The sequence below is a fragment of the Vidua chalybeata genome, chromosome 13 (assembly GCF_026979565.1).
Source record: "Vidua chalybeata isolate OUT-0048 chromosome 13, bVidCha1 merged haplotype, whole genome shotgun sequence".
NCBI lineage: Eukaryota > Metazoa > Chordata > Aves > Passeriformes > Viduidae > Vidua > Vidua chalybeata.
The window spans coordinates 290,625-432,890 of record NC_071542.1 but is presented as its reverse complement, the minus strand read 5'-3'; the positions used below and the strand labels follow the sequence as shown (position 1 = coordinate 432,890).

General features: G+C 40.5%; 6 protein-coding genes across 27 annotated transcripts in view; 3 read left to right on the top strand and 3 right to left on the bottom strand.

The window, feature by feature from the left end:
* The window catches only part of CRABP1 (cellular retinoic acid binding protein 1), a 14,155-nt gene extending 10,669 nt beyond the window's left edge, over positions 1-3,486 (bottom strand). Inside the window, exons 1-2 of one of the 2 annotated variants that reach the window (XM_053954426.1) lie at positions 3,337-3,486; positions 1,875-2,053 (exon numbers count right to left, since the gene is read on the bottom strand). In XM_053954426.1, coding sequence (XP_053810401.1) covers positions 1,875-2,053; positions 3,337-3,409 — 252 coding nt within the window. In that variant the 5' untranslated portion in view covers positions 3,410-3,486. Of the gene's footprint in view, positions 1-1,874; positions 2,054-2,433; positions 2,681-3,336 lie in introns of those variants that run through there. The other variant, XM_053954425.1, reaches the window with a different exon arrangement.
* A 27,937-nt stretch (positions 3,487-31,423) lies between these two features.
* On the top strand, positions 31,424-38,708 carry SKIC8 (SKI8 subunit of superkiller complex). Of its 2 annotated transcripts, XM_053954424.1 has the most exons (10): positions 31,439-31,583; positions 31,709-31,736; positions 32,092-32,197; positions 32,993-33,165; positions 34,179-34,327; positions 34,644-34,737; positions 35,516-35,609; positions 36,261-36,353; positions 36,916-36,994; positions 38,436-38,708. In XM_053954424.1, exons 1-10 carry the CDS (start codon positions 31,572-31,574, stop codon positions 38,523-38,525), a joined length of 918 nt encoding a protein of 305 aa, XP_053810399.1. In that variant the 5' UTR covers positions 31,439-31,571; the 3' UTR covers positions 38,526-38,708. The 2 variants fall into 2 exon arrangements, with proteins under 2 accessions (XP_053810398.1, XP_053810399.1); XM_053954423.1 differs by lacking the exon at positions 38,436-38,708 and having other exon boundaries at positions 31,424-31,583; positions 36,916-38,428.
* A 522-nt stretch (positions 38,709-39,230) lies between these two features.
* DNAJA4 (DnaJ heat shock protein family (Hsp40) member A4) lies at positions 39,231-112,328 on the bottom strand. 5 transcript variants are annotated; one of them, XM_053954417.1, is made up of 9 exons: positions 45,306-45,324; positions 45,190-45,205; positions 44,962-45,102; positions 43,166-43,346; positions 42,164-42,268; positions 41,198-41,425; positions 40,878-41,108; positions 40,238-40,338; positions 39,231-40,153 (listed from the first exon to the last, which is right to left on the bottom strand). In XM_053954417.1, exons 3-9 carry the CDS (start codon positions 45,091-45,093, stop codon positions 39,935-39,937), a joined length of 1,197 nt encoding a protein of 398 aa, XP_053810392.1. In that variant the 5' UTR covers positions 45,094-45,102; positions 45,190-45,205; positions 45,306-45,324; the 3' UTR covers positions 39,231-39,934. The 5 variants fall into 5 exon arrangements, with proteins under 5 accessions (XP_053810392.1, XP_053810391.1, XP_053810394.1 ...); XM_053954416.1 differs by lacking the exon at positions 45,190-45,205 and having other exon boundaries at positions 45,292-45,373; XM_053954419.1 differs by lacking the exon at positions 45,306-45,324 and having other exon boundaries at positions 45,058-45,102; positions 45,190-45,282.
* On the top strand, positions 44,839-85,713 carry ACSBG1 (acyl-CoA synthetase bubblegum family member 1). Of its 11 annotated transcripts, none has more exons than XM_053954411.1 (18): positions 45,481-45,651; positions 46,480-46,741; positions 56,689-56,794; positions 57,553-57,730; positions 59,011-59,056; positions 61,098-61,180; positions 69,409-69,626; positions 70,275-70,363; positions 71,151-71,271; positions 73,044-73,124; positions 75,564-75,713; positions 78,085-78,261; positions 78,773-78,954; positions 79,569-79,802; positions 80,362-80,579; positions 82,354-82,493; positions 83,488-83,734; positions 84,782-85,713. In XM_053954411.1, the coding sequence occupies exons 5-18, from the start codon at positions 59,031-59,033 to the stop codon at positions 84,856-84,858; spliced, it is 2,043 nt and encodes a 680-aa protein (XP_053810386.1). In that variant the 5' UTR covers positions 45,481-45,651; positions 46,480-46,741; positions 56,689-56,794; positions 57,553-57,730; positions 59,011-59,030; the 3' UTR covers positions 84,859-85,713. The 11 variants fall into 11 exon arrangements, with proteins under 11 accessions (XP_053810382.1, XP_053810386.1, XP_053810385.1 ...); XM_053954410.1 differs by having other exon boundaries at positions 56,545-56,794; XM_053954412.1 differs by lacking the exon at positions 56,689-56,794.
* IDH3A (isocitrate dehydrogenase (NAD(+)) 3 catalytic subunit alpha) lies at positions 85,971-99,265 on the bottom strand. Of its 2 annotated transcripts, none has more exons than XM_053954421.1 (11): positions 99,164-99,265; positions 97,019-97,081; positions 95,242-95,325; positions 93,968-94,082; positions 93,236-93,423; positions 92,881-93,014; positions 92,180-92,282; positions 92,034-92,098; positions 90,128-90,212; positions 89,487-89,639; positions 85,971-87,631 (listed from the first exon to the last, which is right to left on the bottom strand). In XM_053954421.1, the coding sequence occupies exons 1-11, from the start codon at positions 99,188-99,190 to the stop codon at positions 87,548-87,550; spliced, it is 1,101 nt and encodes a 366-aa protein (XP_053810396.1). In that variant the 5' UTR covers positions 99,191-99,265; the 3' UTR covers positions 85,971-87,547. The 2 variants fall into 2 exon arrangements, with proteins under 2 accessions (XP_053810396.1, XP_053810397.1); XM_053954422.1 differs by lacking the exon at positions 99,164-99,265 and adding an exon at positions 97,596-97,680.
* Positions 99,336-141,221, top strand: CIB2 (calcium and integrin binding family member 2). Of its 5 annotated transcripts, XM_053954429.1 has the most exons (8): positions 99,336-100,227; positions 101,711-101,885; positions 114,748-114,814; positions 115,919-115,953; positions 125,158-125,269; positions 132,779-132,926; positions 133,015-133,210; positions 139,752-141,221. In XM_053954429.1, the coding sequence occupies exons 3-8, from the start codon at positions 114,770-114,772 to the stop codon at positions 139,771-139,773; spliced, it is 558 nt and encodes a 185-aa protein (XP_053810404.1). In that variant the 5' UTR covers positions 99,336-100,227; positions 101,711-101,885; positions 114,748-114,769; the 3' UTR covers positions 139,774-141,221. The 5 variants fall into 5 exon arrangements, with proteins under 5 accessions (XP_053810404.1, XP_053810406.1, XP_053810403.1 ...); XM_053954431.1 differs by lacking the exon at positions 114,748-114,814; XM_053954428.1 differs by lacking the exon at positions 99,336-100,227 and having other exon boundaries at positions 101,658-101,885.
* Positions 141,222-142,266: the final 1,045 nt, after the last annotated feature.

Genomic DNA, 142,266 nt, shown 5'->3' with positions numbered 1-142,266 from the left:
CTTTATAACTACACAGGGGAGACATTTATTAGTCTGTGATTATATACATGTACATATACACGTGCGTGTGTGTGCATATGTATGCCTAAATCCAAGTTAACAGTTCCCAGACTTTCTGAGGGAAAAATCCCTTTACTTTGATTTAAAATTAGCTCTTTACTTTTTAAATATTTTTCAAAACAATAGATTTTATAAACCAACAAGCCATCTCAAATGGCAGTTGCAGAAGCTGTGCCTTGAAGTACAACCATATATGATGCCGTCTTTGTCTGCACAAACAATGGATCAAGTTAGTTGGCAGTACAAAACCCTCCATCCCATAAAGTACCAAAATCTATCACCAGTCAGCAGTTTTGCCAGATACTGCAAACTACATTCTGGAGTAATTTTTTATTATCTGTCAGTTTCTGCTCTGTGGCCACATCTTGGTTATATACACACAGCAGCAGAACTTATTCCTGAGAGTGGACTATAAATAATTTCACAACACATGGAAAAAATTTACTTCTTCACAAAATCCATTTCTTTCAGGTTTTTCCAATTTTCATAGGTTACAGCCATAGTTATTGTTTTTCCATCTGCAGCAACAAATCCTTCTCTAGGCAGCGGGTCACATTTATTGTATATGCATAATGCATGAAGACACTTTTGTTGAACAAGATAAATTAACAAAGCCTGCAACATTTCCTGGACAAAGTGTTAAATATATGATAACTCATCCTAGAGAGCAAGTGGATGTTCTAAATATTCCCGATTCCCAGAATCTGCTTCCTTTTTCATAAATTTATGTTGACAGCAATTGCACTGAAGACAGTAAGTTCTCAATTTTTAGTGACAAAAATGGTCTCAAAAGCTGACCCAAGAATTAGGAGAGATCATATTTTGGAATGTACATTATTTCACCAACACTGGATACCTTTAATACTGGATCCTCATTTGAGACTACCTTCTGAGAATCTTTGTTTGTACTTCTTTTATAAGAGTTTTATATATACTTATATATACTTCTTTATGAGAGTAAACTGTCTGAAGAAAGCATAACTAACACATGCCTCCAATAATGGTTTTCAAAAGGCAACTATGACCACAGCCCAGTTCCCCAAATCTCAGATCCCACATATCTACACCAGCCAGAACCTGGTGTCAGATGCTGCCGACTTAAATCCCCCTCCACGGCCACAGAAGTGGTTGCAAAGGTAGAGGAGCAGGGTCTCACACACAGAATCAAGCCCAAAACACTCCAGTGAATGCCCTCTAATGCACTTCTGCTCAAGGGGAGGGTGTAACTGATGGTATAATACCTGCTGAAAGCCTGTCTTACACTGTTAAACAGCTATCTATCAGTAAACTGGACATATGCACTTGGCAGGGGTGTGAAAGAGGCTTTCAGCCCCAACCAACCAACAGTCTGTGGTCCTGCTTGAGAGCTCATCTGATTCAATCTAGGACAAAAGCTATGTCAGATCTGTGCACTAAATCCTGACTCTTGAGGTCTCTCTTGCTCCACCATTTTTTTTTTTTTTTTTTTTGTGTCAGGGACAGACGCTGGGGAGAGCTTTCACTGCAGCTGAGGTCTTCAGGGGAGAGGGAAACAAAAAGAGAAGTAAACCCTGTCAAGCTGGAAACCAAACACCTGAACTCTGCTTTTGGGACCTGTAATGTCCTGTTGCCTTGAGATTTCAGTTTTGTCCCAAAAGAGGGACAAGAGAAGTGGCGACCATCCAGAACCCCCAGGAGTGCTTCAAGGAGAGGGTGGAGGGCAGCAATGCCACCGTCTGGGTTCACGAGCAGCAGATGTGCTTGTCCCATCTGAAAAGAACTTGCCAACACACACACCCCCCACACATATGCACATGCCCCATCTCTCCTCCTACCCTGCACTTTCGTCCATCCACCGTCTCCTCCTCAAAGCTTTCCCCGATTTTGAAGTTGATCTCAGTGGTGCGGACAGTGGTGGAAGTTTTGATGTAGAACTGGTCCCCGTCCTGGCGGATCTCCACATGGGGCTTGGAGGCGGCTGCCACCGCCACTTTCCTGAGCATGGCGTTGACACCTGGGCGAAGCAGGGAGGAAGCAGAGCTTGAAGTCGCCAGCCGTGCCCTGGGCTGACCTCGCCGAGCATCACGCGGAGCGCGGAGCGGGGCGAGAGGCCGGGGCAGGGCGCGCAGCCCCGCGGCACAGCTCGGGAGCGGCGGCGCTCCGGCAGGCTCCGCTCGGCCGGCACACGCGGGCTCTCGCCGAGACCCCTGCGGCAGAACGCCGGGCCAGCGGCAGCCCGGCTCCCCGGGCAGGGCTCTGAGCCGTGCCCCGCACCGGCGGGAGCCTCTGCTGCCCGCGGCCGACGCACGGAGCTCTCCCGGGAGACACCGGGCACCGGAGCGCGGCTGCAGCCGCCGTCCCGCGTCCCCTCCCGCGGGCTCCCCCGCCACTCACCCAGCGCCTTGAGCAGCTCGTCGAAATTCTCGCTGCTCCTCATCTTCCAAGTGCCAGCGAAGTTGGGCATGGCGGGGCGGGCGCTGCGGAGGGCGGAGGGGACGCGGCGCTGCTGCTCGCTCTCCGGCTCAGGCACCTTGTGAGTGGGGCGGACCGCGGCGGCAGAGGCAGGGAGAGCCGGGCACACCCACCCGGCCCCCCACCCCTTCCCTCGGGCCAGCATCACACCGCCAGACAGCCAGCCCCCTCGCAGTCATGGCCATCCATCCATCCATCCATCCATCCATCCATCCATCCATCCATCCATCCTTCCTGCCCTCTCCATCCATCACCGTTTGTCGCCTGTCTTGCAGGCTCCACAGCTGCCCCTCCTGGGGCTGCCCAAGAACGAGAGCCTGATTGTCACTTGTCCCACAAATGAGGTGGACAGTGAGGACTTGATGAAAAGCCCCCGAGGCGGGCAAGGAAGGCAGGGCTGTCCAACCAGGCGCCAATCTCCCCAGGCGCACGCTGGGCTGACCCCACCACGGCAGGTCCGAGGCACAGCAGCCCATCACACCGAGCCCCGAGCCCCCGCAGGCACGGGCCTCCCAGGTGCCAGCCTGCCCCCAGCACTGCTCACGGGGACAGCCAGCAGGTCCCAGGGGTGGCAGGGAGCAGAACCCTTTCCAGGATAGGGAACTGTTGTAAGGAAGCTGTCACTGCCCTGAGCCGAGTGTGAAGGGTGAAGGAAAAGAGAGGCACAGCAGCTAAAGCATTCCCCACCACGGCCAAGCATTCCCAGTGCTCTCTGGCACTGCTGGCAGCAGGAACATGTAGGTGCAGAACTGGCATCAGGAAGAACAGTGCCCGTGGCGGTCACAAGCTTTTGTGGAGAAACACAGCAAGTTATTTCACACTTACTTAAATTAGCACCAGTGTGTTGAAGATTAGACTGCTCTTCTGAGCCCCTCATGCTTCCCATGACCATTTCCATTGTCTTTCCTTTGAATCCCTCGGTTTCAGGTCAAAGATGCTACATTGAAGTTCTTTATTGCAGCTGATTTATCCACATGATAAAGTGGAACAGAATTTGAAAGGTTAAGGCATATGGAGTTTTTCTGCTGCTGTTGTGCATAAGGAAATAGTCAAAACATTCAGAGGCCTGTGATCTCCCACTCAGAACAGAGCCAGATGTATTTTAATTATAGGAAAAGCTTTACTGAACCAACTTCATGGTACACTCACAATCATTCTTCACTTGTTACATTCTGTAAAATGAATGCGTAGGTTACTTGTGTATAAAATGTGTTTACTCCTGGAAAATGAATAGTTCTGGGAGTTAATTTAGCATGTTAGGCAGGATACTATATATGCTGAAATTTGCTCTCATTTTTTATTCCAGGCAGAACTTCACCTGAGTAAGAACCACAGAGCAGAACCAAGTACTTGTCTGTTGATTGTCACTCTTTTTCTACTTATTTTTGTTTCTGCCTTTCCAGAAGAACACCCTGGAGACCTGGCATAGCTCTTTGACAGAAATATTTTGATTAAAAATCTGGTTTTCTTCCAGGAAATGAACATTTCAGAGAGGAATATATGTTTTCAATAACAGGGGTTCTCTAAAAAGAGAAACTGAGCAATACAAACCCAAAACAAAAACCAGAGCGTGAAGTATCCTTCAGTTGTTTTAGTAAATGACATTAAATTAATCTCCATCTGAAATACTTTGTTTAAAATTTCAAATCGCCTCAAAGAAAAACACATTTGAAAAAAAAAGAAAGACGCACAAACAATTTCCTATTGCAAGTAGGTTTAAGATTTTCAAATGTAAGGCTGCAGGCCCAACAAACACATACCAAGCCTGTATATTGTATGAAACGCTGAAGAAAAACCCTGCTCAGACCCTCAGTTTCAACTTCCCAAATGCACAACTGAAAACATGCTACATGCTTTGCTTCCAGAATCCTGCAGAATGTGCATACCTGGAGCCCCGTGGAAGTGTTATGGCTCACTCCTTGCAGGACAAAGTCCTTAGCTAACTATGACAATGAGTATGAGCAGCATAAACCAGATGGGAACTCCTATCTCTACATGAGAAAACAAATCAGCTCAGAAGATTTTAAGGAAGGACAATTTATTCTTTAAAGGACCATTTAAGCTCTTCTGTTTGCTGAGCCACTGATACAAACAAGAACTATTCCAGCAGACGTGACCTGAGGGAATGTCTCTAAGATGTAGGATGCGTGTTCTAGGTGTTGCACTGTGGCCATTGACCTATTCCACGAGGACCAGGAGGGAGCCTTCAAAATACCCTTCATCTAGAAAGTGCATCAGGCAGGAAGGAAGAAGTGCCTTCAGTCAATAAAGGCTCTATTCTGCAATGGCAGCACATTGAGCTATTCATCCTAAATATAGAGTGCTTGAATTACATTTTTATTTACGTTATAATCTTACTTAAATACCATGAGGCACTGTTCTGCCTATACAATGCAGCTTCTAAAACAGAAACCCAGTTACACTCTAGAGTATCTAACTGCCTCTCTGTGGCAATGTGTTCAGATTCAGACCTTATTCATACAGAGAGGCAGTTTCTCTCTTTCCAGCACTGCGTAATGCAGGCTAGGCAACTGTTCAGAATTAGACTTCAAAGTTTGACCCCAGAAGGAGTTGCTCCCCTCTGAGAGTGAGGGTCCACTCTTGCCAGCATGGGCAGGAGACAAGCACGTGCATTTCCAGAGCCAATGACTTTCCTCTCACCCATAGTTCTTCACGTACACACAGTAGTTGAACTGATCACCAACAGTCATTTCCCCCTTAATCTTTGAGTTACACTCCTTTTTGTATCCTCTCTGCATGCTGCTTCTCTTTTAAATAATTTATTGTTTTCCTCTTGTTCTCAAAAATAAGTCTTCATGTTTCTCTGGCTTTACTAATTAATTTAGAAGTTAAACTCCAAAGTCAAAAGGAACATAACTTTGCTCCAACAAAAGTTTAAAAGCAAAACATCTCTAGTATTTATGTCCTTTAAGACAGCCAAAGCTCAGTGAAAAAAATGATCTTTCTGTTTTTCCATGTAGTGTTTCATGAAAACCTTGTGGATTGTAATCCCATTGCATGGTGCACTTCATAGATCCTTTTTTCTACCACAGCAGCAATAGGAGATCCTTATCAGGTCATGCTGAAATAACTCAGACTAAATGACAGTTTTACTTTTCTTTCAATCTCCTTCCGTATGAAGTTTCCCCATTAATGTTATGAAAAACAGTTTGATTTTCAAAACATGCCCCTCAGCACTTTTTCCCATTGGCATTTATTTTATTTACCTGAATCCTTTAAGGCTGATCCTTTCCTACAGATGTACCTAATTAATCTTTCCAACAGTGCCTCTAAGACAAAGGAAAGTAATATAGGTGCAGATGGGACCAGGGTACTCCATCATCTATACAAGTAAGTGACCAGTAATGTGACCAAAACTATCCCCTTGAGGTTATTGACTGACCACTGTGAAGTCACACAAGGCTCAGGGTAAACAATAGATTTTATTTACTAAGGTGGTTCCCTAGGAAGAAAAACAAAAAAAAGAAAATATTGGTTTAAGGGGCAATATAATAAATTATTTCTGACATGAATAAATTGTACAACTGGAAGGCAAATTGCCATCATAAATTTATCTGCCAAATTAATTTACAATGGGCCTCTAGCATGACAATTGGTGAAATGTAAGATGATGTGTGCATTTCTGCTGTGCTGCACCGTATATTCTACTGCATCCTTATTAAGTTGAAAGAATACTGACTATTCCCAAGCTGAAATGCTAGAGGGATTTCCAATGCCAAGCTATCCTTTTGGTTTTTGAGACCTAACTAATAGGAAAGTAACTGAATTCTTGCATTGTTAGGGCCAAACAGTAAAGTTTTTGCCGGTTTTATGATCAGTAAGAAAAACAGATATGATTATCTTAATTCCTTCCCTGTAATATTCCCTTTCACAGGGAACTAATTAATCTGTGTTCTTTCCCACAATCAGGCTTTTAGTTGGCCACCTGCTCTATCTTCTGATGTGCTACAAGGATACAATGAAATTGAGAATTGTTTCCTTAACTAAAGTAACATTTTCTTCTCTGACTCTGAAAACAAAGGGAGTTTGACTGTCATTTCACTTGGGCATTAATTCTGCAGACTGCTGAGCAACTTGATCCTGATCCAGCAATGCATAGCAGCAAAGTAGTAACACAATCACCATGAACTGGGCTTTAAAGGTGCTCATGGGTGTGTTTCCCTGGGCCAGTACCAGAATAAAGCCACAAACATCAGGAAAGAGGAAAATCAAGATCACTCCATCTCAGACTAATGTTCTGTCTGTAATATAAATTAGTTTAGAACACTGTTTTGGAAAACGACTTACAAACTGTTAAATAATTTTATAGAAGGGCCATACTGAACAACCAACATCCAATATAGATTTTCAGTAGCTGGACCTTTTAACATACACTTGAGCATTTGTAACGTAACAAATTTGGGCATTGACTGAGAGTGTGAGGAATGTAAGTGACATTACCTTCTGACCAAATTGCCCAGCTACCACCAGCTGCCTTGAACAATTCCTGCCTCCTGAAAGTCAGATTCTGCCTGTGGCTTGGCAGCTGAAAGGGAGTCATCAATCCCCAAGCCCCTCTGGCTCAGACAAAGCAACATGGCAGAAAGTGACAGCTTAGAAGCAACATTAACAATCTGCCAATTTTAAAATACAGTATTGGATGAACAGGAAGGGAAAAAGTCTATTCACATGATTACAGAGAGCTTTCTGTTTTATTGGGCAAAACAATGTAATTCAGAAAGAAAAAACTAAACCAAGGATTTATTGATTTCAGAATCCATGGCCTGAGGTGAAAGTCATCCTCTCTGAAAAGCATTACACATGTTTTAATGGATTTTTTTTTTTTTTGGTGGAACTCTTAGTCAAGGATGGCTCTCTGAATGAAGAGGGTCGTGGAAAGTCCCAATAGGTTTTTTCACAAACTAGCAAACAAGACATTAGCATTCTTTTCTCTTTCCTCAACTTTCCTTTTCTTTAGCTGAAGGAAGCTATTCAGACTGATTTGACTAATTTTGGGAGTGTTCCCCTTCAGCACAGTACCTTCATTTCAGACAAGGTAACGAACATCTCCTTAAGCAGTCGAGTTACTGCACCTGCTCACAGGCAACCTAAGACAAGGACTAAGCCAGGAGAGTAGAGGACCTGAGGCAGGAGCTTCCTAGCCTCCTGAGATTGGGATACACTGGTCTACATAAATCTCCAGGAGACAAAATCAAGCCAGCTCCAAGCCAAAGAGTCCTTCATAGGTACGTCCAAAAGTCAGGAGCAAAGTTCCTGTTCCCCTATCAGAGGCTTTTAAGGAAATAACTCATAGGATGTATTTATTTGATGTCTCCAAATGTGTGCTTCAGTCAGGCAAAGGGTAGAGATGTTGAAAAAACTGCTCTTAAAACCCAGCTTTTCCTTTGAGCTTTGTCTGGTAGTTTCCCCATGTGGCCACTACAAAAATCTGAACAATACTAGAAAAGTGAGAGCAGTGCTCTCTGTCACGGCCTTGCTTTGCTATTTCAGGCTGTGACATTGCTGAAGTTGTTAAATTGGAAATGCTCCCTATCATTACTCACGCAGAAGAGTTGTCTCTTTTTCATTAAGGGGTTACCACGACACTTAAAACCAGGGATTTTCATAGAGGCTTGCAGGAACCCAGCAATTCTCCTTTTCTTGAACAAAAGGCATTAATAAAGCTGTAGCTGTCAATAGAAAAGTAATCAAACTGTGTCAGCTCTCTGAAGACAATGCAGGTCTATTAAGATTGACTTAGGCAGGCAGATGGACTGAGCTGATGTGTGGTCATTAGAGATTCTTAAAGGACCTTCGTCTCCAGGGATGGAGGACCATGGTATTTTTTCCAAATGTCCAGAAGAAGAATGAGTGAATTCAAAGGAATATATTCTCATTTAGGTCTGGACTGAACTCCCAACAGGGCCATGTCCTGAAGCTATAGAGGCCGTGCCATTTGCACAACCAGAGGTTTTACTCTGGTGCCCTGACCTTTGTGTATGTGTTAAATTCAAAAGCTTTCCACTACATCTGGCAGACAAAAAAAAAAAAAAAGATGAAGAAACTTTATTTTCTCTTTCCTAACAAAACAGAGTATTTAGCATTCCACATAAATTAGAACCAGGAAATAAGGATCTTATCCATTAATTCAATTTAAAATTCCAAATGTCTTTGAAAGGCTTTTCATCAGCTTATTTCGAAGCAATAAGTCTAAGCATTTGAGCTAGTTCTTACCAATACAAACAGCTATAACTGTACTAGTTTCAAGGAAGACATGACAATTTATTCTTTGAGAAGATGAGGTCTAGAAATACGTAAGCTGTAGGTGCTCTTACTCCTATCAATTCTTCTCCAAGCTTTGCTTTGTCCTGCTAAACTTTGCTCAGAAAATGACCTTGAGTACAACTGCTCTTTCTGTTGTTAACCCTCTGACCTTCTAAACTAACATCCTTTGCTCTTTCTAATTCAGAAGGTTTCTGGGGCTTATTAACTGAACAGGCCAAGTGACCATTCCCAACCGAAACCAGAGTCCCTGACAAGGAGGTCATTGTTTTCCAGGCTTCCTCTCTAGTACTAGATCTGCAGATTTCAGACTGAAAAAGAATAATGCAGACATTCTTTGTCTAAACATTATCTGGAAAGCATCAAGATAACCCAAGCCACTTCCTCGCCTATTAAAATTAGAGGGGTCATCTCTCAGGGCCTAAGTGATTATGGCCGGAGTTTTCAAACTTGGATGATGACATTTGTAGCAAACTATATCATGAGGCATCTAAATAAAAGAACCTCATCCTTCAGAATTAATAATAATTTGAACTAATGTCAGTCAAAAGAGAAGGTACTCAGCATCCCTATGAACTGCAATATTTTTACTTATGTCCCTCACTATACACTTCGGTGAACAGCCGAAAGCAATCAAATTTGGAAAGTGTGAACAAATTTCTCAAGAGAAGATGCTGTAATTAGGCTTCTAAGTTTAGAATTTAGGATCCGCAAGATCCTTGCATAATACATCCTGGAAAAAAAAGACATTCTAGCCAAGACACAGGGGCATATTACTATGGGCTCCAGCTCTCTCAGTAACAGCAGACGATGTCCATGCAACCCATTAGTACAAATAAGTCATTTTTCTACAGCATTTGTCTCATTTTTCCCAAGAGCCCCTCCCTCACAAGAAACCATTAAAAAGCTAATAATCGAGGCAATCAATTCTCCACATTTTAAAACCTGTTCGAGCCCCTCGTATTTGAAAGGTGACGGCAGTAAGTGCAGGGGCTGCCGGAGGAGGCTGCAGCTCCTGCCAGCAGCACCACCTAGAGCAGGGCGCGCTCCGTGTCCCTGCGCCCGAGCTCCTCCATCTGCGTCCCAGATGCACTCAGCCTTCAGCGGCTTCCTGCGAGCATCTCCCGTCAATAATGTTAACAGGGAAGACATGGGAGCGGGACAGGATGCTATGTCAAGTAATTTCGAGACATCAGTTCTCAAAGTAAGGCTAGGTGAAATACTGCAGTTGAATTCCAGGAGGGTGTTTTTAGAAAAGGTGACAAATAGAAAGTTCATTACATAAGGTACACTGTTAAAAGGGAATTGCTAAACTTTACACTTGGTTGTGCTGATGAAATCTCTTTACTTTTCAGAAGAGCTGACAAAAAAAAAAGGACCACAGTGAAGCTGCAGGGATATTAAAATTTTTATTTTACTGTAGTATTGGTTTATTTTGTAAAGAACAGCAACATCTTTCCATGCCAGAAACCTAAACAGCAATCCTAAACCACAAATTTCTGGAGCAAAAAGTTAAACACTTCCTTTTTACCATTAATTACTGTGGGTCACTGAATAAAGAGCACTCTCCTCATCTGAACTCAATTTCTGCCACCAGACTGTCAGATGGCTATGGCTTTCCAGCCATACAAGAGATTCTCCCTTCAGAAAAGACAAAAAGAAAGGCATTGGTTTTTATAAAATTTAGAGTGTTTGTGACTGGGCAGATAGTTTATAAAAGCAGAAATGCCATTACATGCAGACTTTTAAAGCAATAGTCTACAACTAAAGAAAAAAATTTAATAGTTCCATGTAAACAACCAGACCTAAATCATAAAAGGGCCGATGACCGCAGACAACACTCATCTTTTTCAACAACACACTGTTCTCTAACGTTGCATTTAAGAGGCTCTCCCAAGATTAAAGTCCCCATTATGTCATATGCTATGGATGTAATTCTGTCTACATTTTTCCATTCATAAATAATGGTGAATGCTATTTTCTCAGTAGAAACAAATCAGTGTGCATATCTGGGACCCAAGCTGTTAAATCTCTGCTAAAATGAAGGCTACAAGCCTAAGCAGAATCTCCAAAGAGAAACTGAGCCCATATGTCAGAGACACAACTTCAGATTATCATAGCTGTCAATGAAGAAATCGTGGTATATTGATTAATTTTGATTTTGCTTAATGAGCTATGACAAGCCACTAAGATGAATGCATCTTGCTTTCTGGAACAGGAGGGGTCCTGCTCACAATATCACTGACTTAGAATGGGTGTCTCTCTAACGGGTTTTTTTTTTATTTTGTTTCTGAAATTCCATGATCAGCTGTAGTAATGAAAAGACAGACCAACCAACTTAAAGAGTAATGGAGGCTACTTTTGTGAACAAAGACATGTTCCGGTATCAGGAGCAAGCTTACTGGGAGGGCTGTCTGTGATCTAAAACAGCAGGAATAGTGAATAATGACAAGGCAATTAAACTGTATTCAGGAGCTTCTTGTGCTCCAGGAATCTGAACTCACTGTCCAGTAAGGACTTGATCTGTTACAGATTTCAGCAGACTGTGGCATAGGTGTAGCACAAGTGTGGCACAGGTGGCAGAATGCCTAAGCAGCCTATGGGATACCAAATACCTCTGCTTCCAAGTGCCACATATGGGAGCTGTACCTGCAAAGCAAGAAACTGAGGAGCAGAAGCCGTGATCAAAGGAGGGAACTAAGAACTGGATAGGATTCTGCACCTTGTTTCAGCCACAATGGACTCACACTCTCCAGGCCAGCACACAAGGACAGATTGTGACATCAGCTAGAATTATCTTTGTCTGTGTTATACACATGACAGGTTTGTTGGTCTTCTCAAATAAAACAAACCTCCCTGCAAAAGAACGATACCTTGCTGCTTACGATTTTGAGATGTCCCAGTTCTAGAAGCAGTATTTGCCTTTGAGATGTGGGCTAAATATCATGGACTTAATAATGAAACACTTCACTCATTAGAACAATTATAATAATGAAAAAAAAAAAAAAAAGAGTTTACCACCCCTTTGAAGATAAACAGACCCCTTACTTTCTGCTGTTAAATAGGACCTTCATTCTGATGATTTATTTCTTGCTTCGGAAAGACACTGCCTGTAGCTGTGATTAGACAGAATATACTTTCCTAACAATCTCTAATGCGCTTCCCATGCTTTTTAGACTAATGACTGTGACAGAATAGTTTGCTGCTGGCTAAAGGTTTCAAATTTCGTTTTATCTGACAGTTCTAAAGGCTTGGTTTTACCATACTCACATGCAGTGAGGGGTGTGACACTGGCTATATATATAGTGTGCCCCACCACAAGTCAGTCTGGCGAGGAAGAAACCCCACAAATACATGTAATGTATTAGTGGCTTAAGCCATTCTCTGCCACATCTGAAATTACCTCTGTGCCCAGTTCAGCTGGCACACCTTTCACATGGAGTCCCCAGCCTTGGAAAAGGGTAAGCAAGAAATAGGTGAAGTATTTGACCAGTAATATTGTATGATCCTGATGAGGGAAGCAGTCTGTGCTGTCAGCTCCAAAATGTCATTCATTCCTCTGGATGCTGTGACACTAATTACATGTGACAAGAAGAGTAGGTGGGCCACCACGTTAAATACAAACAGACTCCTCACAACAGCAATGAAAAGTGAGACGGGAGCAGGAAGGATAAGTGATACACTGAGAAGACAGACTGATAGCTGACTACCTATGTGGGATTCTAATTGAAGTTGTATGCAATGTATGCCTTCTGAGGCAAGAACTAAAAACCCTCAGTACCTTGCAGGGGCTGTAAAACTTGTGGGGTTTTTTTGGGTTTTTTTGTTTGTTTGTTTGTTTGTTTTTTTGGCACAGATCTTAGCTCTTCAGAAAAAAACCCACTAGTAAACTGGAAAAAAAGATCTACAGCATGGTATCCTGATTCTAAATGTGTACCAAAAATGCAATATAAATAGTGTGTAAGGCCAGCTAGAGCTCATATAGCACTAATTAAGTGCATGACAGTCCTGACTATTATATCCAGACGCCTGTTTATTTCTGCTTGTCACAGCCCAGCAGCAGCACACCAGCAACCCTCGTGTCAGAATAGATTAAAACCTTTCATTTCCTGGCCCTGGGCACTGACAACAATAGAAAAGAGAAGGTCATTTACTCATGATAGCACTGCTTGTTTTGGAGTGGCTGTGCTGGACTGACGCTGTGATTTCTAGACACCATGTAACGTTTGAGTGGAAGAGAATATGAGGAGAACGCCTTGTGCATGAGTAGAAAGATGATGGGAGTATTAGAAATATTTACTTCACAAAGCCACCAGGCAAAATAGTTTTTAAGTTCTTGGCATCTCCCCCAGGCTAATTGTTTCACTTGTGGGACAAAAAGAAATAATTTCAGATCTTATCAGAATATTTGGAATCTTATCAGAAGATTATGAAGAAAAATCACATCCCTTTGTCTGCAACTTCAAAGAATGCTACTGTAGGAATCTAATGCTTTATTACTACCTATCTGAGTATTATGCTTACATAAAGCTGATACAATTTAGAGGTGCCACAAACTAAGAAAACAACTCATACCTGTCTGTGATTTTCTTGCAAATTCCTGTAAATGTAGAGAAGCAGAGAGAGCACTATTCTGATATTCTTTACAACTGGTTTACTCTGCGAACTGTTGGCTCCAGTAAATTCTGGTGATTTGCTCAAATCCTCTCTGGAGCCAGCTCAGTCCTGTAGGGTTAGTTTCAGTTTAAAGATGGGAGGGAAAATCTTAGCCAGGACTATGCGTGTTCACTACGGTCACCCATGAGCATGCAGGAGCAGTGTCACCACACTCAGTTGTTCCACATCTCCTTTTATGTCTTTACCGAATAAACAGTACAGAGAAAAGCATTTTTAAAAATAAGAGAAGTAGTAACAAAACCACAGACTTGCAGGAGGACTCCCTGTTGCACCTACTTCAGTTTTAAACTCATTGCTTTAAATTGATTTGGTTTTCTGCCAGCTGTATCTCACTAGGGTGCCTATTTTCAGCAATAGCATGAAAGCAAGCTCACACTTTTAAGTGAGATGTTGGACTTGGATTTAGTAAGGAAAAAAAATTGGAAATTAAATTTAAAAACTCCTTGTTATATCCCCATCTTCACATGAAAGTACAATGTCAGAATAAGCCTCTGGGTCAGGCAAAAACAGAAAATAAAGATGAGACTACTGCACTTCACACTTGCAGAAGAACCCCTGTGGCATAAAGCTCTGCATGAAGAATGTGGCAGAAACACAAACTTTCCCTGCAGATGCTAATATGATCTGCTGCTTTAGAAAATCATTATTTCTCTACCACTTGGATCAGTTCTGTGAAGATTAACTCATCCCAGAATGGATGTCACTGTACTGGATATCTAAGAACTTCAACTGACAAAACCCCAAATTTATGTCTTTCACATATATACACTTTTGTAAACAGCACCTCCTCACCATTTCTCCCTAATACACAGAACAGTGCATGGCATAATAATAAAACTGTATCTATGAGACTGATTGATGTCCCTCACTGGAGATATTCAAAAACTATCTGAATGCAATCCTGTACAATATTCTCTAGAATGACCCTGCTTGAGCAGGGAAGTTGGACCAGATGACCCACTGTAGTGCTTTCCAACCTTACCTGTTCTGTGATCTGGTGACTTCACTGTTACACAAGCTTTTAGGAAAAGGCACTGTTTTATCTGGAGCATTATAAAAATTCAGCCATCTGCTATCACTTCCATTAAATACATGTCACATTCATACACAAAGAATATTATCCAAAAAGCTTAGAAAGGCACTTTGATATGAATACACTTCTAAAGCAATGGTAAAAAGGGGAATCTATTCCTAGGTAAAGATAAGAAAAAGCAGGAAAATACTTATTTATGCCGCTTTCAGAGTTTTACATCAGAATCTACATAAAACATTGTTTTTCACCCTAAAACATTTTAAAAGTAAACTATATTAATCTCCAAGTTTTTAGTTATTATCCACTCCAAAGCAGTCAAGTACTAACTTTCTGATAAAGCATAATACACACAGAGAAAGACCTCTTTGGAAAGACCCACTAGACAAATAGACAAACCAAACAGAGAAGTACTACTCTTCATCATGGCAATAAATCTCAGCTGCTATTCTAGGAAAGTCTAAATCTTGGACTTGAAAGGAGCTGTTTTGTTCACTGAAACTGTTAAATCAAATAATCTCTCTGTGACTGCATGTTTCTCTGTGACCACAAGAGGTATTTCTAGTTTATTTAATGATATTTAATTAAGTCTCCATTAATGCTTATTCTAAAACAGTTTAATCATTACCAAGAATGACTGCTATTAACTGCAAAGAGGGTAGCCCTGGGCACTGAAAGATCAAAGAGTAATAAATAAGCTTATTGGTTCAGCAAGGCACTTTTAAATCTGTCTATAACTGTCTCTGAAAACTTTCTCAACTTGCTAATGGTGCAGTATTATAGTTCTGATTGCATTTGAGTTAATTTAATTATGCTAATTATTCACAGTTTTCTTACCCGGGTTGTTGCAAACCATGAGCTGGTGGATGTTACAACAGTCGGGGCATTCATGCACAGGCATCTATTTACTTCATTTCTAATGCACTCTAACATGCTGATACATCTGTTCTTGTTACTTGACTGTTTCAAAGGATACTGATTTTGACATCAATCCAATTATTTCATCTGGAGATTATTTACTATATAATAATAATAATTCAGAGCAGATCTTCCTACCCGACAGACTCGGACTGGGCTGTCTGCAATCTCTCACGTGTGCCCAGTGAAACCAAAGAGGCTGCTCCAGGAGTAATGTACTGTTGCATGTGAAAAAGAGAAGCAGACTCCAGCCCATTGTTACAAGATTATTGCAGAACCCATTGTACTGAGTGCCAGATGATAAAAGGGCCAGCGTTTGTAGTTAGGAACAGTCTTGAGAGTGAAGACAAGTAGCTTATGCTTAGCAAGATACCGTTACAAAAACAAGTGAGTCTGTGCAGATGAGTCAGAATTGTGATAGGAGAATTGTGGATAGAACAATCCAAATCATCAAGACAAAGAAAAGCAGAGACTCAAGTCCCAGGATGAAAGTTTGGCCCTGTGGCTGTCATTATCGTAGGGATGTTACGGGGAAAATCTCTGAAGGCTTTAGAGACAGGCAAATAAAAACACAGGAAAGAGGCAAGTCAAAAATGAAGTCCAAGTCTAGAAACAGACCTGAGAAATACACAGAATTATTGCGTTTTCCTCAGTGACTAGGAAAGACATAGGGGAGATAATGAGCTCTTTTTGGCTAGTTTGAACTTCAGCTGGTTGTGAGGCTTTAATGAAAAAAGGCAGAAACAAGTATAGTGATTCCAACTGAAATTATAGGGGGAAATTACATTACTCAGAGGTATGTAAGAGAAGAGATTTATTTCAACAAATATGCTTCGATAATTACAAGCTGTTATTAATTTAAAACTAATTTTACAAGGTCACTTCTACCTAAAACACAACTGAACAACAAGAGCTACACTCAGGATGTATTTCCCTTGAAATAGCAGGGAATCAGAAACATCAAGGGGACGTTGACCTTTACAGAGATCTCCAGAAGAAATCTACAGTTACCTGCTAGATTGGGGTCCTTGGATTTATTCTGAATCCTAAAATCTGTTCTTCCTTCTCTTTTTCAGGTATATGTTTAGAGTTCTTTTTTCTGCAATGCTTATTGTTTTGTGGTGCAGACTTTATTTACACTCCACATGAATCCTTTATCACATACAGCTTCACATAAGATACAAAGGGATGCCAGTTCCACATTTCTGGACCTCTCATATCAATGTTTTTAATTATAACAATTTTTCAAGAGAATATGCACCTAAACCACAAGTACTATGCCTACGGCAATAATTTTTCTATGTGTGTTTGCCTTGAATGCACTGCAATGACGGGATAAAATACTTCTGATCAGAATTCAGGTCGCAGATAACATTTCAGAACACAGGACATGGAGACTGGTTTCATCAGAGATGAAAACAAAATATAGCCACTCTCAAAAGGAAAGGTTATAGCTGTTCAGGTGAGGAGTTTGGCATGATATAAAAAAAAAAAAAATTGTTGGCTTGATTAGATTGCATTAGGGCAGGATCCCCTAGGAAACACAGGGATTTCTCATCTTTTGTAAGTAATTACCTGAAAAGTAGAGGAGCCTGAAGGAGACTGTGGAAAAGGGGTAAACACATTCCCCAGACACCATGTATGCAGCACCATCAGTTCATGGAGAGCTAGAAGCAGCAATATTATGGGTTGCAGAGAGCACTCCCTCTGCCTTTCCCTCCAGCCTTCCTCTCCACCAATAAATGTGACAAAGTTCTGGTTCCCTGGAGCCCAATACCTGTGCATACTTCCCAGTTTGTCTCTTCTTGCCTCAGCAAAGAGGTTTATGTGGCTTGCACTAGCTGGATTTCACCACAGAGAAGCAGGCAAAGAAACAAGAAGTAGACAGGGGCTGTTTCCTTTCTTCTTGCACTTGTAGCAGTCTGAGAACATTCAGATCAGCCTGGCAGGATGGTCTTTTCCACAGTAACTTGCTGTGTGTCTCAGCTCTCCCTGCTTGTTTTCCCCTTTGCTTATGCATTGCCTCCCCAGATCTCTTTACCAATCAAAACATAGTCCAATGTCAGTCAGTCAATGAAGAGCCTGGAAGGACTCGAGACTGTGTTTTCCAAGAGATTAAATTCCAAGGGCAGAGCCTTCCTTTGCTGCCTCACACCTCTCTCTTGAAAACACTGAAACATTTGGGGAACTGTCACGTTAGATATTTTTACCAAGATCTAATGCAAGGAGATTGGAAACTGACCCCATTCATACAAAAAGAAAAAAAAAAAAAAAAACCAACAGACTAGCAATAACAAAATGAATTTGCACAGACAGCAATGCAGAGATGGCAAAGCAAAGGGGATTGTGTTTACTTAGCAAGCTGATATTTTCTTGAATGAGCTAGACAATGTAAATCCTCAAAGGCAAGCTCACTATTAAAAACTGGATTTGCCCACTTGCATTTGGCAGAAATCTAGCTCTCAAATTCAAGATGATCATTACTCAAGGCAATCAAAAATGCTTTTGCTTTTGTTCAGTCTGTCTAGGGTAAAACTGTCCACTGAGACCATGACATACAGTCTGCATGTCTTTAAATCAGCACCTTATCAGCAGTTACTATAATATATTTTTATTACCACACATAATAAACCCAAGAACTTTCCACCTCTGGAAAAGAGGCTGTTCTTGCTGTGATTTGCTCAGAAGAGGTGAATACACAATGCAGCATCACTGGCCAGCAGCTGCCATCGCACTGGGGACAAACAGCCAGCCAGGTTTACCACTGCCACACACGGGCTTGGGAGGATGAGAAGATTCTGGCTATGCAGAGTTTAGGGTTCCAAAGGGTATCAGAGTCCAGCTCACATTACTGAGTGTCCTTTAGCTTTTGTTCATTTCTCTCCCAGACGAGGCCTTTTCCTGAGCCTTGCTCGGTTTCTCAGAAAACAAAACCTGGCACAGGAAGCAGTATATGGAAACAAGAGACGACTGGTCCTTCATACTTACACTAGTAATCTGTAATTTGTTTTTTCTTCACATTGTAAATTATTCCAATTCTAAACACGTGCTGGAAAAGCTGCTTTTCAAAATCTAAAACTGCTGCAGAGGATCATGTGCCAATATTTAGACCACCAGCTGTGAAGCTGAATTTTCCATTTTCTCTTCTGATGTTTGATAGAGCACCTTTTATATTGAAAAATGACTCTTCTCAGAGAGGGCCCCATAGCACACACATGTTTTATCAAAATGTATGGAAACTCTACTAGGAGCAATCCCATCTCAGGAACTGACAAATCTGACCTAGGTAAAACGTCAGTCTAAAATATCTCCTTAAAACAAATTCTCCATGACTTGCGCAACAACCTTCACTGAGACAATCTTCACTGAGGAGATGGGAGAAGGCTTTTATTACCTTCATCTCCTGTAGTTAAGACTGAGAACCAGCAAAATACTTAAACATCATGATTCCAAATATTTGTATTTCAATGCTAAAACACTTAGTGCATGTTTAAATACTGTGCTGGGTCAGGACTTGAGCACATTTGTGTGTACCCAGTTCATCAGTGTGAAAATGCCAGACAAACCCCTCCACTTTCTGAGTACTCTCATAAAATCCCTGTTTATAAAGTCAGTCCAGACAGGACCACTGCTGTCCCTTCTCTGGGCCAAAACTCTAGTTCTCTGCTTTCTAAGACTGTGTTTGTGTTGTCTGTTTGCACTAGAGTAGTCAATGCTGTGCTGGCCAACAGTCCCATATTTTTACTACCACCTTGCTTGGTGTTCAAACCCCTGTGATACAGCTTTTGCTGGTAAACTTCCAGTTAGGGGCTTGTATGAGTCCCTTACACTCCTACTGTGATCACTGCATGTCACAGGAACATCAGGTGGTGGCACTCAAATTCAAAATATCCCAGTAATTTCTATGATGACTGTAGCACTTCAAACAATAACCTGCTAAATCTCTGCCTTTAAACAACACACTATGACTAATAAATCAGAGCTACTGACTGCACTTCATGGAATCTGGTAGTACCTTGCAAGGGCCTGAAAGATCACTCCCTTCCTGACCTTGGAAGTTTAGGGCTCAGCATGTAATTGTTTTCATGCAGGATCAGCTCTGGCCAAGGTGTCACTACTGAGATGTGCATGACTTCCCTTCATCAGGCAGCATCGAGAGCTGTAGCTGAGTGGGTCACAGATGCGAATAGAGCTCAGTGCAGCTGCTTAAATTCGTTGTTCTCTTTCAGCTGAGCGTGGAAAGCACTGACTCCTGTGCACTGAAAAAGCCACTTCACTAGCACTTGTCAAGCGTCATATGATGAACACATTTAGGGGTTCCTCACCCTTAGTACCTCTGAGTCTACCCTCAAGGGCCAAGACACCACAGGGAAAATTGCACTCTCAGTATTTTCAATGCATGAATCTCCGCAAGCAAACCTTTCCTCAGTAGTTTCCAAACGTGGTTTTTGAGAATTTGCAACTTCAGTTTGGAAGGGACACTTGCGCTTTAGACAGCATTTCCAAACCACCAAACCTGAAAGATCAAAAAGCACAGGGTTCCAGGTGCCACTTCATAAATTAACTCAAATATCAGAAGTGTAAAAGGCAAGGTTTTCTTGTCCCAGAAAACACAAAGAACTGAAGATTTCCTGGTACCACAGCATCCAAATTCCAGTATATTGCTGGTGGGCGGTCTATGTACAAATCACAAATGGGACAAGACTGCTGAGGAATGTATCTCGAGCTATTCATTTTCCAGGATCAGTCTCATTACGTGGTTATGACAATGGGAAGATGCCAGCAGCTCACATCGTTGGCAGCAGACTAAGAACTTAATGTTACAACTTACTTTAAAAGTTTTTTGACCAATCACACAAAGCAAAAGCATATTGACACTAGTTCTGTCCAACCACTGTAAGCACACGTACCTTTGGTTAAAACAATGCTCTCTTATTTCCAATACAATACCTGCTTGTAAGCCTTAAAACACAAGGCACAGAGCTCCATTATTAAGTTTAGAACTTCCTAATATCTCGGTAGATATACTTTTCTGTAGCTTAGGGAGTTATTCTAGGCAAGCTTTAATACACAGACCATTGTTCTATTTGTCCTTACTTTTCTACTTCTTATATAACTTTTCTGCTGGCAAATCTTATGGCTACTGCTTAGCTCAAATCGCAGTTCTGCTGTCTCTGAGGCCTGCTTTTTGCAGCTTTCCCAAAACCCTCTGATTTTAAGGATTCACACAATTCCCCCTCTCGGTTCAACTAAAAAGAAACTTTTGTAACTGTGTCATTTATTAACTACTTTGTGCTTTATAGCTTTACTAGAATATCTCTGCTTATTACTTGCTTAAACCATCCTTTTTGCTCGCATTAAGTATTGCTATATTATAACACAGCAATTTTAATGCTGTGAAACTCCAGTCAGTTTAAAGGGCATAAGTCATATTTGATAGCAATTATGATTCATTGTTTAGAAAAATTTGCCTGTTCTAAGGCCTTAACTTAAAACTTTTTTCTATGTTTATACTTTTATCTATTATTTCTGTAAGATTTTGAGAACTCTTTGTGAATCTATTTCTTACTTCTCTCTCATATGATAAAAACTTCTTTGATAGTTTCATCTATAATTTCTTGTACACACTGAGGTATGTAAGGTATCACTATTAGTATCACTACTAAAATATTTAATACATATAAATGTATTTTATAAAATTTTCTTAGTTAAGGTGTAAAGCTCTATTTTTGGAACAAATTATCTAACTATGACCTACTATTTTTTTTTTAATTTGAGCTGTTAAATCTTTTTGGTTTTGTATGTTTTTGTGGATGGATTTAGAATGATTAGACAGGTTCATACACAATCTTTTAATTTTTTTACAACTATGTCTATGTATTAGTAAAAGAAAAACAATTGTTGTTCTATTTTGAAGGGTAGCATGTTTAACATTGTTAACATTTGTCAGTATATTACTGATTGTAGCGGATGTGGCATTAGTTTGTTTACTCTGCTAACATTTAACTTGATTTAATTGTTTTAATGTTATTGTTGAAGTTGGGTTAAAAACAGAGCTGTTGAAACTCTTTTTGTAGTATTCTAAGGCATGAAATCACTCTTACAATTCTCATCATAGTGATGAGCAGACCTTGTTCTCTTATGTTTCTATTTAACGACTGTTTTAGTAGTAGGTGTTATTACAGTGAGCATTCTAATGTTACATGGGTTACTTTTAAGGTGTGATGGAATGCCTTGTTAAGTCTTATTCCTACAAATAAACGAATAGCTTTTTGGTAATTGTTGTGGGTATTGGTTATCTTTAGAAAGTGCATCTTAACTGTCTGAATAATTACACTAAAAACTTGGATTTTTGTATGTAAAATAATGGGGAGTGACATTGTACTTTGGAGGATCACTTTTTCGCTAATTGTAATGAATAAAGTTCCTCATAGCTGAGTACCGATATTGAAATGTTAATTAGCTAATTGCTCTGTTTGTTTTCCCTAAACTACCTGGAGATAACTGGCCTCCCAGCGCTCCACGTTGCCGTACTGAGACTAAAATGCAAATAAAAAAACCCTTGGGATCATGGGAGGATAAAGACACCCCTAAACAAAGAACTAAACACAGTAGAGGGGTCTAGACAAGTGCCCTAGCTGAAGAAGAGTGAAACACATCCCCTGATTGACTTTTACCTGTCACCATCACCTAAAGAAAGACTAGACTAGATTAGGCTGTGAAGCAGGGAGACAGAAAGGCAGGCTTCAGCGACAGACTCTGCACGCCTCCTTCCTTTGGGCCACCTGGGAAAGCCACAACAGCGGGGGCGAGCTCTGCGTCGAGCCCTCTGCCCAGCTGATCTTTTTAATAAATAGCTGAACATTAATAAAGGCATTAGCCCTGTTCATTCCACTAATCATTAGTTGCAAACGTAAGGCAAAAATCCATTGTTAAAGAACTAAGGATTTTTAATTTTTGGGGTTTAGATACTGTTTTGGGGACTTCTTTGGTCTAAATGTTTTAATTTAATATAGGATTGCTTTCATTGTTAATTTTACTAGGCTTACTATTAAATTGTTTTTTGATTAAGCGTAAATCTGTTATTGGCACACTGATTAGACAGGTTGAGAAAGGTTTTTTTGGTTCTGAGTTAGACAAACATTTGTCATTACTTTTCTACTTCTTATATAATTTTTCTGCTGACAAATCTTATAACTACTTAGCTCTAATGACAATTCTGCTGTCTCTAAAGCTTACCTTTTGTAGCTTTCCTAAAACCCTCTAATTTTAAGAATTCCCACACCAGTACAGTGTTATGTGATCTCAGCAAAAATCCTCCAGTCGCACAATTGATCCGAAGTTCACAGAAATCAGGAATTGTTTTTCCTCTCTTTTTTTTTTTTTTTTTTTTTTTTTGGTTCTATGCCTGACTTAGAAAGCTTGAAACGCAGAAGACAATTACCTTACATACAAAATCTCTTATTTCCTCATGCCATGTTTCTGCTAATGTCAGTAACACATCACTAAACATAGGTCAACCAAAGCAGTCAAACAATCACCTCATTACACATCTGAATTTTTTTTTCATTATATGAAACACCCATCACTGACACAATGTCAAATGTGAATGAAGTACTTATGATGGGAAGTCACAAAAGTGTCTAGTATTTTATATGAGATATTTATGGAACCGATTCAGTAGAGGCTCTTGAACTTGTGTTCAGGACCCAGTAAAATCCATGAGACACGAACACATGGTCTTGCTGTGCAGGAGTAGAATGTTGAATCACCACTGTAAAATGGGCTTTCACAGCCAGCAACGACACGGTGATTTAACCAACTTGTATGGCTTGAGTCAAGCATCTCATCCAGTGGTAGCTGAACATAATGCTTTATGATGTGCCATACTTAGTCCTCCTCCCTCTGACTTCCACGGGAGCCAGAGCTTGCAGAGCACTGGCATTTATCCTGCAGCACAACTCCTCTGTGTAAGGTTAATACCATCAATTTGATTCACAGGGATTTGTGAGCCAGACAGCCAAACTGAAGAAGAAAAAGCCTCTCTCACAAGGGGACAAGGACACGAAATAGGTTGCCCAGCCAAGTCATCAAAGCAAACAGCAGGAATGAGACAGTGTTGATGAAGACAGAAGTGGCATTGAAGGCTGCAATAACAAAGCAAGGCAGTGACATGAAGGTAAGTGGCAAAGTAATTGTCTGGTTGAGCCAAGTGTATCCATACAGTCCGTCTGCCAGCAACCCATGCAAATGGACACCAAGCACTGAAGATCTAAGTCCTATTTATGTAAATATATTCCAAATGGTGACACAAAAATCCACAGGAACAAATAATTAGTAAACACAACAAAAAGTTTTTGGGAGTATTGGAGCTAATTATTATGAACGTTCTTAGCATCTATTGCCAACGAATAAAGGGTTTTCTTCCTGGTTTTTCTTACTAATTATTCTAAAAAGCCAGAGTTGTGTCCTCTACATTTGATCCTGTAAAAGTTTATCACATAAAAAAGACTCTTGATGTTACAAAGGTGCCACATTGCCAGCATTCTGGATCCCCACTCCAGCAAAAAAATTGTCTAAAAGCCAATTTTAGCAGCTAAGTGGATTATCAATTTAGAAAGAGAGTCTCTAAGAAGAATAAAGTTAATAACATTTTACAGTGGAGCAAATAACATATACAGAGACTGGATCCATGGTGCCTTCATTTCATCCTTAGTGAATTGTAAACAGCTTGGTCAGGCAAAGAATGTTACACAGCAGGTGAAGGAAAACCCTTCCCTCCTCTCTGTCTCCCAGTTCATCAGCCTACTCAAGCCTTTATCTGTATGGAACAGAAAAATAAATTAAAAGTGCTTTCTCTTGTCTTCTTTGCTACCACTCATCATAAGCTCAAGTGACCCAGATGCAGGCAGAGGCAGCGTTCTGGGCAGAGGAGTGCAGAGCACCCCGATGCCTTCCTCCTCCTGCTTTGTGGGAGCAGCATCTCGCTTCTCACAGGCAGTGACTGCAGACATTCACCGGCACTTGGGGGCTGAGCAGCACCTGGCTGAGGATGGCACAGAGGAGCCTTCTATCACACATTATGCATAGATACCAAAGTAAAAAGGACACTGTCAGGCTTAGAAGAGAGCCTTAGATTATGTGGTCAGTACTTAGTAGTTCACAATAAACAGCCAATTATTAATTGACAGCCAAAAGTGTTTTCCTAGAGCTCAGATGGTTCAGTTTTGGTGCATAAGGCCATCATCCCCAGCTGTCATATATATCTGAAGCCACAGGAGGAAGGGATATACATTAATTTTGGTTAAACATGTGAAATTCATCATCCTGGAGAAAAAGGTTTTACTGCTAGACTTGATGTATGGCTTGGAACTTTGTGCCTTCTGTCAGTCCCAGCTACATGCATGATGTTTTAAAGCGCCTTATTTCAATCCTGACAAATGAGCACCAGATGTTTTTTTTAATCGTAGTTGCATTCTACATGCAACTATATATTCTATATGTTTAACATTTCAGGCTCATGTTAAGGTCTGAGAAACTCTCTCTGATCCATCTCTTTCTCCTTAAAAAAAGGAAGCTGTGTGAGAGAATAAAATAAAGAAGAAAATATGATAATTCTGATAAAGTAAATAAATAAATGAAGAACTGAAGTATTTTCACCAGGAGAAAGAGAAGATAGGTAGAAAATAACGTCTGGGTTCAGTTATCATTCAGCACAGACCAATCGTTAGAAAATTTCTCATGAAGAACAATTACTTTTGCTCTTTTCTTGCTTATTTCATTATTCCTTTCAAAACAACTGTTGTCTGAAAGGTTCTCTTTGACCTATACATGCCATAAGCAGGAGGTTAAAAGGTCTGTAATTACATTTGACCATTCTGGCTTCTCTGCAGATGACAGTGGGGATGAGGTTCCTTCTGTGGGGAAGAAAGTCTAGTTTTTATGATTTATTTGATTAATTAACTGTTTTATTTTCTTATTTTCTTCCTAAAAGCAGCTGCTCATTCACTCCAATCTCCCTGTCCACCTTATCCATTCCAAAGGAACCTGATCCATTCTGAAGGAAAGTACTCTCCAGGCCAAGCTTTCCCCTGACCAGAAGCCCACCGTGACACCTTGGGCTGGAACTGCATAGTGGCAGCCAGAGAAAGATTTATTCCTGCAAGTGCTAAGTACTATTTTCATTCCTGTTAGGCCGAGTTTTGATTTTCCTTTCCATTTTTGTCTGTCTCAAGTACTTTTCCTTGCCTGTTGAATAAATACATTGGAATACTTCCTTTCTCGTTAGCAAAGCAGTTTAGTATTCAAACGCAAACTTAAAGCAATGTCAGTGTGTAGGTACACACTGAGCTGGAGCACACACCAAGAAGCTGAGAAACAGGTCCCATTCCTCCATCTACCACTGACTAAATTCATCACCTTGCTTCAGATTTCACCCACCTGTGAAATGGATAATGATCCTTCCTTAACTCATAGGGCAAGAATGTCATTAATATTTGGACATGGTTTCAGATTCTTGAAGAAGAGCTTTTCCATTATATCATTTCCCTGTTCTGGCCAGCCCTTGGACTACAGCTGTGACTGTAGTTTCATCTCTATATCCTATAAGGTATGATGGCTGGGTTTGGTGTCGCCACTTCCAACACGCAGTGCCTCTACAGTGGATGTTTTTGGAAATAAGAAGGAGGTTTTTTTTTTTAAGTAAAGCTTTTGTTTGAAACTCTTCAAACTTCAGGAAAGTTTATGCTTGACTCCAGATCCCAATTCAGCTGCTTGGTACCATCAAAGAGAAACCTATCACTGAAAAAGGATATGAAGTTGCAAGAAAAGGGAAGAAAGGGGACAGCAGCTGACAAAAAGGTATAACAAAGAAATAAGTGAGCAGAGGAAAACCAACAAAAGCTGAAAGTTCATCAAATCTGCATGCAAGGAACTGGACTTGTTTCAAAAGTGGAACTGAAGACTGTATTCAGACTCAGTTGTCTGTGGCTCTTGTTTTTTGCCTCAACTGCCCCAATGCTAATGCACTACAATACTGACACATGCTATACAAAAAGCTGTAGATCCTCTGAGTGACTTGATGAAGCAGAGATCTGAAGTGAATGAGCAAACAGTGCAAACGCCATTCCAATTCACTCCCAGGAACACAGTCCCCTAGAGGCACAGTAAGCAACAGAAGCAGAGGATTCTTTGCTCCTGCCACAACTGTTCAGAGTCCCCAGGCACAGAATGATGTGAAATGATTAATGTTTCATTGTGAATGCCAGCCTCCTGGAAAGAGGATGGAGATGCTCTTGCTGCTGCTGCCCACAACAGGGAGAATGTATACATATATATATGTGCATATATATATATAGATATAAATCTGCACACAGGCTCCATGCTCTGGCACAAGTCGCCCTTTGTTTCTGTAGTACCTGTGGGTGACCAATCCTAAGATGGAAAAACAAACCCAAAATGGATGGATTGGTCCTGAAAGGAGCCTGGAACTGAATCCAGCTCTCTGCAGGCACAGTTGTAATACACAGTCCCTTTTCTAAACTGACACGGCCTGACATTAGTAACCACAAAAATGCATATTCCTGTATTACTCACTTTGGCAAAAGTCCCTGTAAGTCTGTTTTAAAAGCTGTCATTTGCACCCAGAGGCACTCCCAAGGCATCGTTGTGATTAGGGTTGAAATACCTATACTGACACAGTGCTCCAGAATAAGGACAGACATACAGAAACCTGCTCTCAGTTACTATTCCACAGAGGCAATTCATCTGTAAATCAAACATGTGGCACACTTTGCTTCAGATTGCCCTCTTGATGCCCCAAAGCAGCATCTAATCAGATTTCACTCTATCAAATACTCTATCTTTCACTTTATCAATTTGTGTCGTAAGCGATGTAGGAAATAACCCACAATCTCACTCTGTCCTCTCACAGGATAACAGGAACAATCTTTTCCCATGAAGGCCTAAGGTGTTGACTGTACAGAGTAAATATCAGTGCACAGAGAGAACTTTGAGACCTCTGGAGAGGTTAGAAACACTTTGTCTGTCAAAGATTATGTTACAGTCCTGCGGTACTCCACACAGAACTGCAAGACCAAGCTTGATTATTTGAACACAAGGTGAAAGCAGTACATTTTAAGTGCACATTTAAATGGAAGAATTCTTAGAAGAAACCTGGCAAGAAATAGAATAACTTCTTTTACTTTTGGGGAATGTTTACCATTGCGTTATTACATACATGAAAATGAGGATTTCTGAAATTCAAGACATTAAAGCTGTATGCCTTAAGATCTTCTCAAAGCTCAACCTAATCAGAGAACTAAGGATTCTGTAATTGTATGTAAAAGTCTGTAATTATGTGTAAGAGTTTTACCCAGATTTTCATTCTTGACTGCAGAACTGTGTTAAGACACATTCAGAATTCCTGTTTTGGTTGTTACTCTGCTTACTCAGACAAGTTCTATTGATCTCAAAGAGCTTTGTGTACATATGAAAACTGATTAAGAGCTGGGAAAGACCACTGATCCTTTGTCTTTAGTTTTAAGCCTCAGGGAATCTGATTAACTCTCCTGAACTTTAATTCTGACATTTTTTTTGCACTTCTAACTCAAGCAGAGACAGTAACGTGAGAAACTTCCGCTTCCAAAAGAAAAGATTTTTTTTTAAAAATCTGACACAGATGATTAGCAGGGAAACTTCCTTTCTGGAGCACAAGGAGTGGCTGAGGGCCCTGTGGGGGCTCAGCTGGAGGAGGCTCAGAGGGACCTTCTCGCTTTCTGAAACTCCCTGACAGAAGGGTGTAGCTAGGTGGGGATCAGGCTCTTCTCCCAGGAAACAAGTGACATGACCAGAGGAAACAACCACAGGTTGTATCAAAGGAGGTTCAGGCTGATCATCACGGAGAATTTCTTCACAGAAAGGGCAGTCAGGCATTGGAATGAGCTGCCCGGGGAGGTGGTGGAGTCACCATCCCTGAAGTGTTCGAGAAATGATCAGGTGTGGCGCTTCATGCTCTGGCCTACTTGACAAAGCGGTCAACTTCTTCTGGATTTGATGATCTCACGGGTGCCTTCCAACCTTAATGGCTCTGTGACTCTGTGGAGTTAAAGTCTTCTGTGCCGTGGTGAGAGCCGTGGGCAGTGCCGCAGCCCCAGGAGAGTGGGGTCGGGCAGTGCTGTGCTCAGCCTGCCCCTTGTCTCTTCCACACCTCAGACAAGAGGCAGCCAGCGCAGCCTTCCGCCAGGAGCCTCCTACACGGCTGGGCCGGCCGACCTGAACGCGTGCCTCAGTCCTCGGTGCCTCCACAGCTGACACCATCCCTGCTACCGCGGCACCGCAGGGCATCGCTGGCACCGCTGCCACACACCCAGTGCCTGAGGGCTTCTCTTCTCACACACCCAGTGCCTGAGGGCTTCTCACTCACCCAGTGCCTGAGGGCTTCTCACACACCCAGTGCCTGAGGCCTTCTCACACCCCCAGTGCCTGAGGGCTTCTCACACACCCAGTGCCTGAGGGCTTCTCACACCCCCAATGCCTGAGGGCTTCTCACACACCCAGTGCCTGAGGGCTGCTCACACCCCCAGTGCCTGAGGGCTTCTCTTCTCACACCCCCAGTGCCTGAGGGCTTCTCACACCCCCAGTGCCTGAGGGCTTCTCACTCACCCCCAGTGTCTGAGGGCTTCTCACACCCCCAGTGCCTGAGGCCTTCTCACACACCCAGTGTCTGAGGGCTTCTCACACCCCCAGTGCCTGAGGGCTTCTCACACACCCAGTGCCTGAGGGCTTCTCTTCTCACACCCCCAGTGCCTGAGGGCTTCTCACACACCCAGTGCCTGAGGGCTTCTCTTCTCACACCCCCAGTGCCTGAGGGCTTCTTACACCCCCAATGCCTGAGGGCTTCTCACACACCCAGTGCCTGAGGGCTTCTCACACCCCCAATGCCTGAGGGCTTCTCACACCCCCAGTGCCTGAGGGCTGCTCACACCCCCAGTGCCTGAGGGCTTCTCTTCTCACACACCCAGTGCCTGAGGGCTTCTCACACACCCAGTGTCTGAGGGCTTCTCACACACCCAGTGCCTGAGGCCTTCTCACACACCCAGTGCCTGAGGGCTTCTCACACAACCAGTGCCTGAGGGCTTCTCACACACCCAGTGTCTGAGGGCTTCTCACTCACCCAGTGCCTGAGGGCTTCTCTTCTCACACCCCCAGTGCCTGAGGGCTTCTCACTCACCCCCAGTGCCTGAGGGCTTCTCACACCCCCAGTGCCTGAGGGCTTCTCACACCCCCAGTGCCTGAGGGCTTCTCACACCCCCAGTCCCTGAGGGCTTCTCACACACCCAGTGCCTGAGGGCTTCTCACACACCCAGTGTCTGAGGGCTTCTCACTCACCCCGAGTGCCTGAGGGCTTCTCACACACCCAGTGCCTGAGGGCTTCTCACTCACCCAGTGCCTGAGGGCTTCTCACACACCCAGTGCCTGAGGGCTTCTCACTCACCCAGTGCCTGAGGGCTTCTCACACACCCAGTGCCTGAGGGCTTCTCACACCGACGGCGCCGGCCCCACGCCCGGCTGTCCTGAGGGTGAGCGGGAGCGTGAAGCGATACACAGAATAAATAAATAGACTCCATAACCTGGTGTAGTTATGAAGTGGGTCTGTATGTCAGTGCCCGGCACAGGTGAGATAGCTCTCCAAAACTTGTGCCCCGAGCCTCAGTCTGACCCACACCTTTATTCCCAAAGCTGTTCCATATGCAATACATTGCACAACTTTTTCATGCATATTCAACCCCTGGCCTGTCCTCGCCTCTCATGCTAAATAGGTCCATGCCCTTCTGGGCACGCCTGGTTTGCTGTGGTGGTCGCACGGGGGTCTCTTGGTGGTCCTGAGGCTGAAGATTGTGGTCTTCCTCATGGCAGAACTTTTGAACTTTTCCTCTCTGCGCGTGCGCTTTTGGTCCTTTGGTGCTGATCTGAGTACGTCTGTCAGTCTTGATAGGCTTGGAGACAGAGGAGCTTCTTTATCTGGGTTCTTTGGCTCTTCTGGTATTGTTCTTTATGCAAGAAGCTCTAGAAATTTGCATTTTCCTATGCCCTTTGTACCAGGCAGATGTTGCTTAAGTAAAAGGTTAAAATTCAACACATAACTCTACAAGCTAAATTATAAATACTTAATTCATTTTGTTAACCTAACTCTAAAAATCTCTGTTTCAAGGGGACGAGTGAGAGGCGGCGATGAAGATGTAAACCGTGGGACGCAGCTGCGGGACGTGGGGTCCCCGGGGGCGCTGAGGGTCAGGACGCGGGGCCGGGGGCTCAGCCCCGCTGTCCCCGGGGTTCAGCCCCGCTGTCCCCGGAGGTTCAGCCCCGCTGTCCTCGGGGGTTCAGCCCCGCTGTCCCCGGGGCTCAGCCCCGCTGTCCCCAGGGTTCAGCCCCGCTGTCCTCGGGGGTTCAGCCCCGCTGTCCCCGGAGGTTCAGCCCCGCTGTCCTCGGGGGTTCAGCCCCGCTGTCCCGGGGGTTTAGCCCCGCTGTCCCCGGAGGTTCAGCCCCGCTGTCCTCGGGGGTTCAGCCCCGCTGTCCCGGGGGTTTAGCCCCGCTGTCCCCGGAGGCTCAGCCCCGCTGTCCTCGGGGGTTCAGCCTCGCTGTCCCGGGGGTTTAGCCCCGCTGTCCCCGGAGGTTCAGCCCCGCTGTCCCCGGGGCTCAGCCCCGCTGTCCCCGGGGGTTCAGCCCCGCTGTCCCCGGGGGTTCAGCCCCGCTGTCCCCGGAGGTTCAGCCCCGCTGTCCCCGAGGTTCAGCCCCGCTGTCCCGGAGGTTCAGCCCCGCTGTCCTCGGGGTTCAGCCCCGCTGTCCCTGGAGGTTCAGCCCCGCTGTCCTCGGGGTTCAGCCCCGCTGTCCCCGGAGGTTCAGCCCCGCTGTCCCCGGAGGCTCAGCCCCGCTGTCCCCGGAGGTTCAGCCCCGCTGTCCCCGGGGCCGTTTCCGCCGGCAGGACGTGCCCGCCTGCGCCTCCCGGCCACAGGGCGGCGGCAGAGGGCGCGGAGCCGGTGGCGCGGGGGAGCGGCGCTCTCTGTGGTACGTGAGGTCATCAAGGCACGACGGCGGCCGGAGCCGTGTCCGGCTCCTCTGGGCGCGCTCCCGTCGGGGTTGTTTTCAGAAAGACATGACCACGCAGGTAATTAAAAACACAGCGTTGGCTAAGCTGACTGCTGGTTTGAGGCGTGTGTATATGTATTGTATATGTATGCGTGTGTGTATAGGCTGCTCATGTGTAATATTAATTATTTTTTTCCTTTCTAGTACGGTATTCTCTTCAAGCAAGAGCAAGGTGAGCGAACGCTAACGGGTATTGAGCAATGTTGGTGTTCTGGGATTATGTACAGTTGATAATGGCAGGCATCCGTGTGAGGAGACCTGGTTATGTTTATATTAGGCATAAATCTGAGTAACTCAGAGGTAGCTGTGCTGCTTTTTCGGTAGTGACGCTGGTCACACAACACTGCATATTTTGGAACGAAGAAGACAGTGACCAGGCTCTCGGAGCACTCAATAGGCCTGAGGAGCAGAGCAGGGTCTATTGCCAACCTTGCAGCTAGCCAGTTCAGCATTACCTGAACTGGTTGTGGTCTTCTAGCAAAAGAAAATACTTATTTTTTAATTGCCGTGCATATATTCTCTTTTAGCTCATGACGATGCCATTTGGTCAGTTGCCTGGGGCAAAAATAAAAATGATGGTTCTGAAACAGTGATCTCTGGCTCTTTGGATGATCTGGTAAAGGTCTGGAAGTGGTAAGTGCTCCATATGAATCTGTGTTAGGCCTTGGAAGTAGTCAGTGTGGAGCAGCCTTGAATTTCCACAATCTCCAGGGATGATAGAAGAATGGCACACAGAGCTGCTTCTTCGAGCAAGTTTATCTGCACTGGTGTGTGCTCTCTCTGGGAGCGGTGGCATTCTGGTGTGCTTGCATTTCCAGAAAAATGAGAATCCTTTTGAAAATGCCTGTCAGAGAATACTTGATGTATTTCTAAACCAAAGAATGAGAAATGCTTCTTTTGATGAGACAGTGCATTTGGAGATGTGTGTTGTGAAAGAAATCATGGCAATAGTGAGAAAGAGGAAATGACATCTTCCTTTTTTATTGAAAAAAAGCTCCTGATAATCCTTATGCAAGCGTGCTTTTGCAAAGAAGCTACTGTCTCTTGAGCAAAGCAGTGTGGAGGGTGTGCTTCACCTCAGGGACAGATGTAGCTTGGTTGGGGGGACTGTGCAAATGCCAGTGCTGAGCTCATAGGTCAGCTCTGTGCGCACCCCCAGGCTGCCGTGTGAGGGACATTTCTTGGTGGGATGGCTCCAAACCCAGGGTGAAGCACCTGCTTGGCAGGAACGTGGTAAATTACTGATTTGTCAGGTCTTTAAGAACAGAGGGTTTGTGTGTAGCCCCTCACATTTTCATGGCAGGGCTTGGGTTGCCGTGTGTTGAACCAAGGGAGGAGCGTGGATTGTTTGTTTGTTTGGGGTGAGGCTGGGGGTGTTCAGCACCCCCAGCCGTTCCCAGCGAGGCTTTTCCCTCCCTTGCACGGCAGGAACGACGAGAAGCTGGATCTGCAGTGGACTCTGGAGGGTCACCAGCTGGGGGTGGTGTCTGTGGACATCAGCCACACGGGGGCCATCGCAGCATCCAGCTCCCTGGACGCCCACATTCGCCTCTGGGACTTGGAGACTGGCAAGCAGATCAAGTCCATGGATGCTGGTCCTGGTAAGACACCAGTGTGACTCCTCCTGGCAAATACTGGGGGACTGGGGTGCATGAGGGGAATAAGGTCTTTGGGGGGTTCTTTAGTCTTTCCTGTATTTGCACAAGTGTTAAAGGTTTTATGAACACAAAGCAGCGTCAACTTTACATTTATTTTTACACGCTGTTTGTGCTTTCTCAGGTACACATAGTTGGCTTTTTGCTGTGTGCATAAAGCAGAATGGAAACCAGCTTGCTCTTTACACACACATTGGTAAAGGAATATTTGGAAGAAATAATTCAAATGCTTATTCAGATGTATTTACAAAGGAGCTCTGAACATTCTTCATAACACTGCAGTGAATTTGAGCCGTGCATGTGATCCTTTTTGATCCAGAATGTCCAATCCTAAGCAAGCAAGTCAAAACAGCTACCAATGGTAACAATGCTCCAAGCTGGAATTCAGGGCCTAAGGTCTTATTCCAAATATTTAATGAATCCACTGGAAGTCACAAATTTAAGAACAATCTTGCAGTGTTTTAGGCAATTAATATTTAACTTTTAGAAAAAAAAACCTGTGAATTACATTGTGCCAGATAAATACATGGCACTGCTATGAAAAATGATGGTTTTTTACATTCAGTTGCAGGAATGTTATCTGTGTTACATTTGTATATCTGCATTTCTCCTGCATCTTCTGTGCTTTGCTACATATTAGTGTTGATTTTTTCAGTAGTTTCAATCTTTTGGTACCAGGAAAAAAGTAAGAATTTAGACTTAACTGATGCGGTCTATAATTGTAAATTTATTGTTACATGAGGGTCTCATAAGGTCAGGGTCTTACTGGAAATTTAATCTTTTATCAGATGTAAGTAAATGGCTCGAGCTACACTCCATTAATTACACAAAAGGGGTAACTTGATAAGCTTGTACACTCTTAGAGGGTTACACATCTAAACAGATGCATACAGAACTGACACCGTTGAATAAGAACCAGGAACAGGATCCAGCTAACTGTTCTTTATTTTTTAATACAGTTGATGCTTGGTCCCTGGCTTTTTCACCCGATTCCCAGTACCTTGCAACAGGAAGTCATGTGGGGAAAGTAAATATTTTCGGTGTTGAAACTGGAAAGAAAGAATATTCTCTGGACACCAGAGGAAAGTTCATCCTTAGCATTGCATATGTAAGAAGCACGATTGATAATTCCTTATGAGAAATTGCTATTGCTGTAATCTGTTGTAAATGGGTATTTTTGTTTATCATTTTATCTCTACAGTAATACTAGGTGACAGCCACAGTTCCAAATACAAATTGTGTGACCTTTTTCCCCTTGCACATCTGGAAAATATATTTGGATCTTGTTTATAGTCTTCGGGACTTTTGAAGCCCAGCTATCTTGCATAGGTCATTATTTGTGAAAAGTTGCCAAGGGAATGTCAGGGCTTACACACCATAAATGCACGCAGATGTTGAATCACACTTTTTGTGTTTTATTACAGAGTCCAGATGGAAAATACTTGGCCAGTGGAGCAATAGATGGCATCATCAATATTTTTGATATTGCGACTGGAAAACTTCTGCATACGCTAGAAGGTATGGTTTGGTCATTTGCAGTACCTAATTCTGACCTCACTTCTGAGAAAATTAAAGGATGTAATGCAAGTCAGAATAAGCTACAACAACCACGGCAAAAGTGAGTTGACATTTTTGTCCATTAGACAGTATTTAGTTATTTAGCGTGCCCTAACCTAAACCACTTAAAATATTAGAGGCAAACTGTAAACTTGGGCTTGCATCATAAATGCCTTTTAAAGGCATTTTAAAAAGATACAGCCAGTAATGCTTAACTAAATTCTTAAATTGGCGCTCTTTGTATTGCAGAAAAAAGTACAAGGGAATGAAGCCAAGCCAAATGTGTGCTGCCATGCATGTGGTTTTTCTTTTTCTTACGTGATTTGTTCTAAAGCAATTTTTTGCTGTTCTAAAAAATAACTGAACATTTTATGTTGTAGAATACATGCTTTTTTTTCTAACAGATAAATGGGCTTTTAGTGTTCATGCTATTTCTGCCCCGTCGTAACCAAAACCCCAACCACTTAAATATGCAATCATACTATAAAATACGACATAATTTCTAATAGAGATCCACAGCTGAAAGAAACAAGATACTTTTTGTGTTGCAGACATGCCTTAACATTCACAGTTGAGAATTGCTGCCCGTTTCCATTTTCTGTTGCGGGAAGAAGCCTCTAGAGAGAAAGAGGCTTCCGAGGCTGGTGTCTCTGAGCAGGCAGTGCTGTTGTGGAGTAGCTTGCTGAGTGCTGTGTCAGTCAGAGGATGCCAGTCCTGCTCTGTGTCCCTGTGCCTGCAGGCCACGCCATGCCGATCCGCTCGCTGACCTTCTCCCCTGACTCCCAGTTACTCGTCACCGCCTCCGACGACGGCTACATCAAGATCTACGATGTGTGAGTGGGGACTGCCAGCCCTGCAGGCAGGACAGCAACTGCTTGGAGAGGCTGACACTGTGAAACATCAAACCCTCGGCTCTCCAGAATTCCTTTCAGCTTTTGGTGACTTTTTATGTAGTAAATAACCTTAAATCATAAAATACTACATCCTTATATAGTTTTTGAAAGTGCAGAGGTAGAAGAAAGCTGTAAATTGAAAACAAATTACTTTCCTCATATTTGCCTGTAGGCAGTAGTCTAATTCTTCTGTGTATCTGTCCTGTGAGCTTGTGTTCACCCTTCCTAAAACATCTGTTCTGTACTCAGCTAATTATCTTTATGACCTATTTCTGTTGCATCTTGCAATACCTTGGAAGACCCTGGGGAGGAAATGGCCCTGCTTCAGTGGTCTTCACCCCCTAAACCTGCATTGCTTTGGCTTTGGTGAAACTCTTTGTCCTCCTAAGCCTGTCTTCTTAGTGACTTATTTTTATGTTAACTATTTGAAATGGAAACACAGAATCTGCTGTAACACCAGTTCAGCTTGGATGAACAAATGTCCAGAAGTCACCTTCCATTGAACCATTCTTGACTGCACTAGCCAGAGTATATTCCTGTTGATTTTTCCCTGGAATTCACAAAGCAAATGTTAATGTGTTCTTTCCACAGGCAACATGCAAACTTGGCTGGCACATTAAGTGGTCATGGATCCTGGGTTTTAAATGTAGCATTTTGTCCTGATGATACCCATTTTGTTTCCAGGTACTGAGGATTTTTAATTGTTTATGATTACTGAAAAATGAAATAACATGAAATTTAAAGGCTTGAGCCAATCTGTGATGTGGCACCAGCTGTAGTGAGAGCATTTTACAGAGTAAGTAATCTCACTGCAGTGTAGTTCCTGACAAGTGAAAAACACCTGACCTAAGAGTATGTCACTTTGATTCTAAATAGCTGAAAAATTGCTGTTGAATCAAGAATTACAACCTAAACTAGTGGTACATTAATCTACTTGAACTTTAGCATTCATTCTTAAAACAGCTGAGACAGCTGGGGGACCAAGTATATGTAAGAGGAATTTCCTTATCCCAAGAACTTGCCTCAAAGAATTTTTTGGCCAAAATGGGAGTCTTCATTTTCACATTGCAGATGTTGGAACAGTAAATTTATTTTAAAGGTAATGGAACGTGGCAGAAGATGCAGTCCTTTACTACTTCATCCCTGTATTTGATGGGTGAAAGAGGGTTTCTTATATCTACCACATGAGACCCTTTAATGTTTGATATATTAATTTAAACCTTAATCAGTATTACTTTTCTTTCAGTTCATCTGATAAAAGTGTGAAGGTTTGGGATGCTGGAACGAGGACCTGTGTCCATACTTTTTTTGACCACCAAGATCAGGTATGGCTGCTATTCCCTGAATCACCACATTCCCAGGAGAGCTTGTGTAGTTGTGCACATTTGTGCTTCACTTTGGTGCTGCACCTCCAGGCTTGCAGTAATTCAACTTTAGCCTGCTATAATAAAATTTTACAAGTTGTGGTTATTTAGCACTTAATATTGAACTAGTACTCCCTGGTGTATATGCTGATCTCTTCCAAGTAATTAACATTTTTCAGGCCCAAATAAAGGCAATCCTGAGTGGCCTAAGTCTCACCAGACTCTATTTGTTACCTTTGTCTCTGGTTTTACGTATTTCTGTGACTAACACGGCACGTGCATGTGTAAGGGTGGGAATACTTATTTAAAAGGATGGAATTACTTAAACAGATGCTTGAAAGCAGCCTGGAAACTTGGGAGCTTTTCCTCCTTCTGTGTCTGTAATACCATGGGTTTTTAATTTATTGTTCAGTAATAGCTACCTGTGAGGGAAGGAGTTAGGTTTCTACCCATTTACTCTTTGTCCAGATGTTAGGTGATAAATAGAACAATGTTATATTTTAATGGAGCACTGAGCAAGAAACAAAGGACATTCTTCCAGATTTTTTTTGAATGTTTTCTTCCATAGTAAATTCTTGCTGGTAACCTTCTTTTCAGTTACCTATAGTTACAGGGGTTTTACTAGTGAAGTACCAAGTGGGACTTGATTTCCCCTGTTATTTTAGCTGTTGTGTATGATCTCATTCTGTTGTGTATGTGTATGTGCTCATTCAGTAGCAGAGATGTGTTAGTTACTGAGAACGCTGGGTTTGGGTACTAATGCAGAATAGTGTATGAGATTGCCCAAAACATACTGCTGTCAACACCCACTCTGCATTTCACATTGATCTGCTGGGTAAACTGCACTCTTCCTGTTATCATTCTGATGGAGATGGGTGTCAAGTAAGAGCTTGTGTAACTGTCTTAGAGGACTGACCTGAATTTTTCTAAGTAAGTTTTGCACTGGCAGGTAAATGGTTATCTGAAAGAGCTCAAGGATAAACCTGGTCATTCTTCAGTCTGTCATGATGTCTCAGTCTGCATGACAAATGCTTCTTGCTCTTGCTTTCCTGCACTGTAAAATACTATTTTCAGAAAGGGCTGCAGGATGGGCAAGAGTGGAAATGCTTGGGTTATTTATGCAAACTGGGGCAAGCACTTTTCAGCCCTGACCGAGTACCTCTGGCTAGTGTAAGCCACAGTCAGTGGGACTGGCAGTAGCAGCTCGTCAGGCTCCTAGAGGGCAGTGTCCTACTCTGCTTGGGCAGCCTCAGCTGCTGGTGAAGCACAAGCCAGAACGGCACCGCTTCTAATTAGCTGACTTTCAATAATCCTTCCTCTACTGCTTGTAATAAATATTACTGCCAAAAAGATTATTTTCCTTTGTCCTCTCTGGATAAACTTGCATATGTCTTTTTTACAGGTTTGGGGAGTGAAATACAATGGAAGTGGGTCCAAAATTGTGTCTGTTGGTGATGACCAAGAAATTCATATTTATGACTGTCCAGTTTAAATGTCTTGACTCAGATACTTCAGTAAATCTCTTGTAGCAGTTTCAAGGGACTGCTACTGTCCTGTGTAATTTTTTTTAGTATGATAAAAGCATTCATACTGATCTGCAAAACCAGATCTAATTTTGATTTTGCTTAGCATGAGAAAAAACATTACTTTTTTAAAATAAAAGCTACAGTTCCAAGTCCTTGTGTCTAATTTTTGGGGAAAAAGTATTTTTGGAAATAGATAGTCATGGGTGAAGTAACTGCTCAGTTAATCACCTCTGCCTTTAAACATAAATAGACCAGAGCTGGAAAGCATGGGCTAAGTGTTACAACAGCTTATTTTAGCAGAAGGAAAATGACTGAGGCTGTTACAGACATGGGAAATGACAGCCTCAGCTTGTCCTGAAGAGGATCACTTAAGCTGAACACCTGTTTCAACAATTGTGTGATACATGAACATAGATCATTCATCATGGTTTAATTTCACTAAAGGGGACCAGTTATTTCTAACCCTGACTTAATACACACACTACCAGCAAATAGGTAAAATGGAAAAAAGCTTTAATGGGATTGCTGTACTGTAGTATCATGTGTGTTACAAAACAGCAGCAGTATACCCAGTGCAGGTGGTTTTGGTTTATTCGTTTTAGTTAAGGCACAAGTATACAATGCCTAGGAGGAAGTAAAAACCCTTTCTAGGGAAGGCTGAAATACAAAGCTTGAGCTTCTGAAAGGTCAAACTTTTATTTGCAAGTATTTGCTTGTATGTAACACATTAGAGGACAGTTTGTAACCTTAGGTCACACACAAAGAAGCAGCTGAAGGAATGTTACTGTAAACCCACAAAACACAGGAAGAGGGCTATGAGGCAGAGAGGAGGGCATGCACAAGGTGCTTCTGAAATACAAAATGAGACAGGTATGAGTGATGCAGCTAACACAAATAATCTAGACTAGATAACATGAGTCTGAGCTTAGAAGAACTTGTTTAAATAAAGGGGCTTCCAGCATGGCTTAGAAAGTACAAGAGAAGCACGAGAAAAGGTGAAGTACTATTTATTAGAAGTTATTCTGCTATGTTTTATTCTATGAAATTAATTTTCCAGTATGAAAGTATTTACATAAGACACTCCACTTAGCCTCTATCGATATTGCCAAAGTCTTATAGAAATAGCACAGGTGAATAAATTGAGAACCTTCACAGCAAGGAAAATGCATACCAACTCAGTTGGTTCTCAGCAGTATGACATTTGCTTTATATAGAAAGACTACAAGAACACAATATAAATTAGTTACAAAAAGGTGATACTGACAGCGCAGCAACTCAATTTGCTGAACACAAAAACCACAAGCAGTGGCTATTACAGCCATGCAGTTTTCATTGTGAAAATTTACATCTTAGATGACATCCACTCCACCTTGCTTTAAGATGCCTGACATTGTACTCCTGTTCTTGGACCCTCCTCATCTTCTTCATATGCTTCTCCTGCACTGTTACGGTAGGTTTGCTCATTTGGATCAAAATCTTCAAGGTCTACCTGATCCATCTCATCTGTAACCATAACATCTTCTCGTGAAGGAAGCAGAGCCTCCAGCAGAGACAGTTTCTCCCTTGGGAGCCAGTAGTGCTCTGGAAACTGCACCTACAATTTTACGTATTTTTTAAAATGAGTATTTGTTCATGTGCAAACATGAGTATACTGGCTACAGAAAAGCATGCAGCTTACCAAAAATTGTATGATCAGGCTGCCTTTGTCCATCGGAGATTTGTAGACGGGCATCCCTTCGTTGTAGATACACTTTAAGTCGCCGTGTTTTATCACTTCACCTATGGAGGCGAGAGCTGTAAGTGGGCTGCTATGATGGGACGGGCATTTCACAGCCACACGAGGCAGGGCTGTACACAAGCAGTGTTCCCATGGCACCTCAGGGAGAGTGTAACCAATTCACAGGGAAGACCTAAACCCAAGCTGTTCACGGCTAAGGCCATTTAGTCTATTTCTCCTGCTATAAGAGAAATCAGCTTTTCCTGGCACAGTCTTCAGGCCGAATGAACAGATAATTTAGTAGAATTTAAGATTATTTCCTCTTTAATATCTTCCTGGCTATCTACCAACTGTGGCTGATGTTTATTAAGAAGTATTCCACAGCTTTAGGTATAATTCTGCATATTTTAGAAAGGGTAACAACAACAAAGAACCAACTAAATTAAGTGACTGCCTCATGAACTTGTTGCATCATCTGGTTAGTAAAAAAAAAAAAAAAAAAACCAAACAAAACCAAATAGAACAATCTCCCCCAAGAACTCCAGTCCAGGTACAATTAAACAGGTAAGCGGTTCATATTGTATTAGTACTCTTAACCTACCTGGCCTAGTAGATATGACAAGAACTCTGTTGTCCAGAGTTTCAATTGTCTTTCTGAAACCACATAAGGCCTCTGAGAGTTGAATTCTCATTTTTGTGATTAAGTCATGCCCTCGTCTCTGAAAGACACTGTGATCCTTTTGATCAAGCACAATTATAACATCACCAGGCTCCAAATCAGGCTCCTGGTCACCTTCTCCATGAAACACTATCTTCTGACCATCTTTCATACCTGAAGAAAAGAAACCCATTTATTCTCTGCAGAACTATAGACTATAATTGACCACAATTTGGGAACCAGTACAAATAAACAGTTCTTACCTTTATCAACATGAACTTCTATGATCTTTTTCTCCCTTACAACCTTACAGCCATTGCAGTTGTCACATCTGTCCTTGGGATTTATTCTTTCACCTTGGCCTTTGCATTCCGGGCACACAGTTTGGATTTGCTGCACCATGCCAGGTCCAATCTGCTGAACTATAACTTGCATCCCTCTTCCTTTACACACAGGGCATTTTTCTACTGCCCCTCTCTTTCCACCATAACCTTGGACAAAAGAGTTAAATTGGATCTCAGTCTCAAAAAATTACAGTAGTCAGGCTGGAACTCGCTGACTTCAAGAGCGTATTTGGGTAACTTAAAGAGTAGTTCAGTAATGGAATTTAGCTGCCACCACAAAGCATACCCCACAAGCTGGAGGTTTCTACAAACAAAATGTTTGTAATACTGCTTATTGTATGAGCCTCTGCCCCACCCCCAGTAACTCCTGGTTTCCAAGGAACTGTCAGCATACCAAATTCAAGACATAAACATTCTCTTAATACCTGGGAAAGAATCTGCTTCCTAAATATTTAACAGAGTACTAAGACACAAGACCTTATTAAAATTTACCTCAAAGAGGACCAGTCTAGGGAGTACTTAATAACTGTAAAATGAGTAACATAACACAAGCTAGTCTTCCACCCGCAGCAATTAAAGAAGTTTTACAGAATAAACATTTACATCCAATTTCTGGGTGAAGATAATTTTAATTTAGGTACCCCTAACTGCAACTCACAGCGAGTTTTAGTTTGCAATTAGAACAACCACTTTGTAACACTGTCGTTGAGAGACTTACTTTTGGATAAGCATAAGTAAGAATTAAATACCCTGGCAGACTTTGAGGGATCAGGCAAAGAAAGAAGACAGAAAGGTAAGAAAGCCTTCAGACTTTCTCAGCCTCAGACAATCCACACAAACAACTTGAAGAGGGATTTGAAACCATTACTTTTTTTTTTTTTTTACCTTCACACTTGGCACAAATAACATTCTTTTGCAGTGCCAGTTTCCTTGTAATGCCATTATATAGGTCTTCAAGAGATACACCTAACTGGTGCACCACATTTTTGCCTTTAGAAAAACAAAAGGGAAATATTAATACTTGTTCAGCTCTTGCGAAGACAAATGTTCATGCACAGTCTCAAGAAATGCAGAGCTCATTCCAAACTTTGAACACAACTCAGCCCCCTTAAAAAGCATGTGCAATTCCATCAGCTTCCACTAAGCTCCACCCATTTATTTCCAAACATAAAAGTTGAGCTGTAATTAAGCCAAGCATCATTAAAGCCACCCTATCTCTGCGCCTACTCCTAATTTTATAAGCTTAACTGAAACAGCAAGATGCAAGGACACTACCAGCTTCAGATCTGTCAATTCAGAAGTTGCTATTTATGCCTGCCTATGAATTGCCATGCCACTTCATAGCATAATTTCAGTGATTTTTACAGCAAGTTACTACTTGCTCCTTTAACAAGCAGTGGGCACGGAAAAGACAAAAATCATATCATGCTTTTGGCAGCACACTGTACTCAGTTTCATGTAATTTCTCCCAAATATTTTTTAATGGGATTTAAGATTACTGAAGTTTAAGTTGATGGTGTCCTTTGAAGCAAGTTGCCCAAAAGCATATGAGCAAGTGAGGCACAGATTTGGAAAAAAGGTAACTTAAACAGGTCTAAATCAACTGCTGACTTACTGATGTTTCCCCCTCCCCTACAGACTACCCATTCCCCCTTCAACAAAAAATAAACAGAACTTAGCAGAAAGATGGCTATGGCTAAGCCATCTTATCTACTTTATTAGACTCTTAATGCTAGAGTAACTGGAAAAATCATAGTTTACTTATTCTATCGTTGCAACAAGTAATACCACACTATGTGCACTCAGCAGAACAGCAGTACCATAGCACAGGTGTTTTATGCTTAAGTGCATGGTTAGAGTTTCTAGAACTTGTTTAGAACTGTGTACCTCTTCTCTCTCTATTCATTCGGCCTCCACCACCAAAGAACATGTCAAAGATGTCCATGGGTGAAGAGAAGCTGCCGCCACTCAGGCCTCCTTCTTTAATAGCCTGCTCCCCACCCTGGTCATAGAGGTCCCTTTTCTTTGGGTCCGACAGAACTTCATATGCCTGGGATATAAGTTTAAACTAAAAAGAAAAAAGAAGCTCTGAACAACTATGACCAAGAGGAAAAGTAGCCCTCTCATATACAACTCCACCTACAGATTGAGCCACTACAACACCCTCTTGTAGCACTTATTTCCAAAAGGAAACTCCCTGGGTAACAGACTATAATAGTACACTTTTGTCCAGGAAAACCCCCCCTTTCCTCCTTCTCCCCCCTCCCCCCATATTTTAGGTGGACTTCATTCAGTCACATCCACCTTACAAGTACATACCAACTTCACTTTGCTGATTGTGGTAGTTGCAACAACCATTACAACCTCTAACAAACCCATTTAGAAAGGAATGTGGTACTGTCCCCGAAGTCCTGCAGGTGCCCAACTGCTCATGGCCACAGCAGTGCTAGTCAGCCTAGAGCTACACAGGGATGCTCCATGCCTGCTGAGCTGGTACGTCCAGCTACAGCAGAAATTTATGTGACCAGACACTGGTGCTGCTTACTCATCACAAACACAAGGACTTTGATACAAATCAAAACAATTAAGGAATTTTCTTAAATAGCTATGAAGAATTTTCTATTATTAAGATTACCAACTGATTTTTTTTTTTTTTTAAATGCTATTACTGGAATGACCAATTTTAAATTTCCTTTACTCGTGGCCATGTAACGTGGTGTAAGCAAAAAAATCCAGCCCAAAATAAAAGCAGAAAAGGTTGACTAAAAAACTAAGAGCAGAAAAGGTTGCCTTTGATTAGGCTACTATTTGAGTTCTATAAATTAGTATTCTAGAGACTAATGTAAGTATGGACCTTCTATTCCTATATTAAGGTATTAATAGACCAGCTTTTAGATAAACGATCCCATTATTAATGTTTTCCCTAGTTCTCAATTGTGGTGCTCGTTTATCAGCCAAGTCAACACAGGCAGCTGAACGGGTCTGGGTCTGTGCTGATAGCATCTAAAATAGTTCTCTTGTAAGCAGTCCACCCACGTACAGCCCAGTGATTTCCCAGGTATAGTTACCTTAGACATCTGCATTAGCATTTTTATTTCAAGAAAACCCATCCTGCTCAGGCCCACAAATCCCTCCAGAACAACAGTGCTGGCAGCTGGATCCACTACCAGCCTTTTCAACGTCAGACAGCACAGTGGCCACCGGCACACTACAAATCCTTCCAGCTTTGCCTATTTTAACCAGCTCCTCTAAGGACGATCTTCCACCATTAACTACGGGAAACTAGCATGCGTCACATCCGAAAAAAAAAAAAAAAAAAAAATGCTGCATCCCCTTGGCCACAGCTGGGCCGTCAGGCCTGCTGCCAGGCTCACAGATACAGAATAGAGACCTGGAAGTCGCGGAGCCTTCAGGAACCGGCACTACGCTCCAGAAAGGGCAAAGCAGAACTTGAGCTAGAATTGAGCGCACGCTGGATGTAACAGCGGCCCGCCCGCGGGCGGCGCGGCCCCCGGCTCTCCCGCAGGGCCCGTGCCGCGGCCCGGCGCCGAGCCCGGCTCAGCCCCGGCCCGCACGGGGCCTGGCCTGCCCCGCCCCGGGGCCGCCGGTGCGGCCGGGAGCGCGGCCTCACGGTGGGGAGGTGAGTGAGCCACAGGCCTCAGCCCAGCCCCGGCCCCGCGTACCCGCTCGCCCTCGCTGGGGTTCTTGTCGGGGTGGTACTTCAGCGCCAGCTTGCGGTAGGCGCGCTTGATCTCCTCGGAGGAGGCATTGGGCTTCACCTGCAGGATGTCGTAGTACTCCGTCTCCTTCACCATGGTGGGCGCCTGTGGGAGGACGCGGCACGTTACCCTCAGGTTACCCTCGGCTTATCCCGCCCAGCGCCCCGCCGAGGCCCCGCGGGCCGCGCTCACCGCTGCGGTCGCTCCGCTGCAACAACAACAAAAAAAACAAAACAAAACAAAAAAATATTAAAAAAAAACTAACAACAAAAAAAAAAACCCCGCCACCAGTACCGCCGCCCGCTCACGGATCCCAGCGGCTCCGCCTCTTCCGCGAGCTTTATAGCAGCCCCGGCCGAATCTTCTGGAATGACGCCGCGCGTGACGTCACGGGGCTGGAACGGCCTAGAACGGCGGCGCGTGACGTCAGCGGCGGCGCGCGCGGGCGGGCGGGGCCTCGGGCCGGGCCCGGCCTGGCGCTCCGCGGTTAGCTCGCTCAGTCGCTCGGGCTGCGCCTCTGGGGCTGCGCCTCTGGGGCTGCCCCGGCGCCGTGCCTGGCATTCCCCGAGTGCAGCTCACACAAACTGCTCGGGCAGTGCCGCACCGAGGAGCTGGCATTGGACGGGAGCTGTAAATTGTTATTATGCTAACGTGGTAATGCGCGTCTGTTCTCTCCTCTTCTTTATTGCTTTTAGGTTTATATACGTAATACTATTTTTCAATAAAAGTTCCAGATTAATAATTTTATTATACGGAAGCTTTAGATGCGCTTTCCATTATGGTTAAAATGTGACTGTGGAGCTAAAATAAATATAAAAAACGACCCCATGTTTTATATGTTTGTATTGCAGAAACAGTCTGTTGAGTCTAATTTAGAACCTAATTCAGACCTGAAATGCCGTGGGCCCGGCAGGGGTGAGGGGTCCCTGCTGAGGCGCTGGGTTTCTCCTGAGGGGGCTCCTCACGGCCGCCCCTCCCTTGGTGCCGGTGTCAAATCTGCCCGCTCTGTGAAATCCATTAATTCGCCTCAGGGAGAGGCTGGCCAGCACCCTGGTGCAACCTGCTGTAGATCTTGTTCGGGTTAAGTAGTAGATGGCTTTCCTGATGCCTCGTTCCCTAGTATTTTAGGCCTTGTAAATTAATTGGGCTAATGTTGTACCCCTGCTCTCTATCTGCTTGTTATTTGCCTTTTCCTCAAGCCGGCCTGCCTGGAGCGCACTTGGAAGCTGAGCTAGTTTTCATCTTTCTCCAGGTAACCAAAGGTCTTCAAGTAATTATTTACTGCTCAGGGGAAAGGAGATAACTGCTCCTTATGTGGCTCTGAGCAATAGCATTTTTTCCTAGAAGATGGCAACTCAATGCTGAAAAATCTCAAGTGAAAAATACAGAAAAGCTGCATGAACTGAGAACAGATTTTGTTCAAACTTGAGTTGAATAGGAATGCTTGCAAGCTGTTTTTTTTTTTTTTTTTTTTAATTCCAGGAAACAGTTCTTCATTCCTGGGAATAGTTTTATGAAAGCAGACTATCTCCTGTGATTATGATAACTCAAAGGTTCCAGTGCCCTGCCCTGCCAGCCGCAGCCCGGGTTGAGTCAGGATGACTGAAGGAGAGGGCCCTGTTGTGTTGTCTAACAGCAGGAAATGGGGAAAAAGAAAAAGGGGGAGGAAAAGCAGCAGTGTGAGATCCGAATGAAAATTTGTCATCGTGTAGTGCTCTGAAACGAACTTCCTACTGTATTTCAGGTAAATACTATTAGAAGATTGAATTAATGCAATCTACTTGTATTCAGCATGTGAATTTACTGAGGGAGGGGGAGCTAATTACAGGAAACCAACAAGAAATATAAATGAAAGGAACAGTTCAAAACCACAAGAAAGAAATCAGTGTTGGTAACTATTATTTTTCCAAGCATAATTATCAGCAGCTGAACGTGTAAATTTATGTTTTGCAATTGTGAAATTATATTGACAAGTAAATACAGGAACTCTTCTCTAAAAATATTTATGGTAAGTTACTCTGTAAACTTGTAGGCCAAGAACGAAATATCTCCTTTTTAAGGAAAAGAAAAGGTTTATTCTCATAATGGTCTCTACCTTAAAGATAAATTAGCTATAATCTGTTGTTCTGAACATATTATTTCCTTTTAAGAAGAAACAATAAATCGGTTTATAGCTGAATGCTTTAGCAGATGAGAAGCTTTCAAAGCACATAGTGAATTTTAGAGATCCATTTTTAGTATGTAATAAAAAGAGTACGTAATTTCTGTGAGTAGAAATCCTCATGTAGGTGTGTGTAGATACTGGTACATATAATAAGAACTCACACTGGTGGATGGTTTAATACTGTTAACATTTGTTACTTGTAATAACAGCCAAAAACTTGGCTGGCTTGGATCTTTGCTTAAGAGGATTGAGTCTCCTGTGTCATTTAATTTCATTTTATTAGGGAGACCTACCAGGTTGTGTTTACCTTCGTATGCAGTATTTGTTTTCTCCATCTTTGGTTCCAGTTGGTACAATCAATTAGTTATTTATTCAAGGAATTGGTGGGAAAAGTAGTAAGGGTTGGCGTTTGAGATTATGAAAAGAGGAGAGATACCACTCAGTGGGTATTCTTTGCATCATCACATGCATCTCCTACATCACTCATGTTGGAGTGATGCAGTCATTCTGATACCTGAGGGGAATACAGTCCTGCAGCTGTCCAAAGCAAGACGCTTCCTATTTATTAATACTTTATTGATGTATTTATGGAACAGAGTTAGAATCCTCCTCAGCAGATGGTTTTGCCATGATTAGTAATAAATGTGATACAGCCTTGACTCATGCAGACATATTTTTCAGCAATTGCAGTGGTGGTTCCTGTGCTCAACCAGCCTGGTGATCAAGGGTGTATATGCCCAACTCTGTTTCTCGTGGTGCACACCTCGCCTCCTTTAGTTTTTGGTCGTTGCTAATCGGGAGTTGCTTACCCATTTCTCAGAGGAACAGCTGATTTCTTTTACTGTTCTTTCCCTTTCTTCCCTCCTGCCACATGTAACAGGAATCGCCTTGTTGCTTTTTAGTTGCACAGTATCAAATTTGGGTGTGGCTGTCAGCAGGAAAACAAGCGGAGAATTTCTGTTCTCTGCAGGGAGGCAGGAATGGACTGGAAATGGGGAATAATTAGATCTGGAGCCTGTTTCGTTTAGCCACCAGAGGACTCTGGTTCTGAAACAGGTTAGCACAAAACAGGAGTTAAATCAGAAGTTAAAACTGGATTTAAAACTGCTTCCCCCCGACCTTGGGACCATGCAGCATCTTTATATCCTACAAAAATTATGCATTTATCTTTTAATCTCATTATATAAACCACTGCTAGAATCTGCTTGTTTGCATTCTTTTAAATCTGGCTATATTGCTATTTCTCATTCTTGTTGAAAGTAGTATCCTGGAGACACAGGTAAAAGCTGCTGAACTGCAGCTTCAGCTTCTTGCAGCACCCTTGATTTTTATAAATAAGTATAAAAAAAACTTTTATTACAAACACCGGGGGGGGGGGAAAATCAGGAATCTGAGGGATTATGTATCTTTTAAGTCACACTAAATTTGTTTAAAGAGCTTCAGTATTTCCTCTATAAGGTGAAATTAGAATCACGGCAGACTTAACTTTGTGCTGAGCTGGATTCTTTCAAGCACCCAGATCTCAAAAGTTAGCACAATTTCTACAAACTTCTTAGGAAAATATCCTTTAAATAATATTTTTAAGCTATGATTTTTAGTCTTATTAAAGATGTATGTTAAACAGTCAAATGTGACAGTTTCATTTAATGAACCTTTAATGGCCCTGGGCCCATAACTATTATACAAAAAGCATATTTTCTACAGAAACAAACTGTTAGAAAAATCTTTTTGCTATAGATGGAAAGTAAAAGATCTGTATCTCCAGGAAAAATGTAATTGATGGCATTTGTTTTGGGCTATTTTAGGGTAATGTACAGGGAGTAACTAGCAGTCTTATCTGAAGGTTTGTCTTATCTGAATTCCTGCATTAGAAATAAATTAGTATAACAAGCATATGTGAATTTTAAAAGTTGTTGCTTGCCTGGAGCTTTTCATTCTGGAATCTGCCCTCAGCATCATCTCCTTGGCCCAAGGTAGCATAACTTGGTTGATCCTTAAGGTATGTGGTGAGACTCACTTGTTTAGTAAGATTTAATGAAATGGGGGCTGTGCCTGTGTAGTATTTGAAGACATGCTTGGATTTAGAATTTTACATAAACCCCAAAAGCAACTCTCATTTCGTAGATCTGTGGAGCTTAATTTTTTTTTTTTTACTTTAGCGAAAATGTTTTAGAGACTGAGTGAAATTTTTAATTTTATGAGAAAGTAGGAAAAAGAGGGAGCTGTAGATAATCACAGTAAATGTAGTTAACAGAACATAGCAGGCAGAGGGCTGCAATTAGTAGCAAGTTGAAAAGATGACAGGCTCTAAAAAAACGGATATGAAATAATAAAAAAATATTAGAAGTGGCGCAATTTATGTAAAGAAGCGTAACAAGGCCTTTGAAACAGGCTTTGAATAAAGGTTATGAGATGTTCTGCCGGTAGTGGTTGTGAGGTAAGGCTTTTTTTGATTTGGTTTGGATTCAGTGCTGGAAGATAGGAGGAACAGTAGGACTACCAGTTTAATGTTTGCACCAAAAAGTATTGTTTGGCACTATTTGTGACCAGTTATATGACTAAAAAAGGGGCCTGTCATACAGTTGCTTAAACTAACTGTGTTGACTAGCAAGGAGCATCCAGAATTAGTCCAGCCCTCTGTCCATGTTAAGTAAACACAAGTTTTATGGTGAAACATTCACTTTCTTGCCTTACAAGTAAATAGATGGGCAAGTACACAGCCCTGGGTAGTTTCACGTTTCCATAGTCTTACTGTGAATTAAACCTGAAACATTCTGTCCCAAGCATGCTCCACCCACACCAAGGCTGGACTGCCTTGTGGTGCTGTTGGTCGCTGACCTTAGTAACAACATGGCTTTGGTTTGGCCTCTCTGATATTTCTGCTTGGGATCTTGTGACTGTGCAAATTTGTAGTGAAAGTGTCTTCAACTCTGAGGTATCAGTTGCAAATTTCTGAAAGATACCAGTCCTAATTGCAGAGCAAAGGATGTGAACACTGTGCAAGCTTTATTTGGCTTTTATATTCCTTTATCACTTAGTGAGCCTGTCAACACCCAGAAATCTTACCCCGTAGCTGCAAAAAGCAGCCCGTCCCACCACAAAAATTCTGTCTGGGTCTAGTGCAGTCTGGTGCAACTTGCATGCAGGTAGATTTAGGCATAAGAGAAAAGGATTGTAGCATCTTGTAAGGTGCAACACGTAAAAACCATTTCAAGATGAAGGTTTTTTTTCTGCTGAACTCCATATAAGTTGCTGGCCTCATTTGTTAGGATTTATTTCGAAACTTGAAGACAACCTAGAAATGTGCCAGAACTGCAAAGGCGAGTTCTGTGTAGAACTAGAACTGCAAAGGCAGGTTCTGTGTCGAACTATTACAGCTTGACATTCGTGAGCCTATTGTTCAAGTGACAAGACTGTGGCTGACAGTTGCAGGAAAACACAGTTTATCACAATGATGTGAGTTTTCTGTTACGGTCACACAGCAGAGAGTCCAAAGCAACTCTTCTCCACCAATTCCCGCTGATAAATTCCCCTTACTTCACAGCCTGGCTTCCCTTCTGGCAGTAACAAGCTGCCCTTGCTACTGGAGGAGTGATCTGCCACCGGAGAATGCTTGACTGTGTCAAAATAATTCGCTAACCATCAGCAAGTTTAAGGAAAATTATAGGAAAAACAAAGCAAAAAAATCCTTCATAAACACAGCGTATACAGAAGACACAAATTTGAGGTTATCTGTTTATTCACTGAAAGACTTAGAGAGTGAGCAGCCATTTCCTTCCAGAAGACCACCCTGTTATCCAGCCACTAGACACCCAAGATGCAACTCAGCCGAGGGAATTAGCAGTTCTCTAACTGGTTTCCTTCATGTAGCATCTAAAACACTTTAGATGACCTGAAGAAGAAAAAGAGGAGTTTTCTTTATAATGTTACTGGAAAGTTGGTTGCAAGGAAGAGACCTTGTGGCTTTCTGCAGAGAATTGTTGGAACAAAGTGATTGGAGAATTATCCCAAAATTAAAGAGCTAAATCAATCCTGACAAATAGAGTTTTGCTGCATATGATGACACATTTTTACCATTGAAATACCCCCATTTAGTTTTCAAATATTTTGAAATATTTGATATTTTCAAATCAGGTTTCTGGTGTTGAGAATGGATCCCTTAGAATCTCACTTCAAAGTTTTCTTTCATTTCAAATTGCATTGTCTACAATTATATGTTTGGATATGGTGCAAGGCACTCTGGAATAAAATCCACACTTTCTATTTGCTTTCTATTTGCTATTTTCATTTGCTATCTTAGATACTCCTAGTCACTATGGCTGTCTTTGTACCATTAAGTAAAACAGATTATGTTCTCTGGCTCTGAAGGCATGGCTTGCATCTCTCTTCCTCCTCCAGACAGGGTAGTCATTAATATAATCTCCAGTGACGGCCTCTGCCCTGCCTTGTCCCAAGCAAGTGCCAGTTCATACAAAACCATGTCACTCACAGTGGGTGGCTTGAGCCATTCTCTGGATTTTGTTTTGTTTACTGGTATAGAAGTAGCCTAAATAGCTGAACTGGACTCTCTTACATCCTGGGAAGTAATTTGTTCAGTCATGTGTAGAAACTTCCACATTATACCATAGGCCTGCTCTGGTGAGGTGCAGGAAGTGCTGTAGTTGTGGTGCTGGAGGAGGTGCTTGGCTGTTGCAGTGCTGGGTTTCATAGGTTCTTGACTTTAAGGCATTTCCTAATGTAATTAATCTGTGTTTTCTTTAAGAAAATAGCTTCCTTGAATGTTCTTTTTTGAAACTAGACTTAGTAAAATTAGAATTGCTTCAATTTGTGTGAATGAATTTGTGGAAATCTTGGCAAAAGAAAAGATTTGCATCTTAAAGCATTGTGAACTCATTAAAATTCTTCTCATGGATAATTAAAGAAAAGTGAATTAAAAAGGAAGTTTAACAGTAAGCAGCTCACAGCCAGTGCGACATTTCAAGCATGTTAAAATCAGAAAGAAATAGCTTTTGTAGCAATAGTCTCCTCCTCTTGTATTACGTGTTGTTTTTTTTCTAACAAATAACCAGTTACTGTTGGTTTCTTTGGTTCTCCAAGTAGCTCATTTATGCCTGATCTGCACAGTTCTTCAGCATATTTGTGACCAGCTTTGCAGCTCAGCATGCCTGACAGTGGAGAGACTCTCACAAAACAATTGCAGACTGGAAATGCAAGGAATGTTTCAGGAAGCTGTGAAAATGGGTAAAGTAGCTTGAGCATTTATTTTAACAAACTCATATACCATTTTTTCCCAGCTTAAGTTTCTCTTGTACTACTGTGCAGATCTACAAGAATTTTTCCTGGTATCTCTACTATCTAATGAAGAATAAGGTATATCTTTTGAGGCTAGAATAAGAGAAAATTGTTAATGAAGATTATTCTCCTATGCTAAATCCTACTTTCACTTTAAACCTAATAGCATCATTGAGTAGGAAATATGTTGCTTGTATCTTATTGGTATATAGGATACACCTGTAAAATGTTTGTTTTATAGCACAGATGCTATTTAGCCTCTTCTCTTCTGGATTTGGGGGTGTAATCCTCAGGTAATAATTGATCTTTGTGACAGACCATCTTCTTCCTGTGAAAGGCAACAGAACTTAACCAGGTAACCCATCTCTTAGAGGTGGGAGTGGGGAAGTGAATTTTAGAGGAGTGTATTTTGATGTTTATGTTACCTTTTACATGTAAAATAATCCTGCTGGGTGCTGTCTCCTTTCTGTCCTAGGCAGCACAAAAAGAACATGATGTTTCTTCTACCTGTTGATCTATCACTGGAATGGTATCTTTCAAGAGAGAAATCTCCCCATCTCTAGAGTTTTTGGAAGTACTTAAGATTACAATAAGACATTTCATGGGAAATATTTTAGCTTCTGATTGTTAGAAGTTCGTCAGAATTGCTAAGTACTAATATCTATTTCCCGAGACTGAATTCAGTCTTCTGTTAAGTTAAATCTAACTTCACATTTGTTTAGGCAATAACTTGCATGTTATGTCTCTTGGAAGATTTGTTTGATCCTTTCAGGTAAAGGATTGGTTGGGATAATTTCTACCATAACAGTTTCTTCTGTTCTGGGCTTTGTAATCCTGGATAAGAATAATGAGGAGCAATCCAAAGACTTAAGGTTTTCATAGCAGCAAGAAGTTTAAGAAATCTTTGAAAACTTTTGAATATATTGTTGTTGCTTCTGGAATCCCAGTGTAGTTAGTAGTAGAATTGTCATTTTTTGGTTTAACCTGTCCAAGGATCATAAACCACTATTTGACCTGTGATCAGTATATGTGCACTCCAACTCATGAAAGTTAGGATTTTGCTAAGTTAGTAATAATGCCTCTATTTTAATCCATGCATGCTTCTATTTGTGACATACTTATTAAAAAAAAAAATCTGAGTTTTCTTTGATAAAGAAAAAAGTTAAAGGAGTATTTAAAAGTACAGTGGTTCGCATCCACTGCAAACAGGAAGTTTAAGCTTCCTGTATTAGAAATATCTTGAGCATTTGGTTTTTTTCTGTATTTCTAATGAAAGAATATCAGACCCTAGAACTCAAAATGCTTTTGATGCATTCAAAGTCTTTGGCATAAAACTTCTGTGGTTTGTTTTTGCAGATGCCAGTGCATGTTGCCATGTTAAATGCTGTTGTTTACCTGGTGTGGTTTGAAGTTAGGCAACAAACTTCTGCCCCTTTTTTAGTATGCTGGAAGTAGGATTCCAAGTAGAAAGGACTAGACAAAGAAAATAAAATTGTATCAAATAGAAATAGGAAAGAAAGATCTTTTATAAGGCTGAAATTGAATCAGTGTGACCTAAAAAATGAGACAGAGATGAAATAATGAGTTCTGTGTGACCTAACTTTGCTGCATTCCCTGCAAATATCCATACAGAGACAGATACTGGGAGATTTCTGCTTCAGGTTTTTGCTGCGCTGGGGAGAACAGAGCCAGAAAATCTGTACCAAGGTCAGGTCTGGGTTGCTCCCAACTGCTGAATAGAGCCTTTTTGGGGGGAGAATAAAAAAGGCTCGTTACATTGTTTATTTCTTCCCATTCAGCCATGAAGTTCTCGGCTATCCCTAAAACTGCTCTACTCACCAAAATAAATGACCTGATTTTTGAGGATATTTATTCTTAACGAGAATAAAGTGCTTCAGTTCTGTTTTTTGCAAGTAAAGAAATAGGTTTTACTAGAAGGTGTGTGCCAACTGTGTTATATGGTAAAATAGATCTCAGCTGTTAACTTTATCACTAGTAGTTTGTTCTTTATTCAGCATTTGTTGAGCTTTTAAATATATCTTTGTGAGAGAAGAAGTTGTGTGAGTAATTTGACAAAGACTGGTTTCTATGAAAAAAACTATGAAAATCAAAGCGATTGTTGAATCAACTGATCCTTTTTGCAAAAGTAGGAACATATCTGGGCTGATCTGTGACCCTGTTTTTAAGTCTCATGAGGGCATGGAAACCAATTAACAGCTAAATCTAACCTGTTCTTCAAGGGCAAAGGGGAGCTTTTAAATAGAATTAATAAGGAATGTATTATAATATTGCCCTCATTTGAATAGAGGAGTAATTAGTAAATTAGTAAATAAGACCTGTCATAATAGACAGCACTGTCCTGTGAAGGGCCATGGGGACCTCCTGTGACTCTCTATTCATTATAGGAAAATGTTACATTACAGAAAATTAGGGTTTAAAGAACTAATATGGTGTGTCATTACTGTGGGTTTTTTTTTCCCTTATGTCATAAAAAATGAGAAAACATCTTCAGAACATCTTGGGTAACAGTTGGCAGCACCTCAGTCTCTGGAGATACAGTATTTTCTTGGCTGTTTCTGTGCCAGTCTCTTTAGCTGCTGAGCTATCAAAGCTGTGGTGCTATGCTGATTTAAGTCAGAGTGACTTCACTGTCTTTGTCTAGAACTCTAGGTCATATCTGCGATTCTGAATTTATTGTCTTGTGCTCATTTCTACAGTCTGTCCCCAGAGTTCTGTTTTAAAATACTGGATTTGGTATTTTGGTCTCTTGTAGGATACATGGGGATTTGGGAAAGGATTTCTCATGAATGAGATCCAGATGAAGATAATTAGTTTCAGAAGTCTCTAGGCAAAATACCAAAATCATTACAGTTTTCAGAGGTTACCCATAGGTAATTTAAGCCATTGCTTTTTGCTGCCAGAAGAGTTGGCAGATGAATACTTAATGATTCCCTCTTGAATTCAAATGCCCTAATGAGCTGTTGAAAATACCTGACACCCAATGAAAAATTCTTAAAAATGTGCAGATGTAGACCCAAAACACTCCCCAAAGCAACTCTAATGCAGAGTAAGGCTGGTGGAATGTATATAGCTGGGTTGGCCAGGAGAACATGCAGCAAAAGCTTGGAGGGGGGAATTCCTCAGTGTTGGAACAGAGATCAATATTTAGGACACTTGTCACCAAGACTGAAACAGCACAAGAAGGACACTTGATTGGAAGAAGGATGTTTTATCATCCACTTTATAGTGGATTCCTTAAATAATCAAGCCACCAAGCTGCAGGAGTTTAGAGAAGGAATTCACTAAGTTGTCCTCAAGAAAAGCAGGCAGTGAAAGATAAAATCAAAAATTATGAAGAAGTTCTGTCTTGGAAAAAGGCACATTTTCCACTTCAGCCTATTTTTTTTTGTGTGTTTATTAAATAGGATTAATATTTAATAGTTAGGAAAGCCAGTTCAACAAAGAAGTGTTTGAGAAAAAAATACTTGTGCAAATGGAGATCTGCACACATTGCTCCCTAAGATAAACACCTGTATCTTACAAAATATTTCTTTGGGCGAGGCAAGCAGAGAAAGGAGTTTAATTAAAAGGTGGGGACTTTATTGTAAGAAGTATGAAGTAACATGCCCACTGCCACATGAATGCAGTCTCTGGTGGTGGGTGAGCTTGTCAGTGATGTGCTCGGAGGAGCAGCAAGGCAGAGGAAGGAGCTGCACTGGTTTGGATCATCACAGTGAGGGTAGAACAGCACCGAGCCTTCCTAGGAACCACTGAATCTGGAAGCAGTGCTGTCAGAGCATCCCCAGGAGAAGCCGAATGGGATTGCTTTTTGGAAAAAATCATGGAAGGGACAGAGAAATGGTATGCATTCCACAGACACCATAACTGAGCATTCCCTCCCTACTGGCTGTGTTCTCTGTTGCAGACGGTCTGCAGGATAATTTATTTTGAAAAGACAAAAGCAGAAAAATTATGCAATCGTGCAAGTTTTATAACGAAAGCTTTGGAAGTTAAGTGGACCTGAACTGCAGTAACATGGTTGACCACAGCCAGAGCTTTGCACCTTGAACACGCTGTTCTTCTAAACACAGGCATCAGAACCTCAGCTTATCTGATAATGAATGCAGCATCTTCAACAGTCACCATGTCTCATCCATTAAACCAGAATTAAATTAATTAATTAATAAAAATATTTTGCTGTATGGTGATCTCACATGTGGTACAACACTACCCAGGAGCAGGGCGGGAGTGGAGAAGCTGTGTGGTGAAGAAGGCTCTGCAACAGGAATACCAAGAAAGGGAGGAGGAGATGGTATCTTCATTGTGAATCTGACAGCACAGGTCTGGAAGCTCAGAATATTGCTCTGAGTGAGTGTGTGGTCTGAACTACCCACTAGTTTCATGGCAAAAAAAAATGTTTGTTTGAGTCTTCTTTGTGAGCAGTTGTGAATGTGATTTCCAAATGTAAAAGTACTTTGGCTTGCTATATGTGTGTAGAGGGTTATGAGTTCTGTCTACAGGAATACCTTGTCCTGAATAATGTATTAACAATTCATGTATGTAATTGTTTGTTAAACTGCTTATTTTTGCAACTTTATAGAAAGCCTCTCTCTCTAGAAAGGTTGATCTTTTAAATTTTTGATAATCCCTGTAGAGAGCTGACTGGTAAAAACTTAACATTGACAAGAATACAGGAGTTGAACAACAGGAATAGGATAAGGAACAGGAATACCAAAAGAATGAGATGTCTTTTTATTTGCTCCCATACGTAATCTGTTTAATGAATAGGTTCCCCTTAAATTTCATAATAATATGATGGCTACATAACAGTGTTCATATTCTCTTGGTGCAGTTTGTGATAGTAGAAATCACTCTGCAGAAACAAGGCCAAAATGTATCCTAGACCATAAATTTCATAGTTTTTAAATTTGAGAGAAAAGCTACAATCTAATTATGCAGGACACTCAGTGTATTCTGTAAGGCTTATTCAAGTGTGAATTTCCGTAAAATGTTCTTTCCAAAGAAGAAAACGTTTTATTATCATATTAAAGACTGACTTTGTAGATTCTCTTCAATTTTATTGTTTGTATTATCACTAGATTTTACTATGAGGAAACAATTTAGAGGACAGCAAATATCTGACTGTATCTAGCCTGGAGCATGAGGTGTAAGCAGAAATTCTAATTGCCGGAACAGGAAACAGAGCCTGTGGAAGGAAAAGGCTAATTCCAAAGTCCCTTAAAACAACAAGAAAAAACTATGGAAATTAGTATCACAGTAAGTAGTGCCATTAATCACTAAGCATCATTATGATAACAGAACAAACAGTTTTTCTAGTGTGCAGATAGCAAAAGAGCACTCATTCTGTAATGATAAAAGCGGTGAGATTTAGCCGTGGCATTTAGTTTCTGTAGTTACAAAAAGAAGTGATACTGTATTCAGTGGTTGGTATCAAATACACTCAGATAAAACCAGTAGTTGCTATGAAAGCAAATCCGGATTGGATGCTTCTCCTCTGGTGCCTCACACCCAGCAGGAAGGGCTGTCAGTTACATCAGTCATTATTTTACCTCACACATGCATTGCTTCCTGGGTTGCAAAGATAAATCTCTCCAGAGCTGTTACAACCATGGAAATACAGAGGGAAAGGAAGCTCTCCCTTTGTTAATCCCTTTGTTAATAGAGAATGTTCAGATTCTTGCTTTTCAGCTGCTGTGTGAGAACATACCAGTGTGGAATAGCATCCAAGGGGCACAGGGCGGTGGCGGGCTTTGCCCCAGACCTCTGGATAAGCCAGCTGGCCTAAGCTGTGCTTTCGTCTCAGGTGAGAGCAGTGTGTTGAATTCAGGCAGCAGATGAGGTCATGTTTGCTAGAGTGGTAACTTGAAATTAAAGCCCAAATTACATCAGGAAATACTGTCATTCAAAAATCACCCATGCTAATGGAGTTATACAGAAATGTGCTTTGGTTAGTTCTAGCTGGTCAATCTTTTGGAACTTTATCTCAGTTTGTCCTAATTGACTTGTTCAAGTGACCTCTACTGTTAAATTCTCGCTCTGTGTGATTTGTAGAGGTTTTTGCTTATTATCTTTGGAATTGTAAACTTGCAGAAAACAGATGCAGAAAGTCCACCTTTAAACTGGTAGTTGGATTTTGGAAGATGCTTGCCCTGCACTAGTAACACTGAATAATTTAATGCAGAACCTCAGTCTTAATGAAAAATTTAAGAGCCAAAGTCCATATCTCTGAAGCATTTTGGTGTTCCTGGGGCATCTTGGCACCATGCTGTGGTTCTGCAGTGCCTTTTCTCCTTGCTTCAATTTATGCTCAGTAAGCTCTTGATCAGACAGCCCCGCCAAATTCTGCTCAGTTCAGTCTTGAACAATTCCAGATGCCATAACCGTTCTTGGATATTTACTTAATTTTTAAAGGAATAACTCCTAATCAAAGGTTAAAGTAGAGTCATCAAAGCCACATTCTTTCACTCAGAAGCAGTGGTTCTGAATATACACAGAAATTGTTGTTGGAAGAGAAAATTTCTTAATTGTACTTTCAGGACAAAAACCTCACTCTCAGATGAGCTGCCTGATTCATGGGGACAGGTAAGAACTATGTTGCATGGAGAGTTACCAACTTTAACACTCACAAAGATACTGAATGTGTAGGGATCCTCGTGGAACTTTTGCACATTGAAGCATTACTAGAGGAAGTCCAGAAGTTCAAATGTTGGTTGGCTGTTTTTCTATAAGGAGAATATAATGTAAACTGAACCAGTATCCTGCAACAGGTTAGAATAAAGCAAGCTAAAGAGATATTAATCTGGGAAAAGTCATTAATGATGTTTATTAGTTTTGAATAGCATCAAATGAGGCTTCTCTGATACATCACTAATCAGAGTTGTTTTATTCAGAAGGCTTTTCTGCTCTTTGTTTTCATCAAAAAAGTTTCAGTTATCTTTGGACCAAGACTTCAGGTTATTTGTTTTGTAAAATAATAAAAAGTTTAATTATTCACAAGATAGTTAAAGGAAAAGGTTCCACTGGATTGCTAAACATCAAATATAGTTTTTCTTTAAAGTAGGAAAAGAATCAAGAATTATATCAAGTGTTTTGAGATGGCAGACAAACATATGTTCTTAAGTTATTTCAGATGGGGTTTTTTTGGTTTTATTCCCAAATAGGTCTTCCTGGTCTTTCATTCTGTCTTTGCAGTCCCACTTCATTAAGCCACCATTTCTTCCACATATCAAACACAGGCTTACCTTTCAAAATGCAGGATAATCCCCTTCTATATTTAAATTACTCAGTTTCTCATCAGCATCTGCCTTCACCAAGGCAGTGACTATTTTCAGATCCTCATTTTGCTTTTCAGACAAGCCCTTTCATGTTTTATGCCATTATGCCATTAAGAAGAGAGAAAATATCCTCACAGGCAAGATTAGTGATGACTGCTTGTTTTCCTTCAGCTGCTTTTGTGACCTGTGCCCTGCTCTGAGGGGACCTGTGGGGAAGAGTGAGGCAGGAAAAGAACTGTGGTTGTCACTTCTGAGAGGTGAAGAGTTACATGGTCTGCTGCATTATTGTAAAGGGGATACAGCTTTGTTAAGGCTTTTGTGACTAACAATACTAAATTATAGGAGTGTCCCACATATATAAGTATTTTTCAAGTGTGGTTGTTAATATGAAATGGGAAATAGTGCCTGATGTAGTGTTTGGTCCTGCTGTTTGCTCCCTGTCACCACTGTGTAAAAACTGCTTTGAGGTTATTTATTTGAAAGCTGTGAAGGGCATTGTTTCAACTTTCTTTTTCTACATTTTGAGTTAATTTATTACACTGTGGAGGGGGAAGGACTTCCTGAGCTTCACTCAGGACTCTTCTGTTGTACCTATGGAGAAAGAATGAAGGAAATCCTAGCTTCTTCTTAGCCTCTAAAGGCTGCTGATTCCCACCATTTGTTCTATGAAATGAAATTAGCTAAATTAAAAAGTCTTTATGCTGCTATTCCTGAATAATCTGTAGTGCATTGCTATGTTCAGTAATTTCTAAATGCTTATTGTGTAGATATTTTGCACATGGAATTCTTAGCAGTCTGTCACCTTACAGACTTCTTGGGTTAGCGTTTGTATTTGTACTTTAAACTTGGTCTGTTTACTTTTAGGAAAAGTTAATTTCTTTCATGTGTTAATGATAATTTGTTGTGTTGGTGACATTTTTTAGAAACTTCATTATTATTATTATTATTATTATTATTATTATTATTAACTAAATTGCCTTATCTTCCTGGCCTGAAAAAAAAAAGCCCTGACTTCAGAGCTTCAACAGGTATCAGTAGTGACAATGTACAAAGTGTTGTTATATTAGCAGTGTGAATGTGATCAGGGTTAAGATTGGTAACTCATTATTCATACTTGTACAGTTCATGGCCTCTTTGTGGAAGTTCAGAGTTAGTGTCTTCATCTGATATATTCCATGATGTTGTAACCAAAAGCGTGAAATAAAGAATGTCATTCTTAGGATTTCAAAGTGCTTGTGAGCTGTGTTTTTGTTTACCTTTTGATATCTATTTTGCATGTTTGTATGTTGATCATGGTAGGTCCTGCTAGTGCTCCTGGATAACATCTTAATAGTTCTATTTGCTTTTAGAACCTTTACAGATGCACAGCCTGTCTGCAGGGAACTGCTGCCTCATTTGGACGAGACCCAGGGTGAAGGCATAGAGCCAGCAGGTGAGCATGTAAAAGATGATCCTTGGAAGTTTGAGCTCTTCTTAGATTTTTTTTTTAATGTAATTTTTATGTCTATTCTAGCAAGTTTTGACTGACAATTTCTCAAGGTTCAGTTAATGAAAGACAAAATTTAAACTGAAGTGAAGTCAGGGCAGCTGAAAATTTTTCAGGAGTTGTCTGCAAATTTGCATGTGTTTCTGCCAGTGTTTGTATTTGAGATGATGACTAGATAAAAATGAAAAATAGCTTGATCCTGTTGAGAATCATACAAATTGTTGTGTTACCTTTGGCATCCCAGCCTACTCACGAGCTGTAACCTGGGGAGGATTTGGTGTGCAGTGTAATGACTGGAGGCTTTAAAGGAATATCTGTGCCTTGGTCAATTCTGTGTTGCATCAGAGCATGTACACACTGGTGTCATTTAATCCAGCTGCAGTGCTGAATGGCTTGCCTGAATGTGCTACCATGTGGCTTAAAGGAGGTTTGCTAGCAGAACTTTCTGAGGTTCTTTGGAAGGTTTGCAGCCCTAAGAGAGTTCCCTGTTGCCTTGGAGAGGCTGCTACTGGTATCTGAATGTGCTCATTAAATTAAACAAAATATTTGTTCTAGGAGAAAACTGAAGCAGTGAGCACATCGCTATCTGATCTATGTAGGAATCTTGCATGCAGACTTTATACATGTGTATAAATATTTATCTGTATGGATATATAGTTACTTTTCAATGGGCAGGTCTTTGATACCCAGTAGAGTTCTTCCCAAGAAGTGAACTGTTAGGTATATGCTTTCAGTGAGCAGGAAATAAATGTGGATGAATAAAGGTGTTAAAAACTCCTTTTTTCAAACTTACAGGGTATCTTATTGTACTGTTTTAGCTACACGTTCTCTATGTAGATTGTCACTGAGACTGTGATTCTGCAGAGTGCTTGTGAAGGCTCTGACCTATTTCCCTAAGAATTTGTCTGGGACAGTGGTTAAGGCTCTTAGCTGCCTACCTGCTTCTCTCCCAGAGGTTGCTGCTGGCTGCAGTTTAGAGAAGTAAGCTGGGCTGTAAAGCAGTGCTCAGGCAGGAATGCACATGTCATTCAGCCACTCCTGAGGGGTGGCTCCTCAGGGGTGATCACAGCTTCTGCCATGAAGGTGAGGTGAAGAGCTAAGGAGAAGAAGCCATTCCAGCTGTTCCATCGTAATTTTCCTGCAAACACAGGTCACACCTTATCCATTTTAATTAAGCAGTTCCTTTATTGGTGTTTAGATATGTTTCTAGTTGATGAATCAGGAGCTTGCAATTTGTTAGACTTTGTCTTCTACTTGACTTTGGGAATCTGTGGCACTACTTGTTAACCATTTAAATGGGCAGCACTTGGAAGCATCATACTGCTATGCACATGCTGAGTGGTGAAGTGAGGGCTGAATTTCAAAAACTCCTCCCAAAAGATCTTTCATGAGAAGAAAGTTCAGTGACTGGTTGCAGGAGGTCTACATTGTATGTAAAGAGAAGAGGAGGAGATTCTGATATCTTCTAGTTGTTCAGAACTAACTTCCTCACTTTATAATTGATACATTCTACAAGCTCAGGAGTAAATTTATCTAATGAGGACCACAGGTTGTTCTGGATTTTTTTCCCCATTCCTTTCTACCAACATATAGAAGCTCATTCCTGTGGAAGCAGGCCAGATTTTGGGTTTTCTAATGTGTATATAAATCCAGAGTACCCTTACTGTTGGCAGCAGGCATTATATTGACTTAAAACCAGTGTGAAGTTAGAAGAGAACTCATCCATACTGGTTTTATACTAATGGAATCAACAAAATAATTTATGTCAGAAAAGAGCACTGGAGGGCAACTAGGATGTCTTTCTGCTGTAGGAAGCCTTGTGGCTTTGTTCAGCTGAGTTTTGAAAACCTCCAGGGAAATTGTACAGCTTCTCAGTACCTCTTCTTAGGCTGAGTCACCTTCATTGTGAAATTCTTGATCCAGCAAGAATTTTCCTTGCTGCAGCTCATGTCAATTGCCTCTTGTCCTTCTGCTGTGTGCCTCTGAGAAGAATCTGTTTTCCTTGTAATACCTGCTTCAGTCTTTCACTGCAGGTAGATTAATTTTTTTATCTTCTCCAGACTGGAGAAACACAATTCCTGCAGGGATTCTTGTACATGGTGTGCTCCAGGCCCCTGACTGCCTGGGAGTCCAAAAAAAGAGTCCCTTTTTTGGGCTTGTGCCAGTTTGCTTGTCAGGATCTCTCTCTTGCACACTGTCTCAGGGGCAGCCTCAGGGGCACTGAGTAGGGGGAAATAATCCCTTTCCTTGGTCTGCTGGCTTTGGGTCGTGTCAGCCCATTCTTCCAGCGGATGGCCTCCCTGCCTTTTGTCCTGTCAATCACTTCCTCAAGTTTGCTCACTGAAGCTGGCGAGGGTGCATTCTGTTGTCCAGGACAGCAGTGCCATCGTTGTACAGTGTCATTCTCACAAGTAACCCCTGAAGAATGTCACTTGGAATTGACTGCTAACAAGCCTTAGAATTGCTGACCACTGTTCTTAAAGACTACTTATCCAGTCAATGTTTTATTTACCTGTTCCTTCGGTTGCAGCTGTTTCAAACCTTCCAAGGATGCTTGGGCTATGTAGAAGTTGTCAAAGACCTTGTTAAAGGTAGAGTAAGCAATGTGCTGCTGCTCTCGCTATGTCAGAGCTAGTCAACTCATCTTGGAGGCAGGTGCGGTATATTTACCAGGGCCAAGTCAAGGGTGCCCATTCTGGCTGGTTTCAGTCACCATTTTATAGCTCAAAATTACTTCTAGGAGGGTTTGTTCTATAGCATTTCCATGGACTGAGGTGAGGCTGTTTGGTCCTTAGTTTTATGCATCCTCTTTCTTCTGCTCTTTGAAGACAGGTGTGGCATTTGCCTTTTTTCTTGTGATGGGGACCTTACCAGATTGCTGTGCTTTCTCAAAGATGACAGAGAGCAGCCTTGGGATGGCTTTGACCTGGTTTCTCAGCGTCCACTCTGAAGGAACCCATCTGGTCCCATCAGCTCTTTTGTATGTGTCCAGTTTGTGTAAGTGGTCCCTACTTTGATGTTTTGCTGCTGTAGGTAAAACATCTAACCTTCCACTAGGCATGGAAGCTCAGGAAGCCTGACCTTGCCAGTAAATACCGAGGTGAAGAAGGCACTGAGAGCATCAGCCCTTTGCATGTCTTGTGTCAGTGAGTTGCCCACAATATCACTGGTTCTCCCTCTGGTTGCCACTGCAGCTGTAAAAGCCCTTCTTGTGACTTTTCACATTACTCACCAATTTCAATTCTGAGTTTTGACTTTCCATTCCTGCATGCCTGGGCAATGTTTCTGTAGTGATGTTTCCTCCTGATTACACCCTCCACACACTTTCATTTTGGTGCATCGTAATCAGGTTTAGAAGCGTCAGTATTGTTATGAAGCTTATTTTATACTTGTCCTGGTGCACCACTCCCTCCACGTCAGCTCGTGGAGGCATTCCTTGGAGGGTATCGTAATTCTCTGGTCCACACTGTAGGGGTTTACTGATGTGAAGAGCAGTATGTTTTATTGTAATTAATAATTGTTCCCTTTTCCTGCAGTGGAAAAAGTAGACGTTTCCATTAATTGAAATATTTTTGTGTGTTTTGGCTAATTGAAAAATATTTCCTCTATTTATTGTCTTTTCTGTTAGAGAGGGTAAAATAATTTGTTTCTTGTGGAAAACTGGTAATATAGCAGAAAACTCTTCTTCTCCCCCAGCTGTGGCAAGGCAAGCCACAGGAGGTGGTTTGTGTGTTTTATTAGAAGAATCACTGTGTGATTAGGCTGGCCGAGACTTTCAGGTTCACTTGAAATTCCAAAGTTCTGTACCTTTGTTTAATCTGTTTATTGGCACAAGGATAAGTTTGACACAGATACCAAGCTCGCAGACTCCAAACAGTGTGTATTCAGCTCCAGCTCTTACTAAAATGAAGTTAATATTTCAGGGTCACAGACATCTTGAAGAAAAGTGAAAAATAGTGGGTGAGAGGAGGAATGGTGTGTTTCTGTTGTCAGCAGAATGTGATGGCGTCATAGCTGTGGAATCTTGGATGATGACTGACAGGAATGCCTCCAGCAGAGAGCTGAATTCCTTCTCTCGTTATTAGGGCAGAGTGATGTTTTGCAGCATCTGGCATATAATCAAGACCCTGTTTTGTGAGTTAATTCTGATTCATTTTCAAGCAGAAGTTAAATTACTGGTTTACTTCTTGCTTCGCAGGGCATATCTATGGAATATCACTTGGAGTTGCTCAGCTCATGCAGCAGGGCCATTCCACAATCAGCCTGTCTATTTATCTGTCTGAAAGGTGACCTTGGGTCTTTTGCATTTTGTATGACTCTCAGAGCTGTTCTTCCATAAACATCTGAATTCATTTACATTCTCAAATCCTTTCTGGCAGTCACCAGAATACTTGCAGGTCAGGTAGTGAACAGAGAGAAGGTTTCACTAATGATATTAGCTTTAAACTGTAGGAATAGTGTATTTCTCTTGATTTCTCTTGATCCTTCATGTATCCCAGAGGTCCAGCAGTTTCAGCCAGACTGATTATACATGGAAAAAAAAAAAAAAAAACGTTATTTGTTGGTCTGTTTAAAGTAATTTTTCATATCTGGGCTTGCACCATGTCAGAACTTACCATTTTACATGGTGGAAGGAATAAACTGGCTGTTTTTAAAATTACAAAATGTGTAATGTGTTCTATGTTGTGTATAATTTCAAACTTGGTAGAAAATATCTGAATTACAAATGTACTTTTATAACACAGTATTCACATGTAAATGGTTCATAAGTTTAGGATTGTATTGTAAAAGATCAGTTGAAAACTACAAGTGTGTCTTTTAAGGGGTTCTTAACTACTCTTTTTTCCTCCTGTTAAGTTTCTTGTTGAAAATTTACACTTTAGTTCCCATCTTGGTGGGGAAACTGCCCATCTAAAATCCTAGGTATTTAGATCAGCTCTTCTTAGAACAGTTCCCAAGACAGGCTGCATTACAATGATCCTGTTATAACTTACGAATGTGACTACCCTGAGCCGTCCCTGCCTTCAGCAGGGAAGGCAGTGAAATATGGAAAATGAAGTCTGATCTTGGAGTTTTTGGTCTTGGAGGAGAATGACATAGGGGGAAAAATGTCCTTCCAGAGCCTCAAACAGTGACAGTCCAGATTTTATTACCTGAATAAAATCTCTGCTCTTCTTGTTTTATCTGACAATATAGCCTTCTTTAAGCAGAAATCTTTTTGCAACATCTCTGACCTTCAGAATTCATATGAAGGACGTGAGCCAAGGTCACATAGTAGTGGATGGAAAAGCATTTTGAGTATGAAGTATAATGCAGGAGTTAGTGGAAGAAAGAGGAGAGGAACAACTACTCTTTGGTTGCATTACAGAAAACTTTCAGTGGCATGATTTTGAGCTGGAGTGCTGGGTTTTTTCCTTGTACTCTGTGAAGCTACAGTTGTATAATGTACCAATGCTGAGTGTATATTGAGGGGTTTTATTCTGATCTCCGCTTTGGTTTCAGAAGGTACTGAGTTGATTTCCAGCCTGGACATTGCAGTTTAACTTTCAGATGCTCCTGAGGTAGAACACCTGTTTTGCTTCTCCCAACATTTATAATTATTGCATTTAGTATTTAGCCAGGCATTCCTTCCCAGGCACTTTCTACATAGAATGAGCCCTCTGCTCAAAATCCCTCTGCAAACTGACAGAAGAATATATTGTTCATGTTCTGTTGTTTTTACTAACTCTGGGCACAGACTGATTAGATTTTTAGAATTATTTGGCTTATTGAGATTTCAGAACTGTTTTAAGTTCTACCTGCAAATACATGCAAAAGCAGACACTGAATGGGCATTCAGGTCTTTGTTTGTGCTGTATCTTGAGTATTATTAAGGTGATGCACAGAGTCTCTGAAAGTGATTCTGTTCCTTGTCTTTGATATGAAGCAAAGATGCCTTTATAACAGCAGAAAAACCTGCATAAGGGAAACAAAAGGAAACCCAGTTTTCAAGTACATTTTTTGTTTCTATGTATAGATATTTTAGGGATTTGATTGATTTTCATTATTCTCTGGGAGCAGTGCTGTTATCTGCTGCACATCTGAAGTGAAAAGACACTATTAATGCAACTTATGTTATGTTATTGTAGGAATTTTGCTAATATTTTCTGTTTCCTTCAAGAGAGGTACTCTTTGTGCAGGAGCGTTTTTAATATATTCACCAGAATGTTGCATTTTAGCTCTGTATGGTATGATGTTGTTTTGAACAGAGCAGTCACCTATCTGTGTCCAAGCACACCTGCAATCCCTGATACCTTTGTTTTGGAAGCCAGCCAGAACATCTGTATATATAATTTTTCATCTGGGCTTTGGTGTGTCACTGCATAAAATAAACATTTGGATTAACGATAGCTTCTGTCTCTGACAGGTCTTACCTCTCATCCTTTTCATGCCTGCACTGGGGTTAAGTGCAGAAACAGCTGCTTTGCCTTCTCAACTCATAAAGTATTTATTGGGTGCTACTGCTTACACACTTAGATAAAGTCTGTCTCCTACCTGAACTCCTTCACAGCTATTTGTTTCTAAACTGTCTGGATTTATCATGCCCTTTCTCCACTGACCTAAGCACAGCTCCGCACCTATGTTTTGAAAATCATTATGTGCCATTTACACATGAAAAAAAGAAGGCATGGAGATAAAGCAGCTTAATTTCTACTTATTATTGTCATTAGCACCTTCTGTTTGTCAGGAGAACAATGCAAATCGGCCAGCCAGGAGCAGGAATGGAATGAAATGTTTGTGAGCTTACAGTAGTTTGCTGTGCCTCTGGCTCTTGATGCAGGCTGCAAGTGTGTTCTAAAGCACTGGTGTGGATCCAGCTATGGCTAATGTGTTCCTGTATTGCCACAAGTGCTCAGAGAGGCAGTTCCCAGACCTCTGAAGCAACTAGAATAGCATTGGAGAGGGGTGTGATGCATGTTGTACTTTTGAACACTCCAAAACTGCTTTTTTTCAGCCGCTGAGGTAGCAGGAAACAGCACAGATACTAACTGAGCTTGCTTTACAGGTTTTGCTTTCCATAGGTGTAGTAAAATGGAATTATGCTTATTAACTTGTATTAGGAATTACAAAAAGTACTGTTTTCTGTTACTCTGAATTCTGATGAACCCAAGCACTTTGGTCTGATTTTTTTTCACTAGCTCACTGTAGAATATATCAGTTTTTATGCCTATGCTAAAAATATTGCTTCGTTTATGAAAGTACATCTAAGGAAACAAAAAAAATCTTAAAAAATGTTCTTGTACTGTTTTGTTCATAAGTATGGGAACTGTTTGATGGAGGAGTTGTGGGAGGGTTTGTGCTTTCCCTGTGAGAATTCACCTGAATTTTTCCACCTTATAACCCCTAGATCCTCTAAGGAGCATATTCATACTCAGCCTCTTGTAGGGGCTGCAAGAGCCAAGGACAGTCTGAGGCAGACATTTCTTGTGAGTGCCAGGGACTGTCCCAGTCCTTGGCACCAGTGGTGAGAGCCAAGTGACATTTGTTGGTGCTCTGCATCTTTGTCCTGTCAAAGAAGGGGAGAAAAAATACAGGGAGAAAAAAGTGGATGGTATAAATACAGGGTGAGGAAGACAAGAACAGAAGATGAAAAATGGAACCAGGGCAAGACAGGAGTGAGTGGAATGGGCACATTAGAGCATGGGGCAGATGGCCAAGGGAAAAACTGCGGGAAGTAGTGAGGAACAGGGACAGGATGAGGGAGAATAGCTGGAGGGACAGGAGGGAGGGAAGAGTTAGAACACGCAAAAGGAGCTTGGATACTGAACAGGGGCGGAGGTTTCATATCTTTTGGATCTCTTTAGTCTTCTGATTCACCAGCTATTCCAGAGCTGAGCACAGGCAAACAGATTCTTCTGGAACTGGGGGGGTGCCTGCAACACACAGATCATCAACATAATTCTGTATGGCACGTTCATTCAAGATGCAGAACAAAGTACAAGAAATAAAGATTTCTCTTTCTACATGGTATATTTGATAATAAGAAAATTGGAAAGCCCTTCTCTCCAAAGCTGGGAAGTGCCAGAGTTCTGCTTAGTCCTGTGGTCTTTATTCAATCCTCTTGTCTTCTAGTACACAGTGACATGGTATTTTTCAATTGCAGATTACCTTGATAATGGTGCTTTACCTTCCAGAGTCTCTGTGGACTTCTTTTGCTGATGGCAGAGTCAGGCTGAGAATAGATAACTCATGTCCACAGACTCCCATAACAGTTCATCAGATGTTCAAGGAGAGCCTGGAAAAATATGGATCCCTTAATGCTTTGGCCAGCAAAAAGAATGGAAAATGGGAGAAAATAACTTTTTCAGAATATTATTGCCTCTCTAGGAAAGCAGCCAAGAGCTTCTTGAAGGTAGGTACAGGAAACAAAACCAATGCCTGTAGTCCTTTTGTGTCCTTTAAAAACCAAAAAAACAAATTAATAAAAAACCCCAAACCCCACAATATATAAGAGGTGTTTTTTTGCATTACTTGAAGATCAATAGTCATATTCTTTATTGAAATGATAATGATGAAAATGACTTTTGGTCAGATGTAACACTGCTGTCAGGGAACCTTGACTGCAAGTGAGGAGCTGCTATGTTGCACTGTGTCTCTGGGACATGGGTGCAGAGTTCAGAAGAGCTCAGTGGCCTTAAGATCCAAAAAGAAAAATAGGGGGAAACTATTATCATGAATTTGGTGAGACAAAGTCAATCTTTAAAACATTCTAAGTATAGGGTAATATTAGTACTCATTATGCTCTTGTTCATATTGAAGTATTCTGGGTCTTGGGCCTTTCTGGACAGCAGAGTTCAAGCAGACAGGAGAAGGTAGTGGAAAATTCACATCCTGTTAATTGCTGATAAACACCAGGTTTGCTATGGATACCAAAACATGCCTTCACATGCCTTGTCAGTACTGTAATAATAAATCAAAAGTTCTCATGGTTTATATTTGTGTTTATGTTTCTCTCCAGTGGGCCTATATTATATAATCTTATATATATATTATTTTTAAGCTTGGTCTTGAACGATTCCATAGTGTAGCAATCCTTGGATTTAATTCTCCAGAATGGTTCATCTCAGCTGTTGGAGCTATTTTTGCTGGGTAAGATTTTTTTGGTGGGGTTAATTTTTGAGGGAGATTTGGGAATTTCTATTTTTCTAGGTGTGGGAATGTATCAGGTCAGTATTTTGTGTCATATTTTGGAGGTTGTGTTGCTACTGATTGGCACTTTCAGCAACCTGCTAGTGTCTTATATCCCAAATAGTTCAGACACTCATAAATGCATCCTGTTTGCCATGGGCTTAAGCATGACAGTCACACAGAAGCTCTTGTACAGGATCTTATCAATGGAAGATGTGGGAAATAGATGAGAATCACAGTTTTATGTTAATGATAATAATACAATATTAATGATATCTGCAGTAAGATATACTCAAGCAGATGAAGTATCATATGGATATTAACTACCCTGATTTCTTCTGTCCTGATACTTGCTAATTTGGATTTTACTTCTTAAGCTGCTCTGTACCAGTGAAATCCAAATTGGTATCTGTGCACAGCTTAAACAAAAAGAGGACATAAGTGAGGATTTTTTTACCACTTCCTGAGCTAACTCCTGTGTAACCTTAAGTGAGTTAAAACACTGAGTCCTAGCATCTTCTACTGAATTAGAGATTAGTTTTTGCAATGTGCATAAATCAGAGATTCATGTATATCTGAATATGTGAAACAAACATTAGAGCTGTCCTGCTGTTTGCTTCCACACCTTCATACCCCTTCAGGTTTCATCTGATCTTTGATTATTACTCTCTTTTGATACTACATGCATGTATATGTGTGTGTATGCATATAAATGTATGTTCTTACATATATAAATTTTTTGATGCAGAGGAATTGTCACAGGAATATATACAACTAATTCTCCAGAGGCCTGTCACTACATTGCCCATGACAGCAAGACTGATATCATGGTTGTGGAAAATCAGAAACAGCTGGACAAGATAATGCAGGTACAAGGTGGCTGAATGATTACTGAAAGCCACAATTTTTCATTTCTCCATGCTGTGTTGGTCCCAAATACCATGTACACTCTCTGTATCATGAAATCTTTCTTTGTGAAGTGTGTGTTGTTACTCAGAAATCTGGTATCTGGTGTCAGAGCTCATGGGGGCTCTGACCCTCTGCAGTGTCTCTGGCTCCAGCAGAGAACTCACTGGATGGTTCACTGCAGGCTTACCTGAAAAAACCCACATTTTGATCCCATGTTTTTACTGTCACCACCTGATTCTGTTTGGAAAAGCACGGTCCACTTGAATGGAAGAGATTATGCTGATGCAAGCTTGTAAAGGTCTGCCATTTAAATATTAAGGATGTCAGTGTTCAGAATTTTCTCTTTCCAAGGTATCATTTCCTGCTTATAATATCAGCCATTAAGGCTCTTGAGCTTACTACACTTTGGTAGCATCATGGTTAACATGAGACAGAGCTTAGTGAGACAGCAGGAGCCTTCTTAAGTGAACAGTCTCAATTTTGCCAGCACTCTTGGGCAGCTGGGCCTGCCTTTCAGCAACAGTGCCAGATGGAAAGACCAATCTGATGGCAAGGTGACTTGGGAGAGGAGCACAGGCAGCTCTTGGGAAGGGCTTGTGTGTCTGTCAGATGTTGAGGGTGGCCTGTGGACTCATCAAACTTGCACAAAATGGCACAGTTTGCTGAAGCAGGAGGGCCCTCCATGATAGAACAAGAGAGAAAATATGCAGTGTTTTTTTCAAATATATTTAATATAACTTGTTCATTAATTACTTCATATTTCGTAGTTGTGTTTTATAGGCAATATGGAGGAAGAGAGATTTTTGTAAGTATTCTATAAAAACACACAGTCAGATAAACCTTCTTGCAGTGTCATTGACACAATTATGCTATTGTGAACAGGAGAGAAGAATCCAAATGGAACAACTTGAGGAGTTTGGTTCATACACATTATGTAGAAAAAGAGAGCTCTGGCCAGCTCTGCTTTATCCAGCAGAGGGTTTTTTTGAGACTTTTTTTTCTGTAACCCAAGACTGAAATAATAACGTATCAATTGCTATCCTTCTAATAATATGTACATACTGGCTACCATCAAGCCACTGCTTTTGTATTGGCAAAATTCAGTTCCAAATGTGATGAATTGAAAGGTGTCTGTGAGGCATGGGCTCTCACAGAATTCAGTGAAATCAATGCTTCCTGTAGGCCATGCAAAGCACACAAAGAGCTGCTGAAAGCAGCAGCCGCTGCTATCTGCCTGTAAGCCTGCAGCTCTATATTTTTATTTATCCTTAAAATGTGCAAACAGCTTCCTTTGATTTTTTCCTTAAGGAAGTTGAACTTTTTTTAGCACTTGAACTGTTATGGTTTTTGCTGAGGGACTTTATTGGTAATCGCAGGCCTGGGTCAGCTTCTAGCTTGACCTGCACTATTCCTTTATGTGCCTTTTTGTGCATTATGAGAAAGGATGCTGAGGAGCCATGTCTGGTGTATTTTTCATTTTTTAAACCTTTTGACTGAAACTGGATTTCCTGGAGCAGACTGTGTAGTCTGTGTAGACTATGTAGTTCCCTCCTCCTTCCCCCCGCCTCTAGTTGAGCTGGCTGGTGATGAGTTAGAGGAGAATATTTGGAAGTGAAAGGAAATGGGAGGTTTTTGTGCCTGTCAACCCATTACAGTTTTGGCAGCATTAGAGTGGATAAAAGCCCACACAAGATATGAATAATAAATAACTTTGTTTTAAAAAATGCAACAGATCTGGAATCGGTTGCCCCACCTGAAGGCTGTGGTGCTATATAAGGACTCCATTGCAGAGAGACATCCAAATTTGTACACGGTGAGTGAATACTAGAACAGAGGCATAACCAAATAATGCATGGGGTTATATGCATGTATTACCAGTTAATATGTGGGCTATTATTTATTTGATCAATTTCTACTCTGATTATCTACCATTTAGAAGGCATTGCTGTGTTCCAGCAAACACGTTCAAAAGCTTTTTCCGCTTTTTCCGTTCAATTTACCTTTGATACTTCATATTTAAGAAAAGAGCTACCTTGCTTTACTGTCTGTCTCGTGTCTTCCTAATTTTTAACTTGACTGGGTTATCAAAACACCTGTAGGTTTTAGGTGGGAATGTGTACTCTCAAATGGTTAAAAAAAAAGTTGCTCCCTGGTGCCTGTTAGTTCAGTAATTTTTTTAAAAACCCAGTATTCTAACTGCACTACAGATCAGATTTTAGGCTGAAAAACCTCAGCTGTTGAAAAAATATATTGAAGAGAAATATAATGTATTCAGAATATAAAAATATAATGAACAGTGAACAGCATAGAAATATTTTAAAATACTTGCAAATTTGATAAGAAAAGAGTCTTCTGTGCCTTTTTTTTAATGTCTTGCATATAACTTAATAATAAACTGTTATTGTTCCAATACTACACATACTGGTATAGAGCTTGCCTTGCATCTTGTACAATAAAAATGTTAATACAAAGATGATCCTACTGTTTAAAAAAAGATTAGGTGCTAGCATTTAATTCTTGAACAACTTGCACTTACTGAAATCTAAATGTGTGAGAATTGCTGTATTTTTAAACACTGGTTCAGTGTTCAGGCATCACGTTGGACATTTTCTCAGAGGAGCAGGGTAGCTGTGAGTGTCTGACAGATGCCATAGTTTATGTCATCTAAAGGAAAAATTAGAGATCGGATCCCCAGAGGCAGAAGTGATTGTTGCTGAGGTGTGGTGCAGAGCAAACCACCAGCCCACGCGGTGTTTGATGAAAGGGATTTGTGCCATGTGATGAGCGGTGGCAGGGGCAGAGCTGGCTGAGCAGTGCATGTTTCCAGAAGGCAAATGCAGAGTCAGGAGTGTGGTGTGGCTGTTCCTGTACCTTCCACACATGCTGGAATGGCTGCACCATCTGTTGCAGGTGCTGTTCAGTAAACAAAGCCTGTGCAACAGATTCTCAGTGATCAGTGCATTCCACTGTGAGAATACAGTATGGTCAGGAAAGCAGGAACAGCTGCTTAGTGACGTACAAACAATTACATCGTTCACACCACCAGGCTTTCCAGGAGCTTGTGAAATTGATGCAGCCACATTCTGTGGGGAAGCAATAGAATGTGACAAATCCCTGACTTGCTACAGAGCTGTGCATCGCCTCTCTTTTCAGAGATGTGGTTTGTTGGAAGAAAGTATAAAACTGATGAATAATCCTTGGGACAGCCTTGACACCCAAGAAAAGGAGGTTAAGGTGCCACAGATGCTGACTATTGTGATCTTAGTAGCCCAGTGGCAATGCCAGATGTTTGAAAGAAGAAATGAACTACCCTCAAGTAGAGGCTCTCCTTTTTTACCTCTGTTTTTCTTATCATCCCTATTACTGCTTTGTGGTCTTAGATGTAGCTCCAAGAAATTGCTGGAAAATGAAGGTGCTGCACCTTGCATTTAAATATTAGACTACTGTGGCACAGTATGAATCACATGATTGCCATGGGAAACTGACCATTTGGTTATCAATTTTCTTTTAAAATTCTGTGATACTCCAGTTTCCAATTAGCATCGCAAGCAATGTTACACTTACCAGCACATCAGGGGTGTGCAACAGAAGTATTGGGGAGCAACCCATGTAATACAGAGGAGCAGGTTCAGGATTCTTCTAGGCCAATTTGTGTGGCACAAAAGCCCAGTGTTGTGAAAGTTTTATCTCACTCTAGAATGAGCCAAATTTGAATGGAAGTTGTGACCAGCATCATCATATGCTATTTCCTATAAAAGAGCACATAATTTGGGCAAACATTCACACATCTAGATAATGATGCTTTTGCAAAGAAGCTTTTGTTCAATTGCTTTATAATTATATTTATATAGTGTACAATGAATTATAGATGAGCTGTCACAAGTGTACTCTTAAAAATGATGCATCCAGATTCCTTTAAATAATACTCAAAATCATTCTTACAGTGTGAGAATGTAACAGAGTTTTAGCCTCCATAGTATCCATGTTGGAGAAGGAACAGTATTACTCTTCCTTCTTAGACATTGAAAAGACTCATGACAGCAGAATTTTAGATAGTCTGTTTGCAATTCACACATTAAGCTCTAAGATAGAATCACCATATTTCTTCCATAGCCAAGGTCTGGGGAAACTTGCCTTGGACAAGTGTTCAGAACAAGGCACTGAAATGTTCTACCATTTTTGAGACAGGAGAGATGCAGTACAGTGTAAATTTGTAGGAAGCCATTTGTGTATTTTCTGTTCCATGTTCTAGATGGAAGAGTTTCTGGAGCTGGGAGATGACGTCTCTGACAGTACTTTGGATGACATTATTAACTCCCAAAAGCCAAATCAGTGCTGTGTTCTGATCTACACCTCCGGAACAACTGGGAAGCCAAAAGGAGCCATGCTGAGTCATGACAACGTAGGCACTTTAGGTTCCTCCTGTAGCAGAGAAACAGCAAAGTGTGGGGATATTTATTGCTGTGGTTTGAAGTGGCTGGTAGATCCTAGAGCCCTGAAATGCTTTTGCTTTTACAGCGTGGATAGTGTACTGCAAAGCAAAGTGCAGTCAGCTGTTTCTGGTAAAGTACAAACAAGGTAAAGAATGAAACACCATTCAAACAGCCCTTCACAAAGTTGAACAGTTCTTTATGAAAACGAAATTTTTATTCACTGTATTTCTTGTAAGATCTAATGCATGAATTCATAAATATAATTCACAGATTGCCATAAAATTTCTCAAGTGATGTCATAGGTCATTGTGAAATGAACAAATCATATACATCAGCCAGCTACTACCAAAACAGCCTGATGGACTGCTTTTGCAGATTTTATTAAAATTGGGGGTGGATGTGTGGATTTTTTACTTTGGTGCCTTTTGTTCCTGGACTTGTGTGCAGGTTTCTATGTGTGTCACTGGAGGATAATACAGCTCTAGTGCTCAGTGCTAGTGCTGACAGTAACCCTACCTGTGTTGTTGCAAACAGAAAATTTCCAGTTATAGACAAAAGCAAAGTTGTTTGCTAAAAGGACTTTCCACAGAGGTTTGCTTGGAAAGATACGTGGCTGAGCAGGAGTGGAAGGTGGTAGGGAGCCTTTCTGACTACATAGAGAATCTGTGTAAAGGGATGGTCTAAGTTGAGGCATCACCACTTAAAGCAGAAATTACTGCAGACATGGACAATGTGAAAACAGCAACTCGCCAAAATGTAAGGAATTAGTGCACTAGTACTTGGAAGCAGAACATAATGAACTTGGGAGACAAAAAGACTGATTTGGTGTTACAAATCTATGCTCTTTTATATCAAAGGAGTCTGGTGTCATTTCCATGCCAGCTGCCAAACTATTTTTGGCTGCTGATCACAAACAGGCTATTTTTATGTTGACAAACAGTGGAAAGCATGCCATGCCTGCAGCTCTGCTGCTGCCTTCTTTAGTCAAAGATGTTTGCCACTGTTCATGAGCAAAACCAGTGCTGAATCAGTCCCACATGACCCTCACAGATCTGCTGTGAGTATGCCTGTGTGCTATGAAGCTTGAAGCAAAAGCAATGAATGCAGGCACATCTTAAAGACATCCTGTTCTTCCTTCTGTGTGAGTCTCCCATAGCTGCTTGTCCAGTGCTGCCACCTAAACTTGGATGGCCTGGCCTGGTAGCATGCTGCTCCTTAAAACACTCTCTTGAGAATCTCTATTTCCTTAGGCCAAGCCTACACTTGTACCTTCTAATTTATTACATAGGAATGTGCTTTGATGACAGGAATACATGTGGTTTATGCCTTTACGCTGTTAGCTTGAATACTCTTATTTCTGTATCCTGCACTACCCACTTTAGATTACAGACTCTGAGAAAGAGCTGTTTCTTTTTGTTGCTTGGGGTTTTCTGGTTTGCTTGGGGTTTTTTTTTGGGGGGGTGTTGTTTGTTCTGGTTTTTATTTTTGTGCATATATATCTTCTCCGTTGTCTCTCACACCATCACATGACATATATTTATGTGTCTTCCATATGCTATGTTCTGATGATGAAGATATGCATATTTAGCATCCTTGAACTGCATCTTCTGAGATAAAGTGGGAAATAGGAAGAAGGAGGGGGAAACCTCATCCAGGTTCACTAAGAAGTCAAGCAACACAACTTCAAAACTATTCATGTATGTGCTACCTCTCATGAGAGGCGGGGTGTGTATGTGTCACTTGGGAACCACTGCAGTGAATATCCCAGAGGCTTCCAGAGGAACAGAGTGCAGCTGCTATCTTCCTCCTGAGTGCTTAGCCAGGGGATGATCAGTACCAGGCAATGAACTTGTGGCTGATACTAAATTGTCCTTTGAGCTCACTGCTCACTGAGTATTTATTGTTCCTTTTCTAACTTGCAGGTACAGCACTGGTGGAAGGCACCAGTTTAATAGAAAGCTGGAGAGTTGAAAAGGAAGGGACAGCTCAATTTGTTTCTCGTCCATCCAGCCCATGGCTGCCTGGCTGAGTGTGTCAGTAGGGCATGGGGAGCTGCTAGTGTTCACAGCCCAGTCTGAGAGGCTGCACAGATGCTGTATTTACTTATGTTATCTGCTCTTCTGTATTGCTGCAGAGGTAATCTGGCTTTTGGCAGTGTCCCCAGGGAACTGACAGGCTGGTGTGTGGTCAGTATTGCAATGTCTTTCTGTGAGCACAGATTTTCCACAGTTTCATTAGCATAGCATGAGGATAACAAGTTTGTGTTAAGAGGAAGAAAGGAGAAAAGCCCTAACCAAAATCCAAACCGTACCTAATGTGTTGTATTATTTATTTAAACAGATAACTTGGACATCAGCCCATTGCAGCAGAGCAGGAGGTATGCAACCTGCAGAGGTCCAGCAGGAATCTATAGTCAGTTATCTCCCACTCAGCCACATAGCTGCACAGATCTATGACCTGTGGACTGGAATCAAATGGGGAGAGCAAGTTTACTTTGCTGAGCCAGATGCTCTGAAGGTACCTTGTCTTGCATTGCATCTAATTAAGATTGCACTTCTTTCTCTTAGAAAACATCCCAAGGAGAGAATATGATATTTAAAAAGTTGTAGAGGGAGAGAATATGATTTTTAAAAAGTTGTAGGATGAAGATTGAGAGTCCATTATTGTAAGAATTATGGAAAAATAAAGCTCATTGTGTTTGTGATCCAGTGCTCTAGATTCTAATTAAAATATATAATTCATATCCATAAGGTTCTTTTAAGGCAAAATAAGTGTAAGCAGTTTTTGGAGAAAAGGGAGGCTGGAGGAACTAACCATGTGTGTTTTTCCTCCTTGTGTACATACCTCCCCCAGTGTGTCAGACCTGACACATATTAGTGCATATGGGTGACTGAAGTGGGCTCAGCAGCCCTTCTTTATGTTCTGCATATTTAGTGATGGTCTACAGAATGAAACATTCAGGCTTTACTTCACCAAAACTCTTTATCTCTGCTGTGTGCCTTTTGTTGAAATTTTTTCATTATAACAGGGCAGCTTGATCAACACACTAAAAGAAGTGCAGCCAACATCTCACATGGGAGTTCCCCGAGTATGGGAGAAAATCATGGAGAAGTTAAAGGATGCTTCTGCTCAGTCAGGATTTATGAAAAAGAAAATGCTTTCCTGGGCTATGTCACTTAGCTTAGAGAAGAACCTGAATGGCTCAAACAGGTGTGTAGTACAATGAGTGAGATTTCCAGCAACCTGAGAGTAGCAATTTGCTTATAATAAACCATGAAGCCTCGTGAGACTCTTTGTGTAAGTGGGTAAAATCTGGCTTGGCAGCACAGCAAATATAGTGCAGGGGGGAGGGTGAAGTTATAAATTATTTTTGATATTAATTATTTTACAATGAAGTGGGGGAAATTTCTTATGCAGAATGGTATTCCAAAATATAATTCCATGATATTCCTTTGCTCCTCTTATCATTCAGTTTCTCAGATAGATCTTACAAATTTCAGCTTTCAATGGTGTATGTTCTCAGAGACACATTTAACTGATAAAAAACCAAGAGCTGTGTTGTATGCAATATGTTTTTATCGATTCTTTATGTATTTGTTGAATTCAGATACCTCAGGAGTTGGAGGTAGGAAAGCTCCAAATGTAGGAGAAACAAAAGACACCGAATAAATGAAAGAAGGATGAATGTGTCACCTTTCCTATGTTCTAACTTCTGTCAACGCCCAAAACCAAATGACAAATACATGTCCAAACAAAATCAGGCACAGTTTTTGTTTTGAAAATTTCCTATGTTGCTCTGACTTCCTTATGTGTTTTGTACTCAGCAGTGATCTAAAGCAGCTCTGGACAAGATTAGCAGACTACTTCGTGCTTGCAAAAATCCGTAGTGCACTGGGGCTTTCTTCCTGTCAGAAGCACTTTTCTGGTGCTGCTCCTCTCAATACAGAAACACTGTATTTCTTCTTGGGTCTGAACATCACCCTGTATGAGGCCTATGGGATGAGTGAGACCACAGGCCCACATTGCCTGTCTGGGCCTTACATTTACAGGCAGCACAGGTAATTTTGCTTTTATTACTATTTTTTTTTATATGATCTGTTTCATTTTATCTATGAAAAGAGTATTTACTAAGGTCAGCAAAGATACTGCAACTTATTTTATTTTCCCTGAGTGCATTTCCACTCTGTTGTGACTTTGAGGGTCAGAATAATTTCCAGATCAGAATTTGAGCAGGTTGACTCCACAGCACACTGTGCCAGGAGCACTGAGACTGAGTTGCAGCATTATAGCCAAACACAGTGACTACATCTGACATATACTCTAGCCCTTGCCCAAGAGAGGGCAAGGCCTCAAAACCAATAATGGTTTTATGCCTGAAGATACAGGGGGAAGAGCAGCAAGCACAGGCCAAGACAGACTGCCAGAAGTGCTCAGACACCCTGACAAATCTGCCTTAGTGAAGGAGTAGTCCATGGCTGTTGGACAGTTACAACATGGTGATAATTGCAGTTACGGATACTTTGACAGTTTCAGGGATTTGGCACGTTGGCCAGCTTATCACTATTATGTTTGATGTTTCTGTGATCCTTGTGGGGTTTTTCTTCTCTTCTCTGGTAGCTGTGGTAAACCAGCATCTGGATGCAGAGTGAAACTGGCAGACAAAGATACAGAAGGCAATGGAGAAATCTGTTTCTGGGGAAGGACTGTTTTCATGGGTTATTTAAATATGGAAGACAGAACAAAAGAAGTCTTTGATGAGGAGGGGTGGCTGCATTCCGGAGATGTAGGAAAGCTAGACAAGGATGGCTTTCTCTATGTCACTGGAAGAATTAAAGGTAATAGCAAAATCTTGCTCTCTGTTTATGGTGAATGCTCAGCACTATTCGGTCATCTCTCAATTGTAGTCCATCTAATGAAGTGTCTTTCCTCTAATACCGGCAGCATTGCCCTAGCAGGAAGGTAAAATAAACTTTCCTATGAGAAAATCACAGTGTGCTCTGTGTTCAGGGAAGGTTTCCCTCTAGTCTGTAGTAGGTGGAGATGATTCAGTTCCTACAACCAGGCTTTTCATTTCCCACACCTTTACTCAGTATTAATTACAATTAACAATATAAACTACTAGCACAGGTTTAATGTGTCTTGTTTGATTTGAATGATGTCATGAAGCTGTCGAGTCTCCCTTTGAATCTTGCCACTGTCTTAAGTGCACATTAGAATGTTTAGGCGGGAAGGAGAGGCAGCCTCTGCTACACAGAAATCGTTGCTGTAGGTCAGAGGTCGGTTCCTCTGGTGTCTTAGGTTAAGTGTTTGCAGAGACCAGAGCTGAAGCTTGAGAGCCAAAGGAAAAGCTACAGCTGAAGCAGTGCACTTAAGTATTACTACAGGACACTGGCTGAAGGCTCACGAGACCGAGACTAGTCAATGGCTGACGTGGAGGCTTTCTTCATGGTATGTATTCAGACAGTGAGATTGGTCACAGGCAAGATGTAACTGAGGAAGATTTAAGAATTGAGTAAATATCATCTTAGAACTCAAGATGAATCACTAGGGAGATAACACAGATGAGTGAATTTGTCACAGGTGGCATCATGTCCTGCTAGGAATCAGGTCTGAAGTTGGTGCTATTAATAACCTGCACCAAATGCAGCTGTCTTGATTTTAACTTCTTTTCTTGTCTGATTCATTTTCCTTTAGCACAGCAGTAACAACCCCTTGTCTCAATTCATAACATTTGTGTTTCTCTTATATCTGTCTGGATTGCTGACCTAATAGCAGTTACTCTAAATTACAGGATAGGTAGACAACAATCTGGGATAAAATGACCATATGTCCAGTTTCATTGAAGTTTTAAATCCAAGTCCAAATAAGGACAATGAAAAACTAAGGGCCAGAGAGATTGGTAGAGGATCTGAGACAAAGACAGGACTATAACAAAAGGAGGGTGGAATGAAAGGAAAAGTTAGACCTAGAAAAGTGTGTCTCTGTTACTTGTTGAAGCATGTTCTGAACTGCTGCAAAGACAATTATTTGAGCACAATTGGAAGTCACCAATATAACAAAAGCAAAGAATTTGAATTTACTTAGAGAATACTCAAGTTTGTAATAATTTCATTGAATATAGGTATTACACTTCAGAACAAATGTTGCTTTTATCAAGACTTCCTCCAGTAGGAACTTATTTTTGTCTGACCCCTCTTGGTGGATTTAAGAATTGGTTTTAATCATGGTAACAATGAACTTGCTTTTTTGGTGAGATATCAACAATAGAATAGTAGGTGAATCCTATACTAATGTGGAAGAGATGATCTCTCAAAGAAAAATTCCAGTTATGTAACAGTCCCTTGAGAATAAGCTGTTACTGGGTTATGTAAAAAATATCTGGAGCGAATATACTGAGGGAGATGTGAGAACCTGAGCACATGTTTGAAAAATAGTAGCATTTTTGTTTTGAAGATAATTAATAGGATTTGTGGTCTTTGGAAAATATTATCTTGGGAAAAAATCTCGTATTTTTTTATGGCAGAATAAGAAGAGCAGGTTGAGCCAGACATCAACCTGATCTCTAGAATTTATTTGAATTCAACTAATAGCCTTTCTTTTTTTGCCTAGATTTGATTATTACAGCTGGAGGTGAAAATGTGCCTCCAATTCCAATTGAAGATGCTGTTAAAAAAGAACTCCCAATTGTTAGTAATGCTATGGTGATTGGAGATAAGAAGAAGTTTTTGTCAATGTTCCTGACCCTAAAGGTAAACCAGTTTTAATATTGCCTTCAGTGAAGTTATATACCTGCACCTAACAAAAGAATAATAATTTTGAACCATTTGTAACAAGACCTAAAATTAGATAGGAAGATGTTAGCAGGGGGAAAAAACATGTAGCAACTACAGACAAATCCTGCTGAGTCTAATCTGAGGGTTACCTGATCTGCTAAACATCCACATATTTACTGCTGTACAAATGTACATGTACAAATAAGAGCTATTTTTTATTTAAATGCACATTTTTATATAAGAAATGCTGGAAGATTGAGAAGTTTTTGTAACAGAACACAACAATGGCTGCTATGTTTATAGATGAGCAAAACCAACAAATGTTTCTGTTATGGGCAAACCCAGAAACCTTCCAACAGAAACTTTTCTCTACAATTTGTTATTTTTATAACACAAGAATGATGACAGTGGAACAAAATAATTAATAGCCTTACTGTGGTATAAGCATCAATTGAGAAATCACTGCTCTCCTAAAACTTCTGCAGTTCAGTTCTGTGAACATACCCAGTGAATGCCACTTAGGTGAAGTTGTTTACCTCTATGGCTGATACCCCCTATCTTCAGGTACAATAGAAATACTAATTTAAGAAGTCTAGGAACACTTCTATCTCAAGCTGTTTACATTACACCGTAATAATTCCATTGAATGATGAGCTAAATGTTTCCCTGTAACAATGGAGTCATTTGGAAAATATGAAATTCAAGGTCAGAGATGGACTCTATAGCCTTACTCATTCACACGTTTTAATTCTGTTCATGACATCTGCATATAAGCCGACAATATTTGCATTTGGTAGCCAAGTGGAAAGAAAAGCCCTTTATGATCTGTAGGTGTTTCTGCTTTTTAAGGCTTACAGATGTTTGTGTGTTTATCCTGAGCCTTCTTCCCAAGGGAGAGGGCCTGGTCAGAGAACCTGTTAATGCCTTTTAAGAGTGAATGTTTAATGATTCAATTCATTTGACATTTTAGAGTGTGCTGGACCCAGATACATCTGATCCTACTGACATTCTCACAGAGCAAGCCAGAGACTTCTGCCAGAGGAGTGGTAGTAAAGCCACCAAAGTGTCCGAGATTGTAGCTACAAGAGACCAGGCGATCTACAGAGCCATCCAGGAGGGAATCGACAGAGTCAACAGCACTGCTACCAACAGGGTTCACTGCATTCAGAAATGGATTGTCCTGCCAAGAGATTTTTCCATTTCTGGGGGAGAACTAGGTAAGACTTACTGATTTATCTTGAGGTACACAAAGTTAAGAGGCTGCTGATCAAAGAATATTCAGTACAGGAGGAAAAAATGGTTATGCAGTGTGTGGTAAGGAATACAAAAATTGGAGTTATTTCTGTGCACACATTTATGACTCTGTGCTCATTTGCATGTAGAGCTCTTAAATTTCGGATTGCTTTGGGTAATTAAACAATTTTGGTTAATTCCATGTGCATTAAAGTGTTAATAACTTCAGTGATAATACTGACAGTGATGCCTGGAATGGCTACCTAGAAGAGAGGCTAGACAGAGTTAAAAGATAAAGGGCAGGTTTTTATAGAAAGGCCTTCACAAGGTACACCCTGGGCAGTGCAGGAGTCTCACCCAAGATGGACGACGGTCACATGTTGCTCAGGCAGATGTAAGTTTGGTCTGTTTGCATTTCAGAGGCTGATGTCCAGGTACAGCTTCACCTGGTGGAGTCTCGTTCCCCTCGTTTGCCCCCCGTCCCCCACTTCACTGCAGTTTACATTTTTCGGGGCCTGTGAAAATAAGGTGACCTTGGGTTTCAGGCCTAGAGAGAAACTGTTTTTTCTGAGTAAGTGGGAGAACAGTAGCTGACAGGCTGTGGAGTTTCAGAGTTATACTCTAAAGCAGTCCTGATCTAGAAAATATAAAAGCTAAAACTTAAGGCATCAAAAGTTTCTCTTTAAACAAAAAAAAAAAAAAAAGCAGCAAGATAGTGAAAGCCTGATAATGGAGCCCAAAGCACATTACCAGGCTCTTTGAATGAACTGGGAATTGTTTAAAAGCTTTCAAAAACATATTTTTAGGAAAAAAATAATAGCCAATTACCACCTTCTTTTCTGCAGCTCCCTCATGCTTATGTGGGTGCAACCTCACATATCACACTTGCTTCTCACTTTTAGCATTTATCTGTGCTGAGAGGGGGCCATGTTCTTCCCAACAGGCTCTTCAATAAAACAGTCAGGCACCAAAGCTCAAACTGAGTAGGAATTTTTGTTCCTATTTCTGGAATTGATTCTCCCTCTTTTAAGGTCCCACAATGAAGCTGAAGCGGCTCGCTGTGCTCGAGAAATACCGAAATGAAGTAGACTCCTTCTATAAAGAATAAAAAGTGTTTCCTCCAAGCGTTAAGAAAGATCTGTGAACAAAAGGAAGTATTTTCTCATCAAAAGCATTAACAAAAATTTATGCTTCAAGTTTGTAGTCTATTGAACCAAACCACTAGAAAGCTGCTGTCAATTTAGTTGTTCCTGATACTCACCTGATCATTTGTCCTCCTTTTACAGAAGCATCTACAGTATGTCCATTCTTGAATACTGCTTTTACTTTATTACCCTAATGACTAAAACATCTTTCTGTGTTGTATAAAAGCAGATATAATTCCTCTAGATTGAAACATAACAAGTTTTTTATACAGTCTTCTATTTTTCTTTTGTTTTCTTTTGTTCCACAGGATGTTTCCTGTAGCTCATGATTTATTTTCCTAGATAGCAGTACTGCTTAATGAAACTGTCATACCACTCCAGTGATAATTATTAAAAAAAAAAAATTAAAAATCAAAAGGGGTGGGATTTTTTTCCCTCCCCAAAGAACACTTTCTTGTTCACTAACCTGGGGACACTCCTGTTTCTGTAAGGCCTAGAATTCAGACTTCTGTGAACACAGCAGTTCGCTTCTTAAGTCCATGCTGGAATAAGCATTACTATTTCTCATAAAAACAAATAATCAGAAGCAGGGGAATAGCTCCCTAAGACTGAAAGGCACAAAGGAATAACTACAGGAGCTCTCACATTAAAATGCTATTACAGAAACTTCTTTAAAATTGTTTATAGTGCTTTTCTTTGAGGAGTGTTTGTCAGTGTGTATCTGCATGTTTCAGTATTCCTATTGCACTAATTCTGACAAATGTGGGCTGTGTTTCTTCTTGCCCATATGCACAATAAATCATATTATGAGAAGGAAATGCTTGGCACAACGTTGTGTAAAGGGTGTGCTGTAAGTGATCTCTGGCAGACAGCTCTAGCAGCTCACCCAGGCAAGGCAGGCCACAGCCCGTTATTGAGACAAAGAAATGATGCAGAACAGGGTAAGGTTTCTGTAAAAGTTCCATTACCGATCTCACACATCTCACAGAGCTAAGATTTGTTGCAAGTACCAATAGTCAGCTCAGTATATAAGACAAAGCAGCAGCCTAGGATTATAAAAACAAAATGACCGATAGGACTTTGAAAAGTTTATTCTTCCCCATTTTGTGCGCAATGGTAATTCAGAATTTCTTTAACAATATCAACCGTAAGGAAACAAGGAAGCAGCAGCTAGGGAAACACAGAAAGAAATGTTGCCCTATTCACAAAAAGCAGAGTGTGGGAGGAATAACTCTCCTCCAGCATGTTGTAAGACTGTAAGACTGTAAGACTTGTAAGACTAAAAAGCTGGGATGCTTGCTTTAGGGAGTGACACAAAAAGTTGTTACTCCAAAGTTGTTTTACTTCTGAAACAACCAGCCCTAAACAGTTGTAATAGATATTACTCCACTTACTTTCTATTAATAGAATGAAGCTGTAAGAAGCCTGCTTCTGGCCAGGAGGGGATAATCCTGTGCTGTACTAACAAGTTTGAAAATACGTATTTTCTTGTCAGGTGCAGGAATGGAAGCAATGCCTTGATAGTTACAGATCAGAACGACTCAAGTGACAATCTGCATCTGATGGGGAGGGGAAGGGAGGCCAACGAGTTGCTTTTGCACCCATTAATCTTAGTAAGCAAGGAAAAAATAGATTCAGATCCCCTTGAATAGGGATGAAATGTATTTCTGGAATATAGGCACCAGAGCCAAACCACTGATCTGTCTTAATCCATTTAGGACTCGTCTCTTACATTCAGTGTTTCTAGAATAAAATTACTAGTCAATACAGCAAGACACTCTGAACAGACTGTGCAGAAACTACAACACAAAATGCATTCTAGCCAAAGTAATGAAATATTTAGTGTAAATCTGCAAAGTTAATATTTTCCCCTCACAATATATGGGTGGAAGTAATTTTGTATCGTTTGCCCTCATTAGAACTCTATTGTAAAGTGTGTTTCAGAGAGGAAAACTTGTAAGAATTATTTTGGTATAGAGATTTAAAAAATAACTTTACTTCAGCATTAATTTTCACCCCTTGTTAATGGTTGTAGGTTTTTTTAAAATACAGACATCTCTAGAATTTTGTATTTCTTAATTCGTGCCTTTTGTTGGCAGGGCTATATTTCATTAATCACCAGAGTATTAAAGTGGTTTTCTTGTTGCTTCTAACACAAAATTGCTATTTTAAGTTATTTTATACCCGTTTCTGTGCATGAAGAGCATCTTGTGCTACTCCTAGGCTGAAAACCTATCCTTTCAATTTCAGTAAGATTAATAAAGTAGGTTTAAACATTAAGGTGCATTTATATTTCACTGATCTGTTACTAGTTTGTTTGTACTGGTTTTAATTTTTCTATGTGGAAAGTAAAACCCTCTAATTGAAATGGAAAATTATTAGACAGTTACAGTGCCAATAAAGGAATTCACTTACATAAAAATGTTCACCAGATAGAAAAAAATAAATAAAACAAAGCACTTGGAAAAGTCCACCGAAAGCAGGCACAAGCATCATTTGTAGCCATATGGACTAGATTTATTAATGGAGAGGCCTCAGCTAAAAAGTTTGCTCTCAAGAGATAAGCAAACTCTATGCATGTGGATATCAGGTTACATATATTGTACTCTGTGACATGTCCTTCCAGAGTCCTCAGCAGGAGGAGGAGGAGGTTTAGTCTTTGTCCCGTACTCGGCGGCAAATCTCCTCTGTGAATTCCGAACACTTGGCATTGCCTCCCAAGTCTTTTGTCAAGATCTGAAAGAAAGAAAGGAAAAAATAATGTTACTGAAATGTATTCTGGGGCCAGTCTTGTCTCCGAACAAGTCTGGATGTTCTCATGATATGTTGTCTATGATGGTAAGTAAGGTGAGCAGGAATACATCAAGTTTGAGTGCTGCATCCCATAGAGACTTCATCAATAAGGACTGTGCAGGGAGAGAAAACCTAAGTATACATGAAGCACTTATAATGTTATCAGATTTGAACGTGATTTTAACATGATTTTAACCTAACTACAGGAATAAAGTGTGTGTGGTCTAAGCTCTACAAAGGGCTTCATTGTAATTAATGATTAAGTATTTACATCTTCAGTAAGAAGTTTGTCCTTTGGAAGTAAAATTCATATATGAAGGCTTAGCACAAGGACAACTAATCGAGAGTAATTCAGAAATATTGGGTCTTTTTTTTTTAACAAAACCCATGCAGAACAAGCACACATAACTCTTAATGCTGCATGTTAACAATTCTCAAAATTTGCTTCATTTATTTAAGAGAGAGGAAATGTAGAGTTCAAAATCTCTTTCATCAAGTACAACTCCTGTCTGGCATCATGAAGACAGTAAAATAAAAATAAAAAAGTGGGCAACATTTGCTTGTCCAACCTAGCTAGATTGAAGCACTGTAGGAGGTAATTAAAATTATTAAGTTTCCCTCCCATACACACATATGTTGAGGGGAAGGGAGGAATAACAAGCAAGAGAAGCAATCATGGTTGCTATTTTAGGATCTTGTAATTTAAATTGCATTATGGGGCTTTTCAATTAAAAAGATTGTCTCCATTGTGAGCGTATAATCATAACATTGTAAGTAGCCCTGTCACAAAACTTGCAGTGTCGGATGGAGGATATCATTTCCAGAGCAATAAATGGAAACTTTACAGGAGCACCTCTTTATGCAGTTGTAAGTTTAGATTTTTTTTTTTAACTGGCTCCTACATACAGCAAGATAGCTGCAAACTCACAAAATGATGACAACTTTTGGTTTCAGCATTCTTGTTACTTTTAATTACAAAGCGGCTTCTCATGGTCCTGCCTAAAATAAATCAACCAGAATGACTAGCTAATCCTCTTTAACTGCAATCTTCAAAATCCTTCCAACTATGTTTTCAAGAGATGGACATCAGTGTAGGAGAGTGAACCAATAATGGTAAGACCACAAATTTGTCAGATTTCAGAGCATAAGCCCCCTCTCCCTCCCAATATCCCATTTGAGGCATTAATCTGAAGATACTCTCTTCCAAAGAGAAACATATGCAATCTTCAGAGAAAAAAGTTAATACTGGATAAAAATTGTTCTTTTGTAGTCAAAAATGAGTGAAAGCAGTAGGAATGAAAAAAGAAAATAATTAAGCTGAAAAAACAGAAACTAAAGTATTACAGTCAGGGCTGAAATGCTATAAACAAAGTGGATGATGAAGCCTGTGAAAGGCAAATGAGTGTCCTTTACTTCAGGATCCAGATTTCAATATATGTGCTTTGCAGGTTTCATAAACTTCATAAATGAAATGCTAAGAGTTACTTAAAACTCTGATCCACTTCTTGAAAAACAGCCATCCAGTTTACTATTCTGCAGTTCATAAAGCTGTGGAAATCTAAGATGAGCATTGCTGAGACAAAAGGAATGCTACAGCCTGTCCTGTTATTACTGCAGGGCATATTTAATATCACCAAAGATAATATAATTACTGTCAGAGAAGGACAGTGGCACTGTTCATGCAACAGGCCAGCTCAGCAGGCCATCCCCCGCTCTGATATGAATCTTCCATGTTAATTCTTGCTTTGATACGATATGATTTTAATTCAGTGCATTTATTTGCACACCCTCATGTTACCTTTCCATCTTTAATTGTATCGAAGCAAGCTGACTCAATCTTTGTTGCATATTTGTGCATTCCCATGTGGCGCAGCATCATCACAGCACTCAGAAGGAGGGCAGTTGGATTTGCCATGTCTTTTCCTGCAATGTCTGGTGCTGTTCCATGAACCTAGAAATGAGAGTAAACCTATCTGTTATGTCATTAGGGCTGATTAAAATGTCCTAGGCAATTGTGCAAGCAACCTGAGCCACAGTTCTTCACGTTAAAACAGGACTTACTTTGCTGTGATACAGTCAGTGGAAAGGAGATACCAAGGACCAAAACAATTCCATTCAAAGACATCAGAAAAGGAAAACTAGGTCACCTAATACCTTTAAGTTGAGCCCATCAAGTTCTATTTCACAGAGGGTATTTATCATACGAAAAAGTGGGACAATAAAGTATTGGTCAAAAGAAGGATGTGCAAAAAACCTACATGGAATATTTACTTTAACCAGTCTCTCAGGGTAAAGCTTGAGTATCTTCGCAGTAAAAAAAGAGTTCTAGGAAGATCTTTGTTAGCTAAATGTCAACCACACTGTATGGCATGGAGAAGTTTAGATTCTCAAGTTGAGACAAAGTTATACTGATCTGCCTTTGTGTGTAACAAGACTTACTGATTCAAAAATGGCCACGCCGTTGGCACCAATGTTTCCGCTGGGTGTTACTCCAAGACCCCCAATGAGTCCAGCACACAAGTCACTGAAAAAAACCCAAACACCAAATTAAACAATCCATGAGTTTTTCCATATATTATTTCCTCTCTGCAAGGTATTAAAATATTTTTGTTTATCAATCAACTGCAACTATAATTTAATTTATACACCTGTACAGTCTGAGAATAATACAGAAAAAGAACAGACACTGTTAGCCACCTGTACCCCGTCAGAACATTGGAAAATTCTTAGAACTTAGCAGAAGATAATGTAATAAAGGAAAATTAAAAGGAAATTCCAAATACTAGAATAAAGCTGATAAGACACAGGCACAACAAAAAGTACTAGAAGCACAGCATATGTGTAGAAGTCTCAAAAACTAACATCATCATACTGTACCCTCTGAGCTGAACACACTGATTAACAAAGCTCTTAAAACTCCGCTATTTTCACATCCATACATAACTATTGCCTACAAACTTGCCTCATACTAAGCTAAGTTAGTCCTTAGCTTAGCACTAACAAGGAGAAAAGTTTGGATGACTTTGCAGAGCACTGTTTTAAGCTAAAATAAACCACTTAAGTTACAAAATGCCTGGGGAAAAACTGACTCCAGTCTGCATTTGTCACTCTAAGTATTCAATGCTTAAAGAGAAGAGATTGTCTTCTGCCTATTCAGATCTATTCAGTCTAAGGAAGCTGCTTGGCATTTTGTTCATACTTTTAGAGCAGCAGGTGAGACCTCACCCAGTGGGGACAGTGTCCTCTTCAAGAACAGACTCAAATCTATTGAAAAGCTTTAGAATGATGAAATTTTTAATGGAATTTCTATGAGAACTTTAAAATGGGTGATAATAAACTCTCTGAAATGGTATTGATGATAAGACTCCTCTGACTTGATCTCTTTTAGCTAATACTCACACAGTAAGAGCTGCTGTGAGGGCCTTGTGCACACCTTCAACAATTCTTAAAACAAGAAGCATTAGTTGGAATCTGATTTTTCTTAGCGTGCACAGCCTTATCACAGAGAGAGTGCTGTTTTAAGAGAAGCTTAAGAACCATTTCTTTTACATAAGTTACCTTTAAATTTATTATCTGTACCAAACCAGGAGATGGATTCTAACGTGTGAATAGCTGAACTTGAAAATAAAAATTCCAGTTCAAACTCTTTTCTCAATCGCTTCTTAGAGATGTGAGAAGGAAACTATGTTACATAATACACTTAATAGTTCAGATTAAAACACTTCATTTTACAGGTCTTTAATGGAATTTACACTCTATCTAATAATTTTACAGAATGGAAAATGTGTGCTGATAGGTTTTGCCTTCAAGACACAAAGAACCTCTAGTACTAGTGTTACTCAAATACAAAATTTAATTTCACAGTAAGGAAAAGTAATACATAAACCAAGAGCTGACAGAATATGAAGAGGCCACACATTTAGTTCTTCAGTGACTATACAGACTGATTTAAATATATGATGAGCTTCCTGAACATCATAGTCCCACAGTCACCCTACACAATCTGTTTTAGTGCTGAGGATGAGAAAGTTTTTGTCTAATATCTAACCAGGTATTCATTCTCTATTACAATGTAAGCCATTACATTCTTCACACATTTTGAGAAATTTCTCTCTGTCCCATCTGAACAATATTCATAGCCTCCATAAACAGAAACAGATTTTTTAAAATAAAAAGTACATCCTTATCATATAGCTCTTCCCATTAGTATATTAATAATTGAAGCAGTTAATGTCTGTTAAGAAGTCTGACTGTATAAGATGATCTGGCTTGCATGTGACCTCAGTAGCTGTTGGGAAAGTGTCAGTATTTTACATGCTGGGAGTTTAAATTAAAATCTCCATACCTGAGGATGTCACCGTACAAGTTTGGCATAACAAGCACATCAAATTGAGATGGATCTTGAACCATCTAGAAGGAAGGTTGAGAATTCATTCAGGTTAAGAATTCAAACTAAAAAAAATAACCACAACTAAAACATAAAATACTCACATTCAGACATACAGTATCCAGATACATTTCATTAAATTTAATATCTTTACAGTTTTCTGCTGCCTCCCTGCATTTTCTCAAGAAAAGCCCATCAGACATTCTCCTGCAATTAGACAATCAAGACAATATTGCAGTTATTGTAAGGAAGCATTACTGGAGATAAAGAAAACTGCCTGCAACAGGGGTTTAACTAGAATTAGAAACTTGATTTGTGACTATTTATCCCTCCTAAAATATTTCTGTATCAGTATCTTAAACAGCATGCATTAATTCTCAGAATTACTTATATTCATTTATGGAAGATTTAGCGAATTTGTGAAGGTGATGTCACATAGTATCACGTGTTATGACTCAGTTCAGTATGAAGTGGTGTGGAAACTGCAAAAGACACAGCCACTTTCATCCTCAGTTTTAAAATTAACTTTCTTTGTTTAAAAGTTTCTAAAATAAGAGCTTTGAGAGGAAGAATTGCTACAAACTTGCTAGTAAGAACATTGGCACACAATTATCTCAGCCCTGTCAATACTGAATCAGTATTGCCCATTTTTCTTAGGAGGCATTTACTTGAATTTTTCCCATTTTACTGACTCCCAGTGCCATCAGCAGAAGTTTCACAATTTAATAAGATTTAAGCAGTTATTTATGATTATATTTTTGGGGATTTTTTTTTGTTGTTTTTCTCTAAAGAAGTGTCAACATACATAATATTTGCCTTGTGCACAGCAGTCACGTGGCTTCTCTGATTGTTTCTGGCATACTCAAAAGCAAACTCTGCAATGCGCTTGCTGGCTTCCTCTGTGATCAGCTTGATGCTTTGCACAACCCCATCAACAATCTGAAAGACAGGAAGTGCATCAGCAGTGCAAGTTCATTCTTCCCATTTGGAACCAAGCAGCAGAATTCTGAGTGAGGCAGAATGCATTTCACAATGGAGGAACTTTCTCATGAGTGCCAAAGGTAAAAAAAAAAAAGAAATCTCACTGAACCCCCAGAGATGGGCAAAGTTAGCAGTGCTGAAACAGAAAGGCAGCAGAAGGCAGCAGCTGAGGCACCCACCACGTGCTCGATGCCGCTGTACTCGCCCTCGGTGTTCTCGCGGATGGTGACGATGTTCACGTCTGTGTAGGGCGTTTTGTAGCCCTCGATGGACACGCACGGACGCACGTTGGCGTAAAGGTCAAAGGTTCTACGCAGCAGCAGATTCATTGATGGGTGCCCTGCAGCAATCGGGGTCTTCAGAGGCCCTAGGGGAAAGAAAAGGTACACAAGGATGAATGAGTAAATAAAACCCTCCATGGATCTGTGTGCTGAAACGCTAGGTAACGTGGGACTCCTACAGAGGATCTCCAAATTCCTGTTTCACCCTTATGCTGGAATGCTATGGGAATTCTCGATTCTGTCAACTACTGCTCAGGCACATTCATCAATTGGGTAAAGGCCAAATTGCGAGCCTTACATGGAACAGATTTTACAAAACATATTCATTAAAACATATAAAGATACTGCTCATTAGTAACGTAGTTATTGCATACTATTGTGTATCTTAGAAATGCCTTCTGCAGAGAGTCCAAAGGTCGTTATGTACCCAATTTCAACTGCAATAACTATCAAACTTAAGGCTTGGAAATTGCATGAACCTTTCCTGCAAGGACTATTCCAAGATTACAGACAACTACCTGACAAGCTATCCCCTATTTTACTGTGCTACAGAGGAAGAACTTTGGCTTTACATCAAACTCATTATAAACATAACAGTATTTAATATCTGTGTATTAACCCCTAAAATACCTTTTAATCCCATTTTGTTTTTATCCATGGATTCTTTGGCTTCTGGGGGTATCATCCACTTCCCTCCTGGTCCTTGGATAGCCGTAACATTCCTCTCTTCCCACTGAATAGGTGCCTAAACACACATACTCTATGTTAACTTTAATGTCATGACTTTGCTTCAAGTTTTAACTTTCACAAGAAGGTGTGTAAGGAATTTTGTCCAGGCCTTTCTAAACACTATTTTCTCTGGTGAGTGAGGGTAAGCATGAGATGTTTGAACTAAAGTAATTTTTGAAAAATGTAATTAAGTAAGTGGAAATGAAATATTGTGAGCAGCAAATCATCATAAATGTGAATACCACAATGACACCCTAGATGTCATATACACAAGTGCTATTTAATTAAAGGTTTTAGAGCTGTTGAGTTCCTTGTATACAAGAGACAACATTTTAAAGCTGAATTCATTGAGGACTTGTCATCCCCACTGACTGGAAGATTGTGCATGACACAGATGTGTATCTGCTATCTCACTGAAAATCTGCACATGCTCCACAATGCTTTCTGAATTTGCATTCACCACAGGACAGGCACAGGAGACAGGCTGCCACCCATTCGTTTCATCAGGAATGACCATACACAAATGAAAAGATACAACATCATTAAAGAAACTTCACGTTTTCAAATCCACGTTGGATAGTTGTAATAAAAAGGGAATATGCCTGGGTGTTGTTACTAATGTGGAACAATTTAACAGGCATCTTGCCTGAAGAGCAGTATTTCCTTTAAAGGAAACTTGACAAGGTCTGGTGAAGTTTCTTAGATAGGTAAGAGAACAGTTCTTGGATACAGGAAGTTTTCATATCACTGAAGTTAATGTGTTTGGCAGCACAGCACTTGGATTGCTAAAATAAGCCAGTACTTTCACACACACTTTTGACCCGCACTTGAAGTCATAATAAATGAAAGAATATCCTCTGTCAGTTGCTCAGGATTACTACATCAACAAGGTGATTTCATATGACATTGAGTTCATATTTCCAAAAATCAAACACAGCATTTGCTCTCAAGTCTCTACTCTTCTGTCAGCTAACAGTTTAAGTGCGTGCCTTGGTATCACATTCCTGTCATTTATTAGCTGAAGCTTCAAACTCTTTCTACTGGAAAGTTGTTTTAATAGCTTAAATATGACTTAATCTCTTAAAAGAGATTTTAAACTTTTTTTAATATGCCTAATTAATATTTGTTGCTGTAGTTCAATTTGCAATGCTTCTAGCAAGACAAATATGACTTACTTTGGCAGCATCAAAGATCTTCATGACAGCAGCAGAAATCTCAGGTCCTATGCCATCTCCTGGGATTAAAGTTACTGTTTGGACCTAGGTAAAGAAATATCAGTAGTACAACAAATGAATGTTTGTTTTCCACATAGAAAACATCTTCATGTGTTGTAGGAACCAAGTAACTATTAGAAAATAAAATAAATTTTCCTTTACCAAATATTCACTATGAAGAACAGCAGTCCTGGACAGAAGTGAGAAGGACTGGCTTGCTTTCCAAGGGCGTGTGCAAATGTTTTGAGAGAATTGTTTAAAAATTCACCTACTACCTCTTCCTATTTCAAAACAGAGGCTGAATGTGAAAGGCAGATTCCTGCTCAGTACTTCTTGAAATTAATGAACGTAGCATGCTTTCCTCTGGAAGTCTGGAGAGCAAGTTGTATTACCTAGTTATGGTAATACAACATATGTCTACAATATTATCAACATGCTGCATGATACTGACACATGCTAGAAATTATTACATGTATGAACAGCTATATTCACCTCAAAAAAAAAGTCATGCCAAGCTAAACTTCTCAAGTGACCTCCTACAAATCTCAGACGCATTTTAAACAATACCAACTTATTTACCTCTCACAATGCCCTCAGTTTTGTTTCTTTTATCATCATCAAGCAAGTAAAAAAAATGCACAGCCCAGGCTCAACAAAAGGCAGAGGAAGAATGTATTCTTCTTTGAAAAAAAAAAAGAATTATGATCACTGTTCTAAGGGTACATGCTTCAGCTCATTTTGTTTTATTTAGAGATCCAGCAGCTTTTATGGGCTCGTTATTACCTACAAAAAAGGCAGCTCACATACATTATTTGAAAAACCCCCAACAGAATCAACTCACAGGCCAGAACCTCAATATATATTGACTGATTGATTTTTTAACTTTTGAGCCAAAGAAATTCACTGTGTACAACAAATAAACAGAGCTTCAGATAAAAGAACACTGCTGCTGAGCAAGCTGACACTGATGAAATGCCTCAAGATTAGTACAGTGCTGTCTGGCAGCACTGCAGGGCTCCACCTGAGCCTGAAACTCAGTGTTTTCAATAGAACCAGGGGTGCCTCACCTTCTGATTTTTATACTGTATAAGTGACCCTTCAGTTTCTTTTCCAACTGTTGTACTAAGTTCTATGAAACTTATCATGAAAAGCCACAGTTCCTCTTTAAGGTTAAGTCCTGCTTAAGGGTGCTGAGCCCTGCTCCTGCCTTCACCAAAAAGAATGCCCATGGGCACTTCAAACACATACACAAAAAAGAAGGTAAAACATCTACAGTGAAATATACAACGTCTAAGATAGTTTAAAGAGGACCTTGAAAAGGCAGAATTTTAGATGCAAGGACTTCTAAAAGCAGCAGTAAAGTAAATCTAGTGCTTAGAGGGAAGTCTGCAAAAGAAAGAAAAAGAGAAGCTTCTCAACAATCTTTCTATTTTGCCCAATATTTATTTGCTCATTCCCAGATGAATTCCAGAAGATTGGCTTATGTCTGTATTTTGTGAAAACTTTCCACACTACTTCTATTTTTTGCTAGAGTCTTTTATATTCTCACATTGATATGCAATTACCAATGACAGTGATTAACTGATATAAATCCAGGATGGCATAAAGAGCATGCATGTTCACTTGTTTGGCCCTTATTTTTTGGGAACATAAGAATAACAACAGCGTTCTTATAAATTTTCAAACCCGCTTATTGAGAAACTTCTTAAAAAGAAAAAAATGGGACTATTATACTCACAGTATTACCAAAACTTCTGGTCACCTTTTTTTGGCTTTTGAAAGCACCTAGCAATCGAGAAACCTGCAAAAATCCAAAACAGAAAGATGGTCTTTTACTGCACAAACAGGATTTTACAAGTTTAACAATATAGCAGCAAATCTTCTTTTTAAAGTCATACTGCTTTAAATCTCCTATCTCAAACTAGTATAAAAATTCAAATGAAACCAAAGTACCCAGTGCTTTGCCAAGTTGCAGTGGAACACTCAGAGCAGCAACGCTCTGTGTGGGTATTCTTAGCACAAGGTGAGCCCAGGACAGCCGCGCTTTGCCCCATGCCCCTGTCCTGCCTGGGGGCCCCTGCACCTCACCTGGAGTCCTCACACACAGCATGCTGGAAGCACGACTGCAGGAGCTCTGACTAAATACATCACATGCCAAGGACGAAGACAAGCGGAAAGCAAAGTGAAAAATCAAACGCTTCATTGGTAGCAGCTGGGTGGACAGTATTTTTACACATTTTAGGTGATGTTTCCAAAACTACTTTACATTAGTGTCCCTTCTTCCATTCAAACTGTGGTGAATTTTGTTCTTGTACCTTTTATACCTGTAGGTGTTGTACTGCTGCCTTCTGCATGCCTGACGGTTTTTTAGAAGTGGAACTGAAATGCACACCGAAGACAAAATTCACCATAGCAACAAGTCTAGACATCACAGTCAAAAGAATTACATTTTCTAAGCATTCCTAACTGGCATTAAGCTTCAAAACTGGGATGGTATCTAAGCTTGGGCTCTTGCCCAGCTGAGCACCATGGACAAAATCCCTACTCTGTACAAAAATCACGGCCTCCCAATCTTAACCTCCTCCTCTCTAGGACAATTGATACCTCTGGGACTTAAGAGCCAGAAGACTTCTAACTGCTTACACTACTTCAATTCTGCCAAACTCACATATGGAGGCTGTCTGCAGCTATCAGGCTAGAAATGACTTTGACAATTCGTATTCCTCTCCTGTCCCGCGTGCATTTGTTATTTCTTTACTGACAGAATGGTGTGTGGCAAAAGGAACAAACTATGTTGCACCAATAGAAACAACTAGAAATAATGTAATTCTCATATTGTAATGAATGCTGGGGGAGAAGTAATCTAAGCTAGATCTATTTTTACTTGTAGCCCCACATGAGATGTACACGGTCACTGCAACAGGCAAGCCGTGTTTACCAAAGCAGGCCCTGTGGTTGAGGATGAAGGCAGAGCAATCAAATGAAAATGTGAAGTTGACTGTGAAGGGTAAGTGTTCTCCTAGTACAGTTCCTGCATATAGAATCAGGATTCACATTCCAGAGTAGCCCCGGAAAGGGCACAGTCTGTCTTGTCAGAAATCAAGGGCTTAGTACATTATACTGAAGTTCAACATTGGTAACACCAACAAAGAATCCACCCAAGGAAAACTGATCCATTCTGACCTTAACGTCACGTGTCATGACTAGCTCTTGACAGTTCTTCCTTACCTTAGCAGATAGGTTAAATGGGGCGGCCTCAATAACTTTGCCTCAAGCAGGCTCTTATTTAAAGGTACAAAATAAATTTCATTTCCTCAAGGCAAAAAACCAGTGTTTCCGTGACAGCCCCGGGATAAGGCCTTCGTTTCAGAATGGTTCAGAGCTGTAAATCCCAGAGGACAGGTGTGGGGGCCAGAGAGCCGCCAGGCAGAACGCGGTAGCAGTTCTCCCCGGGCGGCTCTGCAGTGCCCGGTGCCACGGGCTCTTTGCGGGAATGGCGTTTCAGAGGGTGCTGTTTGCCAGGCGCGCACCGGGAGCTGCCCGCAGCCGCGGTGGTCCCGCCGCTGCTGTGACCTCTACGGCGCGACCTCTCCGCAGGCCGCTCGGAGGGATGGCGCGGCGCCTCCCCGGCCCGCTCGAATAACGGCACCCACGGCCCCTTCCCGCCGCCGTCCCGGGGAGGGGGGAGGAGGAAGGAGAGGACCCGCGAGCGCCGCGGGGCCGCCGCTCGGCCCGAGCCCCGCGGCCATTCCCCCCTCGGAGCGCTGCCAGGGCCCGGCGGCACCGCGACCTTGCGGCCGGGCGGCCGCGCCTCAGGCGCCACCAAGCTCCGGGGCGCGTCCCGGGCGCCGCGGAGCAGGGTCCGGCCCATCCCCCTGCCTACCGTGGGCATCCACGCGGTCGCGGCCATGACGCGCCCGGGCACCGCGGCTGCCAAGGCCCGAGAGCTCCGCGCCCGCCGCTAAACCGGAACCGGCGCGTGGGGAGCGGCGGCCCCGCCCTGCCCCGCGAAGCCCCGCCCCGGGACCGCCGCTGCGGCAGCGCCCGCGGCCCTCAGCTCCCGCCCGCCGCTGCCTGACGCGGTCCGAGCCTCCTTCCCCGGGCCCTCAGCTCCCGCCCGCCGCTGCCTGACGCGGTCCGAGCCTCCTTCCCCGGGCCCTCAGCTCCCGCCCGCCGCTGCCTGACGCGGTCCGAGCCTCCTTCCCCGGGCCCTCAGCTCCCGCCCGCCGCTGCCTGACGCGGTCCGAGCCTCCTTCCCCGGGCCCTCAGCTCCCGCCCGCCGCTGCCTGACGCGGTCCGAGCCTCCTTCCCCGTGCCCTCAGCTCCCGCCCGCCGCTGCCTGACGCGGTCCGAGCCTCCTTCCCCGGGCCCTCAGCTCCCGCCCGCCGCTGCCTGACGCGGTCCGAGCCTCCTTCCCCGGGCCCTCAGCCTCCGCCTGTCTCTGCCTGACGCGGTCCGAGCCTCCGTCCCCGGGCCCTCGTCCCGGGGCGCGGTGGAGGGGCTGCCGGGGAGCTCCCGCTCCCGGTGCGGGTGGCGCCGGGGCGGACGGCCTGGTGCCACCGGAGGATGTGGGTCGTTTGTGGGAAAAAAGTAGTTTTTAAGAAAGACGCCAGATTTTTGTTGAAGTAGATAAGAAGCCTCCTAAGCCCATGTACTTTAAAGTGTTAAAAACAAAGCTGTTGAAATCGGGACAATTTAAGACTTGTTTTTGCCCTCCTTTCTGAGGTACTTGTCTCATTACTTTTAAAAGCTGCTGGTGTGTCAGTTGGAGGAGCGGCGGGGGCGTGAGGGGCCCTGAGGCCGCAGTGCCCGACCCCGGCAGCGCCGGCCGCGCCGCGCCGCTGCCTCCCGGAGCCGCGGGCCCGGCGCGCCCCGGGCAGGGCTCGTCAGCAGCGCTGGGGCGGCGGGACAACCGCGCCTTCCGGAGAGAAAAGCACCGAGCTAGAAGTAAGGCACTTTGAGGTCATACCTCTGGGAATGGCCGCTTCTAAAAACTTCTACCTTTCTTACACTTGGCAACGTAGAAATGTGAGGTTTGTCTAAGACTAATTGTGTACCAGTTCTTGGTGATAGAGTTAGTAGATTATTAGCAGACATTCCAGTTACTTAGCTCAGTATTGGCAACTATATACATAGTGAGCAGATTCGTGTTGCTTTCTTGTGTTTGTGACTGTATCTGCATCTACATTGTTAGGTTGCACTTGGATTGAAAATTGAGGGGAGGGGAGATACTGGGGAGAATTCTTGTACACATTTTCAACACCCATTTGTCTATGTCTTGCGGGTGTTACCATAATAATGCTACAGTAATAAGGCGTTAACAGTGGCTGGTTTGGATCTGTTCTGAAAAGGGCTGCACAAGACAGTAATAAACCCATGAGTAGTTACTTTGCTTAAGAAAATAATACCTGTGAGGAGACAACAATACTGCCATTCCCCTAGTGATCACTGTATTGCCACTCCCTATGGGGAAATTCATTATATTACATTTAGCCTGCTAAGGCAACCATTACTTTTATTATTATTATTTTGTCCTTGAGGCAAGACATTGCCTTGTGTAAAACACCTTTAAAAAAAAAAAAAGGTAATTTCTATTTATTATGGATAAATTAGGCTTGACAAAATGCACTCAGAAGCCGTCCTTTTCTAACATGGTGTATTTTTAAACTAGATAGATAAAATCATAAAACCAACACATTTTCACCTAAGGTTTTCCTTTCTGTTTATTTTCTTTAGCATTAAAACTCCCTAGAAAGTTCCTGCTCCTCAGCGAAGTCGGCAGCTTTTCCTAGTTTGAGAGACGCGAGTCTTGCGTGTTTCTCAAGCTGTTTATTCATTCCTCAAAGAGACCTCAAGCCCATGAAGCCTCCTCTCACAGGATATCACTTCCTGTCCTAGATTAGGGCAAATTTGGGAGAAGACCTCTGGAAGGAGCCCCCAGAAAACAAACCCCCCCACAGCCCCTCCCCCACCTGGTTCGGGAAGGATTTCCTCAGAGAGAAGTGCAAAAAAACCTCTGTTTATTTAACAAGTAAAACGCTCTCCAATACAAAAAACAGCACCAGATGACAAAACCCTTTCACCGTTCTGAAGAGATGACAAATTCAGAAAGTCTCTCCTGGGAGTGGTCGCCCAGCTATCAGTCTCTGGCACTGGGGATGGCTGCTGCAGGTCACAAAAATGCAGACTCTTGGTGTTTCTTGATGTTTCCCAGGTCCAGGTCCAGAGCAGGTTTAGATGATATTCAGGAAAGGGAAAGGGAAGGGAAAAAAACAGTCCAGGGTAAAAATTGGACTGCCTAGCTAAACTAATAAGCAAAAGCAAAGCGAAAACAAGCAAGCAAGCCAAGCCAGCCAAGCCTCTCCTAGACACAGACCATGGGGGGAGGTGAGCCGGCTGATAACAAGACAAAACAATCCTTCACTTTCAGAGTCAGTCCTGAAGGCACAGAACATAATATCAGGCATGAACAGAACACATGATTTGGGATACAAGCACCATAACGTCACCCTAGGACACTTCCAGACAAATTTAGTGGAGTCTGAGCATCCTCCCATCCACCATGTTTTGGAAAAGCAACTTTTTAACCTGCAGTAGCAAAAAATGTAAGTTTTCATATATATTAGGTTTTCATAACTGTGTATTTACAATTCATTTTTTATTTATAGTTTCTGCAATTGTATTGTTTTGTAGCTCGGTAGCATCTTTAAGGAACTTTTTTTTTAGCTCCACAGCAGCTGTATAAGGTGAATGTTATTATTTTTTCTTTATGCAAACAGAATTTTGAATAGCTTTCCAGCAAATAAAACAAATCGGGGGATTTTTACAGCATCAGTGGAGGTCAGAACTTCTCCCATTGCAAGTAGTGATCACAGTTACTTAGACCTGCAGTAGCAGTGGGCCCTAAGGACTTGTGCAAGGTAATAACAGAATAAATGTATAGGCAGCCCCTCTGAATCAAAACTGTTCTTTTTGCTAACAAAGTAACTCTTTATGAACAGTTATTCTGCAAGGAAACATCTGTGTGAGAGGGAAGTTGTTGGAATACTTGGTGTAATGGGTGTGACATTTCTTAGGTTCTTTTCTTCCCTACTAAAAGCTGTAGCAAACCAATATGTGAAAGCAGCAGATACGGAATGTGACTGTTAAAACTCTGTGTGGATCCTCTTGTGGTAAAGTGGTCTGAGTGAGTGTCTTGAGTCTCCTTTGGTGAGGGGTTAGAGTTTATACTTAAATCACCTTCACATTCTCACTGCATAATTTACAGAGGCAACTTAAGGTACTCTGACCTGTCTGTTGGAGGCCATTAAACTTACGCCTCTCCTAATAAATCAGATCAATCACCTGCTGTGACAGCCAGGGCTTGCAGCACTTCACAGCAGAGAGACCTGCACCAAAGGCTGTGTGGAGCTGCCAGCCTGGTGTGTCCCACTGCCTGAGCTGTAGCTGTGGAAATAAACTCCTGCAGCTGTGGTCAGCTGAGGCCATTGCAGCTGACACCCATCTTGCTGTTCAGTACTACACTGGGGTGCATGAATAACAGTGTATTTCCTGCTCTGGGATTTAAACTTCTAAAGCAGGTGAGCAGGGGCTATTTAACTATTGTCTCTGATACAATGGCAAGACTATTCTAGATATACTGTCCTCCTTACAAAACTTTATCTGCAACCTATTGCAAGATGTTTGTTATCTATTTCTAATAGCTTAAAACTACTTAATTTGGCAAACAGTTTTTAAAAAACTGAAATACAGTGAAATGTGGTGGTACTGGTAGTATTTAAGGTCAGTTCTTGCTGTGCACATTGAAAACTATAGATTTGTTGCAGCAACAACATGCTGGCAGTAAGTTTACTTAACACTCAACCAGCAAATAAGCTAATCTTTGATAAACAGAAACAGATAGAAGTCCAGAAGAGTGAACTGGAAGATCATCTGAACTTTGACATGTACAAACAAACAGGAGTGAAAAAGACTTGGTGTATTATACTGTCTTTAAATTTTACCCAATTAGCACAGCAAGGTAATTGTGCATTGAGATGTAGTTACCACTGTGATATGCTTGAGAAGAGCTAGCTGGTATAGTGTAAACCTTAGCAGTTTATATCTGAATCCTCTGGCCTACATTGTAACCACAGGTAAATCCTACCTAGTTAATGCTTTCCATCAAGCTCTGCTGCTATTTTACTGCTGTTATTTAGATTCAAAAGATAGAGACTTTCTCATGTGTCTGTCATCTAGGGTATAGGGGAAGCAGCCAGGAATAGAAAAGCAGGTGAAAAATGAAGAGATGGGATGTCAGCTTTTCACTGTAGGAGTGCTGTTAAACGTACAGAATCACAAGATTAAAAGATACGGAGCCAAATCCGCCCCTGCTGCCAATTAACTTCTGTATAATGACATTAGAGGTAATTTGGCCATTTGTATTTAATCTGATTTGCATAGATGGGCAGCTTGAAGTAGGTGGCTGTGAACGGAATGCCTTTTCATGCAAATCACTTGCCTAAGTATTGGCCTGGTCTGATTGAGAGCGGCTCTTATCTCTTGCATTTATTTCAGTAGCACCAGATCAGCACGTATGCTTAATTATACATATAACCACTAAAGCCAACCATGGACCTCATTCAGAGTTGAGGACAGGTAAGAACTTTCAGAACAGTGCAAGTTCTTTGTCTCAAGGTGCCCTTATAGATTGTTGGGTTTTTTATTTTTAAAAAAATTGAAATACTGTATTTTGCAGATTTTAAAAAATTATTTTTAATGTTTTGACTTACCTGTGGAGAACTTTTTGGAACATAATAGGAGTCCAATGCCACTACACGCCAGGGAAAAGTTTAAAAAAAGCACTAGTTGCTGGGAAAACAGAGATCAGTTTTGCCATGTTACAGTCAGTACAACTGTATGATATTTGAACAGATATTGCTGCTGTCTTGGTTTGATGGTAAATCATTTTGTTTGTATTTTCCTTACTACTGTAGCTTCTCTCTTATTCTGAAACTGTGCTGCAATATGCTCAATTGCTAGAATGCATTTCTTTGATGTTGCAATTCTGACATTTGCTTATTGCTAATAAGCCTTATTGCCAACATTCTCATCCCAAGGCATTTATTTTGTGTATGGGATATACCTTGTAATTTTTGTAGCTCAGGGCAGTGATGGTTTGCAGCTAATCAAACCTGCATTTCTAAATGTTATAATTTGAATAAGACATCTCTTATAAGCCTGTGGTTCAGCACTTTATAGAGTGTTTTTACTACATATCCAACACACTTCATAGGATATTTTTACTATGTATACAATATATTTGATTTCACTATTACTTTTAAATGTTTGTTGTTACATGCCAAGGTAAAGTGAACTCCTATTATCCAATCCTGGTATCAGGCCAGGATCATTAGAAGCTGTAGGGGAAAGCACACAATAATTCTCAAAGTGTTTTTATTCAACTTGCTATCTTGATGAAGAAATAATGGCCATTGGCAGACTACAAATAAGGAAGTTGGAAATTTTACCCTGTCCTGTTCCATTGTGCCTGAATGGAAAGTGAGCTTATAATGGGTCCTTCTTCCCCGTTGCCATCCTTTCTCACTCAGACTTCTTCCTGCTGTTGTTGGAAGAGCTTATCCTTCTGCAGATGTTAGATAATATGATTTTGTCTGTCTGCTTCTCATAGATGCTCTTTTATTTTTTTACTTTCCCGTCAGTAGGCTTGTGGTGCGCTAAAACACGCAGCGAGCCCTCTACTGGCACTTTCTGCTTTTGCTTTAGGCTGTGGTAGAGGTTTTTCCTTCCCAGCTGTGCTTGCTTGAGCCTAAGGAGGCAGGATAGCGTCTGCTCAACTACTTTAATCTTGCTGACTTTTAAAAATTTAGTTAATGTGCAAAGGAGTCCTTGTGTTCGCGGCTGTAACCGGCAGTTTGGTACCTTTGGGGGTGAGCTCACATCCTCGCTAGGCGCGGTGCAGACACGAGTATTTCCTGCGGAGCTCCCGCGGCACCTGGTGCGGGAGTGGGGCCGTGAGGACACCGCGAGGCTGCACCCAGCAGCGCTCCCCGGGCAGCCCGGGGCGGGCAGGGCAGCTCGCAGAGCAGGCTGGAGTCTGTGCGCGATGCCCGTGCGCTCCGCTCTTCCCAGGCTGGCTGGTGTGCCTGGCACTACGGCTGCGCTGCCCAGCGCCACTGCCTGACGCAGAGCTGCTCCAAAACCTGGAGGTGCCGTGAGGAGCGCCCTGAGTGAGACCCCGAGGCAGGAGAGAGCTGCGTTCTGCTGGGAGCGGCTGCTCGGGGTTTGCGTTATAAAAGCTCCGTATGCCTCTTAGAAAAGCATCTGAAAAGGGGCAGATTGGTATCCCTGTTTTCGCACGACACCTGCCTGTGATTTTAACACTTTCCTTCCTGGCACACTCCAGTCAAGCTTTTGCAAAGATTTCCCAGACTGTGTCCTTCCTCACTGGGCAGGTGCAGTCCAAGCCGGTTCAATGCAGGCTCTGGGATTTTTTTCAGCACGCTCACGGAGTATACGTGCTCTAAATGCCTACAATACAGAGGAATCCAGCTACTTCTAATGGGATGCATTTGCAGAGAGGAAGAATTCCTCATTTAAGATGGGTAATAAGCAAACGATATTTACTGATGAACAGCTAGATGCCTACCAGGTAAGATATCTTGGTTTGCATTAGGGGATGAAAGGGAGTAATCTACGTATGTTTATGATTTGAGTTTTTGTTTGGTTTGGGGAGTGGTTTTTTTTCCAATATAATTGAAAACTTTCTTTGTAACCTGCATGTATATATTCCACTGTTCCTTTCAGCAGCTGTAATGATATCTAAGGCTGGGTTGTTGAATATACTCATTTAATTCCCTCTCTGTATAGAGGGAGAAGGGTCACATCCTCAGTGTCTGAACTAGGAAGCAAAATAAAGATTGTGACTAGCTTGACAAAAGTGTAGCACCTTCTCTCCCCAATGCCTTTTGCTGACAATAGAGTGGAAAAGAAAAAACCAAATCTTGTTTAAATTCACTTCTCCTAAGGATAAGTCAGAGAAACATCCTTAGTGTAATTCCAGAATAGGTGCCGTTATACTTGTATCCACTCCTGGAAAGCAGTTTCTTACCTCATCGTCAGTAAGTATGCCTTTTATGTCAGGGATAACTTGGTACTTCTTTATTTACTTAACATTGCATAAACTGTTTTTAAATAGGGTAAAAAAAAAGGAAAAAGGATTCCCTGTTTTTAGTCATGTTTCAGCACACTGCAGATCTCACTGAAATGGATTTCAGGAAGCTGAAATGGGCACAATGGGCATCTTGAACAAGTTTCTGAAAATACAGTGAAGCAAAGCATTGAGTAGAAGTGTGCTTAAGAAGGAGGCAGCTGACTACTTTTTAAGAGAGGCAGCCAGGGCTGGCTGCATTGCTCTGTTCTCCTACATGAAATGACAAACATTGAATTAGCAGCACAGGAAATAAAGATTTAGTTTATCTTGTGATAACCAAGGGACAGATACAGACCCTTAAGGGACTGGGTAACTTAATAACATTTTATCTTTGTGATCTTTAATTCAAACTATTGAAGTAGAATCTATTATTTTAGTTACTAATTTTATTTCAAGTCACTGCTAACATGGACTTGTCACAGGTGTAAATATTGAGCCATGGAATGAGGCCAGGTGTATATGCTTAAATGCTTTCAACCGTTATCCCACACTGAAAGTAAGGCATAAACTAAATGCTTTTATAAATTCCTAGTGGTTTTCTTCGTCATTGTAGGAAATATGACAGTGGACCTTCTTCATTTCCACTTTGTCTCACTTCTCACCAGCAGTCTGTAATGTATTAATCTAAGTGATATTAGACTTAGCAGTCCAAGATCCAAAAGAGCTTTTTTCACATCCCTGCTGGATAGGCAAGAGAGAAATCAAAGATCTGTAAAGCACCAGTCTTCCTACTAACAATAGAAGTGAACACAGAACAGAGCACAACTGCAGTGAAACAAAACAAAATCCAAATGTAATTAATGTTATCCTCTTGACATAAACTGGCAAATGCAAAAGCTGAAATGTCATCCCTAATTCAGTGCTCTTCACGTAGAAATTGCCTCTCTAATGGCTTTTGCAGCCCCTGCCTTTCATAATGCTGGGTAATTGATCTCAAAGCCTGGCAGGAGTTTGGCCCAGTGGATTGAGTCTCCTTTGGGATTTCTCTGTTACAGGCAGACTTGCAGTTCATTAGTGTAGAGCTAGACGGTTTTTGACTAGTAACAGCACTTGTTATGTTTGGCAAGTACCATAAAATAACAGGTTTCAGGACAATAACTGACCTGCAGAATTTGTCAGGAAGGAGCGTTAGCCTCATGCTGTGAAGAATCAGATAAAGACATAATTTTGATGGTGATTTGCCTCTGATCTATTAGTTTTGCATCTCTTGAGTCTTTTAAACAAAAAGATCCTGGGCTGACTGCTGGAGCCATCCACACAGAGAGCTCTTGCCTCTCCACAGCATCCTGGAGGAGTCAGCAGTTTGTAAGTTGAGCTGTTTGAGTTGGAATTTGCCATCTTACCTGCCTTCTTCTCATTTGTGGAATTTCTTCAGAATAGAAAAAGGAAGAATGGGGCAGTGTTTCCATAATTTTTTTAGTTCAGGTTTTTCATGTCTTGAGGCAGCAGCTGAGTTACCAGGGTCTCTAAACCATGGGCCAAAGTAAAACACTGTGCACCACAGTCCGCTTTGCAACAGTCTGTTGTGCACATCTGTACCCCAGTGACCAGGAAGGCATCTCCATATAAATTGCTTTTATAAACTGATCTTATAAATTCAGTCTTTTTTTTTTTTTTTCCCTAAAGCAGTTTCTTGTGAATTTATGTGTCTGTGAGTTAGTTCTGTACTCCTTACAACAGTGGTCCAGTGATACTATGAACAGTAGTACAGTGTTCATGGTATCAGCATTCAGAAGCAAAAGTGTCAATCTTTTTTGTAAAATAGATCTTGGTTGTTCTTTTTTTTACTTCCTCACAGTTCCTATTGGTAGACTGTTCAAAACCTCACTCAACTCATGGTTAGACTTATAATTTCTTTATTGAAATATATTTCTGGACATTGTATTACCTGGTTATACCTTCTATTATTTCTGTCTTTCATACAAATTGCTTTGAGCTTATAGCACCTAATATTTTTTAAGGAGGAAAATTTTTATATTTTTTAAAAAAATCATTGTGTTTTATGTGCTAGTTCCATGAAAGACACTATGAGGTGAAAAAGTGAGAAGTTCATGTGCCTAAAGTATGGTAAAACCTATGCAAGTGACTTTAGCGAGTGAAGATTAAGCTACAGAAAAATCACCTGCTTGAAAAGCTAGAATACATAAATCGCAGATCATTAGTGTAATATTAATGAAATAAAATAAATCAAATTGTTTTATTTATGTAAAACCTTCTGAAAAGCCTATGTATGCACCTTTTTTGCATGTAAATGGTCATATTGAAGAGCCAGTTGTTAGCAGAACTTTTAACTTTAAATTAAAGAATTGTAAATGTGGTCACCCACAGGATGACCTCAGTGTTTTCAACGGGCAAGTTTTTTAAATGCTCTTCATTAAGATTGGTAGCCAGTTGAAACTGTTTGTACAAGAGACCTGTAATAGAACTTGATAATGCTAAACCATTCAGCATTTAAAAATAAAAAAAAATCAAGTAGGTAGATGTGAAGTAAGGAAAGGAGCTTTGCAGCTTTCCAGTCTAACACCTTGTCGTAACACCTGCTATTAAGATCATATCACCTGTTATTATGATAGTGTTCTTGTTGGCAGCTCTTTACATTTCCACAAGATTAGTGAAATGTTTTGCAAATTAGGCTTTTGCTAGCATTGGGTTGCTCATAGAGATTCACATAATTTAAAATACTGGCCTTGTAAGAAAAGGAATTTTACTGGGCATTTATGATTCTTATGCCCTTAGAGTTCTGGCTATCGTTTTTAGGTTTTTTTTTGTGAATGGGGCTTTTGGTTGTTGAGGGTTTTTTTAATACAGAAAGTATGAAGGTCACCTAACCAAGGTCTGGTGAGGGAAAAGGTAAGTACTGATAGCCAAGAAAGATGGATTTTATTGCAATAAAAGAACATTTTAAAATTAAGGTTTTAAAAGCTGCCTACAGATTTTGGAGGTCAAGTCTCATATTGAGAAAAGAAAATTAACTGAAATTTTAGGGTGTTTTGAGTGTGTACAGATGCTTGAAGCAATGGAAAATACAAGTATGCTGTAAAACAACTTACTTATTAATTCAGAACCATTTATTCACCTCGATGCTTAGCATTACTAACTGTAAAAAAATTGTATTGAGTAGGAAGTGCAGAGAAACTGTACTTTGGCTGTGGACGAACTCCTGCACGGTTCAGTCAAACTCATTTCCTTTTCTGGGATTACTTGAATCAAGAGAGCTGAACTCAGTATAAATTCAGCGATCCTTTTGTTTGTTTGTTTGTTTTATTTCCCTTCTAGAACCTAAAGATTATAAGGCATATTAGTGGTTTTATTGCAAGCCATTTGTATTTGTTCATTAATAGTACTATTTACTCTGCATTATTTAATGCAGTCTCAAAACGAACTGATGTTTACCCTGGCAGTTTTACAGGCAATATTGCAATACAATAGAGTACGATGAAGTATTGACTTTCTTCTTTTACACAAGAATTTCTCTATTACAGAGCTCACTTTTTTCCTTCTATCAAAATTTATGTCAAAGTGCAATTCAACTATATTTCATGAGAATTGCGCAAAACCAGAGTTGTACAAGTTATCTTGTGATCCGTCAAGAAACACCATTTGTAAAGTAAAACAGGTTCATCAGGCTGTCTTTTAAAAAGCCATCCAGACTTCATCCAGGGTCTTGGAAAATTAACCCTTTGCAAGAATACAAGAAGTGCATTCATAGGTTCCTCAGGATCTTCCATAAAAAGCATTTTCCATTTGATACAATATTGCTGTTACTGTGCAAGTAAAAGTAGCATAATAATGGAGCAAGTTTTTTTGTGAAAATATCCTTTGGTCAGGTTCTTGTTTTGTGTTACTATTTGGTGCATCTGTATATTGAACAAAATTACTTTTCTTGGCAGTTTGCTTTTTTTCAGTCCTTGCTAATGTCTGACTTGTTTTTACTCCCCAGTTGCCGTATGAATACGTAAACCAGTTCTTACAGGTGCAGAATTTTTCCTTCTGAAACTCAGTGGGTGTTTTGGTTGGTTTGGGTGTAATTGTGAAGTATATATGATGACAAGTAAGGATGAGCTGTGTGGTAAAATTTTCATTGGTGTTCTGATGCAAACAGCATTTTTAACTCCTGGACTCTGTTAACTCTTTATATACACTAACAGTGATGAAAGTACATAAATATCTTGCAGACTCAGTCTTGCACAACTCCATGCCAGTCTTAGTTGTGTGGAATGTAGAGCAAAAGTATTGCATTTGTAAAATGTAGTACAATTACTAATCGTAAAATGTTGTAAAATTACTGGAACAAGAGTTAATAATAGGTCTTATATAAGAGTTCATTTGCTTCTGTCTGGTACCAGATTCTTGATTCATGCTCTTACACATATTTTGTACTTTGGCACAGTACAAAATGTCATTTATGATTTTAAAAATGAAACCTCTACAGTAATTTGCTTTAAATATAACCTTTTAAGGTGTTGCAGCACCCAATAGTTAACATTTTTTAAGAGCTGCTCTCTCAGATAGCTATATGGTTTACAGTGTCTGCATGATCTTTGAGGCTGGTTTTTTTTGTGTTTTTTTTTTTTTTTTGGTTGGTTGTTTTTTTTGTTGGTTTTTTTTTCTCTTTGTTTTTTTTGGTTTTTTTTTTGTTGTTGTTGTTGTTTTTTTTTTTTTGTGTTCTTTTTTTTTTGTTTTTAATTTGGAGTGGTTTTATAAGACTGATGTGGATGTGACAGCCTGGTCAGAGAGTGAGAAAACTAGATAAGTTTTCCCAGAATCGGCCTGGGAGACTTTAGGGAGTTGAAGATAAACAATGATAGCTTATTATCATGAACAACCTGCAGGTGGTGTTTTCTTATTCTGTTTTCTTGTTTTTCTCAAATATTGTTTATAAGAAAGGGGTCTTGTTAATTAGCCAGTCAGGTGAAATGTATTGATTAATTGACCAACCATGGCTATCTGTATTGGAACAACGGATAAAAGAGGACCTGAAGTAAAGATGCACTGTACTATGCAAACCAGCCTCTGGAGGTTTCTTACTCAATAGAGACAGACTGATTTATATTATTTTTGTATTTATAAAATTTCCAATGAAGCTGTTGCAGGATCAAAGTAAACCTGACCTTATGAAGCTATACATATATAAAGCAGAATATATATGTATTGTCTTAGACAAGAAATATGCATTTAATGGCTTTCAGAAATACTGTTTCACAGCATATTTGAGTATTTCTATTCTTTCATTCTGTTGTTCATTTCCCCAGCTTTTGTTTTGTAGAGGAATGTTTTGCATACCGCCATGAAATTAGCTTTGTTTTAGAGCTGTGCTTTATGCACAGTACTTGTTTCTGGGGGTGGTGGTTGGTAACCTCCCATTCACTGGACTCTGCTGCCATTCATAAGCTGTGTGCTGCTCTCGGGAAATGGCAATCCATCCCCAGAACAGCTGGCACGTGGGGTGAGTGGTGTGCTGGATGGACACTCTACAGACAGTTAACTAGCAGCATTGTCAGAGCATCTCTCTCTCCTTTTTTGCTTTGTTCAAATCACCGTAGAACTCACTACAAAGCAGAACCAACCAAGGAGTTTGCAGTCAAGTCCTGCAGACGACTGCACAAGGTGGTAGACCACCATATTTCAGTCTGTTCCGTCCTTAATCTGCATTCATCTGACATAGGAAATAAAAGAACAAAACTAACAGCATGTGCATGCTCTCTGCTATAAAAATTATGTTTTAAGAGCAGAGACTGTTAACTGTGCTTTACAAGCAATGCTGACTGAGTTGTCCAATTATCAGCCATGAGCCAAGCTACCTGTGGAACCTAAATACACCAGCTGTCTGCCTCTTCTCTCTGCAAAGTATTTTAAGAAGCAGTTAAGCCATCTAGATGCTAAATTTGAGAATCAAGTTCCATTATACAAGGTCATAATCTCATGGAAATCAATGGGAAATTTATTTTCTGTTTGCTTGGTTTTATTCACTTTGTTACAAGATGTTAAGTAGATAATTGCAGATTTGTTTTAGTGATATCTTACCTCCAAACAACCATCAGTGATCCCATGCTGGACTTCTAATTTACTTGATTATCAAGGGCACGAGGACAGACTGAGTGGGAGAGTTGATCTTGGAAAAGGTTCATGTTTGTTCTCAGGGGCTAGAATAGGTGACCTGTCAAGGCAAAGCCTCTGTTCTCAAGAAGCTAAAGCCCCCAAGGGCCTGCTGTTAGCAGAAATTTTTCAGACCATTGTATAGCACTAGAAATAAAGGCAATAATTCCCAGGATCAATTCTTGCCAGTAATGTTGAACTGATAAGAATTATGAAAACTCTGGTGATGTTTATTTGTTTCATATTCAGTTTCTGCTTTTCTAGCAGGACTCCCAGACATTTTAGTATCCAGACAGAACAGACAGGTTTCTTTTTGTGCTCTTAGTAAACACAAATAAAGTCCACAAAAATAGCAAATGTGTTCCATGATATCTCTGGCTTGCAGGAAAATCAAAGTTATCATGTGCATAAATGACAAATGCTTTCCAGAGGCCACTTCACCTTTCCTTATGAGAGAGTGAATTTAACATGTTCATTTACTATTTATTTTCCTTTGTTATGTATTTTTCTGTATGAATGAAGTAGCCAGAAGAAAATTGGATGATTCACCTCCATGTTTCTTTGGCCAAAATCTTTAATTAAATTGGAATTAAATTGCTGAAGTTCCAGCAACTATAAAATGTAATTATGTTACTTAGACCTTTTTTCCATCATGATTTTAATCCAACTGAGGGCTGTGATTTCAAAAAAAAAAAAAAAAAAAAAGGAAAATTAACTCAGTCCTGCAACCCTTTCCTACCATCAATAGATAATTGTTTCACCTTCGTCTCTTGTATCAGTACTGCCAATGCTATATTCTAAGTCACTAAAAGGAAATGATCCAAGCTGAAAATGTGTCCATTATTGCTAGGTTCATTTACAAACACATTAGTTCCTTCCTTTAGAGTTCTCTGATGCAGTTATTCTGCTCATCAAGGTGAAATCTGCATAAAGGAACAGGTAGAAATAAAAAGGTGGGAGAAGCAAGAGGGATGGCTGGACTTCCCTATCAGAGGTCACGTGGAGCTCTGGTTTTGCACTTGCCATTTGACACCTGACAGGCTTTTTTATGGTAAATTGTCTCATAGGTGGTATCATCTGGCTGGATCAAGAGTATAGACCAGGTCACAGTGAGTTTGTGGTGCTTTGACCCTGAGTAGCTTTAAGATCTCTCTCAAGTGTGAGACCATTCTTGATTTTTTTTTGGCACTCTTCATCCCTGACAATTCCATGCAATTGGCAGGTGTAATTGAAATAGAGCTGTCAGTAACAGTGGTCAGGTAGATAGTTGCAACTGCTTCTGCTATAGAGGTTTTCAGTATTAGGGGGGTTTAGGTTACATTAGTAAAAAACTTGTTGATCAAAAAAGAGGCAGGCAGCAGTGTTTGTTAGCAACGTCATGATACAACTCAGAATAAAATATAAAAAATGTGTTGACTGTCAACAAAGATGGTTTATTATCTGACCTAATTTCTTCCAATAGCATTTTTGCAGGACTTTTGCAAGGTAAAGTCTTAAGTTCCTTTTAATCTTTGTCTCCATTTGTATATTGCTTCCCTGACAGCTTTGTAGTTAAGTGGCTACTGTTTTCCCTAGCCTATATAATTACAGATGATTGCAGCTGAGGGCATTACAATTATTTGTGAGATTACACCTGCCCTTTCTTAGTAAATGAAGCATCCTTAAGTGACAGTTTGACTGTGTTGATTGTGTGGAGTTAAGGAAGACTTGACCAGCTGGCTCCAATGTCACTTTGTGCAGTTGCAGACAATGTGGTATCAGTGTCAGCAGCTCCCAAGGCGCTTCCTCCTGGGCCTTGTAACTGCACAATCCACTGAAGGAAGAGCTGCTGCTCTAGTCACTTTGTATGGAGGAGAGCAAGGCAGCTCAATAATTGATACCTGCGGCACTGATCGTGTTCCTGGACACCTGAGACAGGCTGTTTGCTTCTGCCAGCAGGGATCCTTTGCTTCTTCCCTCCTTGGAAGAAGGAGGCATTTAGCCCCAGTGAGTCTCAGCTTGAGAAAAAATACTTTTTCACTGGTTGACTGAAGAGAGGGACTTGTAGAGACAAAGTACTTGTATGTACCCTTTAAGTATTACTTACCAAGTCTGATACTGTTACCTTGTCATAAGCTGATTTTCAAAGATGATATATTCTAAATATCTTTCCATTGAAGGAGGAAACCTACAAAGACCTGAATGGTTAGGCAAATGCCCTGCCACATCACATGGGCCATGAGAGAGGTGGGTAATCAGGAAGAATTCTTTGTGTTGGTGGTTGTCCCCTATATGTACACCCTCAGGAGCTGGCTCTAAGATCAAGTTGCATATTCTCTGAATTGAAGAATGATGTTCTCAACTGATTATCAAATATTTCATTACGACTAGTGTTCCTAGTCTTGGATGCAGGGCAGAATTTCCATTAAATACATACTTGGTAAGAGTGGAGACTAGGGGATTTTTTTTGAATGGGATGGGACTGATTATTGTTTCCTCACAGCACCTGAAATTATATCTCTTTTTGTGACTGAAGTAGAAATGCATGAAATGCAAACTCTGCCGCTGCTCATATTCTGGTTCTTTGGTGAAGTGTTTGAATTCTAGTATAACAGAGGTGTTCATGAAGTGAATTAAACCAATGTCAATTCAGTCACATCACAGAGCCATTTAGAATGCAAGTGAGTGCTTGTATGCTCTTCTCGCAAGTTCAGCAAGCTCTACTTTTGCATTTTAGTTATTTCTAGTTCTGTGATAGCACAGGGAGAGCTGAATGGTTTGCTGCTATTCAGGGCAGGGGCTATCCATTTATCCATGCTCCTAAAATAGAGGAGTTTGCAGCCTTCAGCAAAGTGACCACAGTGCAAACTGATTGTTAGCAAAAAGGTTAATAACTAATAAATAACCACATAATTTTATTATTTAACCCGTTGTCTCCAGCAGGGGGATGCTTAAAGTAAGAAGACAGTTTTTGTCATCAACAACAGATTGTTGTTTGTTGTTTTCCATATTCTTTGATTGAATACTTTTGGCATATACCTTCTATTTTAGATTTAATTTTGTTTCTGGTCTGGTCATTCCACATTGGAGAAGTATCTCAGCAACCTGTTTTTTCCTCCTGAACTATCACATTATCAATATTTTTATTTTTACTGATAGGCCTGTCCTTGAAATATTTCTGTTATTTTATAGTGTATATTGCTTTCTGAGTCAAACGTTGATGGCACCCAAATAGCATCTTTAATGTTTCTCTGTCAGATCTGAGTTTCCTTCCAAAAGGTTGAGAAATAACTCTTTGAAGTTGTTTTCAATATTTCTGTAGTACAGTGACACATTTTGTTTCTTTAACAGGATTGCACGTTCTTCACTCGGAAGGAAATCCTTCGGTAAGTAAATTGTTTCAAATTTCTCCTTCGTGATCCATGTGGAAGGAGCTAAATCTTTTTATCTGACTTGTGAGGAAACCAGATAAAGCCTGTTACTCTGCAGGAATTAACAGTATAGAATAGAGTAGGATTGGATTTAAGATACACTTATAATGTATAATTGTCATAAGGTAGTGATTAGCTTAAAGTGTCTATCATAGACTATTTTAGGGTTGAGCCAGTAACTTGTATGAAAGGAATTTGCTGCTTTTCTGCTCAATGATACCAGTGAGGGCACATCTTGCAGTCAGTGTAGAATCCAGTGGTGTTCCTACATGTCTGAGGTAAAGTTTTAGTGAGCAGGAATAAAATGGGTTCTGAGCTCCTGGTTAATTAGCACTTACTGATTTAGCATCTCCCTGTCTCAGTGAAGGGGCAGCCAGGTACTGCTGGGCACTTACCCTGCAGGATGCTCACAGGGCTGGTATGGAGGAAATGCAGGTTGAGTCCTCTTTAGGCTGAACTGAATTTCTTGTGCAGCTGCTGACTTCAGTGAGATGATCCAACAAGGAGCATCCTTACAAAAAGAAAAAAGAAGAAATCCCTGTCTCGCCATCCATTTCCGTGGCTGTTAATGACTGTTGTATAGGTGGGGATGAAGGAATGAATATGGCAGCTTCAATTTAGATTGCTATAAACTGATGTAAACCAGCATGAGATTGCAATTAGGTGAGACGGGCTAAGTGTTTTTATTTGTCCCTACAGGGAAAGTAGCCCATCAAACCCCCAAACAACAGTAAATATATTTTCTGCTGGTTTAATAAGCTGAATCAGCACTCTGAAGGATCAGATGAGTGCCAAAGCTGGCATGAGAGCCACAGCGAGCAAATGTAACTGAAAATGAGGAGGGCATTTCCCTACCAGTAAGATGTTAGAATGACTTACACACTGACTTTAGAGTGCAAGGCTTTGGTGTCAGCAGCAGCTCAAGTCAGCATAAACACAGGCTGTGGTCAGAGGAGTTGAAGACACATTTTTTGATTAGTAATCTGAGTGTGGATAATGTGCAAATTATTAGAAAAGAGTATAACTTATTAATTTAAAGTGAAGAAAAATTTAACACAAAATGCTGAAAATGGATCTAGGAAAAAATATAAAGTAAGACTGCAGCAGAGGCAAGTGTGCCTGGTGAAAGAGAAAAATAGAAACTATAGCTCACTATTGGTGTTTGATAGCTGTTTATCACCAGAAAACCGAAATAAACTCCTAAGTCTTGGTTAAAGATGGTTAATTTTTGGAAGTGCTGATTGCAGCTATGAGCGTTCAGTCATGGGGGCAAGAACATATTAAAGAATATTGGTTATTGTAGACATATTTATGTTATCACTGACTCAAAACATTATCTAAAATATTCATAGAACAGTTGACAAATTTTTAGAGCTGTTACCGGTTGCTTTGGTGGTGTTAGGGCTTTGAAAACATGCCCCAGTTTTCTTAAGGAGAATGTGGAAATTCAGACCAATGTGTGTAGCTTCAGGACACATCTCTTCTGCATGGAGAGATGCCAGAACACACTGGTAGACAATCAGTCTGTAAGTGCCTAGAACTTAATACATACTCAGAGACAGCCATTGCAGATTTCTTAAAAGCAAATCTTCCTGTGAGTATCTGCTTTTGTAAGTCAGAGAAAAAAAGCAGCTGCAACATGTCTTTGTGGTAAAGACTTGTACATATTCCAGTTTGTGTTAGTCCTTTTCTACTTGTGTAAGTGCACTGAACTCTTGGTCAAAATACTCCCGAACATAGAAAATTGATGAGAATGGTAAGAAACATTGAGGTGAAGTGAGTTGCAGATGCTATAAAGATCAAGATTAGCTTTTTCAACAGTACTCAGTATGTTAGAGAAATTACTAGAGTCAAAATGAGCAAAAGAAAATTCACAAACTCAAGTCCTAAGAACTGAGAAAAAATTTGCAAGTGCAGAATGGAGTGTACCAAAAAAATGGGCTGGGGGGTTAGTCTTCTGAGCAAAGTGAGCATCATTTTAACAACACCACCCCAACAATGCTCTTGCAAAAAAGAAATGCATTTCTAGAATGCATTAGCCTCTGCAGTGTTTAGAAAATTCCAGTCAGCAGTACTGTGACCTCAGGAGGAATAGACTGTCCAGTTTTGGGCATCACCATTTGAAAAAGATTTGTTACCTTGGAAACATCCTGTAGAGAGAAACAGGAATAAAAAGAAGAAAAATGACGTGAAGAAAAGTTGGAAAACCACTTTAGTTACAGCAATGAATCTGTTTGTATAATGTGCCTCTCTTGTGATTGTAAATGGGAACAAATGGTTGAGTTATCTCTCATAAGGCATTATTTGTCTTACTCAGTTTTACAAATCTGATTTTCTAGCAGACAAGCTTTTACTCTAGCAATAATGCTTAACTGTTCATTAGCCCATCTGTTTCTGCTTCCCCCTTTAGACTGGCACAGTTTGGCACCCAAACAAGCACTTGAATGCAGGTGTTTTTGGATGTCTGTCCTAGCCAAAAAGCACAAAAGTTGTCAGTTCAAGTTGTATTACTTGAGAGTGACTTAACCTAGTTAGACAACTGCCAGGGGAATATGGCACTAAATGACCAAGCTGTACACCATTTAGGATGTCACCAAACCTTTGAACCTTGTGGTAGAAGAAAAATAGTCCTGTTGCCTTCTCTTCTCCGCTTGTTTCGTGGCTTGTTCTTGATGGATGAAAGGTGAGGTGACAGGAGCCCTTCTAGCCAATCCAGCTGAATGGTGGATTTTAAATCTGAAATCTGTCAGAGAATTAAGCAGTGGTTTCCTTCAAGTGTCTGGAAAGCTTCCTTATAAGGGAGCAAATGCAGCAAACTGCCTGGGAGGCAGCTTGCTGTAGAGCAAGTTGCTACAGAAATGGAGGGAGGAGTTAGAAAACAACTCCTGTATTTCTTTTAAAGAGTTTGAAGTTTTATATGCAGAAAGGGGAAATGCCCTATTGTTAGCTTCAGAGGAATACACATCAGCCAAAATAATGAAATTAGAGGAGCTCTCTATACTTGGGAATCTTCCTGAGTCTTAGGCAAGAAACTACATATACAAAGAACATATATCCTGAAGCTACTGTTGATCTTCTTGTTAATTATGTTACTATTCTTGTTGTTAAAAATGTTTATGTATACTCTATGAATGAAAAAGAAAAAAAAAAAAAGGTTTTAGGCAGTCCCTGTATTTCCATACCATAGACTTTTCCTGTATTATATTTTAGTCAGATTGTACCTGTTTTGCTAAGGCTTGTGAGAGGAGAGAATCCTTGTCAGTGTTGTTCTGTATGGAGTCCAGAGCGCTGCTGTACTGTGTCCAGTTCTGGGCTCCCCAGTACAGCTGCTGCAGTGTCTGGCAAAGGGCACTGAGATGGATAAGGGACTGAGGACTGTCTCATATGAGGAGGCTGCAAAGGAGTCAGAGGGCCGTGCCAGGAAAAGGGGCAGTGGATACAGACAGAAACACAGGAGGTTCTGGCTGAACATAGGGAAGCGCTGTGAGGGTGACCAAGCACTGGAACAGACTGTCCAGACAGGCTGTGGAATCTCCAGCCTTGGAGATACTCAAAAGCCATCTGGATGTGGCAGCCTACTTCAGGTGCCCTTGCTGGGCAGGAGGTTGCACCAGTTCATCTCAGGAGTTCCTCGCAACCTCAGTCACTCTGTGATTCTTGGAATCACCAGCAGAAAAGATGCCTGTGAGCAGGGGTTTGAGTGGCGCTTCAAGGAAGGAAAAACAATATAAAGTGTTCTTATCTATACTCACTATGCATCATGTAGGTCTGGGAACAGTAGGGTACGTATATTGGAAGTCAGAGTTTTCCTAACTATGACTAGATTTTAGAATAAATGTATTATAAATTGTCTGCAAAAACATTTCTCACAACTTCTTTTTAATTTTACTGTAGATGATCTGGGAGGATATTTTTGTAGTATTCTCTTAAATTAAATTGTGCTGCTTCATTTTGCATTGCAAAGATGAATAAATACTTTACATGCTAATTAAAACTAGCAGAAGATTCATCTATCCACTTTTTTCTCATCTTATTATGCTGCCTTTTTAGAAATCTGATTTCAGTGCCCAGTTATTGTATTTTTTTGATACAATGAAAATAACTTCAACTGGAAAGCATAAAAGGGAAAATGCATATCAGTAACAGAATTCCTTCAACTTTCAACTCTTTCTGCTTGTGTTTCTCACTGTCTTTTGTTCTTTATCTGTTTGTCAAACTGTGGCAATTCAGTGAGTTGTGGTTTCAGTTTCTGACTGAATTTCCTTGTATCATGTTTCCTGTCATTTTGGTTTCAGCTTCACATGGTAGACCACCTTCTCTAACAGACTGTTCTAACTTCTTGCAATCCTTGGAAGCCATAATTCACTGAGGAATTGGTGCAGCATAGTGATTTATGCCTCTGTTACCACGTGTAACATTTAACATTTATTGTTGCAAAAACAGTTTCTGCAAGTATGGCATAAATCAAAGACCCTCCAAGTACTTTTTCAGTTGCCCCGAAGGCCCCTCCTTCCTTAGTTTCTCAGCCTTAGATTAAAGAATCTCCTTATTTTTGAGCTATAGCAGCTTTTTCTCCCTGTATGGCAGACTTGTAGGTTTTGGTCTGTCTGGCCCTGTTCCCCAGCTGTCCATTAAAGGACTGCAGGACAAAAGAGCATGTGCAGTTCACTGATTTGCATCAGTACAGGGCTACAGCCTCTGTAGCAAGGGTTGTAAATCAGTTCCCATCAGTGCATTCTGTCCTGCATTCTGTGCAATCCCATCTCGAATGCTGCTGCTGCTTTTACTTCCAGCCATCTCACGTGCTTGGAAGGGCTGATTGCTGATACCTGGCTCTTTCCAGGGCTTTATGTTGACTTGTCAATTCTCCTGCTATCTCTGGAGTGGTGAGTTCGTCTCTGTCCTTCTTCAGCGGTTCCATTCAGCTCTGGCATCTGGACAGGAGCCTATAGCTCTGATTGTGGTGAATAACCAAAAGTACAACTGAACAGCAGCTGTGCACTTCTGGTCTTGCTGCAGGCACAGGTTGTTCCATCCTGTTAAAACAGTGTGTGGTCAGGTCATGCCATAGCTCCTGTGAACCCATGGTGGGACTGTCCATCAGCACTCACTGCTTTCATTGCTCTAGTTAAACCATTTGCTATTTTTTTTTTCTGAACATGCAGAACAATCTAGAATTTACTCTTTGAGATGGTCTTGAGTGTAATGTACAAGTCTTTGAATGCATCCCTTTTACTTAAGAATAAATAGGATATATATTGCTGAATAAAAATGTTTTCTCCTTACAGCATAAATCAAGTGACTTGCTGTGGGACCCAAACTGGGAAGATGTTTATTCATTTCTAAAGGCCACTTTAAAGCCTCTACTTATTTTTAATCAACGAGCCATTGCAAGCTTTTATCTTTTGTTTTCAGCACTCCTTCCGTGCAGAGTTCCTGTTAAAAAGGCAGCTCAGCCAGCTGTAATGTATTGTCACTACATTTAATGGTGGAGATGAATGTACACCAGGCCAAGGAAGAGCTGTTCTTTGTTTAAACACACAGACTGGTGACCTTGGGTACAGTCTGACTCCCTCCCAAAGCTCAGTAGTGAATTTAAATGGTTGCTGCAGGGTGTAAGCTTAGAAATCTCTTTTTTCAGATCTATTCAGGTAGAGCAGGAGGCTCTGTTGTAAGTTTGGAGACATCCCAAACTGTATCCAGCAAATTCCCACAGCGTCATCTTTGCTGACTCTAGGATGCTTCACCCTTGAGAAGTGGGAACAGACTCTGACCTACTTTTTTCGCCATGTAAAAGACCCGACATAGTAAAATGAAAGTTATCATCAATCAAAAGTAGGCTGTGGGGACAAAACTGTGTTATGGTTTTTTTTCTGAACACAGCACTTTTGGTTTTCACTGGTTGATGGGCAGCTGAGTTGATTTTAAAACTACTGCTGTCTACAGGGGTAAGTCTTGTTCTGCCTTTATTGATTAATTTAATAGAAAAATTAAACCCCCATTTGTGACTGCTGTCACAACTACTTCAGTAACCTCAAGAAGCTAACTGTGATAACGTCTTTATTTTCAAACACATCAGTTCCCTGAACCTCACTGCACATTCTTAAATGTTAGTGCTTATACAAGGAATGTGAGTAGCTGGTGGGCTTCAAATTTCTTCAAGGGCAGATCAGCAGTCTGGGTCTAGACTGGATTAAAATTATACAGAATCACAGCCTTAATCCTTTAATGCTGCACATGAAGCATAAACATATACCAGTACCTGTGGGGACAGAGCATCATCAGTTACTGAAATTTGCCATTAAATTTATCACCATGTTCCCTCCCACTCTCATTTGGCAGGGAAGACACTGCCAATTTTTCATTTCCTACTTCCACGCAAAGTTAATAAGGAGTCCTGCTGAGAAAGAGAGCGCATCCAGGAATAGGAGAATGCTTCTGCATGCATCCAGAAGAATTTTTTAGAGGAAATACAGCTGCAGGATCTGTAGTAGTTATTGCTGCAAAGACAGTGAGGCTGGTCTTGGGCTTCTGAAGATACATGAAAGTCTCTGTATGATGATGGCAGCTTTTCCAAATCTGTGTGTTCAGACAGCACTGCAAAAGCTTACATTACCTCCCTGACAGGACATAAATGTTTCTGTGTCAAGGACAGATAAAGAGGCTTTAGATTGTTTTCTGACATTCTTTTTGTGAAGGGCATGCTGAGTAAAAAGGACAAAAAGCCTTGCCTCTAGGTCACAACTGCTCTTATGTGTTCAGGTCACCTGAAGAGCCTTCTGCTTCTCCAAAACAGGAGAAATATCAGAGCCTTTACCAGAGCTTCGTTCCTTCTCTATTTGTAGTTAGGAATTAATGTTATTGAGAGATGTGAGAGAACAGTCAGTATTGACAGCAGCATTTGGGAAGTGATTACTGATTTGTCATAGTGCACAACACTGCAAGGTGTAGTGAGGTATTGCATACAGGCATGAGGATTATGGGTGTAAGTAACCCCGATGTCTACTGAGCGTTACATCGTGTAAATTGTAATTGATCAGACATGTATTGTTTCCTTGCCAAAAAGTAAGTACTCTCCCAATGCCAGGTAAGTTATTCGACTAAACGGGAGTTTTGGTGGACCTCCAGCAAAAAGGACTGTGTTCCTTATGACAGGTGGTTGTCTTGGCATCCTGTTAAGAGGCTGAAGCAGGTCTGCTACTTTTTTCTACAAAATCCAGTATTTGATACTGGCAATCCAATTTATTATAAAACAGTACTAAAGAACCTTCCAGCATCAAGATCTTACAGAAGGAAAAGGTATTACTGTCTTCTGTGGTTGTTTGATTGGTTGGGGTTTTTGGTTTTTATTTTGAAGGATAATGGAGTAAGTGCAACATACTATATGTTTGGTATAGGGAAATCTTACGGCTTTTTTTCATGGTCTTAAATGCTAATCATGCCATGTGATAAGGCTATTACAAATAGAGTTACTGGATCCTTGCAGGTAAGAGCGTGTGGAAGATGTGTTTTATAGCTGTAATTTAGTTTGCAGGAGTTAGATCAGAGCCACTTCCTACAGACTCATTTGGATGCTTTAGTGTGAAATCCACTCAGGTAGAAAGCTCTTACATCCACAGATCTTTGACCGATTTGGTGAATTAACAGCAGAGTTAGTTGGGAGGAAAACAGGGTATGAGAGCTGCTCTCAAATCTGCAGTTAGTTACCTGCATGTTTTTGTGTCCAGCAGTTGCCTTCCAGACAATTCTGTCAGTCTAGTCTAGAGTTGGGAGCTGTATCCATCTTTCAGCTGCCAAAAAGTATGGCTGGACTTCAGTATAAATAGATTGCAATTTCTGTGGACAAGATAGTGAATTCTGTCAGCAAGAAGTGACAGGTTTACTTTGCACTGATATTGCATGTTATAAAGAGACAAGTCTAATATTAGATAAAGAATGAAATCTTGGCAGTTAAAATAAACAGGGATTGTCAGCTCCTGAACTTCTGAATGTTGTCCACAGTGGTCAAGTTTTGCCAATAACGAGTGCTTAATTTTCTTGAAGACTAGAACACCATTTGAGTATTCTAGCTTTTAAAAAAGTAGGTAACCCATAGATGGACATTGGACTTAAAAGCACTTAAAAACTTAAGCAAAACTTTCAAGTTGCTTTTTCTGTTGTATTTAGAAACATCTTTTTAGCTGCAATTTACAATGGAGAAATCAATTGCTAGAGAGGGAAATGGCTATTGCATCTTGAGTTACACAGTATTTATGAAATGTCAGGATGAGCTGTGGTAAGCAGCTGAAATGTGCCGAGATAGTGGATATCCAGTTTCTGGTATGGCACAAAATATTGCTGTGCAGGATGAAGACATCAGTTTACTACAATGCAGAAAATATGTGTTTCTGTGTTCCATTTTATGTGTTCTTTGTGGCACATCATAATCATAAGAAAACACATGCCTGTAGATGATTTTATCCTAGTTTTTGAGTTTATTTACACACAGGAACCTGAAGTAGTTCAGTTGGGTGTGGTGCTGCTGCAGGTAAAGCTGGGGAAATGAAGGGGTTGCTGAGGCATTTCTTCCTGTATTACTGTTTTGTTTATATTCTGCTGTTAAAACACTGTAATCTCTATATGTAATTGTTAGTATGCCTGGTGAGCAGGCAGGATTTTTTTGTTAAAAGGAAAATAAGTCACAAGATATGGCTTTATAATGTATACAAGTAGTACATATGCCCGACTGAGAGATCAGAATACACTGTGTTAATACATAGGACATGACAAAAGGGGCACTTTCTGTCCTAAGCCGTTTATGAATTAGGTGTAAGACTTAACTTCCACATATGATAAGAATTGCCACATATGAAAAGTATGTGCCTTGGTTCAGGCCTTCTGTGCACACACCCGGCAGTGCCTAAATGTTACAAACACACAGTGTGAAAGGAAACTCTGCTCAGTTACAGACCTCAAGAAACACGTGGCTGTTGGTAGCAGTTATGCTGGATGCTGCATCAAAGCCCTCTTTTTTTCAGAAAGACAGGAATTTGGTGGGCTCAGACTTGTGCACTAAAACCAATGATTAGAGCTGCAAGACAAATTTGTACCTGATTACTGTCTGAATAGAATGGGTTATTTAAAATTGATTATTGGCTGTTTGTTTCTGCTTGTTTACAGGTTGCACGGCCGATACCATGAAATGGCACCAAACGTTGTGCCCATGGACTACACAAAGGACCCAGATGTTAAACTACCTATGCAGCTTATAATAAACATGCCTGAGCTGAAGGTATCACTTTTGACTGCTTGCAAACTGTATCTTAACTTCTATAGCTCGTCTGCCAGACTTTTTTCCAAAATTGATATCCAGAAGTGCTGTGGCATGCTGAGGTTGTCCCCTTCCTGTTATTGTTCAAGGGCAAAACCAACCCCAGAAACTAGAAAATATTCAGGTGAATGTCTTTTTTGTAGAGATAGTTAGGATAGATGTTAAAGGAAATGAATAGGAAAAAAATTTAGCAATCTTTGCTCTTTGTGTATATCCCTGCAGAAGCCATGTACCCACAGGGATCTCTGTGTGAAGAGCTGGTTAGAAATCTGAAGTTCTTATTTCAGTCTGTTCGTAGGAAATTTGCTAGTAGTGTGCAGAATATTGCTAATAAAAATAAAGGTTTTCCCCTTTTTTCTCAGCTACCTGAGCACAATAAATATTATTTTTCTTAATTATCAGGAATTTTCATTTTCTTGGGGACGTTACATGGTAGGAAGTGGAGAAACAGTCCATGTAACTGCAAATGAGAGAAGCAGTAGGTATAAGGCAATCAGTAAAAAAAAAAAAAAAAAAAAAAAAACACTATTTGTTTTTATTCTCAATTCAACAATTTAATGATTTATGGTTTTAACAGGACAAATGTGCATTTAGCACTTATTTAGCATTTATTTTTAAACAGTTCATTGAATTATGTTGTGTTTTGTCACACAGTCTATTTTTTATGTATGCTAGTCAATTGATGTCTATGAATTACTATAATGTGGAAACAATTATGCGTTCAATCTGATAGTTGTGTGAAGCATTATTAAGCTTTTTAAGAACAATGCTGTAAAAACCTTGTGATTGATGGCTTTCCACTTAATTTTAATGATCTAGAATTTCTTCCTTAATGTTGTATTTTTTTTCAAATATCTGATATTTTACAAACAGAAGCCGTGCTTTAGAAATTCAGTTGTAGAGGATGCTAAGTCAACATGAAGTGAAAAACATTTGAATTAGATTTCAAGTTGAAGTTCACAGAACTCTTTATTCCCTTAATACCACACTTGCTGTAAGTTTGATTCTGGGATAATATAATTTATTGAACAAGAAGCATGTTTTGTTAATGTATGTGCATTAAAAAGTATTCGGCCAGCATTTCATATAAATGGAAACATTAAACATTTCATATGGAAACATTAAACACATACAAGCATTTAATTCAATAGAAAACCTTGGGAAAATTTTTATCATTCAGTTATTCTTCAGACTCTGATTTAGCAAATGCCTATGGACAGCTTGGGTTTCTGAAGAAGCTGAGAAATAATTTAGAATTCTTTTTCACAGTAAGCATGGGCTTCTTCAGCAAAATATATGCTTTTTCTAATGGCATCAGTATTCCTTAGGGTTTATGTTATTGTCTCTGAGATCTTGATAGCACAACATGAATCCTTTGGCACAGTTCTTTGACTCCTCAGACTTTAACTGCTAGATAGCTGAGAGTTGCTTTGTGACAAATCAAGGCTAAGCTTAGAAAAGGAAGTGAGAAATTATGATTGCTCAGAGTCTTTTTGGCTTCAGTGATAGAGGATTGAACACTTAAGGAACAGCTCATTCTATGAGAACTTTTGAGATGGAAGGCCTGGTACTGAAGCTGACATACAAACCAGAAATTTTATACAGGAGCATATTTAGACAGAAATACAGGAACATATCATAGTAGCTTAGCAAACTTAGATGGTAATGACAGACTTCCTAAGAGGCTTCCATGTATGAATCATAATCAGGTATGGATCATAATCTATCTACTGGCACCACAAGTCTGTGATGCTTTCTGACCCTGCTTTAGAAGATGTCTCCAGGTAATGGAACTTGACTTTATGAAAGTAACTGGACAAACTCAGTGTTGAATTTTATACAAATTCTCTCTCAGGTCTCATAAGTCTGTGGAAGAAAGAACCTCAGAAATATTGTTGCAAACCACACATTTTATTTCAGAAATTCTAGGAGATCGCAGAGAAAAGTGCTTTCAATAGCTACTGAGCTTGTTTCCAGTAAAATCCCAGTAGGAGGAGACCAGGTGATGTTCCGTAACTCTTTCAAAGCATTGACACGAAAAGATGTTAACGTGCTCTTTGTTATAAACTGGGGTCCATCTTGCTCATGAAGCATCTTGTGGGCACCTGTGCAGACGGGGGTGAGGGGGAGAGAGTCTTTCCTCAAGAGTTTATTTGTGAAGCGACCTAGGTACTAACTTCAGCTCATACACTAAGAAAAAAATCTTTAACCTTTGCAACTTGACCAGACTGCCTAACAAATCATTATGGTGTTTTCTTTCTTTGGTAAATTTTCATCAAGGTGAAGACAAAGACAACATTTACTTCTTAAAATAGGAATAAATGACCTAAATGTCTATTGAATTCTAATAAAATTAGTGCTAATTTCAATGCACCTGGCTTTTTTCATATACACATTACATTTCTAGTTACTGGCAACGTTGAGCTCAATACCACTGCAGGTTCTGACAAATGGATAGAATCAATAATGCACTTTTCTAAATTAGATTCTGCTAATATAAAGAAAGAGCTTTACCTCATGCATTAAAGCTTTGAGCCAGGTGTTTTGTGTTTCAAGGGAAAAAAAAATGCTGATGGTCATTCTCTTTAATTGGTAATGAATTATTCATTAACTCCTGATTCTGAAAAGTTGAAAGTTGGGACAAGAAATAAATAAATAAAGAAGGGGAAGGTACTTTAAGTTGATTAGGTCTACCATTACACTGAAGTTAACAGAGCTACTTTGCTCCATCAGTTTCGTTGCAGTCTCTGTTCTCTAATTTTCACAATCTTGGTTACACAGGCACCAGTCTAATAAATTAACTTTGGGGCATTGAGACACCTGTGAGATTGCAGTAATTAATATAGCAAAACTGTAGCCATGATATGGACTGTTCAGTGTGGCACCACGGAGAAAGCAAAAGTGATATTTTTTCAAATTAAAACTGATTTTGGTCACATTATCGCTGTCATTGCCACAGAGCTGCAGGTGGAAATGTAGCCTGGTGCCAGAGACCCCTGTGGTTGGTAGCAGTGGTGGGTGTCCATACCCACATCCCAGATTGCCTCTTTCCTAGGCTGTGGGCACTGCAGTGCAGAGCAATCCTTCTCTCCAGAGCTGGGCAGCAAAGGGCTGCTGGAGGGGAACCATTTTTGTTTCACTCACTTTACAGTCTGTTGCTTCCTGCATTTTGGCTCACACAGGAACTTCATTGATCCTTGCAGGCCTTGTCATAAGCTGCACTGGGGGGGGTAGGTAGTTCATAAATCCACTGCTGAAACGGGATGGGCAGCAGGCACAGGAATCAGCCAGGAGCCAGCAAGGACACACAGGGAACAGCGACTCCATTGCACATTTCAGAACCAATGTTAACACCGTGTTTGTAGTAAATTTAAAAGTGAATAAAGTGAATGCAAGCGAGTTGCTTCAAAATATAAACATTTTCCACAGTGTTAATAGGATGAGGTTTTAGAAGTGATTTCAATGAGTCTTTAGGTTCAGAGCTTTCTGTGCATTGGGCAATGGCACCTGGGTTTTCCATGTAAAGGGGCAATGAGTAATGCCAGAGCAGGGCGATCTTCCCAAGTCCCAACCCTGCTCTGGCCGATTTCTGCCTCCAGCTCATCTCAACATCCTTGCTGCATTCTCTTAGTTGTTCCTAGTTATGATGGGATGTTTTACTCCCTTCAGAGGAGCAAAACTTTACTGCGACCACTCTCCTTGCTTCTCTGAAGTCTCTTTATCTGAGCATCTCAGCTGTGTGTGCTCCAAGTCATAAGTGAGGGCTGTATTCTGTGCATCGAACCCCAGGCCTGCACCTCCCTGGTGCCTGCAGCCTTGTCTGTACACTTCCCTGTCACAATTAGGAATCAGTTCTTGTCACAATGCCTTAACTTCCCATGAGGTGCTGGTAGGTTCTGTAATATTTAAGCAATTCTGTGTGCAGCTTGAATCTTTGTTTTTTTGGTTGTTGTGACTTCAGTAAAGAGTCATTATTGAGCTTCATATGCTTCTGCTTTCTGACAGAACAAAATGGTCTTTTCTATTAAGACATAAGCTTACCAATTTAGCTCTGTCTTAGCCTTGGTTTCTGCAGGAATTTCTTAAACAGTACCCTGCAGGCACTGCAGAGAAGTTTGATGACATTAATATAATCATAGGCACATTCATTCATGCTATTCATTTTGAGGAAGAAGAAAATTAAGAAAAAAATCCTGCAAAGAAACTTGTTTTTTTCTGCTCCAGGGACAATTTGCTGTTGCACTTATGCGTCTCTTTTGAAGCACCAGTCTTTCCTATGGAGCTTTGGTAATGAACAATTTAGCTACTTTTAGATTAATGTTTGTCTGATAGCAGGGGTTTTTTTCCCTCTCTTTTGGAATAACTTCTGAAGTTTGAGAAAGGCTAGTTTTTACCATTGCTGAAAAAGTCCTGATTAACGGATCCAAAAGGATTCTGACTTGCAATAGTCTGCAAAATAGACTGCTTTGTGGTTTTAAATATATTCTCTAAAGTCAGTGGGGACTTATATTCAAATATGAAAGGAAAAGTCATCATTGTGTTTCTGTGGGTATGAAAATTAATTAGCATTTTGTAACGACTCTCCAGTATCTCCAACTTAATTATCTTGACCTACCTTTGAACTTCACTTGCAACCTCTTACTTCCAAAATGCAGTCGGCCTGTGGGAATAGGATTGGATGCTTGAAATTAATTCCTCAAACTACAAAACAGATAAGGCAAAAAGACACCAGAGTGCTTTCCTAGAGTCTGGGATGGAAACTAAAGGACAGAAGAATATAACAGGTGATTTATCTGCAATGCCAGGATTAAACCCTCAAACAGTTTGTTAGAAAACTAATGGTTGTGTTTTATTGTAAGCTGTTATAGGTCTGTATGTTGGAATAGATGCTGTGTGAGATTTTAAAATGCACAGAAACACAATTATCTGAGTAAAAGAAGTGTTCCTTGCAAAGATGGATTGCACATTTAGGATTCTCTCGAGTCACTGCAGCAACAACATCAATCTGCAAAACAGCAGAGTTGTTTTCTGGTTGTAGCAATTCTTTATTGTTTCTGTCTCTGTTCTCATTTTTCTTATGAGACTACAGAAAAAGCTTTTTAAGACAAGTGCAAGTTTCTAGTTTTAAAAGGAATCTTTTTTCAACAATTAGTGCTTATGGGAAAGCAATCTAGGAAAAAAACAATATAATTTTCCCCTTTACTCCCTTCCCCCATGGCTCTTCCTTTAAATATGATGGAACCCTAATCTGTGTTCTTTAGAGTAGAGGTAATGAAATTACAGAAAGGATGTGAAAAGTATCTGTGAAGGTAAGCTAATACTTTCCATTGTGTAAGCCACAGATATACTGCCTGAAGACACATAATATGAGAAAGTTAAAGGAAAGAAATCAATGAGGAAAGATTTTATTTTTCATTTTGGTTTTAGAGATCCATTTGGCAAAGAGTTACTTAAGAAGTATGCTTAGGTTCATTTAATTAATTCTTAATTCATCTGTATTTTCAAGACCTCTGACATGCCAAATAAATAACTCATCTTATGCAACTGCAATATGCTTATTGGGTCAGTGAGGTCCTGCCCCAGCCTTTCTAAAGCACAAAGTCCTGGGCTTGATACTCACTGCTGATAGGGATATTTGCATCTGTCTGCTCCTAGTTTGTTACTCAATGCTGCCTCTAAGATGTCAGTTTACTACTGTTACCATGACACTTCTCATCAGGTTTGTTCCAAAGAAAGCTATACAGCATTTTAGAAATGAAAAATAAATTTTGAACATGTTTTGATGTCCATTCTGATGTTTGGCATTCTCAATTATTAAAGATATAACACACCATTTTTTGGTGTGCTTTTAGGAAGAAAGTGGGCCTTCTCATATATTTCAGCCCAAACGAATCTCACTTTGGCTTATTTATAAACTGGCAGTTTGAAACAACAGAACCAATTGTTCCTCCCTGTGTGTGCGTATCCCACAAACAGGTATGTGTGTATAACCACAGGCAAATCCCACAAACAGGTAAATGTGTATTCCACAAGTATTTCCAGGCATTTAAGTGAGATACTTTAACCTGAGCAGTACCCACAGATGCACACCTGCTGTACCTACACATCATTCACGAGACATGAGTGATCACTACATATCCTTTTACAGTGAGGTTCTCTCAGCCATCTGCCTGGGTCTGGGGTGTTATTTTTCATTCGCATGCTCTAGAGAGATGTGACCCTTTTGCTTTTTGAGACTGCTATCTATTTTTTTTTTTTTATTTCAGGAATCCCTCTTTTCTATTCTATTTAATTTGGATTTATCTGGCTTGGTTTTGTCTTCATCTGAACTGTGAGCTCATTAATCTCCTATACTTTTAAATCTGTAGGCCTGTTCCCAATTGTGGATTCCTTCAGTCATCCAACCTTGCAGGAGAATTTGTATTTAGTATTGACTATTTTAATGAACTGTCATTTGAGCCTAAGGCTCTGTGGTCCCTACTTCATAAAAACAGTCTTGGTCCTGGTCATTACTTTTTTAGTCACCACAGTTATGCTAAAAATGCATTCCATAGATGCTTTTGTTCTATGTGTGAATTATCAAGAAAGAATTCAAGTAAACTGAAAAATAACATTTTCTGGTCATTTGTCTCTCAAATATAGCTGGTTTTTGAAATTTCATTTAAAATAATAGGATGGTTTATGAATATCTGTTAGGTAATTAAATTTACAGGGGAAGAAAAAGAAATTAAATGGAGATATGATTGGACTTCTGAGCTTTCACACTACTGCTTCTTTAAAGGCCAAACAAAATGCTGCATGCATATTAAAAATAGTGAACCTGATATGCCAGCACCACAGCTGTATATATTTATGGATCAGTATGTTAATTAGTGTCTTGGCTTCAGAAAAGATCTGTAACACAGCTTTAATGAGATGCTGCTCACAGCCCAAGTGATATTTGTGTTCTGTTCATGTTCAACTGAATTGAATTGATTTTCCAAGTTTTATTGATACAGCTACCAATTAGTGTTGGAGTTTTGTATAGCTCTTAGAAAGATGATGGGTTTTTACTGTAAAAACATTTGGTTTGGATTTCATAGTGATAAAGCAGGTTTTCTTACGCTTGCTTGTGTGTTTATGGGCTCAGAATATTGTCTTACTCTAAGGTGCTAGTAGTGATTTCAGGATCATCTCCTGTGGAGATTACATTTCATTTAAATCTCTGGAATTTTTAGTCAGTCCAACCTCAGGCTGGACATTGACATGTATCAGTGAAACTAAAAGGCCAGAAATGGTACTATGCAGCAGCAATGACTGCTGAAACTTCCTGCTAAAGCATACAAATACAAGTTTTTTGATGCATTTTTGGGGAAAAAAAAGAAAGAAAAATTGTCTTTAAAGAGCCAACCATGCAATTAAATATTCATTATCAGGGAGTCTGCAGGTTTTTTCATCTTTCAAATACCAGTCTATGTATGTCTTTCACAGGAGAATCCCTTCAAGGAAAGGATTGTGGAGTCATTCTCAGAAGATGGAGAGGGGAGCCTGAGCTTCAATGACTTTGTGGATATGTTCTCCGTGCTCAGTGAAATGGCTCCCCGTGAACTTAAAGCAATCTATGCCTTTAAGATTTATGGTACTGTGTGGAGGGGCTCTGGTGTGCTTTCTGTGTTTGGAGTAAATGAGTGGTACACTCGGTGATCTTTGGTTCTTCTATTGTTTAGATTTTAACACAGATAACTTCATTTGTAAAGCAGACTTGGAAAAAACCCTCAATAAGCTGACCCGGGAAGAGCTGACAGCAGAGGAAATCACTCTGGTTTGTGAGAAGGTGATAGAAGAAGCTGACATGGATGGTGATGGGAAATTAGGATTTGCAGATTTTGAAAACATGATTTCCAAGGCACCAGACTTTCTCAGGTATTATTTTAAGAAAAAGAGAGTCTCTTGCATACTTGCAGGTATTGTTTTAGGATATCACTTTGCAGTCTAATACAAGAAGTGCCAGACCTAAGTATTTTACTAGAGAACTGACTAGGGGATGACTTCTTACCTAACTCAGTTTACTTTTCTAGGGCATATTCCAGTTCTCTCCTAACTTAAGACTAAGAGCTCAATGACTTTCAATTATCACCTTTCTGGCTCCTCCACCTGTCTTGCTGCAGTTCAGGAAACTACTTTGATCCATTATGAGCTCAAATTCAGCCTATAGCAAGGATTAAGTCTATGGCAAGGATCCGAGCTGTCTGCATAGGAATGTGTGTAAATATTGTATACACGTTACAAATATACATGGAAAGACGTTGATCTCTTTGCTGTGAAATGTTTTTTGAAGAACTGTAAAGTGTCCTGCAGAACACAGAATAGTATTTCTTTCACAAATGAAACTTCTGATGAAAGAGGTTAAAAGCGATTCAACAATAAAGCAGAAGCACGTGATTCCAGTGAACCTTGAGAAACATCACCTTCTGGAGAGGAGACACTCAATGTGAATGTCTTTTATACATTTCTGGTATTCCTTGACTAATCAAGTGTATCAACAGAAATCCCTTTAGAACAAGATATGTATCATCATTATGGTGAATCTCAGCTCAGTAGGTATTCTAATATTTTGTTTACAGATATTTCCAGCTAAGAAAACATCTTCTTTATACTCCTATCCATGTAGGAGCTGCTGGGATCAGGTAGAGTTTCCTTTAATCAATCAAAAGGCTGTGCTGCTCCTACAAATCTGGTAGAGAACAGTGATCAAATGTGAACAAATGAAGGCAGATCTGAAGATTCAGTAGAAGCTGCAGTTTCAGAAGTTTCCTGTGCCATGACTGACTTTACTGCTGTGTTGTAGAGGCTTGCAAACTGCTAACTGAGAATTCCAAGCTGAGAATGCTGTGCAGTCCAGTCATTTTCTGAGAAAGTTGCAGAGAAGAATGTTTGGCAGTGTAGCCATTGGAATGACTGTCACAATTATTTTTCTTTTCCAGTTAGGTGATGTTTTGGGAAGATGAGGAAATGAGTGAAAATTACTGAGTGCTGGGTATTCAGCAGGGCAAGATGATGAGTAAAAAGTGGGATGAAGTAAGATGTGTATTATAGATTAGGTAAGAGAAATTGGAGAGTACCAATAAAATCAAAGGATGAGGGTACCAAGCATTTAAAGACTGAGCGTCCAGTTGCTCAGTTTAAACACATGTACTTGGATCCGTGTCTGTGACAAGATTTCTCCTTCAGGTTTAAGATGGCAATGTGCATATTTAAGGTAGATGTTTGGCGTCCCTGACTTCCAGAGGAATCATAACTTGCCCCTCCTTTCAGGTTCAGGAGTTTAGCTGGGTCATGGGATTAATCTCTGAAGTCCTCCTGGTGATATAAAGAAGGGTCTCCTTCCACCTTCAAACCAAAACACTGGTTTAGAGCCTCGGACCAGGCAGTTTTTATATAAGAGCAGCTTCTGTGGGGATAACAGTACAAAGAAAACCATTTCTTAGCTGGAAATATATGTAAAGAAAATATTAGAATCCTCTGAAGAATCTGATGGTTCAGATCTTATGATTCAGCAACATGTGTCTTTGAAGCTGTATTGGAAAATGAGAGTGTAATGGAAAAAAGCCTCCAAGTTGAGAATGTGTAGGTTCTCTAGTTTGGTTTCTGTTTTAATTTGAGTTAACAGCTGCAGGAAAAGAAAGTGATAGGGTCATAAGACTACTTTTATCCAAATCGATTTACATGGAAGATTTGATACCTCTGCTTTACTGTGGTTTACTGTTCACTTTGTCTGTAAAGGTATTTTATTTTTTTAGGGCATTGTTCTATTTTTCCTGTATGCACTGCATCACAGACTGACATACCTATTAATGCTGAACTTCCTGTTCTGAAGAACTTATTCTAATTTTTAAAATACTGTGTAAATATTGCATTCCAAATATAGATTTGACTTTTGGAATGGGATTCATTGAAGTTTAATGCCACAATAGGTTCACCAAAGTCTGACTGGGATTGAACCTAAACAAGCACTCTCTGGCAGGAGCCAGTGCCTGCCAGCATGTAACAGACTTTGTGACATGGGACAAGAATGCAATTCTTGTAGCTGATCTCTCACCACAAAAATCCCAATTCTTTGTGCTGTAACAGTCTTGGACACATTACCTATTCATTTACTGAAACAATGCTTTCTTACATCTTTGTGAATTAATCTCCAGCTCTGTTCCTAGCCTCTCATTTTCTTCTGAGTTTTCAGCTGTAATGGTTGTCTTAAATGATAGCCTTGGGCTGTGTGCTGCCAAAGGGCAGGCAGGGCTGTGCAGCTTCGCTGGGTAATCTACTACAGAGCATGCAAAGCACAGGAAACGTCTGAATAGCAGATCACCAACCCGATATGCCAGTGGAAAACTGAACTAACTTCTTACTATTGCAAAAAGATAAAAAACATGCTTTCACCTAAAATAAATTGGCTATTCGAAATCTTAAGCAGACGTGGAAGAAATACCAACCCATCAATGTCCAAAGGCAGTAACAATTTCATTTGATTTTGCTTATCTCCACTTTTTGTGCCCAGTTGAATGCATTCCAGAATTTAAATTCAAGGAAACCCAAGAGTCTAATGATTTACACTTCCAGCTGCTCAGCAACTGTGAAAATGGAATGCCTAGGAACCAAAGCAATAGCCACATTGAAAATGATTTCCAGTGAGCAATTGCAGATGCTGGGTAGCTGCAGTTTGCAGGGATTTTGCTGTGATGCCATGGGCAGTCAATACTTCTGAACATCTGATCCCAGAATACCATCCTGGCATGTCGTACGAGAGCCTTCTGAAAATGCTGAATAACTTGCAAGGCCTCAGATGGTTTTTATCTGTAGTAAAGAATTTCTTATTCTGTTCTTTTCCTTTTGTCCCCACCAAAGCCACCTCTTCATACCATGAAAGCAGGAAATGTAGGAATCCAGGCAGTTAAGTTTTATCCCTGGCTCTGCCATTGCTTGAGCAGGTGATCTTGTATGAAGCCATAGAACACTTTTTTTCCTCTCTGCTCTCTTATGTGGGACCAGTGTTCACCTGACTTGTGACAAACATTGAGACCTTTCATCCAGCTGCAAATGATCATCAGCAGCAGCATGAGATTTGAAGTTACTGAGGAGGAATATCTTCTTTACTCTGTGGAAAACCTTTAAAGGCCAGATTCTTATAGCAATATGCACTCAGGTTTTGAAGCACATGCTGGGGTTTTTTAAAGCTGTCACATTATCATGCCTACTTAACATACACCGCAGGCATTAACTTTGGCACCATGATCCAGGCTTTGACCTGCTATGAGCTGAAGTTCATCCACTCTAGGTTGACTTATTTTCCTTATCTCATCAGTCCTTTCTCAAACCTTTACTTCATGACCCTTTGTAGGTTTAATCTCCTACAGACAGCCTTTGCCAGCTTTGTGTTGCTGTCACACAAATTAAGATGCAGTAAAGTCTGTTGCTTGATTTGCACTGCTGTCGTTGAGGAATTTTTTCCAGACTAGAAGAAAACACTGTTAATCATTAACCAGGGAGCATCTATGCAGTTGGCTGTTATCCCAGAAGCTGAACTAAGCTGTAAATGATAAGGACAGTTACTAGTTCAGAAAATTGGATCCCAGTAGTTTTATTTCACTCAAAATTGTTATCATTAAGAAGCTGCTTGTAGTTTAATGGAAGCATTGGCAGATTGAGCTGGCACTAGCTAAGTGTTCTGTTCTACAAGACTGGTTACGTTTTCCACAGGAAATTGTTTTATAAATCATCCTGGAAGTTTCAGCTTATTTGAATGCCTGAGGGTGAAGCCTGCTGTAACGATAGGTAATGGGGTTTGAGAGGAATATGGCATTAGTAATACCTGGGAGCTGCCAGAACCAGACAGGGAAACAACACATTAAACACTGGAAATGCAGTATTTCTGAAACTGTTGTGGGCCTTTGCCCAGCCACTAGTTGATGTTGTGACCCCAATCATACCAAATGCTGAAGTAAAGGAAGCTCCCTTATAGGGAATGTGTATCTCATAAGACTGTCCCAACATGCAGATTAATTAGTTCTTAAGGCTCTAATATTAGAGCTAGTGACTAATTGGCAAGAGGTGCTTAGCAAAGATACAGTGGAGGAAATAATTTTTGTCAGTATTTTTTCAGAGTATTTCAGGTGCTTCTTAGTAAAAAGCTGAATCTTCAAAGGCCAAAATGACACTCTGATAAAAATAGAACTTTTTTTTCTAATAAATTGATTTCCAGTTAGGTGAATTTGTGTGGATTTTTTGGGGTAATCATGCCTCAAATGTTTTCACATACAATGTGATGGATTTTTAGCTCCTAGATATTACCCGCATGGGAGTTAAATTTTTAACAACTTGGATTTATATTGTCTCTAGACATTTCTTGAATTGTGAACAAAATATTTATAATTCTTTTGTTTAAAAAACCTTAGTGCCAGTAAACTATTTGCATCACTATCTGCTTTGTCTCACAGTGTTGAGGCTGGTGTGCCAGGCTGCTATACAGCATATCTTTTACTGTCATCCAGATTGAATAAGCTCCTAGAGACAAAGTTCCTGGGACCATGGTGAATATGAAATTTTATCTCCTCCAAATACATGCCACAAGCTTCCTTTAGTGAATTTCCGATTCAAATCTAATAGCTGTAATTAAATTAGAGTATTCTTTTGGTAAAACAAAATCCAAAGAGTGTGCATCCAGAAAGTCTACAGCCTCTCAAATGTTCCAAAAAGGTTTTCCTTCAGTGTAGGCAACAAACTTAGAGAATCTACATACAAAAATACATAATAATCTCTTCTCATTTCAGTCAGTCAAGAAAAACAGTTGGTAGTGTGATGACATTTAAGAGATTGCTGCCTATAGACAGTGGGGTTTCAGCATACCCTCTTTAAATTGTCTCTCCTTGTCCTGCTGAGATGCTCGGGAGCTCTTCTGAAGCCTGGTGGCAGTTGTAAGCCATGCTGCTTGCTTGTATGAAAGAGCAAATAGAGGGTAACAACCAGAATCTCCTGGCCCAACAAGAAAAACAACTTCACCTGCCTAATTTGTCTTGGTTAGGACCCAAATACTGTGCCATAGCAAAAGTACCATTGGGAAACACTTAGCTCTGCTCTGATGCCTTAGGTTTTAGCTGTTATATTTTTTGGATTCTGGAGTACTTTAATGTGTAGTGCTGAGCTTCATATTAGGGATGGTGAGCTCTCTTCACAGAGCAGGGAGACAAAACAATTCCTTTCCTAGCTTGGGACCAAGAACAACCAATCCAAATTTCAAGCCCAAGAGCACAAACAACGTGGACTGAAGAGAGAAAAACAAGCAGGATGGGACTTCATAACCTAAAGCTGTAGCTGGACAATTAACTCCAATATGCAAATGGACCAGAACTTACAAAAGTGAGACTTCATGACCAGTTGTCCATTTTGGTTCATCTTGGGCGCAGCCCTGGCTGGGCTTTTGTACTGCCCAAGGTGGATCCATGGAGGTCTTTTAATAAATCCCTGCTTTATTCTTTAGCTCCATCTGGCCTCTGGCCTAGGCCTGCTGCAGTGCTGGATTTCTTCAGCCTGACTGGCTCCCAACACCGTTGGCGAGAGCGGGCTGCCCCCGCAGAGCTGTTCAATCCGGGCTGCAGCTGTAGGGCACAGCTGCTCTACTGCATGGGAGCACTGCTCCAGGGCAGGGACAAGGAACAGGGAGAGGTCTCCTGTATGTTTTCCAAAGGCGTTTATTCCCAGGAGTGTCAGGAACAGAAAGACACTGAACAAGGCACACACCAGTTTATATATGGGGAGGCCTTAGGGGCGGGTACAATCTTTAACCAGTTGGGAGAAACCTGGGGAGGAGCACAAGGCAGAGATACAACGTTTAAACCAAGAGGGGATTACAGGGGAGGAGAACAACTTAAACAAACCAATGGGGCCTCGAAGGATACAAAATTGACAGGGAAGTTTCTAGAGAAAGGGCAGGCATGGGAAGGGATTGACATTCAATGGGAAGAGGAACATGGAACAAAAGGGCGGATCTTTAGGGATATGGACAACTGAGGCAAAACCAACAACACAGTGGGGAAAGGAACGATCCATTGGTAATAAAATATGCTATAACAATACAAAATAGGGGAGGTTATAAAACTGACTACTAGGACCAGATTGCAATCAAAAACAAACACCACAACATAGGTCAGCCTTCACAAGGCATCAGCTCTACAGCCAATAAATTGGGTAATTTAGACTTGATTTAATCCCATATTGAGCCTGGGCCCTGAGCTAACATTTTCAGAAGATAGAATTTTCTCCCATGAGATTTAAATCTTCTCAAAGCACAAAAGAAGAAAGTTTGTTTGTTTTTTTTTTTCACACAGCACCTTCTTTTTTGTACTTAAAGGAAAATTTTTTTGCATAGTGAGAAATGTGTTTATATGTCTTAATCTTTTTCTTTCTTTTGCAGTACTTTCCACATAAGAATCTGAATATGTTTTTGCCAGTCCATCCTTTCTGAATCTCAGGCGCTCCAGGGACTTTTGTCCTCTAATGAGGGCTTCTTAGAACTCAGCAGAAAGTACTGAAAGAATTCTGGTCCACAAAGAGACAGAAGCATCATGTGATCTACAGGATATTTGGAACAGACACATTTTTATCTTCTCTGCTGGCCAAGCACTCTGGCGAAGATGGTTGGTTGTTGGATCGTGGTACTTCTTTTTTTTTCCTCCCTTTTTTTAAACAGTCAGAATCAGAATATTATTGAAGGTATTTCCACAGAGTTTTTATATTTATGAATATTTAATACTGCTCTTAAAATTAAAAAAAAAAAAAAAAAAAAACCAAAAAAAAACCAAACAAAAACTGAGAGATTAGCTTTGGTGTGTTTTCCAAGAGTATTTGAAAGGAAGCATGGGCCTTAAATAATGAGATGCCTCTATCACTGTGTTGTACAGCTGGGATCTTGCATGGAAAATACCTGAGGTGAAAGAATTGCAGCCAAGATCAAGCTCCCAGTGTTGAAGACAGCCACAGCCCAGGTTTGCCTTTCAGCCACTAAAATGGCAACTGCTGGGTTTGGTGCTTACCTTCAACCAGTATTTTATGGATTGCTGTGTCCTTATAAAACTTGAAATATTTGCCTTTTGTATATGATAACTGTGTACGTGATTCATTTCTTCCCAAGATAAATGTTAAAACTGTGTCCTTATTCTCAAAGGGGCTCCTGCATTTTACTCATTCTATGGGCTGATAATGTTCTTGAATGGAGGAACATGGTCATCTGTAACTCATGAAGAAATTGAAGAAGCACAGAACTACTATTAAGGACAGGAAAAGATATTTTCTTTCGGAACAAGCTATGCAATCTCTCCCATAAAATGCATGAATGCAGTTCTTTTTCTTTCCTCTCCAGCTGGAAATCAGCTAGATCTTTTTGTTGGTGTTTTTTGTTATTGTTTTGGGTTTTTTAATTTATTTTTACTTCCAGTATTGTTTAGGTACTGGGACCTGAAGACAATCATATGTGTATTAATTACTGTTCTAACAGTCAATAGAAGGGCTCTGTCACTTACATGGCTTCTGTATCAAGGTCATCTCAATTAAAACTTTTGAAGCATTCTGTTGTGCTTTGAGAATTTTTAGGCTGACCACATACTAATTTCCTTTCTGATCATTATTCCAATTACTATAAAGTTAAATCTTTCAAAGGATGAAATGTGTTACATAGAAAACTGTTAAAGTAGAGAACCTGACCTGTCTATCATTTCTGTAGGGATGGTGATGCCTGTCTACCTCAGAAACTTCTGTGTGGTGAGCTTGCAGGGTAGCTTGCTGTTCAGGTTTACACACTATGAATGAAGAAGAAATATTTCTCTAGCAGTATGTGAAATGAAACATTTATGTTTAATATGTTTTAATGAAACATTAAAAGTTTCAATGGAAATTTTGGATATTCAAGGTACACAGGACAGACTTGTCTAAGATTGTACAGTGAAAATGACAGTAATAACATTTATTTGTAATACATATCTTAGAGCTATCATGTTCATTAATGTTTATGGCATTTTAATGCTTCCTCCTACTGATTTCTGTTTAAATAAAGAAATTAAACTTGAATTCCCTTACCCAAGTTAAAATTAGAAACAGAAATCAATCCTCATATTCAGTTCTGATTGGGTAAAAAGAGATTCAAGCCTGTTTTTCATTTTGAGCAGATTAAGTTAGATGTATCGGCTGGTTCAAAATATTTGCAAGACATTGGCATTAAGAGAGATTATATTAAAATTACTTCCTATTAATTGAAGTATCAGCCTAATTTTTTAAAAATTTATTTCAAGACAGACATTTAATCTTGGAAGTCTTGTGAGGTGTGTAGGAAGATATGATTAGGATGTATTGTAAAATACCAGGTTGCAAGATTTGGGATCAGATTATCCAGACAAAAAGGATCTGGTGCTGATGACATAGGTCAGTTCCTTTTGGCATCAACATTCTTCTGTGTGTTATGATTGTTATTAGCTAAAATTCCTGTTTTCCTGACACTGTGTGTCGTTCTTGGGTTATATCATACTCCCCTCTTAAGGAACGAGTGGCCTTGGAAGTGCTCAGTGTGTTGTTTCCCTGAGTTCCTGACTGACCTAAATGTCACAAAATCCTTAGGAGACATGTGAGCTTGCAGCCAGCTTGTTTGACCTTGGAGTCATCCACCTGAGCTGAGAAACAAAGAGAAAAAGAAATTAGGAGCATATTGTGGAGAAATATTCCTGTTCACAGAGACGTGTTCTTGCAAAATACTGCAGATACAAATGTGTGCAGCTGTCCTAACTGCCTTTGCTTTTTTTACTTATGTTCATGTCCTGTAACAAAAACGGGAGCAACATTGTGTGTCCCTGGCATTTGAGAGAGATCTGTGCACTCAGTCCTTCAGCACTGCCTAGTGGTGGGTGAGTATTTCCAGCACCTGATGGCAAAGGTGAGGGATA

Coding starts and splice junctions, on each gene's coding strand:
- SKIC8 (XM_053954423.1), top strand. Junction 31,737..32,091: donor TCTCTTCAAGCAAGAGCAAG/GTGAGCGAACGC, acceptor ATTCTCTTTTAG/CTCATGACGATGCCATTTGG. Junction 34,738..35,515: donor ACTTCTGCATACGCTAGAAG/GTATGGTTTGGT, acceptor CTGTGCCTGCAG/GCCACGCCATGCCGATCCGC.
- DNAJA4 (XM_053954416.1), bottom strand. CDS start 45,093: ATGGTGAAGGAGACGGAGTACTACGACATCCTGCAGGTGAAGCCCAAT. Junction 42,269..43,165: donor AATGAATAGAGAGAGAAGAG/GTACACAGTTCT, acceptor GTTTTTCTAAAG/GCAAAAATGTGGTGCACCAG. Junction 41,109..41,197: donor AGAAGTTCATGTTGATAAAG/GTAAGAACTGTT, acceptor TCTTTTCTTCAG/GTATGAAAGATGGTCAGAAG.
- ACSBG1 (XM_053954407.1), top strand. CDS start 52,323: ATGCCTGACAGTGGAGAGACTCTCACAAAACAATTGCAGACTGGAAAT. Junction 52,403..61,097: donor TCAGGAAGCTGTGAAAATGG/GTAAAGTAGCTT, acceptor ATTTGCTTTTAG/AACCTTTACAGATGCACAGC. Junction 80,580..82,353: donor TGTCACTGGAAGAATTAAAG/GTAATAGCAAAA, acceptor TTTTTTGCCTAG/ATTTGATTATTACAGCTGGA.
- IDH3A (XM_053954421.1), bottom strand. CDS start 99,190: ATGGCCGCGACCGCGTGGATGCCCACG. Junction 97,082..99,163: donor CGACCGCGTGGATGCCCACG/GTAGGCAGGGGG, acceptor GGATTTTTGCAG/GTTTCTCGATTGCTAGGTGC. Junction 93,424..93,967: donor AAACAAAATGGGATTAAAAG/GTATTTTAGGGG, acceptor TCTTTCCCCTAG/GGCCTCTGAAGACCCCGATT.
- CIB2 (XM_053954427.1), top strand. CDS start 105,881: ATGGGTAATAAGCAAACGATATTTACTGATGAACAGCTAGATGCCTAC. Junction 132,927..133,014: donor CTATGCCTTTAAGATTTATG/GTACTGTGTGGA, acceptor TCTATTGTTTAG/ATTTTAACACAGATAACTTC. Junction 133,211..139,751: donor AAGGCACCAGACTTTCTCAG/GTATTATTTTAA, acceptor TTTCTTTTGCAG/TACTTTCCACATAAGAATCT.